We start from the raw sequence: 144,179 nt of genomic DNA on the forward strand, positions 1-144,179 counted from the left end.
TGTGCAGGGGATTCAGCAAAGCTGAAACCATCCTTTGCCCCAGATGAAAGAGAAATCATCCCAGAGAAGGAAAAAAGGTGCAAAGGAGTCATGCTGAGAGAAATTTCTCTGCAAGTTTAGAGGAAGGAGCAAGTTTTCTCCAGGCTGTTATGGCAAGAGGTGGTGGGAAAGAAAGGGTATGAACCCCATGGGCATCGGTGGTGGCAGGATTTACATGTGTGTGATGGAGTAAGAGCAAAGGCCTGGAGCAGTTGGGCTCAGGATGACTCTGCGAGGCAGGGTACAGAGGAACAGTTCCTACTAGGCAGTTGGGAGCCACTCAAGGTTGGAAGCAGGAAAGGGACATAGTAAAAAGTGCACTTATGTAAATCAACTATAGTTCAATTAAATAAATAAGTAAATAAATGTTTTTTAAATACCCCCCAAAAAGTGTACTTATAAAGATTCCCAGGACAAGGGTTGCCCCAGACTCTCTGCAGTGGCTATGATCAACTTGCACTCCAGCGCAGAAGGTGGGGGCAGCTCTGGCACCACCGCTCCTGCCCCAGGGAGTGAGAGCAGAGCCCAGCTGACCTCAGGCCCCAAGGAGCCTCACGGTGGGAGGCAAGAGGGTTGGTCTTGATGACAAACTCAGGGCTCCAAGGAAAGGTGAGCTGGATGGTGCATGAGGACGGCAGGATATTTACCCTGAATCTGCCACTCAACTACTAAGTGATTGTTTAGAAAACCCCTCTCTTCTCAGCCTCCAAGGCCTCTGATGACCTTCTCAGCCCCTAGTGGACACGAGAGCTTTTACTTTACTGTGCTTGAAGCTATGGGCTTTAGTGTAAGACATCATTGGAGACTGACAGACAGACACATCAAGGCCCTGGAATTGTGCCCTCTGCGCATGCCCGTGCAGCTCCGGCTGCACTGATGCTGGGCCCCAGGCACCTGCGTCTGGCTCAGCTATCTCAGACCCACCCCCAACCTACTGAATCAGAATCTGCATTTTAGCAAGATCTCCAGGGAATGTGTGTGCATACTGAAGTTTGAGAAAAGCTGGTCCTAGTCACCAGAAGGGCCCTTGGGGTGATCCGGGTCCAATGCCAAATCTACAGTTTATAGATGAAGAGACTGAATACAGAGAGACTATTTGCTTAAAGTCACTGGTCAAGCCCTGGGTGGTATGGCACAGACCTCAAGACCCTGACTTCCAGCCCAGTACTCTTTCTCCCATGGCACCCTGCTCCTGTAGCCCAGACCTGGGCCTGGGCACCAGATGGCCATAAGTGGTGGCAGGACTTTGGTGGGGTCTTCGAACTTCAGCACATGTGTGCTGTGGGCATCCCAGAGATGGCTAAGGTACCATCCTCATATATAACTCAAAACAAACATACATGATATCAGCCAAGTATAACCTCTTACCTTGAGTCACGCTGTGGGACCATCTCTAAATCTAGGAAAATAGAGAAGGGAGAAAAATCAGTGTGGACCAATATGTAGCCAGGGACGGCTTCCTTTGGGCTGGGCTTGTGAGAGGGGGTGGGTTAGATTTCAGTGGCTGGTGGAGGGAGGGGCAGCATTTCAGGCCTAAACACCACGACGAATGAAGGGTATTAATAGGGCAGAAAGAGGATCAGTATGACCAGGGCTCCAGGTAAGGGGTGGGCAGCAGTGAGAGATAAAGCTGGAAAGGAGAATGGCTCAGAATATGGACAAAGCAGAGAACTGCTGGGTAGAGCCAATTCAGTCCCTGGGCTGGAGCCATGGAAGGTACTAGAGCCAAGGAGGAGAGAGTCTTAACCTTGGAAAGAGCTTCTGGGGTGTATCAGACAGGGTGCAATGGAGGAAGGGGCGACAGGAACCCTCACCTGGGAGCTCACTGAGGGCATGGCTAGAGGCTCGCTCATCTCCAGGTCACCAGCATTTGGTAGAGCCTTGGCCCTTGGAAAGTCTCCTCCATCAGACCATCTCCATGGGAGGCAACCCGCAGCCCAAGGGCCATTTAAAATTCAAGGTCTAGATCAGAACAGGAAATGTAAGTCATGCTCTTGTGACCTTGAGCCTGTTCCATCACAGAGTGAGGATAACAGAAACGCCCTCATGAGGTTACAGTGAGAATTAACTGTGATAAGACACGTCCCATACTTGGCAACCAGCTGGTGCTCGATATCACGATGACTCCATTCCACTTCTTAACGCCTGCTGTCCCCAGGGCCTCAGTGAGTCAGCACCAGCTGGGTATCCTCTATAGCCCTTTGAGCTGCTCCTTCCAACTCTCCTCATCCCCTGATTAATGGTAGCATCTGTTGAGTACTGTACTCCTATTAAAACTCTTTATATGAACTCAATGAATCCTGCTAATGTTTTGAGATATGTTCTACTGGTTCCCTGATTTAAAGGTGGGAACACTCAATAACAGAGCTCCTGCATGCACACAAAAAGGGTGTGAATTGGGTTGCTGGATCGAGCAGCCCTCCCCTCACTGTGCTTTTATGTGGCCTCCAAGTGAGATGGCCCAGGACCTCCCCCCCCATGACCCTCCAGCTACACATTCTCCCTCCATATCTCCTCCTCTGACAGTTGTAGGAGTCAGTCTCAATTTTTTGTTTTCAGCCTTCATCTTCTTGGATGGACAGGCCCACATTTCTAGAGGCCAGTGGGATAGAGTATCCACCCACATGGATGTCTGTCTTCCTCTGAAACCCAACCAGCCCCAAGTTCCCAGCCCCTTCCTCTAGCCTGAGCCTGGGCAGCTCATGCCAGGTACATCCTAAATTCATTCTATCCAGAAGGGTGCCCCGGTTGGTCTCATCCCTGGTATGGGGTCCTGGAGAGCATAAATCTGTCCTCAGGTGCCTCTCACAGACCCAAACACAGTCCATTCAGGACTCACCTATCTCTCAAACCAGTGTCCCCTCCCAGCTCATAACACTGTATCCTTCATCGGGCCCTCGAAGATCTGAAACTTTCCCCTGGACCATCCCTCTCCAGAAGCCCTCTCATTCCCTCAACGGTCCTCTCTGCTCAGAACTGCCTCCCAACTGCCTTAGACTGTTCCCTCCCCCCACATTCCAACAGACCAACTGCTCCCTGCCCTTCTGCAAGTTCAGGTCAAATGCAAGCCCCCTTGAGTCTTGACCACACGCTGGCCCCAATGCGAGTTAGTTCCCAGTGTGTATCCTACCCAATGAACCAAAAACTCCTTGGGGGCAGGAACCGTGTCTTTTTATTTTTTGTCCCCATGACACTGGTCACAGTAACTAGCACACAAAACTGTCAATATACATACTTTGACTAAAAGAATTTGAGGATTTTGCTAAAGCAGAAAGTGTGTGATTCCTCAGGAGCATTTGATTTTTTTAATTAACAACGTGGAAGTTATACATATTCCTGACATAGAAACTTATCAGACTGCCCAAGTCATTCTGCCCCCTCGCTGGGCACACCTGCAGATTCATTTGTTTATTCTGTTTTCACCCACTGACTTGTGTTGACTATCCATTCAAATACCTCTTGAGCTAATGAATGAAGGAGATGTTAATGGTCACCTGATCCAGGAGAATTTACACCTGAATACTGGGAAGACCCAGGAAGTTGTTAAAAGTACAATCCCCCAGCCCATTTCTAAAATTTACTGAATCAGAATCTCTGAAGGCAGGCCTGAGGGCTTCCTCTTTTATTCATTTGTTTTTTACTTTTAATTTTTCCTTTTAAAGTAATTTTCAGACTTATAAAACAGTTTGGAAATAATAAAGTTCCTATATACCTTTCACCCAGCTTTCCCAAACATTAACACTTACATAACCATAAAGCAATGATCAAAACCAGAAAATTTACTGATAACTGATAACTGAAAACTGATAACTCATCTACAGACCTTACTCAAATTTAGCCAGTTGCCCACTGATGTCCTTTCCATGTCCCAGAAGTCAATTAGAGAGGCTTTACAGTTTGTTTTAATGTCGGGTAGAGCTACCACCACCACCATCCCCAGCCCCACTCTTTTGATTCAATGTTTCCCTGGATATTCTAGCAGGTTTATTTTCCATACGAACTTTAATATCAACAAACCATGTTCCTGGCTGGTTTAGCTCTGTCCCACCATGAGATGCCAGAAACCTTACCATGAGATGCCAGAAACCTTTCTCTTCTAGAGAGCTGGATGTCATGGGCCACCTGTCATTTCCACAATTTCCATAACCACACCAAGATGAAGATGCCCCATGTCCCATGCCACCATGTCATCTGGGAGGACCTTCTGTTCCCCACCCTACCCTTCCACCTATGGTTCCCCTTAGACCTACTGAGAGAATACAATCTGTGCTCTCCCCAAGTAAGAGCTCCCTTTTGCCCAGGAGAGTACATGCAGACAACAATCTGACGCTTGGAGTTTAAAAAACTCTTCGACCACTATAAAGGCCACTATCGAATCTGTTTCCTCCTAAAGATTCACCTTTTTAGTTTAACTCCTATAGCTCTGTAAGTATAAATGACTTAGAAAGTTAATTTCTAAGTGTGGTAAATTTTACATTGTAAGTAAATCCTTTTCTGTGGATGATTAGCAGGAGTCTCTCAGTTATTCCAACGTGCAGCCAGGTGTGGGAACAAGGGGAATATAATAGGCAGGACTGGGATCTGGCACCTCCGGGAGCTGCTCCTACTCCCCAGCAGGGGCCTTTGAGAACAGCTGGACCAAACACACCAGGCAGTGAATGGGGAGGCTCAGCCAGGCCGGGGCAGGGCTGGGGGCGGGGAGCGGGGGGCGGGGGGTCTTCCTGCTCAGAGTGGTCAAACCATCCAGTGATGAGTACCAGTCACCACAGCTGCCGTCCCAAGCTAGACATATTCTTCACACTCTCGAATTATACCTCGGTTCGACCTTCCAGCAGTCCAGTGGAGTAAATTCAGGTTTGATCACCATTTCACAGGAACAGAGAGATTAAGACAACCAGTCATGGCAGACCTGCGGTGAGCAGGGGCATCTCACTCCAGCGGCCATGCACCAGCATCGCCAAGACCCTGGATTCTAAGAGCGCTGTGAGAGGTAGAAAGCACAGCACTACGTCCCCACTCTCTACATTGCACGGCCATAGCCCAGGGTGAATTTACGGGATGCTGGTATCCTAGAATGGGCTGGAAGGGATTGATCCTATCATTTAGTAGAGAAGAAATAAACCCAGAAAGGGAAGAGACTTTCTCAGGATCGCACAGCCAGTCAGCGTCAAAGAGGAGGTCAGAGTCCAGGCAGGGCTCTTTTGCATCCACCTCAATGCATTTGGGAGTTAGAGGCAATACAAGACTGCCCTCTGGTGGAATGGCTGGAAAACTGCAGGCGTCCCTGTCCTGAGACTCTGGGCAGCTTTACTCCGCATTATGATGGATTTCATGACCCTGTCCCTCCCTGGGAGTTTCTCCTTCCTTACCAGTGCCCCTGCAGAATCCTCAGGACTCTATTGATGAAGTCACATCAGGGGTCCTGCATACACAAAGTGGTTTTTCCTCTCACTGCGTCCTTGAAATCACTGACTCAAGAAACACCTAGATAGAAATGGCTTTCATGTAGGAGGCACTGGGATGGGTGTGTGGGGACAGAACCTGAGATGATCCTGTCTGTCCCCACAGAGGTCATGACATGTTGGGTGTCTCAGACACAATCTGTGGTGAACAGAGAGCTGGAATGGGACGGGGAAGAACAGAATGCCAACTAAAGAATTAAGAGAGGGACTTGTGGGCATCACATCTGAGCCAAGTGTGAAGAGGAAAGGATTTCAGTAATGAAGAGGATGGTATGAAATTCCCAGGGAAAGAGAGAAGACAGGGCCAGGGCCTCCCCTCATGTTCCCTGGTGCCTGCTCTTCCCCTCAGCCCTTCACCCACTGGCCACCAAAGTCCTGGGGTAGCGGGGTCTCCAATGTCCGACTCCTTACAATGCCTGACTCCTTACAATGCCCCTCCCCAGCTGCAGCTGCCTCTTCTCACAGGTCTGCCCCTCTGTGGCCTTGGCCATGTCTCCTGCACTCACTCCAGCTCCACCCTGACCCTCAGATCTCTGAGTCCTTTGTAGGCCGGTCTACAGAGAGATCTCCAAGGTAATCAATCAGTAAGCTAAAATTAGTTCCTGTGTACCTGCTGCAGAGGATCCAGAAAGTTAAACCAACCTCTGCCCCAAAGAAAAAGAAATCATCTAGGGTATGAGTAAGGGTGCGAGGAAGTGATGGAGAGAGAAACATTCTCTGCTAGTTCAGGGCTGCTGCACCAAAGGGGCTCTGTGGATTGCTGACATCGGATTAGGGTGCATGGATAGGTGGGAGGAAGGCAGGAGCAGAGGCTGGGAGGCAGGGAGCCTCTGGAATGGTCTGCAGGACAGCGCAGAGCCTGACTCATCCGACGGGAGGCTGAGGGTTGGCCTTACCGGCGCAGAGCGCTGAGGAACATTTCTCCAAAGGCAGTGAGGAGCCACTCTCAAGACTGGGTGCTTGGACACCTTGAAAAGTGTGTTTAAAAGACTCCTGGAACAAATTGTGTCCTTCACACTGCAGCTTCTCGGGGTGGGGAGTGGTGGGTGGAGGGGGCTCTGGCTACACAGCTCTCCTGGCCTCTGGGAACCTGAACTGCCAGGGGGAGCCACCTGTCTCGCAGCCAGCTTCTTCCAGTTCTTGGGACGGAATTTGTGCCTCCCCAGGATGACCTGGAGGGGCAGCCACAAGGTCAAGGCTGGGTACTGGCTGAGGGAGAACAGAAGCCAAGCCCTGACTCTGCTCAATGCACAGGCCCACACCAGCAGTGAGTCGGGCAGGAGATGGCAGCAGACAGTGAGGGTGCCATCCAGAAAACTCCCCTGACCATCCCGCTGAATGTGGTGTTCCCAGGGGTGGCTCAGATCCTGTCCCTGGGTCACAGAGCACCCAGTCAAGGGAAGAGAGGAGTGACACATAGGGAACAATGGAGAACAACCCAGAACCTCAGGATGCGCCACATTGACTAAGAGCCCTCGGAAATCAGAGCAGGAAGAGGAAATTAGCGTGAACAGTTGTCCAAGAGATGACCTATGACCTGAGCCCTGTGACCAATTCAGCACCAATTCTCCGAAGAGGGCCAGTGAGGGAAGGAGCTAGACCCACCAGATATGAAAATATATTGTTCCCCTGGTGAAAACAAGAATTCTGCAAGGACTGAGAGAAAGAATAAGCTACCCAATCCAAGAATAACCGTTGGGTAAATGGGATGGGGCAACGCTTCCCTCTTTGGTAGCCATCCCCTTCTGGGCACTGGCAGCAGAAATTTCCCTGAGGTAACAAGGAAGGAGTGCTTTTTAAAGGTGTTTATATGTTCTGTCCATCCAACCATCCATCCATTCACCTCTACAACCTGCATTCTTATAACAATAAAATTTAAAACCCTGCCCAGAGGGAGCGCTGCTACTCTCCTGCCCTTCAAAACACGATGCCCTGTGTGTAATGAGGAAGCAAAATACTTGAAAGAGAAAACAACCACAAAGTTTAATAAGCGAATAAGCTGTCAAGTCCAAGGCAACCATAGTTTCTCCCTCCGTTTTCCAACTAAATTCACATCCAAGAGTCTTCTGGAATCTTCTCTCTTTTCTCCCACCTCAGCCCACCCCCCATCCAGCATCAGGCCTGGAGATTTAACGTCGCAAACTTCTCTGCGCGCCCCTCTCCCGTCCCGCCCCTGCGCGCGCCCGCCCCAGAGCCCCTCCCAGCCCTCAGCGGCACCCCGACACCTACCTGCAGCTGGTGTCGCCCCCTCTGGCTTTCGTCCACCCGGACACTCGCCGTTTGTCATCTCCCGCGCTCTCAAGCGACGGTAACCGTCAGGATCGACGACCTCAACTTGGTCGGCCGCTTGTACCACCTCCGTGCGCTTCGCATCCTCGGCCGCCCGGCCTCTTGCCAAAGCCAAAGCTTGCTCTCTGGGTGCCCGAGCCAGTGCGCGGGCGGGGTCACCCCTTGGAGCCCCGGCCCCAGGCAGGCCCTCCCGAGTGTCAGCCCCGCCTACTCCTGCTCAACCTGCAGAACCCCACGGGCCGCGCCTCTTCTCCCTCCTTCCCCAACCCCAGGGTGCGCGGCTGCCCGCGCCTACCTCCTCCTTGGGACCCGCTGCGCTCCCGTTAGGCTCTGGCTGCGGGGCGTGGGCCACCCTCCCTCCGCAACACGGCTCCTCTCCCGGAAGAGCGGCCCTCCTTCCCCACGTGTCCTGGGACCCGCCCTGCGGCTGCTGGGAGACACCGACGCTTGGGATGCGGCTCGGCGGGAGAAAGGGGCCGCAGGCACTTTCTTTAGTGACAAAGAAAAGTGTTAGCTAGTGCCCTCTTAGCGCAGTGGGCAGCGCGTCAGTCTCATAATCTGAAGGTCCTGAGTTCGAGCCTCAGAGAGGGCACGATATTTTGCTGTGCTACCGCGTAGCATTTCACAGAAAGAAGCGTTCTTGAGTGGAGCTTAGACTGACCCCGCAGGGGCCCGGCAGGTGGAGGGATGCCCACGCAGACCATTCACTGCAAGCCACAGCCACGAGGAACGATTGTTGTCCCCTTTCCAGTAATAATAAGATAAAACCCTGTAAAAGTGGAAACACACAACATTGGCGCGACTGAGGGGAAATAGACACAGAGCTGCTGAGGGGTTCAATTTGCAACATCTGTGAAAAATAATCTTCCAGTCCACTTCCGATCTCCTTTTTCCCCAATTCCCTCTACTCGGAGAAAGGCCCTGTCTCTGCGTTCTTCTGGGGCTGTCTCGGAGACTATCTTCGCTCTGGTTCAGACCCGGCTTTCAAGAGCAGGGAAGACCTGGACAGTCAGTGACGGTCTCCCACGTGGCCTGGGAGACCAAGGTGAGGCGTGGCACTGATGACCTAGCAATGGCCAAGCTGTAACTATAGCTTTAGCTGAATCCTATAATTTTTGATTATTCAGTTTACAGTAAGCTCTTTGTGACTTAGTCTCTATTAAATATTTAGACGTATGTTTCTAGATGTCGAAAATAAGGAAATTTCTATTTTTCTTTTTATTATTTATCTCTATCTTAATTGCATTATGGTCATAGAATATATTCTGTAAGAATTAAATACTCTGACATTTATGGCTCAGTTTTTGGTCAAGTTTTGTATTTTTTTGTTCTTATTACCTAGCTTTATTTATATTAGATTAATATCAAATTAAGTATACTTTTAATAATGAGTTAATAAAATTATATTAATTATAAATATAAGTAATAAAATTAATGTCATTATATATTATTATACTTTATTATTCCAGTATTTTTCCTTTATTATTTGGAAGCTATACCCTCATTTAATATTCTTTTAGTAATTAACCTAGAAATTACAACACTACTCATTGACTTATCAAGACTACTGTTAGTTAGGACTTTTACCTTCTTTGCAAAAAAAAAAAAATTTACAATTCTTTTACTTTATCATTTCCAATTATTACCCTCCCAACTTACTTGCCTTTGTTTTCAATTCTCTTTTTGAATTGCTGGATCATACAGTAGCTCTGTGTTTATCATTTTGAAGAGTTACTACACTGTTCTTCCAAGTGACTGCAATGTGTTTTACCATCCCACTAGCAAGGTATGGGGGTTTCAATTTCTCCATATCCTCAACATTTATTATTGTCTGTCCTTTTTATTCCAGCCATCCCGGCACACGTGAAGTGATATCTCACTGTGGGTTTGGTTTGCGTTTCCCTGATGATATTGAGCATCCTTTCCTGTGCGTATTGCCATTTGTACACCTTCTTTATAGAAATGTCTGTTCAAATCCTTTGCCCTTTTAAAAAAAGGTTTACTTGTCTTTTATTGTTGAGTTGTAAGACTTCTTTACATGCTGGATATAAGTCCCTTACTGGAAACATTTGCAAATGTTTTCTCCCCTTTGGTGGGTTGTCTGTTCACTTTCTTGATGGTTTCTTTTGTAACACTCATTTTTAATTTTGATGAACTTTGTTTTTAAAGAAATAAACATGATAGAGTCGAAGCTCCCTTTTTATCCCTCTATGTCCAATTTCTCTACCTCCCTCCCCAAAGGTTACCACTATTCTGAATTTGATCTTTACAGTTCCCTGCCTTTTTAAAATTGTCTATGATATATGTAACATAAAATTTATCATCTTAAACATTTTACAGTGTACAGGTCAATGGCATTAAGCACATCCCCATTATTGCACAACCATCACCACCACCTGTCTCCAAAATTTCTTTCTTCTTGCAAAACTGAAACTCTGTAGCCATTAGGCAATAACCTCCCATATCCCCCTCCCCGCAGCTCCTGTCACCACCATTCTACTGTCTGTCTCTATGAATGACCTAAGTACCTCATGAGTGGAACCATACATTATTGTCCATGTCTTATTTCACTCTGCATGTCTTCAAGGTACATCCATACTGTACCATATGTCAGAATTTCCTTCCTTTCAAAGGCTAAATAATATTCCATTATATATAACAAAATTGCATTTTATTTTATCTACTCATCCATTGATGGACACTTGTTATAGAGACACTTGGAGGCTGTTTGTTACTACAGCCCAATAGGATAGATCTACTGTTGGTCTCCACCCTCGGTATCATATTTTTAAACAGATTCTAAATAAATGTATTATTTAGAGGCTCATTGGCCACAGCAGGACTCAGCAAACTACAGCCAGCAGACCAAATCTGGCCCACTTCCTGTTTTTATTAAGTTTTATTGGCACACAGTCACATTCATTTATCTGTTGTCTATGGCTGTTTTCATGCTACAACAGCAGAGGTGAATAATTGGGACAAAGAGCATAGGACAAGGCCTAAAATATTTACTATCTGGTCCTTTAAGTACAAGTTGGCTATTTCTAGAGCTATAGTTATAGACTCCAAAAAATGTAACAATTCAAATATAAGTTTATTTCTCTTCCATGAAATAATCCAGAGTTGGCAGTTTTTCTCCACGTTTGATTTGTGGACACAGGAGGCTCCCACCTCATTGTTTTGCAATCCCCTAAGGCCTCCATATCATTGGCTGGAGCTGGTAGAAGGGGACAGAGAACCTGGAGGGGACCCCTACTCCATTAGCCTTGGCCCAGAAATGAGACATGTGCTTCACTCGTAACCCATCGGCAAGAAAAAAGGTACCCAACAGGATCTCGATGCAGAGGATGGTACACTTGGTCCCTGGCTTTGTGCCTCCTCTGGGTAACTTCAAACTACAGACTTTAGCAGGCAGCTGGCTGTCTAAGCCATGCCAACACCAAGCAATGAGGAGGCAGGATGGAAGATTAGAAAGCAGATCTGTACACCTTGATTCCGGGAGCTGGGGCTGTGTTGGCCTGGCGAAGGCCAGACAAAATATTATACCCTCAAACAGGAGGTCATTGCCCTGAAACAGAGACAGGCAGATTTTGACTCTTACCAAATGCCAGAATTAGGATCAGGACTTTGAAAGACTCAGACAAAGCGAGGTTTCATCAAGTAGGAAGCTAAAAGGTGAGCTCTCCCTGAGATATGGTTAGGCCAGCTCAAGGAGTCTTCACCTGCGTCAAGAGGTGATTGTATCAGTCTACCAACACCTGATACAATCTTACAGTTCATACATGTACGTATTTTGCTTATCAAACTTTCTTAAGATTTCAAGAATTCCCTGGCCCCCCAAAAAGTTATAAACAAAACTAAGTCTGGTCTAAAATTCCTTCCCCACCCTGGAATTTGCTGAATGGAGGCATAAGCAATCCATCACAATGAGTTTGTTATTGGAAATAAATGACCATCTATCCCAGCCATTTCAGGTTTTGCTTTTCTATTTTATTAATTACAAAATCCAGAAGTCAGTAGTAGAAAAATAACAAAGGAAAAATTCCTAAGCCATATAATAAAAACCTGGGAGGGCAGGCTAGGTGTGGGCTGGGTGGGAAGGGGAGGACAGATGACTGGCCAGGGAGAAGGTAGAGGCGTGGGAGGTACTGAAGTTACCCAGAGCCCTGGGGTCAACCTCTCAGCCCACTGGCCTTCTCTGGGTCTTCATTGTGGACCATGGCTCACAACCTTCAATACAAGAGCTGGTAAACTGTGGCACTGTTCTTAGAGCCGGTGACCAGATACTGGTTGTCAGAAGACACATCACAACACAGGATGTCTGTAGACTCCTCTGCCTGGAAGGAAAGAGGCCACAAGAGGGACGACATGCAGGGGCCAGGCTTGGGCCAGGGATTCACACTTCAGGTGAGGCTGTTTCAAGGCTCCCTATAGTCATGAGGCTCGGCTGGACCCCTGGCCAGGTTCAGGGCTCTAGGTGGAGCCCAGGGGTTCACAGGACCTTGAGTCCTCCTTCCCCTCTGACATATCCACTGGCCCTGGATGCTATTTCAGAGGTAGTTTCTAGCACTATCTCTGGGGCCCCACCAAATGGGGACCAGGGCTGTGAGCCCCAAGTGCCTGGGTTGGTGCAGCCCTCCATCCAGTACCTGAAACAACCTCTGCAGAGAAGGTGCAGCAAGGCAGTGGATCGACTCATCCTGGGTGGTCACAAAATAGCTTCCTGGTGAAGGGAAGACAAATGGAGGGATCAGAGACCCACCTGCATTCTAGTCCCAGCTCGGCTCCCACCAGACTAGGGCAAGCGTCACTCTTTCTCTGCCTCAGGTTCCCCATCTCTAAAACTCAGAGACATGGCCCAAACCACTCCTTCATCTGCCCACACCCTCCCGCCAGGCCCGGGATCACGTTAAGGGTCACTAAACAGGGCAATCATATGGGGCTTCAGGCCTCTTCTGTCTCCTGTGTGTTTGGGCTGTGGTTCCATGTAGGAAGCTACTGTTATCGGCAGAGCCAGAAACAGAGAGGGAGGGCAGCAGAGAAAGAAGGGAGGGAGGGAGCCAGGCTGGCAGGGGGTAAACAGCGGGACCGGGAGGAGGCTGATGTGGGGCATGTGGGGCGAGGGCAGAGGGAAGGTGGGCCCCTGGCCACTGCTGGGGCCTGAGAAGAGGGAGTTAAGAGTCTGAAATAAGACTCTCCAGGTGAGTAGATACCTTGCAGGGGGACAGGACACCCAGAGGTGTCGCCTGCCTGCTCACTCACCACAGGAGGCAAACTTGAGATTGTGGTGGTGGATGTATTTGTGTAACACAGCTTTAAACTTCTCCTTCCGGTGCGTGTGCAGGATTATGATGTCACTCATTCGCAAGCCCACTAACAACCACTCCTCACTGGGGTCATGTGTGATGCTGAGGATCTGTTTGGAAGGAGGTCTGCAGTCAGCACTCAAGGTGCCAGTGCCAGCGCTTGTCCCACCTCTTCCAAGACGGACCCCGCTCCCGCGGGCACCCACAACTCCTGGTCCCCGGGGCTGCACGCAGCCCGGCGGGGGCCATCCAGGCACCTCATGCTGTAAATCATGTTGCTGCAGCCGCTGGTAGCTCCTCAGGTCCCAGGAATACAGGCTGGTGTCTTCACCTCCCGTCCAGAACTTATTGCCCGTGATGTCCACACATCGGGACCCATAGATGGGGACTTCATGCTTCCTGGAGGGAAAACTCAGAAGTTCGTGCGTTGGCTGGACCCCCATAAGTTGGGGGCCCAGGAAGCTCCTAGATACGTGGCTCAGATACGTTCTCCACGTTGACTCACCTAGTCCTACTGCTCAGAGGTGAGGTCGGGAAGGGGACACACACTTTGCCAAAGCCTCAGCGTCAAGCCCTCCCCCATCGTACCTGATCAAGATTTGGTTCTGCAAATCCCAGATCTCAACAAATCCTTTGAAACAAGCCAAGCAGATCTGGGCATTGGAGGAGATGGCCAGGGAATAGCACATGGGGCCCGTGGAGGCCAGCTGTGCCCTGATGCGAGGGGTGGGTGCTAGGTCCCACAGAGTCAGGGTCTGGGACAGACCCCCCGTGATCAACCTCTGCTCATCTGGGAACAGCTTGCAGGTGAGGACACAGTTCTGATGGTCCTGTAGGAACAGTTTACATTCTCATATCACCTTCTGGAAGCACGGGCTCTGAGTGTCAGGACAGAGGTCATGTCTGGGCTCCCCCAGTCTTCCTGATGACCCCTCACCTGGAGGTTGAGCTGGGCCTGGGGGGCCTGGTCCCAGGCGTGCAGGGCACTCTCATTCCACACTCTGATGTAGCCATGGCCGCACGTGTACACATGGTGAGTAGAGCCGCTGACGGCCACAGCATAGACTTTCTTTCCGTGGCGGAGTTTGCCAACCTTCCAGGACCCACGTGGAGTCCTCTGCCTGACCACTGCTTCGTCTGGAACGGGAGGCTGGGTGGCCAGGAGAGGGTCATAGCTTTGACCTGCCTTTACCCACAGCGGGGACAGCCTGCCCTGCCCTCTGACACAATTCCTAAGCCTTCATCCGACAGCTCCTCTCTGACCCCAGGCAGAGAACTTGTCCTCATCTGGAGTCCCCATACCATTGACCCCCTCTGCACGAGCCCAGGTTTCCCTCCTTGGTAACAGGACACATTCTGAGATAATTCTGAGCACCAGCCATGAGAGGAGGGCCCAGCTCAGAGTCCCCTAGGATGGAACTATGGAAGTGACATTGTGAGCTGAAGCCCCACACTTGGTGATGGGAGAAGGGCAGCCCAGGTCAAAAGAAGCAGGGAGTCTCGTGCACCTACCACCTGTGGGAGAGAGAGTGGGGATGTGGACACACCGCACGCCCTCATCTTCTTCCTACTAGCTTCTTGCTTGGTGGGTAACAAGAAGGGAAAGATGTCAAATTTAAAAAAAAAAAAAAAAAAAAGACTTACAATTGCTCTGAGCAATGACCGGACTTCTTCACTGGGAGGAGGTGAAGAACAAAGCTGAGCTGCAGGGAGAGACCAGCAGAGAGGGTGTCTGGCAGCAGCAGCATCACAGGATCCAGGGAGAAGGCTGCCCTCCTGACCCAAGATCTCATTCCTGGTCCCCCATCCGAGGCCCAGCCTTGGGTTACACCAAGCCTGCCCACATCATCCCAGCTGGGACTTACCAAACCCGAGTCCTGGTGGGGAGCTGTGACACATGGAGGAGACAGGGAGGAGACACGGCATGAGATGGAGAGCTCCTGCTGGGATTCCTTGCCCCAGGCCATTCCCAACCCCCCTCCAAGTCTTGTTCAGGTGAGACCTACCTGGGGCCAGGCTCTGCTTCTTCTGATTCCACCTTAGAGAACCAAGGGACCTGCAGCTCAGATCTGTCAAGGGCCTGGGGGACCCACTGCTGTGGACTCACACAGCTCACCTCCTGAAAAACTGGCCCACATTGTGCCAGGGAGCCAGGGAGCTGCTGCAGGGGACCACACGCCTCATCCAGCTGAGATTGTGTGTGATGTTCATGCTGAGAGGAAATGCCAGGGCTTTCTGGCACACTCCCCCTCTCCTCCGGGTCATCATAAATTGTGAGTATACTGAACGAGGCCTCTTCCTTCTCTTCACTCATGTCCGTCGACTGGCAAAGTGCCTGAGCCACCTGGTTCTAGGGCTTGAGATCACACTCACCCCCTGGGTTCCCAATATGTCCCGATCCCTGTAGCAAGAGAGGGAACAGGTGCCAACGTGCAGATGCGCTGTTCAAGTCTATTGAGAAGGCTCAGAGAACACCCCTCTTGCGGAGAGGATTCAAAAGTGGTGACCGACTAACTTCTGATACTACATGTTGGCAGTGATGGTATTAAGGGTGAAATTCCACACAGGCATCTTGAGATGTTAGGACCAGGTGTTATGTTTTTCATTCTAGACATGCGGACTGCATTTCCTGTCCTCTAAAATCAAACTCACCCTTTCATCTGACTGGATACTTTTCAAACGAGGGCTCATCCCCCGTGTGAATGAAACGTGAGGCCACAGGAAACTCCACACACATCTCAGGGTCTCTCTCCCCCTGGAGGGGACAGTGTGGGAAAACTCAATGGTCATGCAAAAAAGACATTCCATTTGGATGGGGCAAGGCTGCAGAATGATGAAGAGATTGGCTGGTGGGGATTTCATCTTTCCTATCTTCAGGGATAATTCTGAGAACTGTATGGAATCACATGTGCAGAATACTCCAAGTCAGATAAGGACAGTGACAAACACTCAATGCATGGCAGACTGTGTTTATCTGTGGACTATGGCAGGGACCAGAGCTTTGAGGATTTAGGGCAGACCCAAATGTCTTCCTTCAGGAAGCTTCCATCACAGGCTGCCCAATAGCTAGCCCCAGGATCCCTGGGGAGACCCACTGTGCCATTGGCAAGACATATCAGAAGCCTCAGGGACAAGAGGGCAGATAGCGCTGGGGAGGGGACCTTCCAACTGGAACCAAGACCTTGACGACCAGGCTCAATCCTTGGCTCTCACACACCCCTCTCCACGAATGCTCAGCAGTCACCCTGGGGCCCCCAGGCTGCCTGCCCTTGGGAAGATGTGGGGACAGCATATGGCCAGACTCCACTACTTTTTTGACACTTGTAGGTCTCATGGTGTCTGTGGTCCTGAACTTTACCTAGCTTGTCCTATGTCATCTGCAAAGTTGTGTGGGCTGCGTTTTACAGGTTTTAATAACTGAAGCTCAGACTGAGTGAGAAAGCAGCTAGAAAGCACTGAGAAGAGGTTCAAATCCTGCCCTGCCTGGCTCTTAACAGCCTCCTTTCCTACCTCCCCATCAGAGGAAGGGAGGCAACATCCACTGCAGTTACAAATGCAGCCAGTGACCCTTTGAGCCAGCACTCTCACTTTTAGGACTTTATCCTAAAGGTGCCCCTGAATGTAAGGCATATTATCTCTGTCTAAACTGAAGCATCACAGCTTTGCTTGGTAGCAGATGACTGGACAAACCCAAAATCCATAGGAAGGGACCCATGAAATAAGTCGGTGTATGCACGAAGTGCAATTCGATGCAACTGTTAAAAATAACAAGAACACCAATGCCTGGAAGTGAGAAATTCCAAGGTAAGTTAATGGGGGAGGGTGGATTCAATGCGCATAACGCACAGCTGTGATGTAAAAGAAGGACGGAAATCAGAACCTACCTTTGCGTATGTTTGTATGCACATAGGAAATTAGGAAGGGCGTTGCCTTTGGGAATAGAAACTGACAAAGAGTAAAGAAGAATAGAAGGGAGATTCGTCACTGCGGAACTTGGGAGAATTCTTGCATATTTGTGGCTATTTGAACCTAAATTAAAAATTGTTGGACGATGAGCTTTTTTCTCAGCCAAGTCCTTTTTCTCTCATCTTCCCCCCAAATGACGATTTGGGCTCCTTGTGGTTCTTACTTATTTGTTTAAATAATTTAACAAATTTGCCTGGACGTGAATCAGGCCCCTTTACCTGGGCCGGCTCGGCCCTGGGGAGGGTGAAAGTGCACACATTCCTGGCCCAGCCTGAAGAGGGTGGACAAGAGGGATGGGGAGCTGCCCAGGCCCTCGCTGGGTGAGGCTGAAAGGCAGGGAGGCCATTTAACCAGGATTTCATGGATGCAGAGAATTTCATCCTAAGAATAAGACAAGGCTTCTAGAAAGTGTACCAGGAAGACTCAATATCCCCCTCCTTTCTACCCCCAGAGCTGGAATACAGGCAACTCTCTTTCTCAAGCTTCAACACAAAATACCTGCGCCGGGTCCACCCTGCCAGCAAGGCGAGCACTGATCGTTCCCCCGTGGCGTGAAACTCACCTCTGACGGCAGAATGTCCAACCCTGGAGATGGGAGGAGCTGCCCCTCAGCTAGTGCCGGGAACCCCTTCCTCCAGCCCCATCCCTCCCACACCCAGACCCCTTCTCCTGCAGCACTGCGGGTTTTATACTAATTGGTAATCAAGCTCAGGGGCAGGAACCGGTCAGGAATAGGGCCGGGACTGGCTCATCAGTTACCGGGCGTGGCCTCAACCACCACCTACCACAGGGCCACCCACTGGGCTATCACTTCCCGTAAGACTGGAATCCAAGGATGAGGGGGTAGACAGGGATCTGCCAGGGAAATTCACAGTGGGAGGTGAGGTGGAGTGAGCAACTTTTCAGGGGATGAGTCTTTGGGTTGGGTTCAGGTGGCCCCACAAGAGCCGGTGTTTGAGCAAAGGTGGAAACTTAGGTTGAGCTATACCCAAGAGCCCTTTCAAATTCCCTTCTCCAGGTGAGTCCTGGCTCCAGAAGGCCGGCTCTGGGATCCTTCATCTCTCACTGGTGTCTCTGTAAGTGACGGCCAGGGGAAACTTCTTTTCTGCGGGAGCTTCGTCCAGGGGTCCTGACATTGGAGCCCTCAGATTCCCCTGGAGGGCTTGTTAAAACAGAGCACCGGGCCCACCCCCAGGAGTTCCTGATTCTGTGGGCCTGGGGTGGGGTCTTTGTATCTCTAGCAAGATTCTGGGTGGGGGTATCACTGCTGCTGCTGGTCTGGGGACCCCAGCTGAGAAGCACTGCCCAACCCCTCTGCCTGGTGGTCCCTTTCTGGCAGGAGGGGAAGGGGTGGTGAGGCTGGATCCTCTTCTGCTCTACTCACCAGATTCACCTCCTGCCACTGGCCCACCCCCTTAATGAACATACTCTCTCTTCTAGGCTGGCTTCCTTCTCACTCATTGGCTTCCTTCTTTTGAAGCAGATGTCCTAAAATGGCTGATACTTAGAAATCTTTGATCACCCCTGACCTCCAATCTCCAATGCTCTCGGTCTCTCCCTTTCTCTCTTCCCCCTCAGGTACACAGCCCTTATCGCCAAAACTGTTATGACTGCCTATGGTGTTCCAAATAATGCCTGGTATTTAAGACCCGTCCCCATCCAGGCCCAGTCTGTTCTCACTTTTCCCATGATTGTACCCTAACCTGACATCCAGTGTACTTGGCTGTACATTTCCACCTTCATGCTTCACTCATGCTGTTCCCTCATCCAGGAATGCTGTTCCCTGCCCACTTATGTATCAAATATGTGCTCCCATATACTCTGAGCACCGTACCAGGGCCTGTGCACAGTGCCAGAGACCAGAGATCGGCCTTAGACCCGGCCCAAGTCCTCAGGGAGCTTCAATTTGAGACGGGGCATGGTCTTCATAGACACATAACTCCCCATCTGACACTCGATCCATTTTTGAAAATTATCTCATTTTTTATTCTCACAGGAAATTCAACAGTGAGGGACACCAGTATGGATTTGATCCTCAATCTGGAAATCTGAGAATTAATTCAGGGAGTCAGAACCTTGGAGAGACTTGTCTAAGATCTCACTAAAGAGGTGGAAGAGCAAGGATCCAGGCCTATATGTTTGTGGGAGAGGCGTACTGATTCATAGGAGCTCTTGCTCTATGTGTTGAACACAAACCCTTCTACCAATGTTTATTTATTTATTTTTAGAGAAGGTACTGGGGATTGAAACCAGGACCTCCTGCATGCTAAGCATTTGCTCTGCCACTTGAGCTATACCCTCCCCTTCTAGCTCTCTTAATGGTGTCTTCAGATGAACAGAAGTTCTCGATTTTTAATTCTATCTAGTTCATCTTTTAAGGTTCATTCTTGTAGAATCTTATTTAGGAAATATTTGCTGCCCCCAGTATCATGATGACATGTTCCTCTGTTTTCTTCTAGAAGCTTCTCTACTTTACCTTTCACATCTGGATCTATGAAACTAGGAACTTGGCACTACCTAGAAAGGATTGCAGGGAATACAAAGGGTGCAGGAATAGAAGCCTGGACCCCTCTCAATGGAAGGCAGTGGGGGCAGGGATGAGGAGCCCAGCCATTCCATCAAACTGCCCTGATTGGAAGCCCAGGTGTGCCACTTCCAAGCAGCAGGAGCTTTGACAGGTTGCCTGCCTGTGCCTCAGTTTTCTCATCTGTAAAATGGAGATGATGAAATGACATTCCTCCTAAAGCTATGGTCAGACCTGGGAGTTAACAGGGCTTTGATTATGCCAGGCTTAAAATAAATGCTCATTTAGGGTTAGCAATTCTTAGGGGACTGAGGAAGGGGAAAGAAAAAGAGCGGTGAGAGAGGCCAGTGGGAGGACCCCAGTGGTCAGCGAGGCAGCCCATGGAGGAGAGGGTTTCTAGAAGGGGCATAAGTTCTGGATCATAATCCAGAGCATTGGTGGGCTCTGGACAAGCATTTGCTGCACTATCACAGCCCACTTTCATAGCTGACCCAGAGGCGTGGTTTCCACTGAAGGAAACTAAAGCTCAGAGAGTTTAAGTAACGTGCTCAAGATCACACAGCAAGGAAGAATTGGAATTAGGGTTTGAGGCCGGGTTCACACAACCCCACACAGCCCTCCACCAGGCTGCAGGAGACAGAGGAAGACGACAGGAATGGGGGGCCACTTGGCTATAGCAGCCTGGACGGGTGGTTTCTGGGCACTCTTGGGCCAGACGCTAGACTGTTAAGCATCAAATTGTCAGCCACTGATAAGAATGGAAGGGGGGGTGCAGAATTCTCAACTGAGACATCTGGACAAAAGGAAAAATGGGGCAGCCTGAGGGGTACAGAGTCAAAGAGAACAGTGGTTCTCAAACTCTGAGGCAAGTTCAAGTAACCTGGGTACTTTTAAAATACCGATGCTCAGGTATCTGGGTCCTCCACCCCTTTTCTATTTAATTACTAGGGATGCAGCCTGGGCATCAGATTTTTTCAGACCTCCCCCTATGATTCCAATTCCAAAGCTAAGGTTGGGAACCTTGGGAGCAGAGGGTTCTGTAAAGAAGGAAACATGGCAAAGAGGAGAGGAAGCTGGTGGGAGATACTGAAGAGGCTGGGGGTGGAGGGACAGAACTGATGAAGACTCCTGGGGTCCTGGGAGTGGTTGAGGGGCAGGACACAGAAGGAGTTTAGGTTAAGATGGAAAGGGGAAATGAACACAAAAAAGAATGGAAAACCCAGCTGAGGAAAAACAATACGGTCTCATTGTCCCTCAATCCCATCTGTGGATGGAGGCACCAGCTTGAGCCCAAGCTGTGCCCTGGCTGAGGGTCAGCTGCACATCACCAACTGGTGGGACTAAAAATGTCTGAACTGGGGTGGAGGCGCTTCTGGGTAGAGGAATCAAATGGGGCCCTGCTGGCAATCAGACACATCTGCACATCCACCCACATGCCCATCACCTTTCCCACCAAGTGACCAGACACTCTGCAGTGTTTTATTGAGGTCTCGGCTATGCTGGGCTCTGAGGATTCAAAGCTGAGCCTACAGACCTGACCTTGACCCTTATGGGTTTCAGTCTTTGAAACTGACAGTTGAGCTGGCAATTATAAATCAGAAGGGTAAAGTGACTTGATGGGAGGGGGAGGGTGTGACAGGGGAGCACAGAGAAGGGGCACAGAACCCCAGTGTGAAAGGGTGTGAGATGTCAAGGATGGGAGAGGTTAGTGGCAGGAGTGGGGTGGAGGAGAGCATAGGCGAATGTTCTAGGCAGAGAAGAGCAGGTGCACAGGTTGGAAGGAGAAGGGTCTTTTAACAATTGGGAGAATTTTCTAGAGGACAAAGCATAGATGGTGTGTGTTTGGGGAGCAGAGAGGGAAGGGATATGTGCTCTGTTCTAGAGAGAGTGGGAGGTACTGAGGGGTTCTGAGCTGGGGGAGACATGATCAGAATTGAGTTTGGGAAGGACTCAGCCTACTCAGTAGATAAACTGGAGGAAGGGGCAATATTGGATTCTGGGAAACCAGCTAAAAGAGAAGATGTTCAACATCACTAGTCGTAAGGGAAATATAAACTCAAATCACAATGAAGTACCACTTCCCACCCACTGGGATGGTTATAACAGCAACAACAACAAAACTACAGAAAATAATCAGTGTTGGTGAGGATGTGGAGAAACTGGAACCCTTGGACATGGCTGACAGGAATGTAAAATGGTGCAGCCACTGTGGAAAACAGTTTGGCGGACCCTCAAAAAATTACACATCAAATTATCCTATTACCCAGCAATTCCACTTCTAGGTAGATCCCTAAAAGAATTGAAAACAGAGACACAACAGATTTTTGTACGCTAGTGTTCATAGCAGCATTATTCACAAAAGCCAACAGGTGCAAACAACCCAAGTGTTCATCAAACCATGGATAGATAAACACAATGTGGTATAGCTATACAAAGAAGTGTTAGCCACCAAGAAAAAGACAAGAAGTATGGATACATGCTACAACATGGATGATCCTTGAAAAGATTACACTAAGTGAAAAAAGCCAGACGCAACGACTCCACTTACATGAAACACCCAGCCAGAATAGGCAAATCCATAGAGACAGAAAGCAGGTTACTGGTTTCCAGGGGCTAGAAGTTGGAGGTTTGGTGAGTAACTACTTAATGGGCATGGGGTTCCTTTTGGGGTGATGAAAAGTTCTGAAACTAGATAGTAGTGATGAGTGCCAACACTGTTGTGCCACTGGACTGGACACTAAAGGAGTTAAAATGGTAAATTTTATGTTATGTTAATTCATGCTACCACAATTAAAAAACAAACAAAAACAGACCTTGTATCAATGAGTTAGAGGCCTTGTAAGTCCCAATAGCATTTTTCCTTCTTCCTCTTCATCCACCAAACCCCAGGGAGTTAAGCTGATGGTTTTCTTACCTTTGCTCCCCTTAAAGAGCCAGCCAACTGCAGGTGCCCCTGCCCAAAGACCCTGGCCAGCTATAGTCAAATGGGGCAGGGGTGGGGAACCCTAGCATCTGGAGGGCGAACACTGAGGCCAGAGGTTGGATCATCAGAGCCAGACCTTAAAACATCAGCCCCCAGATCTTTCTTTGGGGGGCTGGAGCGCCCTCTGGTGAGCAATCGGAGAGCAACCCAATTCTAATGTCAGCTCTGAGACTTTCGCGCTCGTAGCCTAGTGCACTTGATAGTTGTGCTCAGGGTACTGCTCCGCCATCTCGGAATTTCTCTTTCCGCACTAGAGCCCCCAGGGAATTTACCTGCGCGCCTGTTGTAGATGAAACTGCATAAACTATATAAACACACGCACAGAACACTTCTTCCCTTCCTGATTGACTGATGTCATCCACTCAAGAAATTGAAATTCACGAGCAAGGTCGGGCCTGGCTCAATGAATTACCCCCAAAAAGCTTGCGGTTAACAGGGCGGGCCGGGAAGCCAGCAGGTCCAAGTAGAGAGGACAGAGACTGGTAAAGATTAGCTTCACCTGGAGCTAAGCGCATAGAGCTGGCGGACGACACAGGGCAAGGGATCCAAAGCCAATCAAGAAGGTCAAGGCCAGCAAAGGAGAGGCGGCCTTTGGCTGAGCTCAGTGTGAAGGGAGAGGGGGGAGTCCTCCGAATAGAAAAGACAATGCATGCAATCGGCAGGCTCCTTCATGCCCGGTCCCTGTGCTACCCCTCTCTTCCTCCCTCCCTGTCATGGGGAGCCTCTAACTCAACATTCCTTACCATAAGCTTTTACCAGGAGAGCATGGTGGCGGGTCCTACCCCCGACCAACCCCCAATCTTGTACGGTTCTTCCTACTCATCTCAAGCCCGCTGCCTAGCTATGGAATGCTTGGATTCTGAATCCTGCGCTCCACTTTCCATCCTGGATTGCCTCTTACCTCCCAAAGGACTTTTAAGCAAAACTCCCTTCCCGCCACTCCCAGAGGCCCGTTGGCAACCACCCTCTCCTCACAGTCCCACAGCAGCTCTACTTATGCGCATTTACAACATGGGCCTCTAAGATGTCACTGAGGTAAAAATAGGTTATGCTTCTTTTAAGAAATGTTTGCAATGCGCAGGCTTAACTGTTCTGAGCGTCCTTCGGACTCTGGCCTGCAGGGCGAGAAGTTTTGGCCCCAGCCCAGCTTCGGGCGGTCAGGGGCCCCTACAGGCCTGCCGGGTCTCTAAGATCGTGTCCACCCCCACCGCTACCGCCACCCCGCCGGTCCACACATATTTCTGCCGAGAGTTCAGACCAGGCTGCCCCAGGACTGCTAGGGATAAGAGCCGGGAGGGCCTGCCGGCGCCAAGGGGACCCGGGCAGCCTCACGGTCGTTTTCTTCCCGCGCTGCAGTGAGCAGACCGGCCGCCAGGGGCAGCAGGGGGCCCAGGCTGGCGCCCAGTGCCTCCTAATGGCTTCTCGCGCCCATAGCGCCGGCCTCAGGGCCCTGGACGCGCAGGCCCGGCCTTCCCACTCCTTCTCACCCCGAGGCCAAAACGAGGTTCCAGGGCTAGAAGGCGCGCGCCCAAGGCGGGCGGGGAGGGAGAAGGCTCCCGGAAGGCCACCGCCTGCCTGCCCGCGCCGCACACCTGCGGCTCAGGGCGGGTGGGACCCAGAGCCTCGGGCCCCCACCTGGAGCACGTGGGCTCTGGGCGCCCGGGCCACGCATGGCTGGCAGACGCGGAGCCAGTGGCAGGACGATCCCTTACCGTGGCGGGCGGAGGAAACCAGCAGAGAGGGGCGCTTGCGGCTGAGCCGCCGGGAGGGCTTCCTGGAGGCTGGGCTTGGGCTGAGTGTGGGTGGGATTTCAGTGGCCCGGCGGAGGTGGGGGCTTCTCTTCAGGAGCCCTGGAGCCACCTGGAGACCAGAGTGGCGAGCGCTGGGAGGGGGGCTCGGGCCACAGGCAGCCTGGGAGTAGGCGGAGGACGCAGGGCCCTGCGAAGTGGGCTCAGACCCGTGCAGGCGCCCCGGGATCCCTGCGAGGTGTTGGATTTGCTGGGATCACGTGGTCTGCAGGGCAAATGGGGCCTGAGAGCTGGCGGAAGGGGCTGCAGGGAGCTCACCCAGGAGAAAACCGAGGTTCACTCATCCCAGGTTCCCCAGCACTTGGTAAACCCTGGCCTGTGGAGGGGTCTGCAAATGTTCAGTTGAATTGAATGGACTGTGTCAGGGAAGCAGTGTCCTCAGTTCCTTGTCAGGAGAAAGGAGAGCAGACAGAAAGGGATTGTGGTCTGGGGAGAATGGGGACTTCAAAGAGGACAGAAGAGTGTCCTGAAGCCTCTTCTCAACCCCCGCCCCACCACAGGAGAGGGCTGCCAGCCCAGAGGGAGCTGGGCTGAGCCTCGTGTTCCCCCAGATAACACCTGAAGCCCTGACTCCACCCACCACAGACCTCCCAGACCTGCCCTGTTTAGGCCCCTCTCACCAGGCTCCCCTGACCTGCCGAGTGCCCTGCAGCAGCCGTGTTTTCCTCTGAGCCTCAGTTTCCCCTCCTGACCCAGACAGGGCAGGACCAGATGTTCTCTGAGGGCCCTTCCAGTGTGACAGGCTGGGCTGGGAGGGTGCCCTGTGCTGCTGACCTGGACTGAGAGAGAAACCTTATTTCTGGCCTTTCCAGGCTCATGTCTCCCATTCATAAGAGTAGTGCTTTTGTGAGGGGACAGGGGTCTCCAGTGCAATGGCTCCTCTTTGTCGTCATAAGGCCTCCACTGGACCCAGGCAGCTCTTGGCTGGAATAGTGAACACCGAGGCCACAGGGTGTCAGGACTTCTGGGCAATGGGGCCACGTGACTTCGACGCTTTGAAGGTGTCTAACTGCCTTCTTCACCCTTACATCCTTGGGATCTGAACAGAAAGACCTGCCCTGGACAGTAACAAAGCTACAAAGAGGGAAAAATCCCTCAGGGGCTGTCTAAGTAAGAAGAACCTTAAGCTCTGGGACCAGCCACAACCCTGCACTGAGCAGGAGCCTGAGACTCAGAGGCCAAGTTCACAGAGGACAGTGGTGGCAGACCTGGGACATCATGTTCTGTCCTCAGTGATTCTCAGCCCTCCTGGAGTCCTGCCTTGGCCCTGCTGCAGCAGAGTAACTGCTAGATCCCACTGGGAGCAGGACTACAAGACTTCCTGTCCCAACCCCCCCCCCTGAAGGCCCCTCTCAGAGACCATCTAGAGGCTGTTCACAATCTAGAAAGTTTAGGGTGAGCCATGGCCTCCTGACCTCTCCTCTGGGCTGGGTAAGGGGCCACATCAGCTACTGATTTGCTGTGTGACCAGGGACAGTGCCATCTGTTTCTGGGCTTGTTTATAAATAAAGGCCTTGGACCCATGGCCTGGAGCACCTCTGGGTTTCAGTGTGTGGTGCAGAACTGCCCAGAGGAACAGGGCCAGATGGTCACGGGGAAGAAGGACCCTGCTCCCTCCTCTGGGTTCTGTGGGATCCAGGGTTTGCCTCCACCTATGCACAGTTCCCAGGATCTTGGTTGGGGGTGTGTGTGTGTGCACTGTTGGGGGTGCTTACACAATGGCCCTGGGACACTGCTGAGATCCTAGACCATGTCATTAGCTTTGACAGGAATGGCTCCTTCGAGGTACTCAAGACAGCACTCCCAGCCAGCACTGGTCTCTCCAGCTATAGAAAGAACAGGAGCAGGTATGGGGAGGGTGGCACTGTAGGGGTGCACTGTGTCTGTGGGGTACACTGTCTACAAAAGGGTCTGTGTGTACATTTTGTGTCCGTGGGAGAGAGGTTTGGGGCTTCCTATGTGTGATTGTGTGTACGTGTTAATCTTCACTCCTTAGAGTTCTACCAGGACTAAACATCTCTTACTTTATTAGTCATTTTTTTTTTATCCTTTCAAAAGCTACTTGCTATTGTCATTTGCTGGGTTTTATTTAGATTACTTATCTTTCTCTTAATTCAAGACGTCTTTGGGGTTTTTATGTTTACTTTTTATTTAAAAAAATTTGGTGGGGGGAGTAGATAATAGGTTTATTTTTTATTTAATGGAGCTACTGGGGATTGAGCCCAGGACCTCATGCACGCTAAGCACACACCCTACCACTGAGCTATTCCATGCCCTCCAAGACCTCTTTATAGATACTACACTTTAATATCACAAATTTTATAAAGGTATTTAAACTTCTTGTGCCTTACCTTTTAATCTTATTTAAGATTATTTAAAACAAAAACAAATATTTAATTTTAAAAAGTCAATTTATCAATATTTTCTCTCATGGTTGGTTCCTAGCTTTCATCTGATGCTTAGCAAGTTTTTCTCCATTCCATGAAAATAAAAAGATCTACTCACCTTTTTTAAGGAAATCTTTATTGTTTCTCCTCTTTACAAAAGTGATGCATGCTTGTTGTCAAAAACAAAAGGGCAATAAATTAATTCAGGTAGAGTATTTTTATGAGTTTTTCTAAGAACAAGGTATCTCTCTCTTCTCCCATTTATTTAACTTTCCTTTTGTGGCCCTCAGTGGAGATTTATAATTTCTCCACATAGGTCCTGAATAATTCAGTTTATACCTAGAAAATCTACTTTTCTTGATGCTGTTGGGAATGAGATATTTTCTATTCGTTGTTGACATAAAACATTTATTTTTGGATGTTATATTTAAACTGGTCATCACTCCATGTTTAAAACTGAATAAAATGGAAAAGCTTTGTTTCCTTGTGGAGATTCTGCCATATTCATTTCCCTCTCAGGGTCTTCCACCAGGGTGAATCTGAGGATACTTGATCCAGTTCAGCTTTAGCCTTGACAGTTCTCTACATCCTTCTCATTAGGATTTTCCTTCACTATGGACGCTCTGATGCTGACCAAGTTGGAAGCTAAACCTGAAGGCTTTCCCACACACATTACACACATAGGGTTTCTTCCAAGTATGGACTGTCTGATGTATAATACAATCAGAACTATAGCTGAAGCCTTTGCCACACTCCACACATCTGAAGGGTTTCTCCCCAGTGTGGCTTCTCTGATGCCGAATTAAATGGGCATTAACATGGAAGGCTTTTCCACACTCCTTACATTGAAAGGGTTTCTCTCCAGTATGGATTCTCTGATGTACAATATAGTCAGAACTACAGCTAAATGCTTTCTCACATTCCATACATTTGAAAGGTTTTTCCCCAGTGTGTATTCTCCGATGCCTAGTTAGTTTGGCATTGATGCTGAAGGCTTTCCCACATTCCTTACATTGATAAGGCTTTTCTCCAGTGTGGATTCGGTGATGATCCAGTAGGTTTCTTTTAGAAGTAAAGCATTTCCCACATTCATTACATTCAAAAGGCTTCTCCCCAGTATGAATCCTCTGATGCTGCATTAGTTTTGCATTAACGTTGAAGGCTTTTCCACACTCATTACACTCATAGGGCTTCTCCCCAGTGTGGATTCTCAGGTGCTGCCGAAGCTGGGAGTTACACCTGAAGGCTTTCCCACACTCTTTACACTCATAGGGTTTCTCACCCGTGTGGATTCTCTGGTGCTGGATTAATTTCCCTTTAACACTAAAGGCTTTTCCACATTCAGTACACTTAAAGGGTTTCTCCCCTGTGTGAATTCTTTGATGCTGAATGAGTTTTGCATTATTACTGAAGGCTTTTCCACACTCCTTACATTGATAGGGCCTCTCTCCAGTATGGATGCTCTGATGCTGCCTAAGCTGGGAGCTGCACCTGAAGCCTTTCCCACACTCATTACATTCATAAGGTTTCTCTCCAGTGTGGATTCTCTGATGTTGAATTAACTTTGCATTAACATTGAAAGCTTTCCCACAGTCATTACATTCATAAGGTTTCTCTCCAGTGTGGACTCTCTGGTGTGTGATATATGCAGAACTACAGCTAAAGCCATTCCCACACTCCTTGCACTGATAGGGCTTCTCTCCTGTGTGGATTCGCTGATGCCTACTCAGACTCCCGTTAACGCTGAAGGCTTTCCCACACACCTGACACTGATAGGGCTTCTCCCCACTGTGGATTGTCTGATGTGTGATATAATGGGAACTGTAACTGAAGCTTTTCCCGCACTCCACACATTTGAAGGGCTTCTCCACACTGTGAAGTCTTTGATGCCAAATTAATTTTGCATTAATGCTAAAGGCTTTGCCACACTCCTTACACTGATAGGGCTTCTCCTCAGTGTAGCTATCTTCATCCTGGTTAAGTTGAGCGTTATACCTGAAGGTTTCCACTAATTCTTCACATCTCAAAGGTCTTTCCCTGGAATTAATTATTTCATGCTGAATAAGTTTTGTGTCAAACCTGAAGGCTTCCTCCAATCCTGTATACTCAGGGGGCTGCTCCCCAGGGGAGATGGTATGACACTGATTCAAGTTTGGATTTTGACTAAAGAAACAGTCCTCCATGGGGCTTGTATTGTCTTCCACTGTCCCATCAATGACACTGCTGTTTTCTTTCTTGATACTTCTTACTGAGTGGACTTCCTGCTGTTTCTCTAGAATATAGGTTTCTGAAAAGTCTGTTTCCTGGGAAAAGTCCCTGTGAAGTTCAAATGATGTATTATGTTTTTCTTCGTACATTTCCTCTGTCAAATTATTGTCAGTCTGGATATCAATATCTACTATAAAAAACAGAAAACATAAAATACCATGTAAGAACAATGTTAAAAAAGAAAAAAAAAGAACTGGGTGATAGAAAGAATAAAGGATCATGGCAATCAAGGGGCTCTTTAAAATCACCAGACTAGGTCAAAGAATCTATGGTTCATCCATAAAGTGGAATAACATATGGCTGGTAAAAAATGAAACAAATCTATATGTGCTGACATGAAAAGATGTCAAAGATAAATTGTTCAATGGAGAAACAAGTTGAGAAATGGTATAAGGAGTATCTTTCATTTGTGTAAATGTAAATAAAAAGGGCTGACACACACACACACATATATTTGAATATGCCTAGAAAACTACAGCAAGAATACACAAGAAACTGGCACAGGAAGTTTGGGAAACTTCCCCCCAACTCCCACTTTTTACATTTTATGTGCTGTTTTGAGCATGTATCAATATCATAAATTTTAAAGTAATGATTTAAAAAGATCACCAGTTTCTAAACCAATAACCAATAACAAGAGGGATATAAGTTATAGCAAAGGAGCAAAATTCTAGGTCTTATCTGCCAGGTCAGCATTCTTCCCATTACACCATACTTTCTAACATTCTGTTAATAAAAATGGAAATTGCTTAAGAAGGAAAAGGCATAGGATCCAACATGTGGCAACATGGAATGGCAGGTGTTAGCAACACCACAAAGTAAAAGGGAATGAATCTTGTTTCCTTTCTGAGAACTTAAACTCTAGCCTTTCCAAAATTCCTCCTTCAACTTCTTTTTTCTCTGCTTCAGAAAGGCTCTGTTTAGCCCATTTGATCTCTCCCATCCCATTTCTTCCTACCCTCTCTGAACACTGTTGCATTCTCCTTGCATTTCCTTCTACCTCTTCTCTCAGTCCTAAAATTGGTCATTCCCTAAAATTCTTTTTATAATCTCATTAGTCTTTCTATAATCCCCATAGTCCCAGTAGGACTACTGATCTGTTCCCAAATTTCTCATAATCGGCACCAAAATGCTGCCTCTATTTTTTCATCTCTCATTTCTCCTCAACCACACATAATATGCTCCCTCAGTATTTCATTATACTCACTCTCAATAGACCCAAATGACCTGGATTTCCCTAGCAACCATTTTCAAAATACTATTGGTCTTTTCTTGATTATAAAAATAATATTCATCTATAGTATCAGAAACTTACAAAGAAGAAAACTCAAATTACCCAAAATATAAAATCTAACAAAAATTACTGCTAATCTTCTGATGTATCTCCTGCCCATCTTCCTAAAATCATACATATATTTTTTTAAAGTAAAAGTTTTTCTTCCTTAATATTCATGATGATCATTTCCCAATGTCTTTACATATTCTATAAAAATATACATTTTAATTGTTAAAGAGTACTCCATCCTGCAGAGGTACCGTAATTTACCATTCTATCTGAAAATTCAGGTTGTTTCCAATATTTTGTTACTATATAAAATTAAGATGAACTTTTATACATGTGAATCCTCATCTACAATTCTGATTATTTTATTAGGATACAGCCCTAGATGGGAATATCCAGGTTACCAAGTACAAACTTTTAAAAGGCTCTTGACAAGTATTGTTAAAGTACCTTCTAGGAAGACTACCAATTCACATTCACCTCCAGAAGTCCATTCCTGTTTTGCTGTACTCTCACTATCACTTACTATAAATTCATTGTTCTCAATGGGATAGATGAAACACCTCTCATTGTTTTAATTTGTATTCCACTGGTTTCTACTGAGGGTGAACTTTTTTCATGTTGATTACTATCTGTACTTCTTCTGTGGATCAAACACTTATATACATATATTTTGGGTAAAACTTTTTATGGAAGTAAAACAAACATACATACAGTAAACAGGACAAATCTAAGGTTTACAGCTCAATTCTTTTTTTTTTTTTACAAACACCACATTTCTAATTTTGAAGCAGCATCACTGAGGAATAATTGATATATTATGAAAATGTTCAGTGATTTTTAATAAGTTTATACAGTTGTGTAAGGATCACCTCACTCCAGTTTTAGAACACTGCCATCACCCCAAAAAGTTTCCTTGTTCCAGTCGTTTGCTGTTCCCAACCCCCAGCCCCAAGCAATCACTGATCTGCTTTCTGTCACAGTCTATTTTACTTCTCCAAAATAAAACTGGCCTGAACCCACAATGCCAAGATAGTAATCCCAGGTAATCCTTCTCTTCCTAAAGGAAGGTCCGGCAGAACTGTCCTGTCCAACAACCCATGTTACCAAAACCTGTTGCTCCTTCTCTCAACAGTGAATAAATAGGAGAGCTCGCCATCACAGAGCTCGCCACTCAAACAGAGATCGTCAAGGTCCTGCCAAAAATCTCAGAAGCCCCTAAATCAGTTAAGAATTTTGAAGTAAGATCTCAAGAAAACAAGAGAATGCAAAAGCAAGCTTTAACTCAATTTGCAGTTTTCCCAAAGGACAGGAATTTGCAGACTGTTCCAGTACTCAAACATGAATATTCTGGGCCCCCTGGCACAGGGCTTCCCAACCTCAACCATTTAACATTCTTTGCCAATTTTTCTACCCTAGTGACCTTTTTTTTTAAACCAGATCCTATGTTGTGGCAGATGCTACTGGCTGCTTAAACAATATTCATTCTCTCTTCCTTACTAGCACACCTCCATTTTGAGGTAGCAATAAAAACTGCAACTAAGAACTACATTTTCCACCCTCTTTTGCAGTGGGAATGGACATTTGACACAGTTCCAGCAAATGACATTTAAGCAGAAGTCACTGAGTGGGGCATCTGAGATTTTTTTTAAAAAATCAACTCTGCTGACACAGGCCTTATGCCGTATGATTTCCCCATCTGCATGCCTAGAATCCATTTGATTCCTTACCCCAATTAACCTACTCATGCTGAGTAGATGAATGTTTCCATCTTCAGCTGAGATCATGATAGGTTGTTCAAAGACTTCAGGGCTGTCTGCTGCCTACAGAATGAAATCCAGACTTCTGAGACTAAGAATCTCCACAATATTACTTTCTTCCCCTTCTGTCTATCAAGCATGTTAAACTCTCCACTTCTAAAACATGTCTTCCTTGATCAGGGAACAGCTGGTTGAATGATTACAAGGAACAAAAATCCACCGAAACCACCGTTTTCAAAAAGAAGATTCATCAGAAGGATGCAAGAGAATCTAGGGACCCAAAATGCAGGAAGTAAAGCTGGGCCTCATGGAAATGGGAAATCACCAGGCAGCTATTCTGTGTGAGCCAATGAGAACCTCACTACTTCAAGCATGCTCTGGGAACCAGAAGCCTTGGCAGCACCAGAGAACTTAACAGAACTGCAGAATCTCAGCCCTGCCCCAAACTAACTGAATAACAATCTGTGCATCTGCAAGACTCCCAGGAGATGCCCTGGTACGTCTTTTAAGAAGCACCAAACTGACGGCATTATTTCCTCCCTTCCAACTTATTTCCTACAGCGTATTATATACAACTTTCTCCTCAAAAAAAAAAAATTAATGACTAACTGAGCACACACAATAAGCTAGACACTTGGTACATGTTACCTCATTTAATCATCAACCCACAAGACTAGCACTATTATCTCATTTTATTATTATCATTCCATTTTTAAGGGTCAGAACAGTGTCTTTTAGAGAATGCAAATAACTGACCTGCTCAAAGTCACCCAACTAGGAAGTAGCACAGTTGCAACTGGACCTCAGAAAGTCTACTCTAAAGTCTAGGTAAAAAGACTGTTAATTCTTCACCCTTCACATTAAGTGGACAGTGCTTAGAAAATAGCAAGGACCCAAAAAAGTACTGAATCCATTCATTCTGTCTGAGAAAGGCAGAATTCCAAAATTAGGATTAAAAAGAATTAGAATGAAGCATTTGAAAAATGATCTGTTCTTGGAATCAGAAATAAATAGCAAACTATGAAAACAGTCAAAAAGGTCTCAACCATACCTATCTCTAGAATTCATTAAAATTTATTTAAATGTTACTCTCTACAGTTGGCTAACAATGCTAATATGTTGCTAAAGTTGATTTTCTTCCTAAAGAGTTAAACTTTCCAGCATAATGGGCAATCTGTGCCTCCCTTACCAGTCCAGAGGCCCTGGGGGCCTGTGCCTGTTCCAGAGGCCAGTGGAGATGGGCCCCCCAGCTCACCTCCTCCCTCCAGTTGTGAGATCACAGCAGGTTTGAGAAGGGGAAATCCTGTTGTAGGGAAAGGAAATAGGAAAGACAGGTGAATAATCTCCTAAAGATGAGTTCCTAAACCTCTTTTCAGATTGTCTCTGCAATGGGGAGAGAAGGAAAGAGCCCTGGGGGTCCTGTGCCAAAGAACTATGGGAAAGTAGGGGTGGGTGTTGGAAGGTATATGTGCAGGGTAGGGGTGGGAGCCTTGGGAAGATGTGGGAAGAATTGGGAAGGGGACAGACTGTGAGATTCTGCCCAAAGGGATACCATTCTTTGACCATGGCCTGAAATATTCAAAGTACACTGAGATCCTTGGAAAGACTCAAGAGATGCAGGTAGGGTGAGGGGGAACCTGAGAATAATACTGTGGAATAGGAAGTTACTTTTTTCCACACTGTGTCCAAAACATAGCCTCCTATCAGAGTGAATCAAGAGTACATACCAGTCCCAGCAAAGTCCTATATTGGCCCAAACAGGGCCTGGGGTTCACCCTTCCCAGCAACCCCTGGGTCTAGAGGATTAGGAATCAGCCCTGGGGTTCCCATTCAGTATAGGATTACCAGAGGCCCCACCTGCAATCAGTGGAGGGGGAAGGACGCCAGGAAACCCTAACCGGCAGAGTCTGAATTCCAATGGGAGAGAGGCCTTACCCAGGGAGGCCACATTCCCATAATTCTCCAGCATCACATCCCTGTACAGAGCCCTCTGTGCAGGGGACAGGCCATCCCACTCCGTCTGGGTGAAGTACACAGCCACATCCTCGAAGGTCACCGACTTCTGAAACAATAGGTTCCTGCTGCCCCAGGGCCAATTCCATGGCTCAGGCCCTAAGTGAGGGGCAGAGGGCAGTATAAGGGCTTGGGGAGGGGCTTGTGAAGAGCACAAAATTAATAACAAGGGGAAAGATTTGGAAAAAACACCTGGAAAGTAAACCACGGAATACTGACTTCTCTCACAGCAGAGAAACCTCATGCCATATTTCATACTTAGAAAGGATGACATTAGTTGAAAGAAAAAAAAATTCCCATGACTGGGTTCCCCTAATGTCACTGCTTTCTCTCAGTTAGGCCACACCCTCACTGGTGGAAGCAGCTTGGGACCCACCCAAACGCATTCTCACTGCACCCCCTTAAGGTCTTACCTTCTCCATCCAGATCGCCACAGCTTGCCTTCACCCTCAAACTTCAAGCCACCCGCAAAGAACAGCCAGGGCTTCCGTCTCATGCAGCCCCTACCCTGCCTGATCTGTGTCATGAACCCCCTACAAGAGGCTGTGCAGCCCCTGCTCCAGCACCTCCAGCCAAGGAAGTTCAGCGCTGCTCAGATGGGCTGGAGGCCGGTGAGGGGTGGAGGGCGGGGTGAGAGCAGGCAGCCCATTCTGCTTCCAAGTGGCTCTCGTTGGAAACCCAGCATTTTCTGTTACCCTCTCCCATCCAATCCTCATCCTGTCCAACTTCACCCAGGACTTCACCGTCTCTCCAAGGAGGTTCAGAAAGAAGGGAGGTCGGCCATCTTTTCAGCTCCTCCTCTGCACCACTCTGTACGCGCAGGCTCTGCCATCACCGCGTGCGGCCCCCAGGCCCACTCTTCCCCTCTGGACAGCTGCCACCTCTGGCTGCTCTTGCTCTGCCCACCTTGGCCTTCTGTAACAACCTTGGGGACACACTGGCAGCAATTTGCCTCTCAGCGCCTCCCTGCCAGGCTTTGTCTTGCTCAATTCTACTGGCCTCCACCCATCAACAATCTAGTCCAACCTGTGGGTGTTTCTGTGACTCACTCACCTTGTGATCCTGGAGGTCAAGTAACATCTCTGCACAAAATTAAATGCCTTCACTTCCATCCACTACCCACCTTTACCCCACAAGGGTACTTCCACCTGAATTCAAACCTCAGTGGTGTCACCCACTACTATCCACTTAGGAAAGAAACCTGAGAATTCATTCCTGACTCTTCCCTCTCCTTTCCCCAACCCCAATCCATTGACTCTCCATCCTCAAAGAATTTTATGTAAGCATTACTTGAATGGGCTCCCCCTCTTTAACAACTACTTGCCTTAATAAAGCTTCCATCAACTAGACCAAAGGGACTCTTTCTGAAGTGGTCACCTTGCTTTCAAATCTCTCCTGAATTACTCCCTACACAGCTGTCATAAATCTGACCACTTTAACTTTGCTGGTTCCACACGTGTCACGAGTCTGAACAGAGTCACACAATGACTGTGTGACCTTGGGCAAGTCACTCAGTCACTCCCCTTTGCCTTTGTTTCTTCTGTGGTAGGATGAACATAACACAGCACCTATCTTAAAGGGCAGCCGTCAGGACTGAATGATCCAAACAAAGCGCTTAGTATGATGCCTGAAGCATAATAAGCCTCCAAAGGTGTTACTAGAGTTACTGTGACAATGATTATTCCCAACCTATAGTCCATGGAGGTCCATGGATGAGCATCAGGTGATCCAAGAAGTCTCTGAAATCATACGGAAAATTTTGTTTGCATGTTTATTTTTCTAAGGTAGAGATTCCAGAGCTCTCAACAAAGACCTAAAGGTTGGCCACTGCGTCCCAAGGCCCGAAAACCTCTCCAGGACACAATGAGACATCCTGCCCCACAGCTTCCTCTTTCCCTCCCCTGACCCCACTCCCCTCATCCTCCCTGTCCCCAGAAGCAGAGGCACAGCCATCCTTTATGTGGATCTGGTCCTTCTATTCCTTTTTACCTACACCCCGTCCCTGGAACCCTAGTCCTCGGCTTCCCTCCTCCATTCACGGGCAGCTTAGAGCCCTCTGCTGGGGAGCTCCTGCACCACAGGGGCAAAGCACACTAGTGTGCAGAGGCTACACTTCTGCCTTTCAGGCACACCTTCCTGCTGCATCGTCCCTTCACTGTCCTGTCTCTGGCCCCAATCCCTCCACATCACTGCTCTTCCCACAAGCCCCAGTCCAGCAGGCAGAAGCATGGAGGCCCCCTCCAGCTTTCATCACAAGGCTCACCAGCTTCCCTTCTCAGTTTTCTTCAATGAGAAACTGCTCACAGGAAGAGTTGAAGGACCCACAGCTCACCTGGGGCCAGGCTGTTAGGAGCATGGCTGCCATCACCTGGTCTCCCTCTCAGAAAAGGACTGGAGCTGTGGAAGAACAGAGAGACAAGTGTGAGACAAGCCACCCGCACCAGGAAAAACACTGCCCCCATAGATCTGAGACGCACGCAGCCAGCATCCAGACAGAAGTGCAAGCAGGATCTGCCATGGGGAGAAGGGAGCCATCTGTTCCTGAGCTTTACACCCAGGGCTCCTCCCAGCCATGACACTGATGCTCACTGCCAGGAACCCTAGGATTTTACAATTCTGACACCATCATATGCACACAAGGGTGTACATAAAATGGATGCAGAGTCTAAAGAACAATAAAACAAAGACTCATGTAGCAACGATTCAGCTCAAGAAATAGACGTTTCCCAAGACCTTAGACCTATTTCTTTCTCTCAACAAGCATCACCCTCTACTATACTGCAAGAGAAGCCAGGCTGGAGGGGCTACAGCCCCAGCACTGAGGCTTCAGAGTCTGGCTCCAGGGAGACAGTACCTGGAGAAGGGGACAGCTGCTCCCTCCCATCCTGCCTGTTCCCTCAGACAGCTGAGTGTCCTCAAGAGTTCTGATACTTCTGTATAGAGATCACGGGAGGTCAGCTTCCTGCATGGCCCAGGCTTACCTTGAGGAAGTGAGGTACCAGGATGGCTCCTCATACCTTCCAGCCTTCTGATGGCAAAGAAACCAGGGCCTAAGATGCCTGAGAGGGGATCACCATAGCATCCAGGGTGCTGTGACCCAGCACTCTTTGTCCTTTCTATTCAAAATCACATGGATTGGTTACTTTCTGATGCTTGCTCCTCCCAAAGTCAGTCTTCAGATTTTCTATATTCCTAAAATATTGCCTATGTCTTTCAGAGTTTCAACTTCAGTGTAGTTATGGAAAACAATGGCTCATGATTTTTCATTTCCTCCATATCAGGAGCTACTTTGCTTTTCCCACTTTTTTTTTCCTCAAGTTTTTAGTTTTACTAGGTAGAATTGTTACAATTTGACTGCATATATACAATATATTGCATGCAAATACACATATACAGTATACTGTACTTTTTTTACTTTACATATATGTACTGTTTCTAAAAACAGTTTAGAGCTTTAACATTTTAAACTTTCAGTTATCAAATAAAGCCAATCACAAATAAGAATCACCAGAATGTAATAATACAATCATAAAGGAGTCAAATGTGCTTACACATATTCAAGAAATCAATCATCTAAGTTATAAATAATAAGTAGTTCATTTGCATTTTGTTTTTTTTTTTTTTAGATTCCACATATAAGTGATATCAAATGGCATTTTTCTTTCCATTTCTGGCCCACTTCATTTAGAATGATGATCTCCAGGTACATCCATGTTGCTGCAAATGGCATTATTTTACTCTTTTTTATGGCTGAGTAATATTCCATCACACACGCGCGCACGCGTGCACACACATATATACACCACATCTTTATCCAGTCATCTGTTGATGGACATTTGGGTTGTTTCCATGTCTTGGCTATTGTAAATAGTGCTGCTGTGAACACTGAGGTGCGTGTGTCTTTCTGAATTATATTTTTCTTTGGGTCCCACTTCTTCTTTTGAATATACGTGCTTTCTACACCTTTTCCCCTTAGTTAATGTTATGGACTGAATGTGTCTGCCCCAAATTCGTATGTTGAAGCCCTAACCTCCAATGTGACTGTATCTGGAGATGCAATCAGTGAGGAGGTAATAAAGTTAAACCAGGTCATAAGGGTGGGGCCCTAATCTGATAGGATTGGCTCCCTAATAAGAAGAGACCCCAGAGCTCTCTCTCTGCCATATGTGGACACAGCGAGAAGACAGCCTCTGCAACCCGAGAAGAGAACCCTCACCAAGAACCAAATTGTCTGGTACTATGATCTTGGACTTCTAGCCTCCAGAACTGTAAGAGAGAAATTTCTGCTGTTTAAGTCAGGCAGTGCATGGTGTTCTGTTATGGCAGCCCAAGCAGACCAATAAAGTTAGGCTGAACTGTGGTTTATCTATGTTAATGTTGTTTTCTTTGACTTTTCAAGAACCAGCTTTTCTATTTATTAAGAACACCACTCTCTTTTCTATTTGTTTTTAATTTAATTTAATTTAATTAAGTTCTGCTTTATTAACATTTCTTTAGCTCTGTTAAGAGACAACTTATGCACCTCTCCAAATCCTCTTGTCCACTCTTAGTCTGGTTCAGAGGCTGTGACCGGCTCTGCACAAGTACAACCTACCAATGCCTCCTCAGGGGTCTACACTACACATGCCTGGCACCTGCCCTGGGGCTTCTCTGTGATGTATGGGACATCTGCAGACACCAGCCGGGCCTGAAGGACAGAAGAGTTAATGCTTGTGAGGCTGCCCTTGACCAACAGGGGACAGAGGTCAACGGATAAACTTTAGTCCATCATGTGGGCAGCCATGAGATTCCAAGGCCCCTCAAAGATCCTGTAAGACAGAATACCAGTCGCCTGTAGAGAGGCAAACCTGACAACGAGTCTTTCTGTGTTTCACTCCCCTTATTTCTCACTTCTGAGACGACATTCCTAAATAAACTGCCTCTGTCCTATGTTCTGCTTTTAGGGGAAGCTAGACTACAAAAGGCTTTTTTCTACCTTCTTAAGGTTGCATGATTTATTCATTTATTTTTATTCTTTCCTATTTGGCAATCAAAACCTTTAAGGCCATAAATGTTTCCTTGAATACGTTATTACCCACATCCCAGAGGCTTTTTATATTTCATGTTTTAATCACTATTTTATAACTCATCAGCAATTGTGTTTTGTCTCTGAACAAAGAATTGTTTAGGACAGTTAGTTGTTAATTTATCCTCTGTCTTTATTGCATGGTGTTTAAATAACCTGATCTATTTACTTCTGCTTTACAGATTGAGAGTAGTTGTTGTTGTTGTTTTTGGTAGCTGCAGTAACCATTTAAACAATATTCTATGAATGCTTAAAAAGAAAACTTATTCTAAGAGGGAAGAACATACAATTCTATTTGAATCTAATAAATCAACTCGACCAATTCTATTACACAGATTTCTCTCTGTAATTCATGATTACTTTTACCTAATTAAACTGAGAGAGCCAAAAAAGAGCGAACTCTCACAAAACACTTAGCCCACATATATCATAGGCAAATCCTTTCAAGTATCTAGGAAATGAATAATTCTAACACCAAACTGTAGCAGAGAACAGAAAAACAAGTTTCCCAGTCCTTTTTCCGATGCCAGCACAATACTTATACAAAAACCGTAGACCAGTCTCATTTATGAATACGGATGCAAAAATCCTAAATATTGAGGAGTATGCCATATTAATACTCCAGTAATTCATTAATATGACACATCATGACTAAGAGGGATCATCTCATGAGTGCAAGTTTAATATTAGCATACAGATTAGTATACTTTTCCACATTAATAAATCAAAGAAAGGTAAACATACTCTCAATCTCAGTGGATGCCAAAGATGTTTAATAAAATTCAACATTCATGCCTAAATTTTAAAACTTATACCCAAGAGAAACTCTCATACATAGGAGATGCATACAAAATTATTCATTATCAGCAGGATTTTAACAGCAGAAAACTAGAAACAACACACTTGTCCACTGAGAATACATAAATAAGCTGTCATACAGTTTATATGACAAAACATTCCCAGTAGCAAAAAATAAGCGGCTCACAGCTAGAACACAATATGGATGAATTTAGGAACATAATACCTGAGTTATGCAAGTCTCAGAGGACTAGAGACACCATGATGTCATCTTCATAAAGCTCGAAAAAAATTAATCACATTATTTACAGACACATGTATACGTAATAAAATTATTTTTAAAAATAAGTAAGGCTATGAGTAACACAAAATTCAACAGTTACTACCTCCAGGGGTGGGAAAGTGGGAGCCAGGTTGAAGAGGCACACATAGACTGATGCAGCCATGCTGCAATGTTCTTAATGGTGTGGTGTGTTTAACGGGTGCTCATTTTACTACTATGCTTCATAAATGCCATGCTAGATATAATCTTCTGTATACATGAGTGACATTTAAATATGTGTGTGTGTGTGTATGTGTATACACACAGACTTATCTTTATGATATGGAATGATTTCTAAAGTGCAAAAGTTGGGGTGCTACCTTTTGTGTAATAAAAAAAAAGAAATATAATAAAATATACGTGTATCCGGTAATTTGTGCAAAAAGAAATGAAGGATAAACCAGAAACTAAGAAGAATGGTTGCCTCAGGTACGGATGGGAAGTGGGTGAAAAGAACCCAGGAATGGAATCAGGATGGAAGGAAACAGACTGGAAGGGACGATGAGGAAGTGACACTTCTCTGAGTGTGCCTTTTTGTTCAGACTTTCATAACCATGGTAATGTTTCCTATATATATATAAATATATATATATATATATACGGTTGGTTGATTATATATACATATAATTATATGTATATATATATATACATATATCCCGGGATGGGATAGGGGATGAGGACGCAAAAAGGAACACAAAAAACAGCAAATGAACCTAACTATACCACAACTGAATAACATAACCACACTGAAGTGGTGGGAAAGAAATTAACTAAATAACTTTGGAAAACAGTATTTTAACTAAATACTAAAAGGCTAAAAAGACTTGTACCCAAAGATTTCTTGAGGTTGCACAATTTTTAAATTTATTTTCATTCTTTCCTATTAGGCAATTAAAACCTGTAAGGCCACAAATTATCCTTTGAATACACTACTAGCCACATTCCAAAGTTTTTTTTTTAATATTTCATGTTTTCATTACTACTTTATAGTATATTTTTGGTAAACTTGCTTTCATGAGGGTATAAATGAGCAATTCTGTAACTATTTTATGTATATTCTAGGACTGAACACGTCAGTATACTCTACATTGCATTAATTATTCTCAGGTCACTGTCATCCCACAGCCCAAGAGAAATTGAGCCGGGTTACCTTTTGGAACCGACACCACTCCAGAAGACAGTGGCCTCCAAAAGCCGGACTTCTGCTCTCGGACGTCCTGGTGTGGCTCTGCTTTTTCTGCTTCCCCACTGACTCTGACTCACGACCCTGTGTTAGACGCCAGGGAGCATACAATCCATACTTGAAATGCATTCAGATAGAAGACCCTGCACGACTTTAACATGTCAAAAGACCTGATACCACTTCAGGCCGCTTCACGCCTGCAATAATGCACCCTGTGGCTGCTCCAACACATCTTTCCAAAAGGCCAGCAGCATTTTCCCCAAAGTGCTAAATTCTCGGGTCTTCGTGGCTGTGACAATAACCCACGCTTCACCTTCCACGGGATGGGACGGAACGTAATTGGCCACCAAATACAAACTGGAAGTAGAAGAGGGGCGGAACAGGCCCCCAGGTACCGGAGACCCAGCTCCACCCAGGGTGGAGAAGCAACGTAACAGCACCCACAAACTCGGAGTCAGGCACCTCCCCCGCCTCCCGCAGCCCCACACTCACCTCCGCAGCAGGCGGCTCTGAGGCACGGCCGGAAGTGCATCACCAGGCTGCGACCGAGCCTCTCTAGGAGCAGCGACGCTCCCTCTCGTTGGTGCTCTGGCCTAGCCCCCTGCAGCCCAAGCCCAGTTGTTTCCGAGCCTCCAACTTGTCTCTTCTTCGTCTCCTGTGGTTCTCATTCAGAAAGCAATTGCTCCTCGCAGTGGGCTGGGAAGGCAAGAATGAGAGGCGAGCGCTGGTCCAAACCTGGGGGGTGGCGCCGGGGCTCTGTATCTTAGTAGATCTGCAGGTATTGCCAGATCTGGGAGTCTCCGGACTGGACCCGTGGATCGCACGCTGTCAAACTCAAGGCCCCCTTTCCGGAACAAATATTTCCTAATGACCACCATACTCCCCTGTCATGAAACTCATAGATAACGGCATAGAAGTTCACAGGCAATATAAACAGCCTGTATTTTAAAAATTAATGTTATGTAATAACATTTATGTGGGAAAAGAGAAATAAAAGGAAAATAATTTATAATTTAAAAAATATATATCTCAGAATGTAACTGTTTGGTTATGACTATTGTAGGAGACGTAATAAATTGATCAGATAATTTGCCTCCTCACATAAAATGTGCCTGAATGCCACAGCCACAATGCTTGTATCTTACATTGGTGTTTCAAAATCATAAGGTGTGATCCATAGTGGTGATCCCTTTTTGGTAAAGTTCTGAATGAAACATTGTACAATCTTCTCTTCATTATACAGTAGTTATCTTTCTGGAGAATCAGCTATGTTAAAACTGTGCAAAAACACACTGTGTTTATCTGGGGGAAAAAAATGCTCTAGATTCAGGTAATTTCTAAACAGTTTTTACCCACATAAATGTCCAGCAAGACATGAAAGTCTGTGAAAACTTTTTGATAGGTGGGTCCAACCTGTGCATTGCAGGATTTTTGTGGCCCTCCTGGCTTCCATCCAACATCACCAAATCTTGTGACAAAAAAGTCCCTGTAAAATTCCAAAATGAAGCCTGGGGGAGGGGAACAGCACTAAAAGCCCCTGGATTAACCACTCTTAGTTCCCTCCCAACCCTGACAGTGCAGGCCTTTCACCTTTCAGCTCTGATGCCTCCAGTGTGGCTACACTGGAAGGTAGTCAGCCCTCCCTCATCTCTCCAGCCTCTCAGCATTCTAATTCTCTCCCCTTCAGCTAGAGCACAAGGCCCAGCACAAAGGAGGCATGCAATAAACATTGGTTGTTGACATGTCCAAGGGCTTCAGCCCCAACTCCTGGTAGAACCTTTCTTTATTTCAGTGCCACTGAGGGTAGGATATGTCTTATGCCTGAGATCATGACACTAACCAGGAGCTCTTCTCTGCTTCGTCTCTTCCCTGATCATCACTGTTGCCCAAAATGAGCATTCAGATAGGAAAGTGGTCCCATGATTGGTCAGAATGATAGCTGGGGATTACACTGCTCTTGGAAAGAAGTGCTGTTTCCGCTTCTTCCTAAGCCCAGAAAGCAGACCTTTAGCTAGGAACGAGGTCTTGTCTAAAGAAATAAAAAAGAACTAGATCACAGTGTTACAGAAATGATGGCCTCAAATGTTTTACAGATAAGAAAGTAAGGCCTCCTAAATTATCATGAAGCTCCGACTCCTAACAGTGCTGGGACAGGTGCATGACAAGTTACTAAAGCTCTACAGAAGGCCTGGAGAGGCAGAGACCACACTCCTTGTCTTCCAACCCCTGTTTTCCCCTTCTTATATGTAACAGAATCTCTAGCAAGGCAAAGACAGTCCAGAAAAAAAATAACACTTTCTAGCACCCTTTACAACAAAGTGTGGACATGTGACTAACTTCTGGCAAATAGGCTTTAGGAAAAAGCAATGCTATGCCCTTAAAGAGAAGGAGCACACCCTCCCTAGTCCCTCAACCAGGGAATGCTGCCAGGGGTGTGAGCATCTTGGACCATGTGGATGAGGATGTGGCCCCTGAGGATGAGAGAGCAGCCAGAAGGGAGAGTCATGGAGCTGCTATATCAGCCCTAGCAGCCCATATCCTAACTAATCCCCTTGGAAATGACGGATGGTGGAAAAATCACACAAAGTAATGGTTAAAAACTTAAGCTGGCTCTCATAGTTCAATGTTCTGGAAGTCCATCTCTATGCTGGGCCTATAGCCATGTTCCTTCCTACTCAGCTCTAAGGCTTCTTCTGTACCCTTTGTCCCTGCATTCCCAGGGCTTCCATAAGACCTTTCCTCTCTGTCCACTAGGGGAAATTGACAATCTTCTTGCATTAAAAAAATCTCTTTTGGTGTTTCCAGTTTCAAGATGACAGAGTAAAGATGGTTCTGCCTGTGTCTCCTCTTGAAAAGTGTGGGAAAACAATAAAAGTCTGGTTGGGGTTCATTCCAGGTGTTCAAGGATGTTTCAAAAATATAAAAATCTTCCTTATTTATTGACATTGTGAATTAAATTAATAAATCATTCAACTTACTATGTGGAGAAATATACTAGGGTACAGAGAGATCTTATTCAAAAAAGCAATGAAACAGCCGAAAATATTTAGGAATAAATTTAACAATACATGTTTAAGACATAGATGAAGAAAACTTTAAATACTCCGGGACTAAACTAGCAACAAAAAATACTTGTACAAATGGAAAGGAACAGGTGATTTTTCAATAGGAAGGGCTTCCATCTTGACTTAATCTCTAAGGCCAATTTCAAACAATTTTGAAAAAGGAGAATAAAGTAGGAGGAATTGGTCTACTCAAATGAAACCCCAGTAGGATTTGTTTTGGCTTTGTGAAAATGATTCTGAAGTTTATCTAGGGAAAAAATAGATATTTACAAGGTACTACTAAAATATAAGAATGCAAAAGGATTGAAAATTAAAGAATGAAAAAGAGATATGTCATATAAGTACTCAGCTAAACGAAAAATGGCATAGCAACATTAGTATCTTATAGCAACCACTTTAAAACACAAATATTAGGCAGAGTTCTCTTTCAGGCAATGTAGTAAATGCTGAAAAACAGTATCTAGAAATTTAGGATAAGATATAATTTACAACATCATTTTAAACACTTACAGCATAGGAAAGTATACCCAGGTGTCAAAAATGAAAAGGAACTTAGTGCTGTCTAGTCAGTAAGTTCAAATCACTTACCAGCTAGCTGTTGCAGTATTTGATTTAGTGGGAATGAAACTGAGGAGCCCTGGTTCCTTCACTGATCAGCGATGAGACACTGGGCAATCACTTAGCATTTCTGAAATTCCAATCATTCATCTGAAAAGTAGGGTAATAGTATGTAGTTGTTGTAAATACCATATATTGTTTTACTTAAAATACATACAATAGGACATGGGATTCGGTGATTGCTCAATTAATATTAACCTTTTTCCTCCTCCACCTTAATTGTGGGTCCAACCATCCTTATATATTTTTCAATAAAGGAATAACTAATCAATGCATAAGTTTGTAACTATGACACTATAGCAACAAGGGGAAAGAGGCTGCAGTGCCAAACTCTTTCAGAAGTTTGTTTTGCCTGACTTCACTAAAACTTGCTGACAACAACCAACTTCAGAAGTTTCTTCCACAGTGAAAGAAAACCCAATCCACTCTTTCTGAAAAGAGGTTTACACTGGGAGGGTAGCAAGTTATGACAGAGTATGAATGAGAAGTTGCCTGTCTCAAAATGAATACAACATATCCTCTTTCTCACATTTTTTCCACTAATAGAAGAATCCTGAGTAGTATTCTCCATGTAGCACAATCAGGTATCAGATATTTCCTCCTAACTTGAAGGATGTTGGCTCCCAGAATACCAGTAATACTGGGTCTCAAACTCACAGCTCTCCCAAAGGGGTCCAATTATGAGCTCTGATGCTGAAGTCTACTAGAAGGAAAGGAAAGAATCTCATCCCTACACTGTCATAAAGAGCCTTCCAAAAGAGTGCTATCTATAGGGGATTACAACTATTCAGCACAAAGAAGTCAAAAGTCTCAGGAAATTAGCAGAATCCATTGCAACGTGCATTCACGGACGAACTACAGCGGAGAAAAGTAGGTAAAGTGTGGTGCTGTCCGAGGTGCTGACCCTGCCTCAGCGTATTTCGGAGCTCTCCAACGTTCTGAGTCTGAACTTAAAAGCTTTGTTCTCCAGCCTGCCCACAGCCCCCTCTGAATGGGTTTAAACACTTGTCTCATTCTATTTCTTATTTTGAATTCAGCTGGCCAGAACCTGACACATATCGCCTAGTGCCCCAACTCTAGCTTGCTTCTGCCTATAACTTTGCCTCAAAATCTATAGAATTCCAAAGATGAGAATTTATTGTGGACCCAAATGACCAAGGTGGCTCTTCTGGGGATTTTTCTTACATCTTAAAGATCTCTATAATTATGAGTTATTTGTCTTTGAAAAGTTAAAAAGACAAGGACTACAAATTTTTCTTGTTGGTAAAAGTAAATTACCCCAATACAATTTAAACATAATAAAACTACACAACTTAAACATAGTTTAAACATAATAAACGTGTAATAAAACTGGAAACTCTAAATGTTCTAATTGCTTTACTCAGCCACTTCAAACTCTTCCTGAACGAGTTACCTTGCATGCAAGTGTTCTGATTTTTCATCTGAATGGCAATTTATGAGGTCATAAACCTTTCATATTTATTATGTAATTGTTTCTTCACATCATCCTGAAGAAGGCATAGAAGGTATTTTTTTATTGAAGTATAGCTGATTTACAATGTTGTGTTAGTTTCTGGTGTATAGCATAGTAATTCAGGCATATATATATATATATGTATATATATACATATATGTATATATATACATATATACATATATGTACATACATACACATATATACATATATATGTATATATACATATACATACATATATGTATATACATACATATATATTCTTTCATATTTTTTCCCATTATAGGTTATTACAAGATATTGAATATAGTTCCCTGTGGTATACCATAGGACCTTGTTGTTTATCTATCTTGTATATAGTAGTTTATATCTGTTAATCCCAAACTCCTAATTTATCCCTCCCCACCTTTGCCTTTTGGTAACCATGTTTGTTTTCTGTGAGTCTGCTGCTGTTTTGTAAACAAGTTCATTTGTCTCATTTTTAAGATTCCACATATAAGTGATATCATATGATATTTGTCTTTCTTACTTCACTCAGTATGATACTCTCTAGATCCATCCATGTTGCTGAAAGTTGGCATTATTCTTTTTAATGGCTGAGTAGTATTCCATTGTACATGTGGTATATATCACAACTTCTTTATCCAAATATGTTGATGGACATTTAGGTTGCTTCCATGTCTTGGCTATTGTAAATAGTGCCACTATGAATGCTGGGGTGTACGTATCTTTTTGAATTAAAAGTTTTCTCTGGATACATACCCAGGAGTGGGTTTGCTGGATCATATGGTAACTGTTTTTAGTTTTTGAAAGAATCTCCATACTGTTTTCCATAACAGCTACCCCAAACTACATTCCCACCAACAACGTAGGAGGGTTCCCTTTTCTCCACGCCCTTTCCAGCATTTATCATTTGTGAACTTTTTAATGGTGGCCATTCTAACCAGTGTGAGGTGATACCTCATTATGTTTAAGTCTTTTAGCCATTCTGAGTTTAGCAGAAGGCATTATTATAGCCATTTTATAGATAAGGAAAAACAAAACTTCCAGGTTACAGCCTTTGTAAAACATAGTGTACGGTGGAAGAGAAAAGCTTTAAGTAACTAGCACCTGAATAGTGCTATGCAAGGTGAGTTCTGAGTTCCACAGAAATATCCACCACAACTACAGCTGAAAACACAAGTGTCACAAAAGTACGTTATATGGGTACTGAAGTCATCTGCTATATTTTACCATCAATCTGATGGGTTTCATTATCCAAACTGTAAAACAAGGGTAAACATAGTGCCAATCTCAGAGTTATGAAAATTTAAATTTACTGAGCACAGCCAGCCATCCACCAACATTCTTTTTCCATTTTCCAAAGCTTTTAGACATGTAGAAACAGATGGCAGTGATGAACTACAGCTGAAGGAGTTAGTTGCCCACTCAAAACATCTCTTCCCCTCCTCCTCAGAAGCAGAATCCTCAACTTATTTGATGTAGCACACTGCCACCCAACTAAGACACTTCCCAGTGACCTTAGTCAGCAGCCTGGCATAGCCATGTGGCTAAATTCTTAACAAAATTATTTAATCAGCTAATTCTTAACACAGTTATTTAATTTGCTAATTCTTAACAGAATTATTTAAGTAGGAGTGTTCCGTGGTACTTACCAAAAGTCTTCTTAAAAGCAAACTGGTGAGCCTTTCTCCCCTTCTCCATCCTGCTGGAGATGGAACAAGCACTTAATGGTATTCTAGCAGACACCTTGGACCATTAGGATAATGACCCCACTGAGGATAGCCAAATGGTAATTTAGAACAAGACTGGGTCCATGCTGACATTGTACAACTTGCCTTGCCAGTTCTAGGATCTCTTTTGTGAGAGAAATAAATTTCTATCTTATATTAGGGCCTGTTTTGGGTTTTTCTCTTTTATACAGATCAATATAATTACTGTTAGAAGACTGAATAGCCACTCAAAGATATCAGGTCCTAATCCCTGTAAACTGTGAATGCTGCCTTAGATGACAAAGTTTTTGCAGGTGTGATTAAGGGTTTTGAGATTAGATTATTCTGGATTATCTGGGTGGGCCCTAAATGTCATCACAAACATCCTTATGAGAGCAGAGGGGGGTTAGATATATAGAGAAGGTAATGTGAAGACAGAAGAGACAGGAATGATGTTGCTGAACTAAGGAATGCTACCAGCCATCATAAGCTGGAAGAAACAAGGCAGATCCTGCCCTAGAGCCTCCTGAGGGAGTACAGCCCCATCAACACCTTGAATTCAGCCCAGGGAAACTTATTTCATATTTCTCCAGAACTGAGAGAATAGATTTCTATTGTTTTACACCACTAAGCTTGTAATAATTTGTCAGTCAAAGGAAACTCATACATTAACCATAAATGATAAAAGGACAATTACTCAGATGGAAGGGGATTCCTGACAGTGGCAATGGGGTCAGGGACCAGTAATCCCACTCCTGGGCATATATCCAAAGGGAACTCTAATTCGAAGATACATGCACCCCAAAGTTCATAGCAGCACTATTTACAATAGCCAAGACATGGAAACAACCTAAAAGTTCATCGACAGATGACTGGATAAAGCAGCTGTGGTATATTTATACAATGGAATACTACTCAGCCATAAAAAAGAATAAAACAATGCCATTTGCAGCAACATGGATGGACCGAGGGCTCATCATTCTAAGTGAAGTAAGCCAGAAAGAGAAAGAAAAATACCATATGATATCACTCATATGTGGAATCTTAAAAAAGAAAAAGAAGAAGAAAAAAGAAGACACTAATGAGCTCATCTACAAAACAGAAACAGACTCACAGACACAGTAAACAATTTTATGGTTACTGGGGGAAAGAGGGGTGGGAAGAGATAAATTTGGGAGTTTGAGATTTGCCAATGTTAACCATTAGATATAGATATAGATATAAATATAGAGATTAAAAAATTTCTTCTGTATAGCACAGGGAACTATATTCAATATCTTATAATAACCTTTAATGAAAAATAATATGAAAACAAGTATGTGTATATATATGCATCATTGGGACATTGTGCTGTGCACCAGAAATTGACACATTGTAACTGATTACACTTCAATTAAAAAAAAAAGGACCAAAGGGAAAAGAAGGGTATTTCTTTCTGTTAACCCTTGCCAAGTCCTGGAATTCTAACTGGACCATCTTGGGTCACGTACTGACACCTGAACCAAAAGCTTGCAGGGAAGAATCTGCAGCTGAGCTGGACCTGTGTCACACATTCTACTCCTGAGTGGAAGATGGAATCTGAAAGGAAATTTAGTGTACTATTACAAGTTAAAGGGGGTAAAAAATTCCAGGAGGCCAAAACAACCAATATCCAGTGCAGGCTTCTCTCCTGGATAGACATGATCTAGCTGGGAAGAAGTCCTGAATGTTTCTTCGTATTTGACACATTCATTGTTTTTTTTTTTTTCTACTACAGACTCTTTGATGCTGAAGCAGATTTCTTTTGCTAGTGAAGATTTTTTTCACACTCATTACATACATAGGAAGACTCCTGAATATGGATTCTTAGATACCTTTTTAAATGATACTGAATACTAACGGTTTTACCACAATCTACACAGTCAAAAGTTTTCTCCTCACTATGGACTCTCTGGTGCCGAGTTAGTTTTTTAAGAAAATTGAAGGCTGCCCACATATTTTACAAGAATAAGGCTTTTCCCCAGTGTGAATATGGTGATGTTGACTAAGATGAGAAGTCCTTCCAAAGCTTTTGCCACACTCATTACATTCACAGGGTTTCTCTCCATTGTGGGTTTTCTGATGTCGAAGTAGTGATGAATTACCAGTAAAAGCTATTCCACACTCACTACACTCAAAGGGTTTCTCCCCTGCGTGGATTCTCTGATGTAAAACAAACTCAGAACTACTGGTAAAACCATTTCCACACTTCTTGCAGAAATAGGGTCTGTCTTCACTGTGGATTCTCTGATGTCTGATTAGATTTGTGTTATCATTAAAGACTCTCCCACACTCCTCACACTGATAGGTTTCTCTCCAGTGTGGATTCTCTGATGCCATATTAACAAAGAATTGCCATTAAAGACTTTTCCACACTCATTACACTCAAAGGGTTTCTCCCCAGTGTGGATTCCCTGGTGTCTAACACAGTAAGAAAAATAGCTAAAGCACTTCCCACACTCCTCACATCTGAAGGGTTTCCTATCATAGTGGATTCTTGGAACCCTTCTTCTAATATTTTTTGCTCTGGGGATTTCCTGGTGCTTCTCCAATTCACATGTTGCTGGGAAGCTGTTTTTCTTAAGAACATTCTTCTGCGGCCCATGTGACATCGTATCTCTTTCTTCAGAAATTCCCCGTGTTGGTGTTGACTCAATGTCAATGTTGGTTCTGGTATCTGATGTAATAAACAAAACAAAAATGCAACCTGAGAATTATATTGGAAACAAAAGAACACTAAAAACTATAGTACAGTCTCTGCTTGTCTGAAGCTTCCCTTTCTGTGGATTTCAGTTTCCCTCAGTCAACCACGGTCCAAAAACATTAAATGGGAAACTTCAGAAATAAACAATTCATAAGTTTTAAACTGTGTACCGTTCTGAGTAACACAATGAAATCTAGTGCTATCCTGTTCCAGTTGGATGTAAATCACCCCTCTGTCCAGTGTATCCACTGTAACATGCTACCTGCCTATTACTCACTTAGTAGCTGGCTTGGTTATCAGATCGACTGTGGCATTATATCAGTACTTGCATTCAAGTAACCTTGTTTTATGTTATAATGGCCCCAAAGAACAAGAGGAATGATGCTAGTAATTTAGATATTCTTATTGTGTCTAATTTATAAATTAAACTTTATCATAGATAAGTATGTACAAGAAAATACAGCATATACATAGTCAGTCCTCTGTATCCAAGAATGCAGAACCTGCAGTTATGGAGGGTTGACGGTACTATGCCATTTTATATAAGGGACTTGAGCATCTGCAGATTTTGGCATCCACATGGGTCTTGGAGACAACTATGTAGGATTCAGAAATATCTGCAGTTTCAGGCATCCACTAGGGGTCTCGGAATGTATGCCCAGGAGATAAGAGAGGACAACTATATAGACCTTTTAGAGACTAGTATTCCAATTCCCACATGGACCTGCTAGTGAGACAAGGCTATTACAATGAAAGTGCCAAATATCATACAGGCAGAGAATGGTTAAGGTGGAACAAGGTATCAGTGTGCACATCACAGATCAGATTACTTCCTAAACTTTTTTAGACTCTTTCAATGAGTTCTCCCTGGTATGTTCCAGTATCTTTTGACTTTATGGTACTTACTTATAGGCCTATAAAAGAAGGGACAGGATCTAAGAGCAAACAGTGGCCATGCAGATAGCAAGATTCTGAGTCAAAAAGTAAAAACAGAACAGTATCAGAAAAAAATAAAGGCAATGGATGAATTATTGTTCTTCTTAAAAATTCATGCCCTGCAAATGTTCCAAAAGAATGAAGTCACTGAGTGTTAAAGAAACTAATTTGTGGCATGACAGAGAGAAAAATAAAGAAAATCACAGAAGCTCTTAGAGGCCATCAGCCCCAGAGGTTCTTAACTGCAGGTCAACAGATAATGAGTGAACAACCAAAAACTATTGGCAATTACTGTCTTGTCATCAGACTTGCAAGAAAGTCTGAACCTCAAAGATGCAGAAACCACTGTCCTAGATTCTGCCTGTATGGAAAGGGAAAAACAAAGTTTACTCAGACACGCCAAGACTGAAGAGTATCCTCTTATTAGCAAAAATGAGACAAGAAGTCACCTGTAAAATGGCATTGGTGTTCCTAACAATTGGATGACATCTTACTTAAGTCAAAGGCTACATATTTTATACAAAATGTTGGACTAATTTTGTTTTAACATTAATCGGGTTCTCTGGGGCTCATCTGCTAGTTAATCAAATTCATCCTTGGAGGTGGGAGTTAAAGGAGCAAGGGCCCTTAAAAGGAGCGCAGTTGGAGAGGAGAGATCTGAGATTGAAGTAAACAGGGTAACCAACAATCTGAAAAAGAACTATCTAAACAATTAAGAACCTCAGAGTCTATTCTGACACCTGCCTCTTTCTTGCTCTTAGGGTGTTCCATGTTATAAAATCAGGACTGAGCAATCAATGATTAAAAAACATTATTTTCCCTACTGCCCTGTATTCCACCATTCACCTAGATCAGGATCCCCACAGCAGGAGGTTCCCTACTCCTGACAAACCCCCACCCCTTCCTAGTTCTCCTGTCATTATCGCCTCCTTTCTCTGAAAAAACAAAGCTGCCCAGATGCAGTGCCCTCAACTTCTTTCTGTCCCATTTCCACATCCTCCCATCCCAAGCCACCCTCTCAAGTCTCACACTTCCCCATCATCCCCGGTGCCATCTCCTCCGCTTTCCCTGATATACTGCTCTACCAGCCATACCGCCCTTCTTCTTCACCTTCAACATTCTTTAGATCCTCAAATCCATTTCACACCCAATTTTTTCTTATAGTAGTGTTTTTTAAACTGCATACTTATTAATTGTGAAACTGATGAGGTGTGTCATTATCAAACAATTTAAAAAAATGAAACATATTAGTCTACATTAGAATAGAATAGAATAGGATTCACACACATTGCAATGTTCAGGGTAAATTGTTTCCTGATACTTCAGTTTCAGAGTACATATGAGTATTTAGGGTTTTGATGTAAAATGTAATACCTGAGGCTCATAATAAAAAAAGTTTGAAAACCATTTGCTACTGTTAACAGTATTTTCTTTCACCTCTAAACTTATCAAAGGAAGAGCCTAAAGCACTGCCTCAACTTTGTCATTTCCCATCTACTCCCTCTCTGCAAACCATCTACCCTGAAACCCCGACCTCTGGCTTCAGTTCCACTGTCCTGTCAGTGGCTATCCCCTGACTACCTAACTAATATCTATTTTCTCTTTCCTCTCTCACTAAAATTAAGTATTCCTTAATACTGAAGACTCAGCCCTCCTTTTTTCTCTCCAAGGGTGTCTGCACTAGCATCCACTTACATATTCTAAAGGGACCTCACACTCTGTGCTCAGATCCGAATTCATATGAATTCTAAAAGGTCCTCCTATGTCTTGACTTCCCAATGTTATCTGACACAATGCTCCCTCTTTATGGTGGAGCTTTGATAAGATCTGGCCAATTCTACCTCCACACTCTACTTCCTGTTCCATTTTCGCATTACCACTATACTCTACCCTATTTAACCACTCAAAAGTTAATGCATGAAATATAGTAATAGTTTAATAAGATTTTATGCCACAAATTTCCTTTGGGCCAAACAAATCACGTATTATGTTGAGCTAATATTCTGTGCACAAAACCAATCATGGGCCTCTGTCACTAGTGGCAAGGTCACTGTGGTGGGGTCACTGCTACTGCTCCACGTTCTGTTTTGCCTACTCTCATTTCCTGTTTCTATGCCATGAGTTCTCTAGGACAGAATCCTTTGGTCCACTTCAAATTCTGCATTCTAGACTTCAACATGTGGCTGGGTGGGTAAGATACACCAACCATATTCATCTCCACTGTTGGCTAAGTAGAGGAGGTCAGTGTGCTGCAGACTCTGCCAGCCCCAGGCTCTAGGAAGTCAAGAATAGGAAGTCCTGCTTAGGCTTTGAATTCTAAGCCTCATGCTCTTGAACTGCTTACTAGAAAAAACAGAAGAATACTTGCAAGTGGGCTCCAGAAATGCCCACTTTAAAATATGCTCTCTAGGTGATTCTCCTGAACATTAAACTGAAAAGTTCTTCACAATGATTTACTGAATCTTCTATTCCTTTCCTCAGGCCAGACATAAAATCCACAGTAACCTGTCAAATTTGGAACATGTGGACCTGACATTGGGGGAGTATTACTTGAGTTTCTGAATTGGAATTACTCTAACCCCTCCTTCTGCTATGCTTCACAGCCCACTGCCTATTTATGATCAATAGCACTTAATACATTTCTTTCAGCTCCATCATCTATCTCCATAATGTGTATCCTCCAGAGCTCCTTAAATAAAGCTTGGCACATGGCAAGTGTTCCAAAACTACCCCTGAATAGATCCATCCCATCCAAGAAAGGATGGCCACTGATTGTAGGCAATGCTGAAACTTAGAAAGGTGCAATGGACACAAAAGTTAACTCAGAATGGATTAAAGACATGAAAATAATAAGACCTGAAACCAATAAATTCCTGGAAGAAAGCACAGGGGGTAACCTCCTTGACACAGGTCTTGGTGATGATTTTTTTAATCTGACACCAGAAGCAAAAGCAACAAAACCAAAAATAGACAAGTGGGACTACAGCAAAATAAAAAGCTTCTGCACAGCAAAGGAAACCAACAAAATGAAAAGGCAGTTTATGAATGGGAGAAAAAAATTGCTAATCATATATCTGATACGGGGTTTATATACAAAGTATATAAAGAAGTCATACAATTCAATAGCAAAAAAACCCCCACACAAGTCAACTTAAAAAATGGGCCGAAGATCTGAATAGACATCTTTCCAAAGAGAACACACAGATGACCAACAGGCTCATGAAAAGATGCTCAACATCACTAATCATCAGTGAAATGCAAATCAAAACCACATGCATGGGAAAGATACAGCTCAGTGGTAGAACTGCATGCTTAGCATGAACAAGGTCCTGGGTTCAATCCCCAGTACCTCCGTTAAAACAAACAACAAACAAACCTAATCCCACCAATAAACAAATAAAATAATAAGATTTAAGAAAACCCACAATGCATTATCAACTTACACCTGAATGGCCATTATCAAAAAGACAAGAAATAATAAGTGTTGGTAAGGATGTAGGAAAAGGGAACACTTGTGCTCTGTTTATGGGCACATAAATTGGTAAAGCCACCATGGAAAACAGTATGGAGGTTCCTCAAAAAATTAAAAAGAAAAAAAAATTTAAAGAGAACTATCACGTGACCCTGTGACCCAGGAATTTCACTTCTAGATACTTATCCAAAGAAAAGGAAACACTAACTAGAAGAGATACATGGATCTCTATGTTCACTGCATTGTTATTTACAATAGCCAAGATATGGAAGCAACCTAAATGTCCACTGACGGATGAACTGAAAATGTGATTGATACATACACACGTACAGGTATATTACTCAGCCACAAAAAAGAAGCAATCAGTGGCAACAGATTTGTGACAATGTGGATGGATCTCAAGAGCATTATGCTAAGTGAAATAAGTCAGACAGAAAGACAAATATAGTATGATCTCATTACATGCGAAATCTAAACACATGCATGCGCGCACACACACAAAACCAAGCTCATAGATACAGAGAACAGATTGGTGGTTGCCAGAGGCATGGGTAGAGAGTGAGAATAGGTGAAGGGGTTCAAAAGATACAAACTTCCAGTTATAAAATAAGTCATGGTGATGTAATATACAGCATGGTGATTTATAGTTAACAATACTGTACTGCATATTTGAAAGTTGCTGAGAGTAAATCCTAAAAGTTCTCATCACAAGAAAAAAAGTTTGTAATTATGTAAAGGATGGATATTAACTAGACTTATTGTGGTGATCATTACACAATGTATACAAATATACAACCATTATTTGTGCACCTAAAACTAATTTAAGGTTATATGTCAATTATATTTCAATAAAAAATGTTTTTTAATTAAAAAAGAAAGGAGCAATGGATTCATGTATTATGACATGCACTAGTTATGACATATACTGATTGAAAATATGTTGAGAATAGTTAAGATTGGTGGGAAAGGTTTCCTATTTTACCTACTAGGAGAAATCACCTGTTTTATTTAAAATGAACAGCTCTGTAGGTGCTGTTTCTAAATCTGCCTCACTTACCTTTACAGATGTCTTTGGTCCCTTTTGCAGGTGGATCTTCCTGTCTCCAGGCCCCAAAGCAAATCCCCTCTCTCCAGATGTAAGACCAGTGCAGGTTTGGGAACTGGGTATCCTGAAAGGGGGGCAGAAAATGGCAACTTTCAGTCCTGTGTCTGCTGTGTCAAAAGAAGGAAAACCTCAAGAGTCTCAGTAAGAATAAAATCCACAGAAGGCGGCTCAGGACTAGGGAAAGCCAGGGAGATTTTGCACAAGTAGAAAGTGAGCATTTGTGACCTCTTCCTAAAGCAACACTTAAGAGTAGGTAAATTAGTGACCCTGCAGGACACGTGCAAATGCAGGGAAGGGGGTCACAACCTTCCCTAGACAATGGAGAGAAAACAGGCTAAGAACTTACCTGGCAATGGACACGACTATTCCTTACTGTGCAGAGCCCCTTTGAGGATGAATCCTACTCTTATCGGGGGACAGTAATTCCCTACATTGAAATGAAACTGACCCAAGACTACTCCCTAACCAGTAACCTCTAAAGTAGGTCATTTGCTCTCAGCCCTGGAACCATCAGTGGATGATACAAGAAATAACTCCTCTCCTTCTACAACACACCCCCAGCCAATGAGGAGGGAAAAAGGAAAGAAATGGGAAAGCAGAGATCAGAGTGCCAGGAAGAAAGTGCTCTTATCCAGGGACATCAAGTTTCCCTAAGTCTCCAGCATCACATTTCTGTACATGGCCCCCTGGGTACCAGAAAGGCCAGTCCATTCAGTCTAGGTGAAGTACACAGCCACGTCCTGGAAGGTCACCACCTCCTAAAACAAGAGGTTCTTGCTGCCCCAGAGCCAATTCCCTGGCTCAGGGCCACAGAGTGGGCACAGGGGACAGTATGAGAGAGGAATTTTATTAAGGATGAATAATGAGAACAGGTGGAAGACTGAGTGTTAGGTCATTAAATGACTCACTGCAACCAAAACCCTGGAACTTCTCTCACTACCAGGAGAGCATCCATTAGGACACAAAATTTAGTGTTATATAACACATGACATTGTGAAAACCCTGGGAAGCTTTCCATTAATTAACATTTCTAGAGTAAAATCTCTTTGTAAAACTGACTCAGTCTTTTATTGTTGCACCTAGTAGTAAACAATTAGCTTTCATCTGTCCACTCACTCAAGAGGTGGCATCTCAGGACCTACCTCTTCCCCCTTCACTGCCCCAAGTGCTCAGTCAATCCATCTGTTCTCCACATGTGCTCATTCTGCCCCAAACCTCAAGTCCACGTGACAAGAACAGAGTCAAGATTTGCCTTGATGACTAGTCCCAACCAACCCTCAACTGTTGCCTGAAGAAGAGGATGTATAGCCTGTGCTCCAGAACATCCAGCAGAGAGAGCTTGGGGTCACCAGGGGCAGTCTATTCTGCTTCCTGATGGGTTTTCCCAAGAGAAGATGCTTCTGAAATCAAATTGCTGCCAGGTAGTTCTTTTAACTGCTTTTCTTTATACCTCCAAGACCATCTGTAATTGCTTCTGTCAACTAAGGCTCATGTTTTTTCAACAGTCACCCTTTCCCTTCCCTGATGGCCCCAATTCCACCCTTCCAGAAAGCTCCAGCATCTAGTTTAGAACTTCATTCCTCAGACTTTGGTATCAAACTTGGTTACCTGAATGCACAGTGAATAACCTTCCACCTTCCAACACCTCAACTGACTCTGCAGATCTCCACCTCCCACAGTCCCCGCACTGCCTCAGACTCCCTGGGTGACCAGACACATCTGACCCACCATTTAACACCAAACTCATCACCCCTCTCCCCGACATTGGCTCCTTTTTCAATTCATATAAACTAGCTGGCACAGTGAGGGTCAGTGTTGTTTCCTTTTCTCAGGTAATAGTACCAACTTCAGCCCAGCCTCCTAAATGAGAAACTTAAGATTCATCCTAGACTAACTTGTCCTAGTCACTGCTCATTTCTGACAAGCAGTTGGTAATCAAATCCTGCCAATTTTATCATCTAAATATTTCTAGAATCTTTAAATATTGTGAGTCACTATACTGTACACCTGTAACTCACACAGTATTGTACATCGATAGCTCAATTTTACAAAAGAGACTTGAAATGAAAAAATAAAAATAAATAAAAAATAAAATAAATATTTCTGGAATCTGACTCTTCTTCTCCACGGTACAATCAGTACACTAGTTCACCAGTTGGGAACAAACTTAACCCCAATTCCAGGCCTGCCCTGCAGTGAATCCATCCTCAGCCAGGCAGATAATCATTGTTTAAAATGACAACCTGACCCAGTCAACTGAATGACTTTCCTGAGGGTCACCACTAACTACAACAATGGTTCTCAAAGTGTGGTTCCCCAGAGAAGCAACAGCATCACCTAGGAACCTGCTGTAAAGGCAAATTCAGGCCCCATCTGAGAGCAACTTGTGCTTTCATAAGCCCTCAAGCTGATTTTTATGCATATTGAAGTCTGAGAATTTTGGACTGCAGGATAAAATCCAAACTCAGGAAACCAAGCTCTATTAGCTGACAGGCAGTGATGGGAAGGCAGAAAACTGTACAGAGAAACTAGGTGGGAAGCTCTGCAAACAAAATCCCAGAAAAGAAATGAAAACCTTAAATGAGGGGAATATAAAAGATGGGACAAGTGGAAGAGATAACAGGCAGAAGCATTCAGACTTGGTGACTCCCTGAAAGTAGTATCAAGGGAAAACACAGCCAATAATTACTCAGCAATCTAGAAACTGAGTGGTCAGGACTGTGACATGGTGATACCAGTAACTCACTAGTAACTTACAGAAGATAAAAAGATGATGAGAGCAACAAGGAAGACAATGTATTGGTGAGACAGTTGTGTAGAGGGACCTGCCAGATATCAGAAATCCAGGATTGAGATTTGGGATATGGCTCATGGATGCTAAGTTATTGGATAAATAAGTCCCAGGAAGAAGGAAATGGTTAAGCAACAACCAGTAAATTATTAGTCTCAAAAGGTGAAATTAACTCAAGAAACAATTTCCCTATCCCACAAATATAAGGTATTTAATGTTCATCTCACAAACGAAGTTAAGGTACAAAAAGGATAAATGACTTGCTCAGGGCCACAATGCTACTGAGGCTTGATGGGGTCCCTAACTTCAAATGTTCTGTCCTAGTACAGATATTTCCTATTATATCTCCCTGCTTTGATTAGCCAGCAGCACTGATCTAAAGATGTATTTTCACTGATTCTGAAGCTGACTTCTTTCTTTAAGAGGGTAAATGGTATAAGACACCCCCCCCCCTTCTTGTCTTCTTGCTGACTCACTGCCCCAACTTCCCAAGAATCTTGTGGCCTCATTGATCTCAATTACTCCCGCCATGTAATGGACACCTAGACCAGCAGCCTGAGTCCTTCATTCTCATAGGTCCCTCTGCAGGAGGAGCTATTGAACTTGGGACCCCTTTAGCTCAACAGAAACCCTCAGAGTACTGGAGGCTATACTTTTGCTTCCCAGGGCACTCTCTTCAGCCATCACTTGCTGGGCTTCTGGCTGCTCAGCCCCTCACTATCAGCTTTTCCCCCAGCATCCAGTCCCACTAGAGAGAACCAACAGGAGTCTTCCTACTGCTTTGGCTCTAAGACTTTTGCCAGAATCACCTCTCATCTCCAATTTCCTTCAAAACAGATCTCTTGAAGACTGACCTGAGGGACCCACAGCTCACCTGGTGCCAGGCTTTCAAGGGCATGGCTGCCATCACCTCTCAGTGAAGGGTAGGGGCTGAGGGAAGTAAAGAGAATCAAGAGTGAATCTGGCCCAAAGGCTCTCCTTTAAAATAACAAACGTGCCAAAAATAGCCGCAGCAAACATTTACTAAATGCCACTGGGTGAGTGGTGAATGAATCATTTCCTCTTTTAATCCACATCATGCCATGAAGTTTGAAATCTGAGGAAACTGAGAATCTGAAGGGTAAGTAACTTGCCCTCGGGCACCAGAGCCTGTACTCACCAACATCATGCAATACTGCCTGTCCTAAGACACAAGTACAGAGGAACGTGAATATACAAAAAGCAAAACAAGCAAAAGACACTAGAAAACTTGAAGCAAAACCTAACAAAAGGAAACCCAGATGTCTATTTTTAAAAATAAAATTTTACTGAGAAACATAAAAGGTTAAAAAATAGAAATACTTTTTGGATGAAAAAATACACACCTTGTCATTCAGTCTCCACAATAATCCTCTCAACCTTCTTTTTCCCAAGAAGGAAAAATCTAAGAGAATAATTTTCCCTATCAAGGGCACTCAGCTGGTGAATGAATGAACTTGAATCTCAAACTAGATCTGCCAGATTCCAAAGACCATGCTTTTACTATCTACATTAAATTGCTTTCAATTATAATCACAACAGCATTTCTTTTGGACCTGATAAAGTGATTCTAAGGCTAATAGGGAAAAACAGATTAAGAGTAGCCAAGGAAATTCAGAAAAAGAATCTTAGAGTAAGGTTTCCTTTTCTTGGAACTTGGGGCAAGCATGTTTTTTGTTTATCACCCCATTCTAGGACCCAATGACAACCAAAAACATATGAGCAAAGGACTCTGAAAAGGCCACCTCAACATTCTAAAATGTCTGGGTTATTCCTTTACTTATATCATCCCCCATAGACAATTTGTATTGCAGGCATATTTTACCAAAAAGCCCGTATCTTCCCTAATTAAACACATTGCATGCTGCAATTTCCTGCTAGGCTCATCTTGTGCCAACCTCCTCCTTTCTCTTAGTTTAGCCACGCTGATCTTCTTTCAGTTTCTCTACTAATCTAATTCAGCACCTTGCACCTGCTGTTTCCTCTTTGGGAACCACTTTTCTCCAACCTTAGAACCTTTGTAACTGACCTCTCTTCACCGAGGTAGTGCCAGCTCATCCTTGAGATTACAAGTTCTCTCCATAGAACAAGTCAGGTCCCCCATTTACACACTCCACTAGCACTATACTCCCTTTCTTGTATACCAGCTCCCCCAGCTTGAGATCAAACACTGATTCGTGTTTTGTTCATCCAAACAAATATTTATCACATACTTATTCCATTCCAGGACAAGTGTGAGACAGAGGAGATACAGTGGAGAGAGAAGTGTGATCCCTTCTATCATGGAGCTTAGACTAAACTAAAGGAAAGATATATATAACTCAAAGATTCTCCTAATTAGCTTTAAGGCCACATTTGTGATTACTGCCAGGGAGAATTTATTCTAGATGGGGAAGTTCAAGAATAGAAATTAACTTTGCGAAAAGGATAATCTTTACAGAGTAACAGGATTTGCAAAAACATCTTCCAGAAGTGAAAGTCAAAGAAGACTGTAGCAGAGCCAAGGGGAATGTGTTGAAGACGAGGATGAAGAAGTCGCAAGAGACCAAATCATGCAGGGCCTTGTGCACGTCAAAGACTTGGTTAGAAGCAGGTGGAGTGAAATCTGGATTAATAGGTGACTTTTCATTAAACGGAAAGTTCCCCAAGAGAGGGCCCCACGGCAGTCTCATTCGCAGCTGCATCCAGGGAACCTAGAATAGCAAACGGCATTTAGATGCTCCGTAAGTACTCGTTGGCCTAGGGGAGGGCGTCTTCCATCCACAGCCCCTATTTACCAAGGCGGCAGCCGAGGACCGAGCGAAGGCTCTGGCCGGGAGGCCGCCCCCGCTCCCCGGATCCGGTGACGACGCTGGACCACGCCCACAGCGGCATCAGGGACGAAAGCGACAGCCTTCTACAAGGGTGAAGGGCGTGCTCCCAGTAAGGTCGCTAAGGCGACAAACCACCAAAACTCACCTAAGGAAAGGTGCAAAGTGCGCCGTGACCGGAAGTGCGTCACTACGTCGGCGCGCTTCCTCTCTAGGAAGCCAGAGCGCGCCTCTCGGTGGTCTCAGGCTTTACCCTCCCCCGAATCCCCGCCTCAGTCCGTTTTTAACCTAGGACCTCGAATAAAAGAGGCTTATCGTCGTTTAAGCTGATCGCTAACTGAAATTTAGCACTTCTTTCAGTTATGTGTTGGCAGAAACCACAAGCATATCAGTAGTGCCTGTGACTTTGTCACCAATAGAAATCTCGTATTTTCAAGTCACGTTACAATCAATGAAGTTACAGCGGAACATGCACAAAGTCATTTTTGCCTTGGCTGCCCAAAAAAAAGCACACTTAAACTAAATTTTGTTGCAGTAGCTATATTGGCATATGATTTGATGTGATTATCTCCTTGCAGCTGAAAACATACTTAATGGTGAAAGAACAAAATGCCTTCCTTCCAAGATTGGCAACACGGCAGGTAAGTCCGCTTTTACCGCTACTGTCCAACATTGTCCTGGGAGTTCTAGCAAGTGCAAGAAGGCCAGAAAAAGAAATAAAAGGCATACAGATTGAAATAAATAAAACTGTTATTATTTGCAGAGGGCATGACTGTCTACATAAAAAAAATCCCAAAGAATCTACAGAACCTCCTAGAACTAACAAGAGATATTAACGAGATCATAGAGTTAAAGTCAAAGATGCAAAAATAAAAAAGAAAAGAAAGAAAGAAAAAAGAAAAGAAAAAATAAAATCAATTGTTGGAAACAAACTTCCAGCAATAACATTTACTATAATTATAATAAAAAATTTTAAAACACCACCATTTATAACAGCACCAAAAATATGAAATACATAGGTATAAACTGAACAAAATATGTCCAAGATAAGAATCTTGAAAACTATAAATCGACAAAAATGTGAAAAATACCTAATAAATTGAGAGCAATACTGTGTTCATTGACTAAAAACCTCAATATTATTAAGATGTCAATTATCCCCAAATTGCTTTATATATTCAAAGCAATCCAATCAAAATTCCAGCAAGACCTTTTATAGAAAGCAACAAGCTGATTCAATTGCATGTCAATCATGCAATAGAACTGAGAAAAACAGTGGAGAAAGGAGGGATTTCTCAACAAATTATACTGGGACATCTGGATATCCCAATAGGAAAATAAAATAAGATTCTTAAATCACACCATCAATAAAACAATTCCAGGTGGATAAAAAAATCTAATTGCAGCAAATATAAATCTTTGATGAGAAAGTAATGGCAGTATGATTTCTAAAAATGTGCTTCATCTTGTCTACCCCCACATCTGATGCCTGAACCCTGAAATGGATACCTCACCATGGGGCTGCTTAAGCTACACTCCAGCACTCAGAGCTGATAGACACCTCAGGGAATGACCTGGCTTAACTGAGGGTTAATAGCTTTCCCACATTCACAACACTTGAGTGGTTGCCTCTGTGTGAACCATCAGAATCATAGGTACAGCTTTTCCAATATATCACTCATATGAAAGGTGTCTTCAATGATGCCAAATCAAGTTTCTGTTAACTCTGAAGGCTTTGGAACATATGCGACATTGAAATGGCTCAATATCAGTAAGGATACTGTTACAAATGAAAGAAATCCCAACTCAAAACTACTTACGCAAAAAAAGTATTGATTTATGTCACTGAAAAATCCGGACATAAGTTTAGTTCTCTCCAACTCTGTCATCTGCAAGGCTGGCTTTCTTCTCAGTCTTCACGTGGATCAAGGCTAATTTCCATGTACAGCTGAAAGCAATGTCACTTTCTGGTAGGTAGGTACATAGATACATATCCCTAATAACTTGTGACTTTGTACTACTTAAATGCCTGAAAATCCTCATGGAATAAAGAGGCAATCCCTGATGGCTTACAAGAATTTAGTGTATGCCCTATTACTGTTAGAAATTGTGGAGTCTATGTGCTGTTGTCAGATTCAGAAGTGTCTGCTGGATACTTGGAAAAAGAAGAGCATAGTTTGCTTCGATACTCAGGAGACTGCACAGTGCCCCTTTTCACTTTGAGAAAAATGAAAACCTAAGCTGAGAAACAGAAATAGTAACAGACCATCCAGTGGCATCTGTATTTCCAAAGACCAGATGGCATTATAAATGTTTGTTTAAAGTTAATCAACTTTAATTTTTGAGTTAAATTTTTAAAAATAAATTTTATATTCAAGTGTTGATCTTTATCAGTTTGTACCCTTTTGTTAAACATTTGTATTCTAAAATATTGGTTTTTCATGCCTTTTGCAAAATAAAACTATGTGCTGAACACCTGCTTTATATTTCCTTTTCTTTACAAATTAGCTGACCTTGATCTTAAACCCCTAGAACATAAGCTCCATGCATCTACAACCTAATTACCTCCCCTACATAAAAAAGAAATATAATGTGAGCCATAAATGCAAGCTACATATGTAATTTAAATTTTCTGATAGCTACATTAAAAAAGTAAAAAGAAAATGGTGAAATTAATTTTAATGATACATTTAATTTAACCCAGTATATTCAAAATATTACTTCAACATGAAATCAACATAAAAATTATTAATGAGATCGTTTACATGATTTAATACTAAGTCTTTAAACTCTGGTATTTTATACTTACAGCACATCTGAATTTGTATCAGCCCCACTTCAAGTGCTTAAGAGTTTAATAAGCATATGTAGTTAGTGACCACCATGTTAACAGCACAGAAGCACAGAAAATTTTGCTAGGCTTTCAGTACTAAGCCCAATGCACTTGAATGTGTACTAAAAAAGACACAAGAATGAATGCTTGCTGGTGAGACCCAGAAATATCCATTCTTAAATGGATTCTCCTATACCTCAGCCCATGGAGCGCTTTACAATTATGTATGTGATACATGTGATAGGTGTGATATCTCATTGTGTTTTTAAATTGCATTCTCTTGATGGCTGATGATGTTGAACATCTTTTCAGGTACTTATTTACCATCTGTATATCCTCTTTGGTGAGTGTCTTTTTGTGCCTTTTGTGCATTTTCTCACTGGTTGTTTTTACTGCTGAATCTTGAGAGTTGTTTATATATTCCAGATACTGTCAGATATTATATTATGCTGGAAATTACACTGAATCTCCTATTTCCTTCCTCTAGGAAGGAAAGAAAGACTAGCTTCCTTTTTTCCTCATCTGCCACCCACTCTTATCTGTTGAACTCAGAACAAATGCCCCTGCCACTGAAGGAATGTTATTTGATCTTCTAAATAGGAATTACTCTAACTCTTCCTTCCCTGTGCTCCCACAGTCCACTGTCTTTATACCAACAACAGCACTTAACACATTCTCTCTTTTTTAGCTTCTTACACCTGTCTCCATAACTAGTATCCTCCAGAGCTTCTTAAATGAGTGTCATTTTGGCACACAGCAAGTGCTCAAACACTTGCAAATCATATAGCTGACAAAGAATTAAGGTTGTTGGTCTTAAGCCTGCCTCACTTACCTTTACAGATATCTTTGGTCCCCTCTGCAGGTAGATCATCCTGTGACTCCAGGCCCCAAGGAAAATCCCTTCCTTCCAGAAGTGAGATCAGGACAAGTTTGCAAACTGGGTATCCTGAAAAGGAGGGAGAAAAGAGGGTTGGAGGGGAGTCTCACATTAGTATTCCTAAGGCAACTTGTAGCCTTGTGTCTGCTGTCAAGAGTAGGAAACCCCAAAGCAGCTCACTGAGGATGACACAGCAGAAGTGGGGTGGAGGGTGGGGAAGCCCAAGGAGATTCTGATCAAGAAGAAATTGAGCACTTGTGACTTTCTCCTAAAAGTGACTTTCTCCACTTTGAGTTTATCAGCAAGATCCTGTATGTATGACACACGCAAGCACAGAAGGAATGAGGAAGTCTTCCTCACCCACTGAATGAGTTGAAGGAAGTGAGTTGAAAGAAACTTCAACAGTACACACGTCTTTCCCACTGTGACCTGCACGGAGCTCCTGATGATGGTAACCGTTCTCATCGTAATAGCCAGTCCTTCATTAGACCCAAACTACGCTCAGGCTTCTCCCTCCCTCCCTGACATCCTCTGGGGCTGAGGGATTAGGAGTCTTTGTCCCTGGAAATACATAGACAGACGGTTATTAGATTCAAGACACCATCCACCCCTACTCTCGTCCTATGATTCTGGGCCCCGAAGGTAATGTGGCCTTACCCAGGGACACCAACTTCCCATAATTCATCAGGGGCCCTCTGTGGTGAAAGGCCAGCCCATTCTGCTGGGGTGAAGTACACAGCCACATCCTTGAAGGTAACCACCTCCTAAAACAAGACTCCTGCTGCCCCAGAGCCAGAGGGTGGGGCATGGGGGAGAGTATGAGGGCCTGAGGGAGGGAACTGTGCCAGGTGGCTTACACTGAGCTCTGCTTTGTTTCCACAACTACAAGCTCACTGGGGACCCACCTTCCACAGTGGCCCACATCCTCAGCCTAATTCCCAAAACTGCTGTGGTTAGGGACTGAAGAAGTCCGGGGACAGGTGAGACTGCCTGCAAATAGCCTCACTCGCAGGAGACCCACGCCTGACCCCCTCCTGGGTCCGCCTCCTCAAGGCCAGGGTAATTCTGTGGCACCGCCCACCCTGCACGTGGAATAGAAGCCTCTCCGCCCAGCGCTCACCTTCCGCGTTGCTGCTCTGGAAGTACATCACCCACCGGCAGTCCTCGTGGGGCCTGCGCTTCTGCTCCTCCAGGACGTTTGTGCTTCTCTGGGCTTCCCTCCCTTTCCCACGCCTCCTTCTTCTCCCTGTGAGGAGGAGGCTGCCTTCTCTGTGGGGGCCTGCCAAAGCGCTACCGTCCAGCATTTCTATGGGGCTTAGGAAGTCAAAGGCCAGCCTCCAGGAGTGCTAGCATTTGCAAATTCTCTTATTTGACCATAGTCAAACTGGCTATGCTCTTTGGATGGGGTCAGATTTCACTGTAGATCAATCAAGTTGCAACTGCAGTGTGAAGAATGGACTTAAGTTGGGCAAGAGAGCAGTTAGGAGGCTATTATAAAGGCCCCGTCAGGATAAAGAAGAGCTGGAACAAGGTGTTCCCAGAAAGTAGGTTCTTGTCCTGTCACAGAAAGAGTTCGGAGGTGAGACAAGACTCAGAGTTCAAGAAAGCAAAGCAAGGATTTATTAAGCGATAAATAGAGGACAGCAGACAGACTCAGGTGAGTATCTGTGCTGAGTTTCTTTGGCAAGCTGGTTACATGGGGTGTAGAAATGGATGGGCAGAATATTCATTAGGGAGGGAGAGATTTAGGGTCATATTTCCTGAGATTCATCCCAGCTCCCCTTCCCAAGGGGAGGGGGGATTGTTGTCCTTATTTAGTCTGGATCAGATGTGTCATGGCATCTGTGCATGATGCGTACTTTCACTGTAATGTAATGAATGAGGGCATAATGAGCAAAAGGTTACTTTTGGATGTCATTTGGCCTGTGCCCCCTTTCTCTGCTCATGTCGAGCTGTCTGCCTGCTCCAACAAAGGCAGTACTGTTTATAACTCTTTCTAATGGAAAACAGCTGTAACTGTAGATACACACAAGCTCATTTATATGAATCACATATACAGTTAGTCAGCCTTCTGGATGGTACCTCTCTAGAAATTAATCTTTAGATAATTTTAAATTTCCCATCACATATAATTAGCATCCAAAGTACTTTGAAATCGACAGCGTTCAGTGCTCTTGGCTGACAAAGAACAAAATGTTCTGAGATATGCCTTCTTCACTTAAATATTATTCTATTATTCCAATGAGGAAATGGAATCCTAGAAAGAGGAGACGTATCTGAGGCCTCACAGTGCCCTAGGCGGTTTTCTGGCCACCTTTACAGGATGACCCTGGCTTTTATCTCTTTTCTCATCACCTCAACTCAGTCACTGAGGGCCTCAACATCTCTTGCAGCTCTGCAAACACTTCCAGTTCCACTACTCCTAGACAGATAATTACCAGGCCCTGATGAGGTTGGACTGTAGGCTCTGAAGTTCAGTTCAAATTCAACTAAGTAGGAAAAACAGAAAGGGGACTTAAACTCTAGGCAGAATTCTTTGGCCCAATTTATTTATCTGGATTACAGCCAGAAGGTGTTTCCTGGGGGGCTTCTGGCTGGACAAATCTTCTATGGAGGGGCTGTGGCACTTTGGCTTCCAAGGATAGGGATGTGGGGACCTACTCATGTTCTTGGAGGCTCAGGGTCTCAACTGCAGTGGAGCCCTGGCTGCCAGTTAGTGCTTCTTTAGGATTACTGAGTGTGGAGGGAGGGGGAGTAGAAAGTGGAGACGATTAACTAAATCATGCTAGGAGAGTCTTCAGTTTACACTTGGAATAGCCACAACGTAATGGTTTTCACTTTTTCCCCCTATGTGGCTTTGCAGGTGACGCCATTTATATTGTATCTGAAGCCTTCCCACATTAATTCCACAAAGTTGTTTTTTAAGATCAGTGATTGCCAGGGTCAAGGGTTAAGGGAGGATTTGACTACAAAGGGGCAGCAGAGAGTTTTACTGAGATGACAGAACTGTTCTGAATCTTGATTACAGTGGTGGTGGTTACATAACTATGCAATTGTCATACACCTATACAACCAAAAAGGGTGAATTTTACTGCATGTAAATTTAAAATAAAGACAAAAGCTTACAAACATCCTTATAAAAGAATATATCATCACAGAAAATTCATATACTATAAAAAAAGTATAATGAACAGTGAAAAAATTATTGGAAATCCCATAAAACAGGAGAAAACACTTAATATTTTGGTAAATACCTTTCCAGAAATCTTCCATGCATATAAGCTCATATATACTTTTAATAACTATAAATTCAATTTCATATATAATATTACTGTAGTAGATGTATTCAAGCTCCATACTTCTCATGGGATCAATATGAAATTAATCTCCAGCTAAGACCATATCTTTGCTTACCTTTTTCTCCAGTCCTATATCTCCTAAGCACATTCTTTCAACCATTTGCACAAGAATCCCCATGTCAGGTTCTGTTTCTATTAGAATCTGTCCCCAAACAGGTATCATACTCCCCATAGCTTACTTTTTCAGTCAATAAGGTATTGACACATTTTTTTCATGTTAACAGTGATTCCCATTATTGTTCTATGTGGCTGTACAGTACTCCATAGCATTTATATTAATTTATCTAATCACCTGTTGATGGATATTTAGGTCATTTCCAATTAATCATTAGTATAAACTGTATATAAGGTTACAAGAAACACTCTCATAAGTACATTTATGAATACATTTTTATTATTACCTAAGAGTAAATTTCTAGTAGATGTGAAATTTCTGAGTCTCAGGGGTAGCATATTAAAAGTTCTATTACACACACTGCTACCAAACTGCCACCCAGAAAGTTTGTCATCAATTTACAGTCACAACAGAGCATAAGAATGCCCATTTCTCCACACCCAAACCGGGTTTGCCAATATTTTTAATCTAAGCAAATCTCACAGAAAACATAACACTGAATTTTGTCAGAATTTCACTGATTACATAAAACTGATCCCGGGCTAGTGATACAGCAAAAACACCAGCGTTCACAATTCAGGTAGCAGAGGATTCCCCAGAAAAAGTAAACTCCACCACAGATAAGTGCACAAAACTGAGAAAAACAAAGCAAAACAATTTTGACTGAGATTAAACAGATGAGACAAAAAGCAAGATCCAAGATCTAGAGCTAATAAGAAAAGAGAATGTAAGATAATTTTGAACATAAATAGTAAAGACATAAAAGAAGAAATTAAATAATTGAGGTGAAACTGAATATAGACATAGACTATAGCACAGCTTGACAGCGATGGAAAATACAAAACCACTATACTAAATATCAGTGAAAATGAATGAACTTGAGCTACGTGGTTAAATCTCAATTACATAATGTTGAATTTAAAAAGTAAACTGCACAACATGGATAGACCTAGAGACCTTCATTCTAAGTGCAGTAAGCCAGAAAGAGAAAGAAAAATACCATGTGATGCCACTGCTATGTGGAATCTAAAAAAAAAAAAAAGACAAACAAACTTATTTACACAATAGAAACAGACTCACGGACATAGAAAACAAACTTATGGTTACCGGGGGTAAGGAAGGTGGGAAGGGATAAATGGGGAGTTTGAGATCTGCAGATACTAACTACCATATATAAAACAGATAAACAGCAAGTTTATACTGTATAGCACAGGGAACTATTTTTGATATCTTATAGTAATCTATAATGAAAAAGACTATGAAAAGGAATATATGTATGTATATGTACAACTGAAACATTATGCTGTACACCAGAAATCAGTGACACAACATTGTAAGCTGACTCCACTTCAATTAAAAAAAGTCAGCTGCAGAAGAAACCTATTATATATACCATTTATATAGATTGAAAACATGTACAATAATGTTATGATGTTTATGGAAATAACCATGTATAACAAGTTGAAAAGCATCTATGGGCATGAATAACACCAAATATAGTAATTACCTCTGGAACCACAGAGAAGGAAATGCAATTCAAAAGAGGTATATAGAGGGCTTCAATTCCATCTGTAATTCTTTAGTTCTAAAAACCATGGAATAGCCATGACAAAATGTTCAGGTACAGTAAAGCTAAGAGGAGGTTCATAGGTGTTTGTTATTTTCTTTCTTTTTCCACACCTGAAATATTTTAAAGAATTTTTTAAAAAATCTCAATAGTTCCACTAGTAGAATAAAACCAGGAGAAATATCTTTTTAAAAAAAGATTGATAAAAGAGCAAAGAAAGCAAAAGGGACAAAACAGGACATAAGTAACCATTAAAAACTAAAAGTACTCAAGATGACAGGATGTCAGATCAAAATTTATCACAATTAATGTAAGTTGGTTAACATATTCTTAACCGCATGAATACAGCAAACGGATGAGATATACTCTGCCTAAATAGGCAACTTTCCACAAATCCAAGAGCAAATGAGCCTATGAATAGGGTGATTGCCTTTATCTAGACAGCCCTCACAAATGGGAGAGCTTCTGTTTCTAATACCTGGAGAGCCCTTGCTCTCTTCACTGAGGACAAGACCCTATACACCCATGAGGTACACTATCCTCAACAGAAATTTCTAAATTACCAATGCATCAAATTAAATATAAATGAGACCTCACTAATTATTTGCCTATAGTTCATATACAATACATGCTTTCCTGATATTTCCTGCCAAAGCCCAGGATCATTAAAGACTTTGGAGACAATAACTTCTGTGTGTTACATGTGGATTCTTTACCAAACCGGTGGGTTTGGACGCTCCAAAGCAACTGGACACTTGAACAGCCTTCGTTAAAGCCTCAGCTTTTGGTGACAGAACCAGGAGACTGTTCTGCCTTCCAGGGCCAAGAGGTTTCCCTATTTTAAAACTGTGGACAGCCTCCTCAAAACCTTCCCTGTCCTGCAGGGCAGCGCCATCTGCTATCCCACTCCTAGGCTGCTCTCTTTCCAGTGAGCGTTTGCATAGAGGAACCTGCAGCTATGTGGATGCCAAGAGGGAACTCAAGTGCAGGTCCACGGCAGAGACCTGCAAGCAGGCACCGCTGCACAGGGAGCCGCCGCCCCCCCCCCCCCCCCGCCCCCGGAGCCTTGAGGCCAGCGCCCCTTGTGGTGTCTTTCTTCAAGTTTGGATGGCTCCAAGCACTACCAGGCTCAAAGGATGTAGAATGAATCATATGCAAGAGAAAATCAAGGTTTAGGGAGTTTTAATAAGGCCTTAACAATCATATACTGGGATCAAAAGTGGGAAGAAATGAACAATTTCAAACATGTGACGGTCTCCCCCTGCCCTGAATATTAAATAGCATGCCTGAGCACAGCACAATGGTGACATCTAGTGTTAGAGAAATCTCAGCTAGCTCTGCAATTGACCTGAAATTCAGAGAAACGGTCTTGGTGCCTCCCTTCCCCTCAGGAGTCTCACCTCGGCTTCTTGCAAGGCCAAAAAAGTTGGGTTTGTTTTTTTCCCATTTGTAATTTGCCTTTGAATTTTCTTAACAATTGCTCTCATTTTTCACATTGTTGAAACAAAACTGACGAATATTAGACTGGACATTTTAATTTTTAATTGAAATATATTTTACATAACACTGTGTAAACGTAAGGTGTATAACATGTTAATAGGATACATTTATATAATGTCATATGATTGCCACTGTAGTGATAATTAGCACCTCTACCACATTACATAATTACCTTTTCTTTTTAGTGGTTGGAACAGTTAAGTTCTAGGCTCTTAGCAAGTTTGATCATCATAATATTGTTGTCTATATTCACTATATTGTGCATTAAATCTCTGGGACTTATTTACCATTCCTTTGAAGTTTGTAGCCTTAAACAACATCTGTCCCATCCACTCACACAAACTGGACATTTTTAGGGTGTACAATCTGGTGAATTTTGACCAGCAGATAAAAAAATAGACAAGAATCTCTGTCCTTATAGAGCTTGCATTCTTAATGGTCGAAATTATGTCACGTGGCTACTCCCAACAGCAGAGGAATTTGGAAGGCAAGTTTTTAGCTTGCTGGCTTCCATAGTAGAAAGAGAATGGAAAGGGTGCTGTGTGAGCTAACCCACAGCTCCTGCCCCAGTGGGACTGAGGCACATTCTCAAAATGTGTAAATGCTTCTGTGCACCAGTTAGGTTTAAAATATGTTTGAAAAGTACTGACACACCTACTCCTTTAACCAGCCCCATTATCATCATCATCATCATCTTAGACATCTTCTTATTTGATGACAAGTAAATAGATCCCCTAGCACGAGACCCTGGCCTACAGGGGACCTCTGCTCTATGGGAGATGCTATCCTGGCACTAATAAGGTACACCCCAATGGTCCTTGAGTGTTGCTTACACCTCTCATTAGCTCAGGCCCCTTTCATTACTCACTGTAAACTTTTGCTGTAAGTTACAGGCTCAGCTGGCTTTGCTAGCCTTTTAAGGTGTTCACAGCCTCTTTGTTTCCCAAAGTCCCCTTAATACAAAGAAACAGATGCTTACTAGATAGGATGAATGGAATTGCTCATCTGGCTTAGAATATATCCATTCCTACTGAATCAATATTAAACCACAGTTTATAAAAACCCACTCCAAAAGTTCCGGGACTTTCCACCAGGATACACTTCCCAAAGGAAACGCCATCAAAGCACGGTTCTTAAAACTGGGCTACACATTGGAATCGCCTGGGAAGATTTTTTAAAATATGATACCTGGGTCTTGCCCCCAAAGCAGTGATTTTAACTGGGCGGTTTACTCCTCCGACCAGGAAACAGCAATGTCTTTTGGTTGTTACAACTGGCAGAGGGTGCTACTGGCATCTAGTAGGTAGAGCCCAAGGATGGTGCTCAACACCCCACAATGCACCGAGAAAGAAAGGCCGCCCATAGCAAAGAACATCTGGTCCCAAAAGTCAGTAGGGCCAAGGTGGAGAAACCCCATTAAAGACGCAACTCTCTAGGTATGGGGTCAGTCTGGAAATGCGATTTTTAAAACTTTTTCCCAAGGGATTCCATTATGCAGCCAAGTTTCAAGGGGGAAAAACTAGAAACCTGTTGCTAGAGAATGTTTGTGTATGTGGCTAAATTGCTTTCAATCCTGTGCCCACTGAGTTTCAACGGGAAAATTTCCCTGTCTTCTCATTTGACTGTGAGTTGGGTAGGAGGTTGAAGGTGGCTAGGAGGAGGAAGAGCTGATTGCTTTTGTGAGGAACAACATGCTGGAATGGACATCACCACAAATGTAAGTTTTGCTGCTTATTATTCACCTTATTTATCAGTTGGGCTCACTGGTATAGTTCAGGAAGACCACTAGCTAGAGTCACATCCTGAGGAACAGGCCACAAGGAGTTACACGTGGGGGAAGCAAGCTAACCACTGCAGCTACTAGGTGGGGGGGGGGGGTGACTGCTTCTTTTGGGGGAATTCTAGGAGGGATGACTTACAGTTGCACAACTTTAGGGGGCACCATTCACATAGAAAAGAAATAAAAAGGAAATGGAGGGAATGCTCTCAAAATAATGACCACAACGTGAATGGTGCTCCCTGGCTCCATGGCCCCCAAAGTAAATTTTTACATTCACCAGATTGCCTAGACTCTTCAATCAGACCCTTTTAAATATTTCTGCCAAATGAAAATATCCAACTAGCTCTTTATATTCTGATATTTACACTGTCTCAGATAATGCTGAGGATAATATAGTTTATACTACATATACAATATATGTATGTGTATATATATAATATAAATAATTTAAAAATGAAAACGGTGTCATATTATACATACCAACTGCAACTTGCTTTTTCATTTAACTCTCCATATTGCCCACATCACAGATCCAGACATGTAGATATTACATTGTGTGGAAATGATGGCCTTAAAGAGAAGTTGCCTATTAAATACAGGTGGACTGAACACAGGAACTCCTGGAATCCCATAACATGACACAAAAATGATGAGAATCTACAAGGACAAGGCAATGAGAAAGGCGATGAAAACAGATGAGCGACGTCAACACAGTGTGAGCAGATGGAAGAGGAGCGAGAAATAGTAACCAGAGAAAGCCAGAAGCCTTACATGGGAGTGGAGTGGGGAGGAGGGTGGCTAGGACACGTGGATGATAGCGGCTGATTTACCTAGCGGAAAGGCTCAGGAATCAGGCATCAGAAATTTTGCAAGGTAGAGACAAGCCACAGGGAAGAGGGAAGAAGTGCAGGGAGAACCGGACCTGCAGATCCCATCTCCATGTACACAGCCCAGAGACTTCTTCCCCCAAACCCTGCAACACAGGATGTTTATTCTCCAGGAAAAAAATTGCGGAGGGTCAGATTGAAGCAATGGATTTAAAACAAGGAGACAAGTGCAAGTCTGCGTACTGTACAGAGAAACATCACAATGCCTCACCTCCATCCGCAGCTCTATTCTCCCACCTAATTCTCCAACACTGTCAACTAGGATTTATACCCTCTGCACAGAAGCCTAGAAGAGCCTTCTTTAGAGGCCATGAGTAACCCCAGATAAACCTACAGACACCTGAGGTAAGGGTCTATCAACACAAAATTCAACACTCTCCCAGATTCTTCTTTACTAGAGAGGGTTAGATAATCGTGATTCTAAGGTCCCAGGCATGGCCATGACTATGGGCAGCCAGAAGGTAATAGAAATAAGGAGGAAGCAGAGGGAATACTCTCAAAATAATGATTAAGGGTACAGGGATATTTTATGTTGAAACTGGGAATCCTAGAACACAGTAGTGGGGGTAATAGAGCACTTGGAGGATGTCAAGAATGAGATGAACAAGAACTGAGATGAACAAGAATGGGCAAGAATCAGGAGCAGCAACCAGGGTGTCTACTTCCTAATTCCCATGAAGGAGACAGTCATCGTGAGACAGAGTGTCATCAGTGTACTTTCTAATTCAGCAAACGTCCCACCTGTACTGCTGTGAACTAGGTTCTGGGTTAGGGAATATATACGGATATAGGACTAAGATGCTGTTCTTGCCTTCAATGAACTAACCATTGAACTATCCAGGGAAGACTGCCAATGGTAAAGTTGCCTGCTGTCCTAGGGTGGACACTGGGTCCTGAGATTCTGTTGCTTTCACAGATCCCTGCCTAGCCACAACTCTGTCTGTGCAGAACCCTCTCTCCCCATTTCCTTGCTTTCTTCCAGCCTGACACAGACACGTCTTTCCCAGGGCACTCCCACTCAATCTGTGAGGATCACAATTCGGCACAGTCAAAGGTCTCTTCTGGCTGTCATGTCAAACTAACAAATAAGCATGGGGAAAGCTCACTACATGCAAGGGGCTAGCTAACTTTGGCATTCAAATTTCATCACAGAGCTTGGAAGCCTAGCATTTATAATGATGTCTTCAAAATACAGCAGAGCTAATTTAGTCAACAGCAGAGAAAGAAGATTTTGTTTTCTAATTGTAGCTTCAGTCCACAAAGACTCTCAAGCCACCGCACTGAGAGGGAAGTTTTTTAAATTGCAGTTATGCCCTTTGGGAATGGAGAAGTGTCCCTTAGACAAATTCTCCCTAAGCTTTGGGGCATGATACTGCTGGAGAACAGTGGGGCACTCTGAGCAAGAACTTCAGAAACACTGCAGCCTAGGCCGTGAAAAGATACTCAGCATCATTAGTCATAAGGAAAATGCAAACTGAAACCACAGTGAGATACCGCTTCACACCCACTATGTTAACTATAATTTTTTTCAAATGGAAAGTAACAAGAGTCGTCAGTGTGGAGAAATTGGAACCTTCACACATTGCTGGTGGAAATGTGAAATGCTGCAGTGGCTGCGGAAAAATTTGGCAGTTCCTCAAAAAGTTAAACAGAATTATCAGCAATTTTGCCTCTAGGTATAGACCCGAAAGAATTGAAAATAAGTATTCAAACAAATACTTTACACCCAAGTTCATAGCAGCACTATCCATTAACAGCCAAAAGGTAGAAACAACTCAAATGTCCATCAGCTAATAGGTGAGTAGGTGCAATGTGATATATCCATACAGCGGAGTATTCAGCCTTAAAAGGGAATGAAATACCGATACATGCTACAACTTGGATGAACCTGGAAAACATTATGCTAAGTAAAAGAAGCTAGACAAGGTCACATACTGTGTGATTCCATTTATATGAAACATCCAGAGTAGCTAAACCCATAGAGACAGAAAAACAAATTAGTGGTTGCCAGGGGCTGGGAGGAGGGCAGAAGGGGAGTGATAGCTTAATAGGTTTAGGGTTTCCTTTCGAGGTGATGAAAATGTCTTGGAAATAGAGCGGATGATTGTAAATGTACTAAATGCTACCGAATTCTACACTTTAACGTGGTTAATGATTAATTTTATATTATGTGAATTTTACTCAATAAAAAAATCCATAAAAAAGAAAAAAACCCAAAGTAGTTCCCCTACTTGTTTTCAGCTAATATTTAACATTTTTGAACATAAGCTTAAAGAGTTGCAAAGGATGTAATTACTGACATATTATATGACACTGATGCACTGCTGGCTGCACCAAGAGGGCAGCCCTCTGGTGTATTATAAATAATGACATTTTAAAATAAAACTGTTACATCGTTCTTTTAAATGTATCTTAATGCTCTAATTTGATACTTCATCATCTATTTCTAAATATACATGAACAAGTTCCTTTTTAACTATCAGATTTTTTTTCCATAGTTGCCAAAATATTTTATTTTAAATGTGCAGTTTTCTACAACAAAAAAACACATATGAGACATACAAAGAAACCAGATTGTGTGGTTCATACATATAGGAGAAAAGAACTACCAGATATTTTATGTCATTTCTTTTTTCTCCTTAAAATTATATTTCCATTACATGTCCCTACAGATTTTTATTCTTGTGTAATTTAAAAAAAGTTTTGGTTTTGGTTTTTTTGGGTTTTTTAGCTTCCTGATACCAAAGGTTGCAAGTATTAAAAATTTCTTCTGGATTGGGTTGTTACAATTGTTTTAATTGGCATTAGTGTACAATTGATCAAAACAACATCAATATTACACATTTTGATAAATAATATAAACAATTATTAAACACAGAAAGAAAAAATTGTTGAAAATACAGATCTCTTAATAGAATGGATGGGGCTTCTTTTCTGTATATTCATTAATTCATGGATCAATATTACCTTTTGCCAAAATGAAAGAGTTCAGTGTAAAGATTTATTTCTTGATTTTGTTTCTATACATTCAAGCACTGTTCACATAAACAAGTAGATGGGAATAGAGTTTTGTTATATCAATGTCAGTCACTCAATCCTTTCAAGGTACCTGTCAGAAACCACCCAATGATCAATCATCAAAAAATTAGTTTCAGTGATCTATTTGCTGACAGCTAGATTAGGTATCCCTTCAGTGAGGTGTTTTCTTTTTTTTTCAGATTTGTTGTTTATTTATCTTTTAGTTTTTGTTATTGAAAAGTTCAAGTCTATACACATGTAGAAGAATAATGAAAAGAATCTCTACATTGACAATCATTAAGCTTTTGGCAATTTTATCGACGTACAGCCAATTTTATTTCATCTCTATCCCTCCCCACTATCTGCTCTCCGTTCCCTACCCCTTCACCACTGCTGGGTTATTTTGAAGCAAATCCCAAGTATCCTACCACTTCATCTGTAAATACCCCTATATATAGCTCTAAAAAATAAGGACACTTTTTTTTTTTTTAATAAACCAGTACACCTAAAAAATGTAAGTCGTCCAATATCCAGCCAATGTTCACATTTCCCCTGGTTGTCTCGTGAATGCTTTTGTTGTTTCGGTTTGGATTTTAGTGTTGGTTTTTCAACTCAAGATCCTAACAACAACGACAAATTACTTTTTGCTTATGTTTCTCTTGTCTCTTTTAATGATAGAGTCTTTCTCCTTGTTTTTCTTTCCTCTTGCAGTTGGTTTGTTGAAAAACTGGGTCATTTGTCTTGCGGGTTTTTTTTCACATTCTGAATTTTGCTGATTTCATCTCCCTAACCTCTGGATTTCCCAAAAACTGATACTTAGTTTTGGTCAGATTCAGACTTGATACTTTGGAAAGAATCCTTTATAGGTAGTGTGAGAGTGCTTCCTGTTTCAGTAGAGGTACATAAGGTCTGGCTGTCTCTTTTTTTGTGATAGGATTAATCAGTGGGTTGGGTATTCCCACTCATTATTAAGATCCCCATCAGCTTTTCATCTAATGGGTTTAGCAACCATTAATGATCATTGCTTAGATCCATTATTTCTTTATAAGTTCCTCCTTCAATTTTCATGAAAATAAATCACTGGAAACTTGCAAAAGAATTTGTTGCCTTCTTATTAGAGTCATTCACTTTCTTAATTTCTGTAAACTAGTATACTTAAAAAATTTCAAGAATTAATATTATATTATATAATTATTAAAGTTGAGAATTATGTTATAATTAATTATATCTGTTACTCTTTCACTTAAGAGACACCTTATTTAATCTGATAAACTCAGAAGATATTGGGAAAATCAAAATATTAATTCCAATGCACCATAGCCAATTCAATATATTTTGTATAACATAATTCTCTCATCCCACATTTTAAATACATTTTTTGTGAAAAATCTTAGAGATTTATCTCATTCCATTTATAGAAAATACTCACCATATAACCTAATTGGCAACCCTGATCCTCATTTTCAAATCAATAAACTAAATCAGAGATAATTTCTGCCCAACTTTTAAAATCCAGATAAATGTGCTAATAGGCATTTCTGAGGAATATTATAAAAATTACTGAGAAATACAATATTTATGAAACACATCTTGTAAGCTACATCACTAAAAGCAAGGAAGATTCAAATAATGCATTTATTATACAATTAATTTATTCACATTTAGAATAATTTATAAAAACAAGATACTTGTTCATTTGCCATCACTTAATTACACTCAAAGTAACATGCAGTTGACATGGTAAGTTATTTACAAAGCAAGAAACATGAGGGAAGATATGACATTTCTTTGATGTCTGCACATGCAGGTATCAATACCAGGTGTTCAGCTTTTGAAAATAATTAAATAAAATGATGAATAAATATTGCATTTAATGCTACTAATTTTGCTTGATATCATGATTAAACTCTTCCTATGAAAGAGAAAGGTATATATTGCACTAAGCAGTCTAGTCTTGCATCATTAACTTTTTATAAAAGATGAGGACTGGCTGCTATTAGCAGAAATATTTCATGGTATGTTTTGATAAAATTACCTTAATTAACTACCAGATTGAATGATGCACAGAAAATCTGAAAGAAATCACATATAACTTTTGTTGGCAAGTTTATCCAGTATATCTTGAATAATTTATTAGTCCCAGAACTCTTCAAGTCTCCTTGAAAAGAATCAACATTATTAATTTGTATGTATCTCTTTGGAAGTAATTTTCTTTCCATAAAGGGCATGTCCTGGGTTGAAGATTCAATGGAATGGTTTACCTTAAATATAGGAGGGTGAAAGGCATTTTGAGAATTTGATGCTTGCTTTGCTTTCATGGGTTTGTAGTTAGGAGTAAAGCTTTCTTCAACAATAAACTAGAGACAAAAGAGATGAAGTCATTCCTACCCCACTATCACGCTCCATAATATCTGAATTCAGAACATCCCAATGCAGGCCAATTCCTCACCATAAAAAATACATACAAGACAATGAAAGACAAATGGTGGGCAGTTTGTTTTTCCTCTTTGATTACTATTAAAGGAGCCTTTTCAGAAATCCAAGTTTCAAAGTGTCCCTTTGCTTGAGCCCCAGAGGTTTTCCCAGGGCAGTTCAGGGCAGGGTAAGGGTGTGCATTGCTTTTGTAAAGCAAGAGAAGGTCAGATTATGAAAGAGACTTTGGAGAGAAGAACCTGCACAAGAAAGCAGGCCTGCTTTCACAGATGAGTAGGAAGTGAGAATCTGGAAATGGATTCCCTTAGAACTACCCATGCTGCTGCTCCCACTTTAAAGGCCACTAACTGCTGACCCCCGGCTTTGAGGATATTTTCTTGGACTGGGAAATGGTAGCTAGAGAAGGTCTGACCACTAACTTGTTTTGGAACTCATGGAACATTTTTTAGCCTTATTGTTTTCATCTGAAAAGTAGAATCAATATCTGCTTTCCTGTTTCTTTCCCATGGTATTTAGAGAATTAATCGTGAGGAATAGTTAATAATATTACTTAGGTTTTGACAGTACTTTTAACTTTCTTTAAGACTTCGTCATCTGGACCTTGTGTTCTCCTCTTAACTGTCCTTCAAAGGCAAGTCTTACCTTTGTGTGATAGATGTGGGTCATGAGACCTAGGGCAAGACTTGCCACAGATCTCACAGCAAATAAGTGACCTGGTTGGGAATCACACCTACACATACCTCGTTTCTCCAAACGCATAAGCATAAGAAAACAACAAAAGTAGAGCATGAGGAAACCACAAATTAAATTAAACACCAGCAAATAAACACAAAGTATGACGTATATCCAGCATGTATACTCTACCCAATATATAGTATACCTAAGTTTATAGAAACCCAGATTTTTTTAAAAAATCATTTTCTTAAAGTAACAGAGGCCAACTAATATTCTTAGTCTACTCCACCAAACTATGACTCAGTTAACTGAAAAGCGGAAATAACAAAAACCTGAAGCTCCCAAAGGCAGTCTCTGTCCTAAAATGCACGTTCATTCTTGACTGTCCAGTAATCCATGACATATTTCCTACTTTTGCAACCACCCTGCAAGGTGATGCACAGACTACTGCTGACCAAACCAGAAGTTCTTAGAAATAATTGCACTTCAGGAGAGTTTGTTTGTTTGTTTTTGCTTCATCTGAATATAATTTATTTTTGTTTTAATATAATTTATTTTTAGTTTTAATATAATTTTTTTGACTAGTAATACAAAAGGTATTACAGAAGAGTTAGTTTCCCTTCCACTCCTTTTCTCCTCCACCCAGTTCATTTCATCAGAGGCAATCAATGAGAAAGAATTTAAAACATGAAATCTTTTGTAATACTGTAAATGCTGGGGGCAACATGAGATAAACCTCTTGGGACTAATCCTTAGTCCAGGAAGTGTTTCATTACTGTAAAACCTTTGTTATGAAAAACTAAGTGTAGAAAGTTGCAAGCAGGGTCAAGGTAAAAAAAAAAAAAAAAAAAGCCACCATATATAAACATAGAAGAGGATGTAGGAACAAAAGAATGAAATAATGAGTCTGGGAGTGCTGAAACATACCTGGGAGTTATGTGCGAGCCCAAGGCAGCAACAAGAGTTTCAGAAGTCCACAGAGCGGTTACCATCAGAATAAATCCAGGTAACCAACACTAGTTAAAAAATGTGGAACCTGAGCATGGAGTCAGGCCCCACAACAGCCCCACTTTTCTGAGGCTAAGAGCCCCTGCCCTCCAAAAGTGCTTCATGAACAGAGAACCCCTACCTTTTAGAGCTAAGAAGAAACTTAGAAATTATCTAATACATCTATTCTAAAGGAATGTAGTCTTGGGGCCCTGTAATGCTCTTAAAGATACTGAGGACCCCAAAGACTTTTTGTTTATGTGGACTGTATCTATTGACATCATATCAGAAATGAACACTGATACATTTTTTTAATTGAAGTATAGTCAGTTACAATGTGTCAATTTCTGGTGTACAGCATAATGTTTCAGTCATACATGTACATACATATATTTGTTTTCATATTCTTTTTCATTATAGGTTACTACAAGATATTGAATATAGTTTCCTGTGCTATACAGAAGAAATTTGTTTTTTTAATCTATTTTATATATAGTAGTTAGTATCTGCAAATCTTGAACTCCCAGTTTATCCCTTCCCACCCCTTTTCCTCCCAGTAACCAGAAGTTTGTTTACTATGTCTGGGAGTCTGTTTCTGTTTTATACATAAGTTCATTTGTGTCTTTTTTTTTTTTCCCTTTTTCTTTTTCTAGATTCCACACATGAGTGATATCATGTGGTATATTTCTTTCTCTTTCTGGCTTATTTCACTTAGAATAATGATCTCCAGATCCATCCATATTGCTGCAAATGGCATTATTTTATTCTTTTTTATGGCTGAGTACTATTCCATTGTATAAATATACCACAACTTCTTTATCCAGTCATTGATCAATGGACATTTAGGTTGTTTCCACGTCTTGGCTATTGTAAGTAGTGCTGCAATGAACACTGGGGTGTATGTGTCTTTTCGAATTTGGGTTCCTTCCAGATATATGCCCAGGAATGAGATTGCTGGATCACATGGTAAGTCTATTTTTAGTTTTCTGAGGATTCTCCATATTGTTTTCCATAACAACTGCACCAAACTACATTCCCACCAAGAGTACTGGAGGGTTCCCTTTTCTCCATAGCCTCTCCAGCATTAATCATTTGTGGACTTTTGAATGATGGCCATTCTGACTGGTGTGAGGTGATACCTCACTGTAGTTTTGATTTGCATTTCTCTAATAGTTAGCAATACTGACCATTTTTTCATGTATCCATTGGCTATTTGTATGTCTTCACTGGACAATTGCTTGTTTATGTCTTCCACCCATTTTTGTATTGGGTTGTTTGGTTTTTGTTATTAAGTTGTATGAGCTGCTTTATATATTCTGGAAATTAAACCTTTGTCAGTAGCATCATTTGCAAATGTTTTCTCTCATTCCATAGGTTCTTTTGTTTTGCTTATCCTTTGCTGTGCAATAGCTTATAAATTTAATTGGGTCCCATTTGTTTATTTTATTTCCATTGCTTGGATAGACTGCCCTAGGAGAACATTGCTAAGATTTATGTCAGAAAATGTTTTGCCTATGTTTTCTTCTAGGAGGTTTATAATGTCTTGTCTTATGTTTAAGTCTTTAAGCCACTTTGAGTTTATTTTTGTGTAAGGTGTGAGGGAGTGTTCTAACTTCATTGATTTATACGCAGCTGTCCATTTTCCCAACACTACTTGCTGAAGAGACTGTCTTTTCTTCATTGTGTACTCTTGCCTCCTTTGTCAAAGATTAATTGACTGTAAGTCTATGGGTTTATTTCTGGGCTCTCTATTCTGTTCCATTGATCCATATGTCTGTTTTTGTGCCAGTACCATGCTGTTTTGATTAGTGTAGCTCTGTAGTATTGTCTGAATTACCCAGGACATTTTTCACAGAACTAGAACAAATAATCCTAAAAATCTTTTTTTCCTTTTTCAGTAGAATTATTACAGTTCAACTGCACATACACATTATATTGCGTGTAAATACATATATACAGTATACTGCACATCTTTTTAGTTTACATATACACACTAATTATTGTTTCTAAGAACAGATTAGATCTTTAGCTTTTTAAACTTACATAATTATCAAAGGAATAAAGCCAACTACAAAATAAGAATCAACAGAATGCGGTGATCCAATCATAAAGGACAGTCAAATGTACTTACACATACATATTCAAGAAATCAAAATAAGAATTAGTTCATTTGTATAATCCTAAAATTTATATGATATCACAAAAGATGCAGAATTGCCAAAGCAACGAAGAAAGAAAGAAAGAAAGAAAGAAAGAAAGAAAGAAAGAAAGAAAGAAAGAAAGAAAGAAAGAAAAAGAATGAAGCTGGAGGAATAACCTTCCCAGACTTCAGACAACACTGATACATTTTAAAAAAATATTAATATATTTTTAAATAACAATAATAAACACATTACATGTTAACATAAGTAAGACTTTCTATAAAAATAACTACATTTTCCAAAACAGAAAAAAATTAAGTGAAAAGATTTGCACTGTTTCACAATTTTGAAAATCTTGTCAGTGCCTGACTTAATAGGAGACAGCTAGACTCCCATCTCTGCTTCAGCATTCAAGGTGTTTGACAGCACGTAGCATATGGCCTTGGGAAAAACACTGTATACACACAAGGGTGGTTTTAAATATTCAGACCCCCCAGAAGTGTCTTGGTGACCCCAGTGGTTCCTGGACCAGTTTGAGAACTATTGATCTGATACAGTTTAGGACTGTACTTTCCATTAATGCCACTTATTAGCAATGTAACCTTCAGCAAGTTACTTAGCCTCTCGAGACGTCAGCTTCCTTAGCTGTAAAGTGGGACTAATAATAGAAGGTCCCTTTTATAATTACAAATATCTATTCTCACAATCATTTAAAATACATAAGTGAGGTGATACCTATAAAGGTTTAATACAGTGCTTGGCCCATAGTAATCACTCAAATGATGGCTCTTTTACTATTGTTGTTAATATCTGTTATAACAGCGTACGAAGCACTGTGCCAAGCACCGAGGATCATATTAAAGTGAGTTAAGGTAGCCTAAGTTGCTTAAGACTGCAGGAGATAAAATAAATAATGTAATTACAGAACAAGACAGATTATGTCAAGAATGATAGAAAAGCAAGAGAGGTCACACTCATTCTCAACAAATACTAATCAATTGCTACCTGTGTTCCAGGAGCAATAGCCAGTAGGGGGCCAAAACAGCAGAGCCAAGTGAATGAGAGGAAGACTGGCAGAATGTAAGGGGGGGATATGGAGAGAAGGGGTGGCCCATGGACACATTGTGTAGGCGTTGGTAGGCCAGTGTGATTTGGGACATCGGAAATGTTTTATGAGAAAGTGGCATTTGACTTAGGATTTGAGATCTGGGAATAGAGTTGACATACAGATTCTTTTATTCACTCATTCAACAAACATTTGATTTTCCTGCTGCGTCTGTTCCATGTTGCACAAACTAGGGACCCCTACTTTCAAAGAAGATATTTTTACATTTAGTTGTTTTCATTATATAAGAAATATATGATCACTTAAAAAACTGGAAAATACAGGTGAGCAAAAATGAGAAAATAAGAACCACTCATAATCCTCCTACCCAGAAAGCACTACTTTAGGGCCAGGATTAGGGTGAGGTGAGTGAGGCATTTGCCTCAGGTGCAAGATTTAAGTGGCAGGGGACTAACAAATTCAGTAATTTTTTTCTTTCTTTTTTTGTAATTTTTTGATTGTTTTTAATTTTCAATTGAAGTATAGCTGATTTACAATGTTTCAGGTGTACAGTAAAGTCATTCAGTTATACATATATACATATATATGTATATATATACATTCTTTTTCAGAATCTTTTCTATTATAGGTTATTACAAGATATTGAGTATAGTTCCCTGTGCTGTACAGTAGGTCCTTGTTGTTTACCTATTTTATATGTAATAGCATGTATCTGTTAATCCCTGATCCTAAATGTATCCCTTTCCCCTTTGGTAACCATAAGTTTGTTTTTTATGTCAAAATTCAATAATATTTTAATTTTTTAAAAATCAAAATTATTGCCAAAAATCCAGGATGACACGATACCTAAAAAGGCAGGATCCAACCCTGTACTTGCCCCACTCAGCCTCATTGACTGTGCTTGGTTATTTCCTGTATGTTGCCTCTCCCCAACAGATCCATTCTCTGCCCTTCTCTGCCCTACTCTGGTCCCTGGGGGGCTGATCCCTGTAGACTACACCAATACACTTCAGTTGGGTTCATCCAGTGGGAGGCACCTATTGGAAACTAGAGGATGGGAGGAGAGAGAGGTTGGGGTATTCCCCCCCACTTTCCCTCCCTTCTCATCACCTAAGTTCTGGCAATGGGTGCTGCTTCTAGAAATACAGCTATCCAGAGGCCTTTCTCCCACACTTTTGGCTTTCACAGAAGCCCCCCTCTCCTTTCAGGTCTATTGTCAGACCCTGGATACCTCTCCTGTTGACTTCCTTAATGCTGCTCACATTTCTATAAATTGTCCCTTTAGAAGGAAGTCCCCTTTAAGTTCCAAATTAAGAATGGAGGGTATAGCTCAAGCGGTAGAGTATACGCTTAGCATGCACAAGGTCCTAGGTTCAATCCCCATTACCTCCTCCAAAAATAAATAAACCTAAATATCTCCTCTTCCCCTCCCTGTGAAAAATTTAAAAAAATTAAATAATACAATAATAAATAAATAAAATACATTTTTTAAATGCCAATTTAGGGTGTCATCCATTTCTTACTGGATACTTGATTGTTACAACCACTGCCAATTTGGGGTCTAAGGTGTTTGCACTTAAAAAAAAATTTGTTCATTTCAAAGCTCCATAAAGATGCTATTTATTATGTGTTTTATGTGATTATATTACATGTTTAGGAAAACTATCACTATAGTAGTATAAAAATATAAGAAAAAACCATCATGTGCTTTTTCTCTCTTTGCTTCTTCCTCTGCTACAGGGAACTGTTTCCTCTGCTTCACTCTCTTTTCCCAAGCCAAACTCTCTATTTCCACCCGTTTCTAGGCTGGGGCCTGAGGTCTGGGATTTTAACCTGAGTTGTTCCCTCAATAAAATGCAGGGATGCAGGGGTGTGGGTGCGAGAAGGGCCAGACAGTTACCTGATTGTGTTACCTGGGAAAGTATTGGAAGGAGACCCTAGAGATGGAGCAGTAGGGCCACCTGGGCCCCACTTGTTACAGATTTGAAGAATCCAAGGGGCAGCAGCATACCTGTGCCCATGCCCACCCTCCACCTCCCCTGGCTGGGCCCCCACCCAGCCCCTGAACCATGCCTGCTCCTTTCCCGGTTCTTTAGGCATCCTGAGGACAGGCTGTGTGTGAAACTTCAGGGCACAGCTTCCCCAAGACCCACCTGCCAGGTTCAGTCCTGGGAACAATGGTTTTGTCCATAGACAACCAGAAACGGCTGGAAGAGCAGACCTGCCAGTGTAGACTTCCTCCTTGTCCCCTCAATTTCATTCAGTCCTCACCACCTATTGATTGCACTTCATGCCTGTCTGATTAAAGGTTTGAAAAGTTAGAAGGAGCATTCACCACATAAAAGAAAACACACCCCGGGGCCCAGACGAGGAAGACCCCTCCGCCTAGCTCTCCCGGAAGGCCCCAGTGGGAGGCAGTGGGTGGAGGAGGATGTGGTGGGGAATACAGAGCTCAGAAGAAGGAAACAAAGTTCCTGGGTAGAAGAAATGTGAAAAAACAAGGGCAAAGTGAAGTAAGGAGTGAGCAACCACGTCAGAAATGAAGCAAGGCAGAAAAAGTAACTGTGCTCTGGGGGCTTTCAGGAGAGGATGCAGGGAGCCCAGGTGGGAGCCCCTGAAGTGAGCAGGATATAAAGGGGCCCTGCTCACATTTCCCTGATGGCTACTGGACGGCTGGAAATACTCCTCTATCAAACATTTTAAAGTAGGAAGAAAATGAATCTAAGTGGGGATGGTTTTACGTGTTGCCCCTTTATCTTTTGCTGAGCCTGTTAGCTAAGTTTAGAATTTTCCACTTTGCCTTTAGATTCTCTCCCCTTGGATTTCACAACATTAACTGAGCACCTACTGTGTACTAGATGCTATGCTTGGTGCCAGAGACACAAAAGGGAAGACCTCAAGGCTCCTGTAGTCCTATGGGGGAGATAGACACAAAAAGGAATGGGTATAATTACAGAAGTTTGTACAACCCAGAGAATGATCATTTCAGTGGGGGCAGGGAAGAGGAGACAGAAATGAGCATGAGGACAAGGGAATGTTGCACAGGGAAGGTAGGTGTGGCAGGATTTAGAAGGCTGGATAGGAGTATGCAAGGTGGAATGGGAGTAAGGTGGAGAGAACATTCTAGAGAAAACAAGTATAGAGGAATGGAGTCTGAAAAGACATGTTTCTATCGATAACATAAGATTTTAGATAAGATAATTATCCTCAGTTCCACTTGAAGAAAAACAAATAGTGACACCCATCCAACTAGCAAATACAATTAGTGAACTAGGAAATACCTTTTGAAGACAAAGTGACACCTTCACGCCCAAAAGGTGAATGCTACCACAACTCAAGTGAGATGTGCTCTTGAAAAAGGTGCTTAGAATAGTTGATTCCAATGTTGATTCTGGTTTTGGCTACATGGAGTCTCATTCATTCTTACTTGTGACCTCTGCCTCTGGCTATAATTAGTTTTTTACAGAACTAGACTAGCAGGAATCAGAGGAGTGTATCAAAAGCAAAACAGAAGAAAATGAGACAACTCAATAGCCAAAGGTGGGTGGGGGAATTCATGGAGTTCCCAATGGAAAACAGGCTAAATGACTGTCAGGGAGAGAACAGCAAACCTTTTGCTGTCAAAATAACTCCTTGGTCATTTGCATCAGCAAACTAGACTTTAATAATAAGACCTGTGATTTAAAAATAAAGGGGAACACAAACTGCATAATTTTTGTGTTAATTATATTTTTGTATTAAATTATGTGATGTGACTACTAACCATATTTCTGCAAAAACCATCCCACACCATACTGCTGGAATCTAGCAGCCAAGATTGATGCAACACTTCATTATATCACTTTCTTGCTCTGAAGATGTTACATATCTCCTGCTGAGTGAAAAATAATGTTAAAATGTCCCTAACCTTTTATTCAAGGATTTCCACAATTGGGCTCCATCCTGCCCTACCACTGGCAGCCTTTTTGACTGTTTCTCTGTAGAAATTCTCTTCTTAGTTTGCTCAGTGTCCCCAAAACATGCCATGCCATGTGATTGTTGCTGACTTTTCATGGGGATGATATTCTTGCCTTCCCACCCCCATACTTCACTAGGCTTCTTGATACGCTATTTTCCTCTATAGACCCTAGTGGAAATTCTATTTCTTTTTATTAATACAAGTACTTTTTTTTAAAGCAATGCAATTTTCATGACATAATTTAGGAAACGTCAGTAGCTACTGATACGGTTTGGTATTGTGTACAGAAGATAACAGTAAGGATATCTCAACTGAGTCATATCTCCTTAATTACACTTTATCCTTTCAAGTGTACTTATAGGATTTAGATTATGTTTAAACTATTTATACAACATAATAAAATGTAAAATCAATTGCCCAATGTTTAAGAAATGACCATTGTGCTTGAGGCAGAAAAGCACTTTAATCTGTGAGGAGAGTTTATTACACTGTGTAGCTTCGCATATCTTGTTGAAACAGGTTTTCTGTGGGTGTGTCCATTTGATTACATGGTTTAACATGGGGAACTTTGCACCTGTTGTGCAGAAAACAGTAAGTTCCTTTGTAAAGACTGAACAAAGGTTCATTCATTCATTCCTTTCACAGGTCTTCACTGAGCACCTTCTGTGTGCCAGGCACTGTGTTAGATAAAAAGGCATACACAGATAAAAGGTGGCCCTGTCCTAAGGACGCTCTCTAATTTTAGTTCAAGACATAGTGCTAAGGCTTGTAGCGGAGCTATGCCCAAGGCGCTCTGTGTCAATGATCCAGGGCCACAGTAATACTGAGTAACAGCCAAGCACGTAATGTTAGTGGATAAAACAGTAACTTAATTTCTCATGCATCTAGGTGGGTGCCTCAGCAGTCCTGCTCATTTTGGTTGGGCTCAAGGAAGAACCTAGGTTTAGCTGCTGTCAGCTGATCTAGGATGGCCTCACCATGATGGTTCGGCTCTGCTTCATGTCTTTCTCATCCTCCAGCAGGTATGTTCTCATGGCACCACTGGCTTAGACACAAGAGGAAGAGCGTACCCGGATACACAAATGATTTTTAAGCCTCTCCCATTGGCCAAAGCAAGCTGCATTGCTGAGACCAGAATCACAGTTACACAGTACAGGGCATGGATACAGAGATGGGATAATTGGGATCATCACTGCAATCTATCACAGTCTCTGAACACACACACCAGGGGTATCTAATTCAGCCTAGGGAGACACGAATGGCTTCTCTAAGAAGGTGATGCTGACTTGAGTTGAATTTTGAAAGAGAAGATAGAAATTAGCTGGGGAATAAAGGAGGAAAGATGCTTTAAACTGAGCAACATGTATGAGCAATTGTAAGTACTTTCACATTTTTGCCTCACAGGATGCATATACCCTTTACCTGTTAAATTTTTTCCCCCTTTCCCATTGGGAATTTAGATGTGAGTTCTAGATGTACAGCAGCCTTCTTATGACCATGAGGCAATAAGTCTTAGGTTGAAGGTCTGTAGAAAGATGGCACTTAGCAGCAACATTGAGCCACTGTAACAGCCTCAACTGACTATGCCCAGACTTCTCGTCATATGGGTCAGTACCAGGAACTCCTGTAATAACCCCTGAAGAACTACACTGCACTTCAGTGTTTCACACTCTACCATTACTTCCCTTTCTTCCCTCAATCAAAGCTCCCATTCCTTCAGTCAAGTGGACTCCAGATGCTTTGCATCATTTGCAGAAGTGGTGACACTGTTTATCTCCAGGATGATGATTCTAAATTTCTAGAGTTTCAGGTGCTCTCGATAAGATAACATCCCTCCCCTGGTCTCCACATCATCATTGCCAAGAGTAAAGTGGGGGCACCTCGGACTCTCCTGGCAGATCTTTCACACCTCCCTTTCCTCAGTATTCACAGTTTGGCCACCACTACCTGCTTGGAGACCATCATTATATGTTATCATTAGTCCCTTTATCCCGGTTTATGCCAGTCACACAAGAAGCCCAGGATCTTAGGTCACTCCTTAGCTCTTACATTTCGTCCCAAATGGCCGTGTACAACCTATTTTCTGATCCCATTTCCTACCCTCTCCAACTCCTGAACCCCCCAGGAATTGGTTGCTTGGATCAGAAAAATCCCTCTTTTCTCAAAGTCTCTGCATTTTTCCTTCTCCTTGCTCTAAAGGAAATCTGTGTCTCCTCTGACGGCAGTGCTTCCTCTGCAGCCCTCTCAGGTGGTGGCTGTTTTTCTTCCACACGCTGCAATTGAATCAGTGTCCTCCTTGTCCTTATTGCTGCTTCCAGACCGTTCTGCTTCCCTCCTTCCCAAAACTGCCTAGCCTGGATTCGGATGTTAACCAGACTGTGCTACCCTCATTGCAGTCATAGGACCACTGTCACTCTCCAACCTGGCTCCTACAGGATCTCAGTAACTTTGTAGATGGTCCTTTGAAAACACTAATTTCTAAAATCCTTGATCTCCTCTCCTCCAAAAAGCTGGTCATCCACTTTAGCTCGGTCATTCCCTTTGTGTCCTTGTTTCACCTCTTATCCAGCTCAGAGTCCATGGTCTGTTATAATAATTACTCCTTCAATACAGCCTTGGTTCCCTTTCCTCTCTCTCACTTCATTGTATTTTTCTGACAGAACACAAACCTTAATTAAATCTAACTCTCCACCTATGCCTGCACAAGTGCAGCAACTGAACATGGCTGGAAAACTCACATGCCTATGCTAAATGCTCTCACTTTAAGTTTACGACCACACACCACAGAAGGCCTTCATACTCATCAAATCAACTTACATTATCTTAGCACAGTCATTAATCCGTCCTCACAGAGGGCCATTCCATACTTTCCCCTCTCTTTTCAAACTTTCCATAACTGATTCCTTACCCTAAGATGACAACCTTGTCTCCTGGTTCAGGAAAAAAAAAATAAGAAGAGAAAGTCCACAAGGTTCCCACCTCCCTGCATCCCTGCTCATTTACTCTGCTTTCCCGCCTCTTAACAGTGAAGAACTGTGTGGGCTCCTAACTTGGGCCAACCCCCTACTTGTGTACACCGGATTCCATCATTCGAACCATTCTCCTCTCTCTCCCGGGTCATTTCCATCAGCAAATAAACAAGCTGTTATTTCTCCCATCTCAAAAACAAAAAACAAAAACAAAAACAACAACCTGTCTCTTGACCTCACTTCTCTTTCCAACTACTGTCCTATTTCTTCTCCCCTTTAGACAATGACAGTTCCAATTCCTTTCCTCCCATCAAATTTCATGCTTATGACTCTAAAGAGTGTCCTCTTGTCAAGGTCATTAATGGCGTCCATGTTGCTATATCTGATGGTCAATATCTATCCTTCCTAATCTTTCGGAAGCTTTAAACACAACTGATTACTATTTTCTCCCCAGGGCATTTTCTTCTCTTGGCTTCCACCTTGTTTTCCTCTCATCTTGCTGGTGACTCCTTGGTTTCATTTGCCATGCTTTCCATCTTCTCACTCTTCTTGAGTGCTCTCATCCAGCCTCGTGACTCTATATCCCATCTCTATGCTGATGATTCTCAAATGTATATTTCCAGCCTGAACCTCTCCTTTGAACTATATATCTATATTCATTTGCCTGCTCAACATTCCCACTTGGTTGTCCAGTAGGCATCTTGAACTTAACACATCCAAAATCAAATTCCTGGTTTCCACTCCAGAACCTATTTCTTCCCTGTTTTGAAAATGGCAACCATATCCTTGAGACAGCCTTGACTCCTCTCTTACTCTCATTCCCACATCTAATCCATCAGTGAATTATTTGACTCCACCTTTTAAATATGTTTTAATAGACATTTTATAATTTTTTTCTTACACAATTTTCAAATTAAGATTTCATTACAGATCCCTCCCATTCCATTCTCCATCCAGCATCTCTATAATTGGGTAACATTGCCCTTCCACTCTCACAAGCACAGGATGAGTAGGGCTTGAAGATAGAAGACATGGAAGGCATGATGGAAGCTACCTCTGAATTTTCTTAGGCTGCTAATGCTGACCAGAGCTTAGAGAATTAATAGATATATTAGAATCCACTACCTCCACTGCTACTATCCTGATCCGAGACACTGGTCTCTTGCCTAGCCTCCTAGCTGACCTCCCAGTTTCTGCCCCTGATCCGCTTATGTTTTAATACCCTCACTGTATCCTAAATGATCCTTTTAGAATGTAAGTCAATCCTAAACTTATACCCTCCAGTACTTTCCCATTTCACCTTAAGTGAGAGTCAAATTCCCACTAATGAGGACAAATGCATTTCTACACAATTTGTCCCCTCCTGCCTTTGTTACCTCTCAATCTCCCCTTTTAAACTCTCCCCCCCGTCCTTACTTACTTGATGAGTAACACTGCTCTTCTTAATGATTCCTGGATTAGCACTTCGGCATCTGCCCACTCCTTTTGCCTAGAATGGTCATTCCTCAGGTATTTCCTTTTTTTCCCCCTGATCTCCTTCAGGTCTTCACCAAATTGTTACTTTCCCTGACCCTTCTATTAAAAATTGGAACAACCCTGCCCTGGTCACAATCTCTTCTTATTTTTCTCCATAGCACTTATCACAATCTAATACACTACACGTTTTATTTATGTGCTTGTCCCCTACTCAACAGAATGAAAGCTCCACAGACAGAGAATTTTGTCTTGCTTTGTTCACTGCTGTTTTCAGAGCCCTACATAATTGCCTGGAATGTAACAGACACCCAACAAGTATTTTTGGAATTTACTGCGTGAAGGAGATTATGATGGAGAGTAGAGAGACAACAGCTCTTTAAAAAAATATTTAATGGCATGCCAAGGAGTTCTCATCTTGTCTATACTGAGCGCGATTGCAGTGTTTCCATCAGAAGTGACAGGGGTCAGATCCGATCCGTACAGGGAAAGATCAGTCCAGCTGCAGGGTTGGAGCAGTTAGGATTGGAGGTAGAGGGAATGGTTGAGGGGTTGTCGGCAGAAATTCAAGCAAGAAAATTTGAAAGCCTGAGCAAAGACAATGGCTGTGGAACAAATAAAGAGAAAGGGATCAAATCTGACAGTTTTTTAAGGAGTAGAATAGACAGGCCTTGGTGATCAATGGGATACCATGGGGTACAGCCCACCTGAAGACACCCTTTTATTCTCCCCAGAGACTCCTTGACTGGGCCATTGTGGATCACCTGCAGCAGTCTCTGGGATTTCTGAAAGCCTGGAGATAGAATTCTCAGATTATATCCTGGCCTGATTCCAGATAAGGTATCCATTGTCTAACAATGTCCTCCTGAAACACCAAGGACTTACAAGTTTGGGCTTTACAAGGAATTCCTGGCTCTGTGTTCCATTTTCTCACCCATTCTGACCTGTTAAAGAGACTCAAGAAAGAAAGCAAGAAGCAACAAGAAACTTAAAACCATGTTTACCTTTCACCTCGTCCTGACCCACCTTAATCAAGCCTGTTTTCCCACTGTTGAAATAGATACTTGTAACACAGAAAGAAGCGCCATCCTTGCCAGGGGATCCCTACTCATATGTCCTCCCCCAGAGCCCAGCTCAAGGAAATAGTTTCTATTGAGGGAAGCTGTCCATTTGATAACTGGATTTACAGCAACCAAGATTCCCTTCCTGGAGTACTTCTTCAGAAGGTCTTGGCTCCTAAGATGCTAAGGTCCAACTGCTACAACCTATGGATGCTTAGCCCAAACAGAAAGCTCTAGTCCTCCAAAATTCATTCTTCAAATCCAGTTGCTTAGCCATTACCCTAGTCAGGCCTGACAACAGGCTTTGGTAAGCCACATAGGGCTGGTGACCAATGGAGAGTGTAACATCACTCAAGTGTCAGGCCTTGACATCCACATTGCAGGCAGATACATACTGAGTGAAATGAGGAACGCTGAGCCACCACATGAAAAGGAACGCAAGGAAAGCCTCACTGTTCTTTTAGGGTCACTGAGGACACAGGAAAGACACGAAGCCAAGTATGGCAGTGAAGAAACTCCAATCCTAGTACCCAAGGAGCAATGGTCTGGGTGAAGATAGCAGCAGAGGGTTGTGTAACCAGCAGACAGATCCTTCTTGACCTATGAAAAAATCAGGCTCTGGCTCAATGGCTGACCCGAGGTAACTTCACCATTCACATTGTTCCCCAGACTGTAAAGATCCAAGGACAAGGGACAGAGCTCAAAGCTCTGCTGAACAGTGGTCCCTGGAGACAACTGTCTCCAAAAAATCACACTTTGAGAAGCACCTAAAGTGCACACAGCATTTTGCAGGGATTCTTAACTTGGGACCCCTTGAAATCAGATATGATTTGTGTTTGTATGATGAGCAAATGTGCCTTTTCTAGAGAGATGGTCTTTATCTTCATCTGATTTTCTGAGACTCAAAAAGAAAGAGACTGGATCTGTAAAACCTTAACTACACAAGTGGTTAGTCAATATCCACATGCGGTAGTGGCCATACATAACATTTCCTCATAACAGACAGTTCTATTGGACAGTGTTGCCTTAAAGAAGTGATCCACAGTAATGCAGGGAGATAACATTACCTGATGAGTAAGGCTGGGCTTTGAACTCACACCTGGAGTTGAATCTAGACTTTGCCACTATAAATCATTTTAACTGTGGGTACATTATTTAGCTTCTCCAAGGCTCTATTCTATCATCTGGGAAATATGAAATTTACCTCCTAAGGCCATGGCAAAAACTGAATAACCCAAATAAGTGTGAAGTGCAGTACCTGTATTATAGCAAGCTCTGAACAACTGAACAAGCAGTAGCTATAATCTTTCCTCATATTATTCATGCTCCATAATTCCTTAATGGGAATGTCCTCTATTTTGGATACCTGGGGCTTTTGATTAATTACTATAAGTACCTATTCCTTGACTGCTTCCAGCCATCCTTTTCAAAAATTCTTTCCAACTGATTTATGAATCACAAACTAAAGAGGCTAAGATCTGTGGTATTACATGTAAGGACGGAGGTGGGACGGCTACTTGTATCGAGGACTGTGCAAGGTGCTTCATTAATTATTAGGATCACCATATTTATCACAGTGTTAAATACAATAAGAAAAAATTGGAAACAAATCTAAATGCCTGTCAATAGAGCACTGGAATACTGGCATATGATAAATCCTTTCAAAGTAATATACTTTCATAAATATTTGTTGCTATGGTTAAATGCTCATGATATAGCATGAAGTGAAAAAAAAAAAAAACAGATCCAACTCCTGTCGCCCATGACCCAGCATCCACCTAAAGACACTTGTATAGATGTATGCCATGTTTAAACATGTCAAGAATATTAAGTCATAGCTCCAAACTATAAACAAATCAAATGTCCATTAACAAGACCATGGACAGATTGTGATAGGTATATATACACATGGAATACACACAGTAATAAAAACAAAAAGCCCATAACTGTATGCAACAGCATGATGAATCTTAAAAAGATAATATGAAATTTAAAAAGCAAAACTCGAAAGAATAAATGTGGTATGATTCTACTTATATGGAGGCCAAACTGGGGAAAAGTCAATAGTACTGCTTAAGGTGATAAACTATAAGGAAGAACATGGACTTGCGTACCATGAAAGTGGTCACCTCCGAGAGAAGAGGGTAGGAGAAGGACATGAGCAGGAAGGATACTGAGGCAGCTTTGGCAGTGTTCTGTTTTTTTGGTTGGCAGAGGTGGTGAGTGATAGTTCCTTTATATTAATTGGGTTTTTAAAAAAATTTTTGAGGGGGAAGTAATTAAGTTTATCGATTTGTTTATTATCTTTAATGGAGGTACCAGGGATTGAACCCAGCACCTAGTGCGTGCTAAGCACACACTCTGCCACTGACACATATACCCTTTCTCCCTACCACACACTTGTTTTTTCCTTTTTTGGGGGGAGGGGGGAAGTAATTAGGTTTATTTATTTGTTTATTTTAATTTTTTTTTAATTTGGGAGGTAATTAGGTTTATTTATTTATTTTAATGGAAGTACTGGGGAATTGAACCCAGGACCTCGTGCATGCTAAGCATGTACTCTACCACTGAGCTACCCCTGCCCTCAATTGTTAAATTGTATCTTTATACCCTAATTTTAATTTCATAATTTAAAATGTTTTAAAATAAAATAGAGACAAAGGGAAAGTAAGTACAAAACTATATTTTCATTGTTATCTCAACTATACAGTTTTCTGCATGCATGGGAAAAACGAACAACAGTGCTATTCTCTGGGCAGCAAAATATAAAGAGATTTATACTGTCTTCTTTATACAGACTTTTTTCAGACTGGGATTTCAAAATTTCAAATTTTTTTTATAATTAACAAGTATTAATTTTTATAATAAGAATGAAAACAGAACTACCAACTGCCCAGTTTTTCTCCTCAATTTATATCTATTTAATGGAGTCACTCCGGGGGAGAGAAATTTCTCTTCTATCTGCCAAAGAGAAATAGGAGACAGAGAGGACCATATAAGTGAAATCAATACAAGGCACCACCACAGGTCTGGTTATTGTGCTAACGATAAGGCCTTAAGGGGTTCAGCTGATGGAACCCAGCAAAGATACTTTCCAGATTATCTCAGAACTCATACAACTCTCTGCCTGTTCTCTCTCTTTCAGGGCCTTGGAAAATGAGGTCTGTGTCAGTTACACAGTATAATTCATAATGAGACAAATCCAGTGGCTGAGTCTGATTATCTGACATAATCCAAGAATATACACTGTAAAAGGCTCTCTGCCTTCCATTAAAGAGAAGTCAGTTCGTGCCTGAGCTACACTACATATGACTTCTTTTCTAGATCTCCTCTATGAAAGGGAGTAAACATTTATCAAATGGTTTTTTAATTAAACTGAGTGTCCTGGAAGCCATATGGGCTCTTTTTCATGAAGGACCCAAGGCTTGGGAATTCCAGTATGTTACTCTATATAACTTGGCCTTTGACGACCTTGAAGACTTCCCTTTAGTGATCTACGTACGCTTGCCTGTACAGTCATTCCTCTCTCGGTATCCGCAGCGAGACTTAGAGCAGTGGGGAAGCCTAACTTGGCTCCAGGACCCTTGCTGATACCATGCTCAAGTCTGTTATACAAAATGGTGTAGTATTTGCATATAACCCGACACACATCCTCCTGTATACTTTAAATTATCTCTAGATTACTTGTAATACCTAATACAATGTAAATACTATGTAAATATAAATACAATGTAAATGCTATGTAAATAGTTGCTGGTCCCTGTCAAATTCAAGTTTTGGTATTTGGAGCTTTCTGGAAAAAAAATTTTTTTTCTGAATTATTTTTGATCTAGGCTGGCTGAAACCTTGGATGCAGAACTAGGTATAAGGAGGGATGACTGAACTCAGCATCTATGATTAGATAACAGGCCTTTATGACAAGCCTATAACTTCCCAAAGCATTCTTTATTCAGTTATTTTTGGACATTTTATAGTTTTTCTCTTAAGAATATTTTGTAAATGGTAACTAAAACTCACTGTTAAGAAGTACCTATAAACATCCTGGTTTTAAAAAAAAGGACACAAAAAAATTATTGCCCAAGCTGTCTGATCACTAACATTTTTTTGGAAGGAAGTCTAATGACCTATGAATGCTCACCACCTCTCAGCCCCTTTCAGAGAAAAATGTTGGTGGTTACTACACATTGGGGGCCATGTTTTAAAAAAAAATTTATTCAGTTTACTTAATAAATTGAATTAGTTAACTGTAATTAACTAATTAAAATTAATTTATATTAATTTAATAACTTGGGTGGCTGGGGTTTTTGAGATTAAATTGAATAAAAAATTCATCTACTGTTTTATACTTGTAGCAATCATGTAAAGTAGCTCAGAGTAGTTGTGATTTGCCCAAGTACACAGAACTAGTAAAAAGCTATACTCTTTAATGATACACTCCTTAATGATAACTTGTTTCTTTTTTTCTTGAGGAGGAAATTTCTTTTCCTGTACTCTAACCAAACACCAATACATCTATATCCTCCCATACAATGAATTATTACATCTAGGTACTACATCTAGTTATTACCTTCTGCAAGAAGGATGAAGATACTGAATAAGACACAAAAGCAAAGCACAGATAGTTCCACATACGATCAACCCAAAGAAGAACACACCAAGGTACACAGTAATCAAACTGACAAAAATTAAGGATAAGGAGAAAATATTAAAATTAGCAAGAGAAAAGCAACAAATAACATACAAGGGAACTCCCATAAGGTTATCAGCTGATTTTTCAGCAGAAACTCTACAGGCCAGAAGAGAGTGGCACAATATACCTAAAGTGATGAAAGGGAAAAACTTACAACCAAGAATACTCTATACAGCAAGGCTCTCATTCAGGTTTGATGGAGAAATCAAAAGCTTCACAGATAAACAAAAGCTAAAAGAATTCAGCGCCACCAAACCAGTTTTACAACAAATGTTAAAGAAACCTCTAGTCATCAAACCACAAAAAATGAGAACAAAAATTCAGGGCCTTTTATGGTTCCATATAAATTTTGGAATTGTTTGTTTTAGTTCTTTGAAAAATGTCATTTTTTTGTGTGTTTTTTTGGGGGGGGGAATTAGGTTTGTTTATTTATTTATTTATTTTAATGGAAGTACTGGGGATTGAACCCAGGACCCTATGCATGCTAAGCACGTGTTTGATAATGTTGATTCTTCCAATCCAAGAGCACAATATATCTTTACATTTCTTTCTATCATCTTCAATTTCCTTCATCAATGTTTTACAGTTTGAGTATAGGTAACCTCCTTGGTTAAATTTATGTCTAGGTATTTTACTGTTTTTGATGCAGTGGAAATGTTTATGCCAGTTATAAAATTCTGGTTTTTGAAGTGAAAAAAAAAAAGTGGATGAAGGGCCACAAATGTCAAAATATCCTTTTTATGGGTGAATTATATTCCATTACATACCATGCTACATCTTCTTTAGCCATTCATGTATTGATGTGCACTTAGGATGCTTCCATATCTTGGCAATGATAGATAAAGTTGCTGTTAATAGTGGCAGGGTGTATGTATCTTTTTTAATTAATGTTTTTGTTTTTCTCAGATATATGCCCAGGAGTGGAACTGCTGGGCCATATGGTGGTTCTATTTTTAGGTTTTTGAGAAACCTCCATATTGTTTTCCATAGTGGCTGCACCAATTTACATTCCCAACAACAGTGTACAAGGGTTCCCTTTTCTCCACTTTGCCAATGTTTGTTATTTGTGTTCTTTTTGATGACAGCCATTCTGACAGGTGTGATTTTGATTTGCATTTCCCTGATATTAGTGATTTTGAGCAACTTTTCATGTTCCTGTCAGCTATTTGCATTTCCTCTTTTGGAAAAATGTATGTTATTTTCTCCTGCCCATATTTTAAATGGGTTGGTTGGCTGTTTGCATTTTAACTGAAGTACAGTTGATTTAAAATGTTGTATTAGTTTCTGGTGTACAGCATGGATGGACTTGGAGGGCATTATGCTAAGTGAAATAAGTCAGACAGAGAAAAACAAATACTGTAAGATATCACTTACATATGGAATCTAAAACAATACAACAAACCAGTGAATATAAAAAAAAGAAACAGACTCACAGATGTAGAGAAGGAAGTAGTGATTACCAGTGGAAAGAGGGAAAGGGAAGGGGTGAGATGGAGGTGGAGTATTAAGAGGTACAAAACATCAGGTATAAAATAAGCTGCAAGGATGTATTGTACAACATGGGGAATATAGCCAAGATTTTATAATAACTATAAATGGAGTATAACCTTTAAAAATTGTGAATTACTCTATTGTATACCTATAACATATAATATTGTACATCAACTATACTTCAATTTTTAAAATATGATATTATAAAATAAATATATAAATAATTTTTTTAAAAAGACACAGAGGCCAAAAAAAAAAAATTAAAATGCTATCTCCCTAAATCCAGTGGGGTGAGCAGGAAGGTGCAATTCAGAAGTAGCTTCCAGGTTTTCTCCTCTTTTTGAAACAGGGATGAGTAAGGTTTCACATATTGACCATTTCGGCTCTCACTGTCTCTTGCTTTCCCTATCAACCTCATCTGCTTCTGGGGTCTCTTTTCTGTTTCCATTTTGCCCTAAGGGTGTTAACTTTTTCAGTTGTCTGCAAGAAGTCTACATTCTAGGATCACCTCCCAGTTGTGGGAGACAATGATTCCTCCTTTCCTTCCTCATTTGCTTCTTCTGGCCCGGCCCATTGGGCCCATTCCAGCCAAGACTCCCCACCCCTTGAGTCTCTGAGTTAAAGCTGCTAATATCAAGGCTCCCTTGGAGTGAGTCCTTCCTTTACCTTGTCTTGGAAGGTAGGTCATTTTTCGCAGGAGGGAGAGGGCATTGGAATTTGCTCTGAGTCCGGATGGTTATGCAAGATGCCAGGAGGAGGAAGCTGAGAGGGGAGTTGGTGAGTCAGAGGAGAGAAGCTGCACAGCTTGGCTAGCAGCGAGCCTTTAGAGCAGTGAGGAAGCCTAAGCCACTAACAAGGTAAGGAGAGAATATTCTCTGTGTATACCTCCAAAGTAGGGCCATTTTCCCCTGGCTATTGGAGCAGAGTATCACAGAACCTGGGGCAACTAAACTGGGGACTTGGGGGTGGGAGGTCGTGGAGGAGGGTGAATCAGAATAACCTGGACAATTTCCCCCCAAAAGCACAAGCTGCCTGCCAGCAGCTCCCTATCCCCACCCAGCTCCATCTCTAAAAGAGTCAGAAAGAGCCTAGAGTGTGAGTAGGGCTATTCTGATGTGTATTTTGTAGCTGGTCGCTTTGATGCATCTTTTCATTCGGATGCTGGCTTTGGACTTCAAGTCTCTGTAGCTTCTCTGCTCAGGTGTTGGGGAGTGGGGACCAGAGGTGATGGAACTACAGGTTTTCTCTAGCTCAGGTGAGATTTAGTGTGATAATTAACACTCTCAGACTTGGGACCCAAAAGACCTGGGTCTGATCAGTCAGGGCTATTTCTATCATTGAGTCAATTTATTAAAGTTCATTTTACTTATTCTGAAAATGGGAGGTGTTGATCATCACTATTTTATACATTTAATCAGACTGCTGTCATTACTGTGGCTAAAAAAGGCTTTCAAAGTTGTGGAGCGCCATTCAGATGTAAAATCAGATTAAATTATGAGGTCAGCAAGTCAACCGAGGTAGAAGAGAATTCTGTCTTGTATGGCCCTGGACAAGTCTGGAACTTCTAACTGGAAGAGAGATACTTTTATATGTACAAAATAAAAATATCTTGTCCTGCCTTTCTTATGCAGGTCACCCCTCAAACAGTGAAAAAAACGCTCTACAAATGTTTGTTCATTCAGTCATACACTCAACAGATGTTTCTTAAGTCCTATACTAGGTGATAGGCACTATCATTGTTACCAGGGACACAGCAATTGCGAACACCTTTCAGTCTAGTTAGAGCGTGTTGTTACGTGGAAATCCTTTGCGCAGGGGCTTATCTCACAGGTTTCCAGGTTCTGCAGCTGTATGTATGGATATAGGTTTCCCCAACCCAGCTCTGTTCTCTCTCTCTGCATAAACGTCTTCTGCCATCTCCAATTCTGGTTTTGGGGGCAATCTCACTGGGAAATCTAAGTTATGAATGTGTCAGCAGCTGGAATCCAGGGCTCTTAAATTGATGTCTGTTTGGTTTTTTTCTCAGAATTCCTGTTTTTTTTTTTTAAGGCTACAAAAATTATGGACTTGGAGGTCATTTATAATTCAGCCCTCTGTAATCAGACTGCTGGGTGAGGTCGCCCATCCTGGTGCCTCACGGTCCTGACTTAGGTGCTATGTCAGTATTACCCTTGGGTGATGTTTTTCAAGATCCTAAAGTTCTCATGACTTTCAATGATGGACTGTCCTTTGTGTGCTAAGATGATACTACTTACCCATAATTAGGGCAATGTGTTTTTAATTTAGGTTTTTGGGTGGAAATGATGGCATGTGCTGAGGGCTTTTTCCTTCTATTTTTCTTCTTTTTCTAACTGAACTGGTTAGAGCAAGGGAAGTATTGTGAGTAGACTGCTGCCCTGCAATGGGTCTTTTATTTCTTACTAATAAGTATTTTTTTAAATAATGTTCATGGTTTATTCCCCTAGTTCTAATTAATACATGCTTAGGATAGAAACTATTTTTTTTGGAGTGAGGTTAACTGTGTCATATTGCTTCCAAACTATGCCTCTGACTTTATTAATCTCTTGTTCATGCAGTTGAGACTTCACTTCTTATGCTCAATGCCCAATGAAATCACCTGAATTTTAGAAACTGATACTAGAAGAAAAGAGACAGTTGTGTGCATTTTAGAAAAAGACAAGTTTCAGTTTCTTCGTGGATCTCATTCAGGTATCTGATTTCTAGTAATAACTATGGCTCCTTCCATACTTAACTTTTTATTTATTCATTTATTCAACACGTGTTTAATGATACCTAATCACTTGTACATTTTATGTGCCTGTACACAAGTTAAGACACAGCCTTTACAGCAGCCCAGTGGGAGAGACATTGATCTACCGCTGTTTACTACAGCGTGAGAGACGGATGTAAATGTAAAGTTTAGGAAAAAACTAAATCTTTGGAGGAAGCGAGATACCTTTCAGGGAGACGGCTGACAGGTGGGCAGCATCTTGAGGAAAAAGCAGTTATCTTGCTAATGTCTCAGGGCTTCTCAATAACAGGGAAAGTGGGGAAGAACCGAACGTAAAATCTGGGTCCTAGGGAACCGAAAGGGAGGGGAGTGACAGGAGATCAAAGATCAGATTATGGAGGGCCCTGGGCACAAGAATTGGGGATTTACTCCTGGATGTGTCAGAAAGTTATTGAAGGATTTTAAGGAGGGGAGTGATAGGCTTGTGCTTTAAAAAGATAGGTTTTGGCAGCAGTGGGTGAGAAGGAGAGCTGACAGGCTGTTGGGAGAGGCTACTTATTATCAAGGCCAGACTAGAGATGAGCAGATTCAGGATTTCATAACAGGGAGGGCAGGCGGGGTTCAAGCGTGCAATCAAACAGCCAGAAAAGAACACACAGGAAGGTGGTCTTGGGACTCTGAGATGAAAGTTAAGTCACAGACCTCTCATAAATGTTTACTAACCCCAAGGATTTAACAGAGGAGGTTAGTACAGGACTGGTGGGAAGAGTGGTGGTTAGATTAGAAGGGGTTACCATAAAAAGCCATGAGTGTTCTTTTCTTTACAGAGCCACCTCTAGCACTGACTCCAGTCACTGCAGAGGGGAGCTTTCCCCTGAGGCACGTTCTAAAGTATTCCCTGGCTGTTCTGATCACCCCCATCAAGGGTTGCTAGATCCAGGATGTGTCTAGATCCCAGTGACAAGAGATGGGACTCACTTTACAAAATCATACTTTCCTTCTAGCCGGGGAAATTGCTTATGGAAAGAAAAAGAAAAGAAGTCAGAGGGTTTCCACAGGAATTCCTGAGAACCGTGGTCAGCTAAAGCCTGAGGATGACTGGGGACAAGCTAGAAGGCTAGGCTCCAGCTCTGGGAGAGAATGCGCATGAGGCCAGGAGGTAGTGGCAGGCAAGGAGGGCTCAGAGCACTCGAGCCCATTCAGGACACTGAGTTGGCCCGAAGCCAGATAGGGGAGGGATGGTGGAACTGTGAAAGGTCTACATTGTTAATCCCTAGGAAATGTTAGCTTTTTCCCCAGCTGATTATAGGCCCTGCATATAAAATTCTACCACAGTTTCAGTATAATTTTACATAGGTCAAGTTCTTTCCTTTCCTTTCTTTTGTTCCATTATTTCTTATCTTTGTTCCAAACTTTTCCTCATACTCATATTGCCTTTGGGAGAAGATTTCTTGCTAGGCATTTCCTCAGTCCTTGGTTGGGGGGAGGTAATTCTTGAGCCATTTATCAAAAATGGCATAGTTTCTAATCATTTCCTCTTGGGCTCATATCTTAGCTGGTCCTGTTCTAAATTTCAGGACCATGACAGGGATTACCATTTACTGACATTTTCCTAGCATACAGCAAGAATGTTTTTTGGCGTCAAGGAGAGATGATCCTCACTGGATCCTTTTGGCACATATAGAGGAAGTGCATTGTTGTAACGAATGGAAGAGAGGGGTTTCTGGGCCACTGCCACACAAGATTTGGCTGAGGTCATCACACACTTCCCAGAAGGTTCAGGGGACTTCCATGGGGAACCTATGAGCTGGCCTAGTGTGCTCTATCTCTTCAGGAAGCAGGCTATAAACTCCAAGAGTCACATCTGTGGCTGTCCAATTTATCCTCTAATATCTGCTTCCTAGAATCCCTGGAGCTCTAGATGTAGATAGTGGTTTATGACCAGTATACAGGCTATCTGGACAACAAGACACCAAAGATAGACATACCTACACTCTTTGACTCAGTGATTGCACTTCTGGGGTGTTAGCTTACATACTTGTATAGTGATGTATGAACCTAAAGGTCATTACTTAAGTTTTTGAAATGGCAAAAGACTGAAAACAACCCAGAAGCTCATCAGTGGGGAAACTGGTTATAAATAAGTTGTGGTACATCTATACAATAAATTCTAGGTAGTGGGGAAAAGGAATAAGGAAATGCTTGATGTACTGCCATGGAAAGCTCTCAAAGACATATTGTTAACAAAGCAAGGTACCGCACAGCATGGATAACTTGCAGCCTTCTGTGTAATAAAAAGGAGAAAAATTAAGAATACACATACATTTGAATTTTCTTGTATATGCATAAAGCAACTGACAGGACACATTAAAGAATGAACCCAGTTGCTGTTTGGGGGCAAGCTGGGAAATGGGCAGATAGAGGACAGGTGCTGGAAGTAGGCTTCTCACTGCACAGTGATGCTGAAGCATCAGCTAGTGGATAAATACTGGCTGTTAGTAAATGGAGAAGAGGTTAGTGATTCAGCAGCTGGTAAAATTCTTAGTTGTTCTTTCCTCTCAAAAAACACTGTGACCCCTTTAAAAAGTATGTCATTAGCCCTGTTTATGTCATTAGCCCTGTTTATAAGTAGCTAGAAATTTTCTTATTTATGACTATAGGCCTCCTCCAGAGACATAACTGTTGTTACAGGATTTCCCCTTGCCTATCATTTAATATGTGAAAGACCAGAAGTGTGACAGGCTGGCCACAGGCCGGCAAGCACTCCCCTTATTCCTTTCCTGCATTCGGAATCTTAGGAAGCCTTCTTTTAAATTCTGAGTCTGTGCAGTTAATGTCCATGATAAGGATACTTTGAAAAACAATTTGAACCATGAGACTGTTACCTATTAAAACCTTTTTAAAAATTGGTGATAAGCTTTATCACTAGGAGAAGAGCATATTCTAAATCCAGCTCCAATTACTATTGAGAAATACACTTTCTCGTCTTTATTAAAGCTTGAAGGAGTAATTTCTTGAGTATAGAGTGGTATGCAAATTAGCACCTTGCTACTACTAATATTTTACATTATGTGAGGTTATCTATTTTATCTCTCGGTAGTTATTTAAGCCAGGAAGTCACCTACAATAACCCAGAGTCATCTCAACTCTTAAAGAGGGTTAAGATCGCCCTCAGAATAATATTCTAGCATGGCACTGGGTACCATGGTCTTTTCACACAAAACAAATCCTGATTGTGAAGGAAGTTAAGTTCAGGTTTGCCACCAGTCTGTTTGAGCCTTACTGTAAATTACAAAGTGTAATTCCTTTCTCTAGATATTTAACATCTAACAACTGCAAAACCATTCTCATATACTTATTCTGTTGGACCAAGATGTTTTACTGTCACCTACCAGACGTTTTTTATAATAAACATCTCAAATCCTTGATAAGAAGGCATTCCCTAGGGCTGGGCAGTAGACAACATGTCCAACCATACTGAGCAGCCCTGAGTAGGCTGTGTCAAGTAGTCAAGCATTCCCCCAAGCAGCAACACGGTGGCCAACAGGCCACAAGTATCACTACTGCAGCTCTTAGTTCGGCTGTCAAGGAGACAATGACACAGAGTTGGCTGTTAAGGAGACAATGATTCAATCCAAATAGATGCAGATAGTTGATTACCTACACAGATGCAAGGTCAGCAGTGGCTCAGCTCCTCATGTCCCAAAGGATGAGACCAAAGCAGAGGGGACCGGATGATAGGTTCCACGGGCACTTAGCTCTGCCACTGAGGAAAAAACTCCAAACTACAGCCAAGCAGTTTTATAGCCTGCAGCCATATCCTTCAAGGTACTGAAAGTTCTGTATTTAACTGAGTTGAAGGAGGGTAGTGAAAAATGGCCTTGGCACTCTCCCTCAGGATGGGGATGGGTGGCTGGGCAATGGCCTCAAGGCAGTTCCTCACAAGTCAGCGTACCTCCCTTAGTTTCAAAAGGAATCACAAGGCATTCACCCCAAAGTTGGATAAGGCTGTGGTTAAGCTTTGCCTCTAAGGCCTATGTGAAGACATGCATGTCACCAGGGTGCCAGGTTGGAACTATTTCCCTATATTCATGAAATATGGCTGAATTCACACATATTTGAGAGCTCAATGCACAAGAAAGACCAGGAGGAAGTAAAGAGCCTAAAATAAACAGAACTTATTGACATACTAACTAGAAGGGACAGGAAGTGATCTGAAGAAGGATTTGTGCAATTGGCTGCAAAAAAGTTCCAACAGTCTACACTGCTCTTTGGTGAGGGTCAGGGAGAAGATGGCTTTGGCTAGAAAGGGGATGGAAGACAGATACCAAAACAGCAGGCTTACCTACCCCCTCTGCTTGTCCCTTGAAGGTCTTCCACTTCAGCATGATACTACCCCCAAAATTGAAGCTACTGCTGTTCCTGTCTTCCCAGATGGCCATCTTTATCCTATTCATCCATCTCTACAGCTATAAGTTCAACTCCCAGAATACGAAGGAGGAACCCAACCCCACACACATGCACGTGCTGGTCCTGTCTTCGTGGCGCTCTGGCTCTTCTTTTGTGGGGCAGCTTTTTGCACAGCACCCAGATGTCTTCTACCTGATGGAGCCTGCCTGGCACGTCTGGATGACCTTCACACAAAGCACTGCCCAAAGGCTGCACATGGCAGTGCGGGATCTGATATGGGCTGTCTTTCTGTGTGACATGAGTGTCTTTGACGCCTACATGAAACCTGGGCCCCGAAAACAGTCCAGCCTCTTCCAGTGGTACAGCAGCCGTGCCCTGTGTTCCCCACCTGCCTGCAACGTCTTGCCACAAAATGAGACCATATCCCAGTCTGACTGCAGGATCCTGTGCAATCAAGAGCCCTTTGAGGTGGTAGAGAAGGCCTGCCACTCCCACAGCCACGTTGTGCTCAAGGAGGTGCGCTTCTTCAACCTGCAGGTGCTCTACCCACTGCTGAGAGACCCTTCCCTTAATCTGCACATTGTACATCTAGTCCGGGACCCCCGGGCGGTATTCCGTTCCCGAGAACGCACCACGCAGGATCTCATGATTGACAGCCACATTGTGATGGGGCAGGACTGGCAGAAACTCAAGAAGGAGGATCAACCATACTATGCAATGCAAGTCATCTGCCAAAGCCAGCTGGAGATCTACAAGGCTGTGCAGTCCTTGCCCAAAGTCCTAAGGCAGCGCTACCTGCTCATGCGCTATGAGGACTTGGCCCGGGACCCCCTGGCCCAGACTGCCCGAATGTATGAATATGTGGGGTTGAAATTCTTGCCCCAGCTCCAGACCTGGGTGTACAACATCACTCGAGGCAAGGGCATGGGGGGGCACGCCTTCCAGACAAATGCCAGGAACGCCCTCAGTGTCTCTCAGGCCTGGCGCTGGTCCCTGCCTTACGAAAAGGTTTCTCGACTTCAGAAAGTCTGTGGGAATACCATGAATTTGCTGGGCTACCACCTTGCCACATCTGAGCAAGAGCAGAAAAACCTATCACTGGATCTTTTGTCTACTTGGAGTCCCTACCAGCAAATCTACCGAGAGGGTTGAGGAGGTTCTGTCTCCACCTGGCACCAGCTTCAGTCACATTAACTGAAGGCTGCTTCTGAGTCTTGATTGTGTGTGTCAGTGTATGCGTGAGTATGAGTTGTGCCCACCCATGTTCAACTCGAGAAATCTTTGCTCATGTCTAGAAAAGAGACTCAGGACTCACTTATGTGAGTGGCACATTCCACCATCAAAATGGGAGTAATGCCTTTCCTCTCTTCTTGACCTTCTTATCTGTGTATACCTCAGAGACTTCGTGGCCTGGGTCCTCTGTGGCACCATACAGTATCACTGGAGTAAATCCATAGACCTCTTGGTTCACATCTTGCCCAGCAGGACAGGACAGAGACAGGAAAGACCAGGGAAATGGGTCTGTCACCAAAGGGCCCATCAGCACATTCAACAGACATATGAACTCTGAGCCCTCAGAGCTCCCTATGGATTCAAAAGGGAATGGGGAACAGGGCTGGATGCTTACCTGTGAGCTTGGCCATCACAGCTACCAGTTACCACAAATATGAAACAAAACCTCTGCGCAACAGCAAGCTTTTAAGTTCATGGCATGACTGGGCCTGATTTGGACGTCTGAGTTCCCCTCAATGTTTACCTGTGAAGCTGCCATCTGTTAATACTAAAATCTGTTAACACTAAAATTCCAAAATAAGATTCTGTTTGGAGTGTACCTTTTTATGTTTTCTAATTACTTAGTAGTAAATGCTCATTCGTATGGGTTCCTAACTAAGAGCATAATCATCTTTATAGATTTTAAAAAATAATTGTTATTATCTATAACCCACATACAGAAAAAATTGCTAGGATAGTGTTTGGTTCAGATGGATGGACTAACTCTTAACTGATCAATACTAATCAATACATTGCCCTCTTAAGAATTTAAATGGAGAATAGAAAGTAGACAGCCAGGGGCTAAGCCCTTTCTTGTGTGAGGCAGAAGTTGTAATAATACCAGAGTCATCACTCAAGGTTCTAGAGTTCTTTGAATACCACCCCTCGGTCACAGGACCTTGGTTATAGCACGATTGGTTCTATTCAGCTCTTCCTGATCCCCTCCCCTAACAAGAAAAGTTGTTTCTCACAGTCTTTGCAGCATTCCCCAGATCTACTTGTGTATCGGAATCACCTGTTAAAAATATGTTTTGCTGTGCCCGACCTCAGATCTGCTGGAACTGGAATCTCCCAGGGGAGGCTGGGACTCTGTATGTTTATCAAGTGACCCTGGGTGACTCTTCCACAGCCAGCCTGATAATACACAGTACACCCTGCCCTGGGCAGCAGCACTGTTTGCCTTCTTGCTTCATGACACGTGATTTTTCAGCCATGCTGAGTATCTCTGCCATTCACTCCTGACCTGGGTGCTGTCCTTAGGTTAGAAGGAATAGGAGGAAGGTCTATATATGTCTGGAAATCCGTGGACTTCTGAGTCCTGACTTTTTAAATATTTCACTTTATTCACATCTGAGAAATAGCCATCATTTCATCTTTCCTTTCGTTCTCACTCCCACTTCTGACATGGTCCTCACGTCACAAAGTTCCCTCAGTGTCATACGGGCATTCTGCCACTCAATTCTGCTGAGTAGCTCTAGGGTTGCGCCACTGCCTGAGACACCTGAGTAGCTACCTTTGCCAGCTGGGTCTTTAAAGTTAATTTATACGGGATTTAGAGGAGTGAATTTATTCTAATATCCAGATCCAAGCCACTCTAGACCCTCTTGAGAGCCTGAGATCTCCCAGGAAAATGCTTCTTGCCTCTACAAACCTGCCAAAACTATGAAAGAGTACAATCTCCCCAACATTGAAAATGAGGTCAGGGCAGTATGTAACAGTGCAAACACATTGAAGAGGGTCAGTGAGGGGAAGAGACAGTGATAGACTCAACCATCTCTGATGTGTCTTTTGAAATTCCAGCCTTCTACCTGCATTGTCTAAAAGTTAGGAACTTAGGAACCTAAGTTCTAATCTCTATCGGATGCTGGAGTACAGAGCTGTTTGCTTTTCCATCTCCAAAAGAATCGCCCCATCCAAAGACAAGGAAAGAGATTAGCCATGTGGAAATCTCACAATATTAAGTCTACTTTACAACAGTTTTAAATTTCCTATATTTTAAGTCTTTACGTCAGATGAGGTCTAGACAGCTAGTAGCCATCCTCTTGAAGGACAGTCTATACACTATCCTATATGAGCCACTGGTAGTTGTTTAGATTTAAATTAATAAAAATTAAATAAAAATTCAGTTCCTCAGTTGCACTAGCGATGTTTCTAGTGATCAGTAGCCACATGTGGTTAGTGGCTACTATATTAGACAGCATAGATATAGATCATTTCCATCATTGCAAAAGTTCTATTGGACAGCTCTGGTCTAAATTTATTTCCATTTGTGTGTAGCATCTTATCTTTAACCTCAAACCTCACCACCACCCAAAAAATTTTGGAAAATACATGATAATACTATAACAGCATTCTTACATAAGACTGCATAGTATAAAATCATGCTATGCAACATCTAAAACTCTGACCTAGTGTTGAGTGAGGCTTAGAGAGCAATCAAACATCTCCTATTGAAGCATTCAGGCGGCTGGCACTGGAATTCAGTAATGTGAGAGGCAGTATACTCAACTACGGAACACGGGGAATCTGAGGAGCTGAGAGCCCATGACAAGTGTAGAGGACTGTGTTCTGCTAAACGTCCTTTCTACTTTGGAGACATCGCTTGCAGCCCTCAACCCCAACAGCAGGAAGGCATTTGTTTGGGGTCAGCCTAGTGCCAGGCACATAGCAGGCTCTCACTAGACCCTTATTGATTCAGCTGCATGGGGTCTAAGGATGAGTTTGACCACAGATAAGGGATGAATTTGATCTCAATTTCTCATGGGTAGTATTCAAGTTTGGGGAATGAGCTCTTTCATGTCTAGAGAAAACATAATGGCCTGAAATGCCTAATTACAGGAGAGCAATGGCTGCTTTTACAAAAAGCCACTCTGGGCAAGTGCACTAAGCCCTCCACTTTGGGGAGAGAAGGGAGCCCCAATTTTTAAAATATTTTTTTCAGAGGGTAAGAAAAGGCTAGTTTTGAAACAAAGGGGCTTTGATTGTAATTTAACTGTGTTATTTATGTGCCTTCATTTTCTACATAACGAGAGCAATTGTTAAGTTTTTAATAACTTTTAATTAAAATTATATTCTTCTCACCTTATGAATAGTAGTTATGGGGAAAGATGAGGAGGTAGACTCAATTTCTGATTATTTTTGTGCAAAAATCTGCCATTGTATTGTCTGTAACATGTTTCTTTCAAAATAAAAGTTTATAAGTTACTATGTGGTTTAGACCTGAGCTAAATATAAATTAATTTATCTGACTATGCATCTTATCATGACTCTATTAAATTGCTTTACAGACCAGCAAAGCAAAATTAAAAATAAGCATAGTTGAGTAACACAGGCCAGTTAACAAACCTCCGGTAGGCACTAGCTGGAGATCCCCAGTACCCTGGCATTTCTGTCGAGGGCTATGCCCCTCTTCTGCATAAATGTTCCTGATCATTCAGAGAAAGATTATTTTTTAAAAGCAGTATTGAGGAAAAAGTAAGGACAAAAAGCCAGAGCAAGGAGCTTGAATCAGTTAAAGGGTTTCTTCCTTCATTCCATACATTTACTGGGCATCTGCTATATGCCAAAGAATGTTCTAGGTGCTATGAATACAGCAGCAAACACAGCAGGCAAAACCCCTCCCTTCATGCAGCTTATATTGAGTCTGTTGGGAGTAAAGGAACAAACAATAAACGTGTCAGGTGATGATAAGAACTATGGGGAAGGATAAAGCTGGGTAAGGGGTGGGAAACTTTTTTAAAGAGTGTAATAAGGGATATCTTTGCTGAGAAAGTGCTATTTGAATGCCTCCCTCGTGAAGCAGAGATCTGGGACAAAGTGCCGTAGTAAACGTCAATGTCAATATGGGAAGAATCAGTAAGGGTCTAGTGAGAACCTGCTACATGCCCGGCACTAGGCTGAGTATTGTGGAGGATACAGCAGTGCAGACGTTACAGCAAGGACAGCATGACACAGAGGTTGTGCGTTCATGAGCACGCGAGGTCTGGAACCAGGATGCCTGGGTGACTTTGCTTTACCACCTGGGTGACCTGAGCAAGTCCCTTAACACCTCCATGTCTCAGTTCCCTTAACTGTAGGGCGGGCAGGATAATAGCAGTACTGACTCCTTGGAGTTGCTAGGAGGGCATGATAACGAGTGAGTGTACGGAACACCCTTAGAAAGCATGTGGTGCTCACTAACGGCAGCTGTGACTCTCTTGGTAACAATGCTGATCTCAGCTCTCAAGGACTGTCTTCCATCCTTTCTGGTAACATCTTTCTCATAGTGATATTTAACAGAAGATCACAATCCTTTCATGGCATTTCTACCCATACTGATACCATTAGAAGATTGACAATTTTCTGATATTCTAGTTTCTCAGCACCAGTAGTTCTCAAGCAGCAGTGATTTTGTCCCGCAGGGGACATTTGGCAATGTCTAGAGACATTTTTGGTTGTCACACTTGGAGGGGTGGGTTGTTACTGGTATCTAGTAGGGAGGGGCCTGGGATGCTGCTAAACGTCCTACAATGTACAGGAAAGCCCTCCCTGGACTAATACATGACGGACAAAGAGCTGATAATTCCAATAAATTTCTCTTCCATCCTCAGTTACATTCAACCTCATTCAAATGGTATCCCACTAGGTCAAACATCTTGACTGGCAAGATGTCATAGCCTGAACTCTTTTGATATGCACTCAAGTCATCTCAAAGGGAACAGAGGACACATTATAAAGACACAGAGCAGCATCACAGAGGTCTGATGAGAGGAAGTGAGTGCAACCAGGCTTCCCAGGACCAGTCGCTCACTGGCCAATGTATGCCTTAACAGGTCCTGGCTTATGTTCATCCTCATTCAGTTAACTATAGCTTGAAGAAAAGACTTTAAAGGGGCAAAACATGGTCATTTAGGGCCTCGGGGAAGATGGGAAGGACAAATGAAGCCAGAAACAGACACTGAGCTAAACAAAAGAGTTGTCAAACACATCTAGGAACAGAAGAATCATTTACAGATATCAGAAAGTTCCATAGGCACCACGGGATTTAAACCACAGTTGTCAAACTTTTTTTTCAATATCACCCCCGACCCTCAAAAAGCCTTCTTAGGTATTTTTTCCCTGGTTGCTCCCCCATTGTGAATTTTTTTTTATTGAAGTGTAGTCAGTTTACAATTATTTTTTATTGAATAATAGTCAGTTTACAATACCATGAAATGTTAATACCACAAATAAACTGCATATCTGTTTTTGTATGGTGGCCCTTTGGAGGGTCACAATCCATTCTGGTATCTACTTTTTTTTTTTTTTTTTTTTGGCCTCCCAAGAACTGCTTTTTACCCCCTTGGTGGTAATACCTCCTCCACTGATGCAAGATTTAGACCACAGTTCCTCATATTTTTTAAGCTCGTTTTCCACCCAGCTCCTCTCTTTTTTTCCTTAACATGTCTTTTTATTCATTATCTCTCCAAACTGTGTTCCTTGCTCAACAATAATTGAAAGTGATTATGTAAAATAACACATACGAGAGCAACTTGTAAACTGTAAAGGCCATGAAAATGTTGGTTAGCGGTGGTAAAAATACTGCAGGTCACTTTGACTGCTGCCCTCCTTGCCAGCCCTAATCCTAACCATTTGGAATGGTCTGACTCATTGTCAGTTTTCATGTCTACTCCTTATCATCCTGGAAGAACAATAAGGAAGCTAGTTTATGGCTTGTTTGTTTTCTAAGTTTATGACAAGAACTGATGACAAATGGAACAAGTACATGGAATAGGCTCAGAAAGAATGACATACATTTCAGGAAAAGTTAGTTACTGCTCTACACTAAACCAATGTGGATATAAGCGGCTAACTACAAATAATTTAAACATGAATGAAAAGAAAGGCTCCTGTCCTTCTATATAGCAGTAAGGTGAGTGATTATCTGATCCATCATAAACCAAACTATGAGATCTTAGCAGATGCAACACACACAAGCACGCACACACACGCACAACACTCTAGATGCAAATAAGCTTGAAAAAGTCCACTACACCAAATTTAACTAGGTTTTCAAATGTAAAACCCTCAGAACTTCAAATATGTTAACCTACATATTAAGAAGGGATTAAGGTGTATAGCAGTTCTCCCAAACTTCTTTGACCAAGGACATTTTTTCCCTTGATATATCTTTTAATATTTGTCAGGAAAGTGTTTTGAGAAAGACCACTTGGAGAAACACTGAGTTGTGTGGATGGCCCATCTGGTTTCTCCTTGCCTTCTCCCAAGCCCAAGCAGACAGATGTTGAATGGAGAAAATCACACGAGGGCAGATTAATTCACATAGAATTATGACCACCTGCATCAGCTTATGATCACGTCAACCCTCACCTGCAACCCTTTTCCCCTCTCTGCAAGAACTTTCCCCTATCATCTTCTGATCACATACCTTTCCCTCCTTCCCAGAGAAAAGAAAAGCCATCAAATATGGACTTCTGAACTCCGTGCAAACATCCAAACCTCCCTTAGCATCCTGTCCACCTTCACATATTTTGTTACAATACAGACGTGGTTCTATCTTCTGTTTAAGACCATCAGAGCTTTGGATTCCATCCCTCTCAAATCCTTTTCAAGAACTATATGTTTTTATTACTCATTGCCTCTCTTCTGAACTCAACTTCTCTTCAGCTGAATCCCTCTCTTTGACTTTTTACCTTACTCAATTCTCTCCCTTCTTGAAAAAACTCTCCCTCACTCCCCTATCCTTATCCAACTACTAGCCTCTTTCTCTGCACCGTCACAGCCAAATTGCTCTAAAGATTCATTGCCTTATATTCACTGGCTTTATTCTCTCACCTTCTACTTCCCGCTTAACTCACTTCAATCTGGATTTTACCCCCCGTCTCTAAACAGCTCTAACCACGAAAATTAAATCGTCACTCATACCAATGGACGTTTCCCAATTCTCATTTGATCTGAACTCTCAGCAACAACTGACTTCACTGAGCACTTCCTCCTTCTTGAAACATTGTATCCTGGGTTTCCTCCTCTTCGTCTGGCCACTTCTCAGTTTTCTGTAGAATGATTCTCCTCTATCTAGCTGTTAAACATTGGAATTACTTAAGGTTCAGCGTAGATCCTCTTCTTTTCATAGTATGCTTTCTCTCTAGACTGTCTCGTCCATGCCCACAATTTAAAAAATCACCTAGATAGAGATGACCGACAAATGTATATCTCCAGCCCAGACTTCTCTGAGGTCTAGATCTATAAGTCCAACCATTAATTTAACATATCTTGAACATCTCAAAACACATCTCAGACACAACATGTCCAAACACTGCATTCATGATTTTCCCTTCCTCTACCCTCGACCGTGACAAACATCTTCATTACTCCTGGGTCTCTTTCCCACCTTTTCAACCTGTTGTTGTAGGAAAAACCTGGAGTGTGCCCTTGACTTCTTCTGTCAATCAGTGGTACCTCATCAACATTTCCTAAGTTCCTGTATTTCTCCTTTCCCCACCCACCAGGCTTCTCCCCCTGCCTTGTTCATGCCACCATCACCTCTTTCCTGAACCACTGACTGGTCTTCCTGTCTCCATGCTGCCTGCATCAATCCAATATCTACACTGGATTAAAAATTCAGAAAGTCCAGTTTTCTTAATACAGTTTAGAAAGTCTTTCATGATCTGGCCCTTGCATCTCTCTCTTACAACACCCTCTTAGACTCTAATTCTCAAATCTGAAGTTCTAACAATATACCATGTACAGGTCCAGATCTTACATCATGCTGCTTCTCCCTCCTGGAACACCTTGTTCTGTCCCACATCCAAGTTCTCTGACTCATGCTTTTGATCCTCAGTTCTCAACTAAAACATATCCTCTGGAAGTTCTTCCTGTCTTGATCCTTAACCCTCTGTTGAGTGCCAATTGTATAGGCTTTCTTTCTATTTTAGCATTTATCACACTGTAATAAAACCACCCAATTTATGTGTTCTTTGAGCTCTTTGAAGGCGGAGTCTGTATTATTTGCTGTGGTATAACCAAAGCTAAGCACAGTTCCTGGTATCTAGAAAACACTGAATAAATATTTGTTTAATGAATGAAACCTTGATCTCATCTGCATTATATATAAAGGGCTCATTCTTTTTGCAATACTTCTTTTTTAAAGGCCAATCATAGAACCTTCTATTCTGAAGAACACAGTGACATGTTTAAAGAATCAGATAAGAAATAACCACCATTTAAGAGCTTCCTGTCTCAGAGAAATGAGGGAAGTTGAATCTTAAAGCCAATGGTTCTGAAGTGCTAGGTCAAGTGGGGTGGCAGGTGGGAGGGTGGTGTATCCCTCAGAGATTCAAAAATTAAGTTGGCTTGTATTTCTAATAGTGGTATGACCATGGCAAAAGAAGCTGCAAATTATGCTGGTTGTCTAAAGAGTTGCATGTGTTCACAGGATGTAGCCTATGAACTAATCGATTGCCACATAGAAGCATTTGGCAAATACATGTTTACTAATTGCCATCCAATTGGTTTCTAGACAAATCTCCAACAAATCTCCACTGGCTTGTCTTTTTATCGGCTCTCCACTCTCATAATGGCAAAGTTTTTGTTGCTTCTCCACCCTCATAATGGCTTGGAGGAACAGAGTGATCTTTGATTCTTTCTTTTCTTTCACCTTTCACATCCTATCCATCAGCAAATCCCATCAATTCAACTTCCAAAATATACCCTGAATCAGATCACTTCTCACCATCTCCACTGCTACAGTGTTCATCCAAACCAACCTCAAATCCCACCTGAACAGGTCTCTTCTTGCCCTGCCTTCATAGTTCACCTCCCATTTACTAATCAGAATGACCTATCTAAAGGATAAAGCAGATGTCAATTCACTGCCTAAAGTCCTCCAGTAAGTAGCCAGCTGACTATAAGTAGGAGAATGGATAAACAAGTTGGTCTATTCATAGCATGCAATACTATGCAGGAATAAAAAGGAATAAACTACATATATCATATATGTAACATGGATGCCTCTCAAAAGCATTAGGCTAAGTGAAAGAAGTTTTACATGAAAGAATTCATACTGTATGATTTCTTAATATACACAGTTCTAGACCAGGAAAAAACTAATATATGGTGGGGGAAAATCCTAACAGTGGTTGCCTCTGGGAGCTGGGGGGTGGGGGGAGGTGACTGACTGGGAAGGGATATAAGGGAACTTTGTTGGGAGATGAAAATGTTTCATATCCTGATGGGAGTTTGGGTTGTACAAGTGCATGAATTTGTCAAAACTCAATGACTGTACACTGAAGATTTATGTACTTCACTGCATGCAGATTTACTTCAAAAGAAAAAAGATTGAAAACCAAAATTGAATTCTAGTTAACAACACACATGCTGGAAATTTTAGAAGACTTTACTGATGTCTCCCACTTACTTAGCATTGCATCCAAAAATACACCAGAGTGAATGATAGATAAATGGATAGACATACTATACAACTATAACAAAATGTTAATGGTAGGATTTTGGAAAGGGGAATATTGATATTTAGTGTGAAATTCTTCCAACTTTGCTGTTTAGAATTTTTTGTATTAAAATGATGAGGAAATAAAACCCCTAATGTGACCACACTTCTGGAATGGTGGTGTGAGATGCTCATCTGATGCTCTCCCCACAGAAACAAACATTTAATTACTGAAAATTACTTTTTATATAAACAACTATTTAAAGTCTCTGGACATTGTCTTTAAAAATATACAGTAAATGGATAAACATTTATTCAAGAAAATTTAGTAAATCTTGATGAGAACAGTAAGAGTTTATGGCATTAGAGCTACTATCTGATACCATCTCCAGCTCTGTGTGACAGAAATTCTACTCCAAGCAGGGAGGTCAAAGGAGATAAGGCTCCCTTTCCCCTCAGCTCCTACTCTGAGAGTATGGTTTTGCCCAAGGAGGGGCAGGAGGCCAGCACATCATCTCTTTCTTAGGCAGGGGACTGGACTTCCAGTTCCCACTCAGGTGTGGGAACTTTACCTAGGCACAGAAAGCTGAGAATATTGCGTCCCAAATGCTCCCACTCCACCTCACTCATAAGTTCTATGCCAGGAGGATGTGCTGAAAAGACTAGGGGCTACCATTCATATCCAATGTCCCACTTGTGGAGCAATGCAGATGTGTCACTTCAGAAGACACAAACCACAGTCCCTGCCCCCGCCCCACTCTGATGCAGTAGCACAGACATTCTGTTGAGGAAGGGGGAGACGGAGGCCATAAGAACAGAGAGATCAGTGGCTCTCCCTCAGGGACATACTTTATTGGGAAGACAAAGTGAAGAAGTCCATGCATAAGGGTGTTGTCACAATAATGGAGATTGTGGTGGTAAAAAAGTTAAGAGGAGGCTCTTAGCTCCTTTAAAGTAGTAACAATAAATAAAATGGCAGACCAGCTAGAAGTTTAACAGGCTGTACCGGGAGAAAGAGACAGCTAGGAAGAGTCTTCCTGAGCCTCAAAGACTGTCCCCACAAAGGGGCCTGACTTTAGTTGGATCAGACTGTGGAGCAATTACACCCCAGACTTTGCCAAAAATAATAGAGCAATCAGCTAGCAGTTGCTGAAGGTTAATGGCTGTGAGTGTTACAATAAAGTCAGATTACCCAAAAGCTTAGCAGGCAGACATGGGAAAGGGACAGATAAAGGAGACAGATAAAGACAGTATGCTAAAACTACAATAATCTCTGGTGGTCAGAGAAACTTTGCATGTGGTCATAGTTTCACTCTTTGAGGAGAAACATTAGACACTGAAAAAGGTAGGGAAAATAGATTTCCATAAACTAATCTAGGCAAGTCATTGAAAAAATAAGACAATAAGAAAATAAGCCCTGAGTGATAGAGGGATCAACATCCAGAATTGCTACAATATGTTATTGTACAATATGTTATTGTAGCAATGTCTAGTTTTCAACAAAAAATTATGAGACATGCAAAGAAACAGGTAAGTATGATCCATAACAAGAAGAAAAAGAAAGCAGGCACTGGAAACTGCCTTGGAGGAGGCGAAGGAGGATTAATAAAATGGCCACATTTAGACTAACAGATTGCTTATTCTTATGCTTGCTCTTAAAATGGTCAACTGACCCGACAGACTGGTTGCTATTCACAACACCAGGCCCATTATTAAAACTAAAGCTATTGAATTTATTGTATCTGCTTTATTCCAGTAATCAAAAGTAATAATCATCCTTAGTTTCTGAGTGATTCTCCAGCGATAAGGTCAGTGAACTATACTCTTACAAAGTAGGTTCAATGCCAAGAAAACCATACCTTGGGTGCTTACAAAATAAAGAGATTGAAAAAGTGACAACTGCTAGCTTCTATAGAATTGGCCTCCTGGAAGCATCACAATGCCACTCTAGTAAGTCTTAATGAGACAGGATGGGAGGGGGCAGGGCACAGCCACTCAAGGAATGAAAGCAATTTAACACCAAAATGGTGGAAGGTTCAACTCCCAGTTAGCCTTGAGGATTAAGTTGGCAGGAGGTTTGACTTCTAGTAGACCTTGAACTTCATTAAATGCTCATTGTAACAGCGTGATAAATAACATGCTCACAGGCACCACGACAATCCCAAGGCTAACCGCAAAAGGCCAAAGAATGGGCAGTGGCCCAATTCCTGGGAATCCCAGCCTCTTCCCCAGGGTAGTTGGAATGGTCCCACCTTTAGGTGTGTCAAGCTACTGAGATGATAAAAACTGGCAACACCATGCCTAGCCACCCTTTCTCGATCCCTCCTCTTTAGAGATGGCCCACACTCTGTCCATGGAGTATGTACCTGCTTTCACTTTAACCTGAGCAACCAATTCCCACACCTCTTTCCTTACCGTTCTCTTGCCTTAAACTCTATGCAGTGTATATCTCTCTAAATAAATCTACCTTTACTCAGCTGTGGCCTGGCACTTGAATTCTTTCCTGCACGAAGCCAAGGACCGGCACTTAGCAGGGCAAATACCAGGGGCTCAACCAAGACCTGGGACATGGCCCTCCTCATGACCCACATCCGTTTTGCTGCATTATTATGACTTAGAAAATGATTCTGTTGATTGCTTATTGTTTGAGCTATGTCCACATAATCACCCATCCCCAAGGTGGTTTCACAGTTTTGAAGGCATGAGCCTGCTATGAGTCCCCTTTGCCTAACAAAATAATAAAGCTGTCTCTTTTCTTCTAAGCTCCAAGACCCTGTCTCTTAGTTTCAATTTGGCTCGTCAGGGATGGGGGCCAATCTTTTGGCAACAGCGGTTTAGATGTTGGACTTAACAAAAATTTCAAAGCCCCTATTGTAAATATGTTCAAAGAACTAAAAGGCAACATGTTTAAGAAATTAAAGGAAGGTATGTTGACAACATCTCATCCAATAGAGAATATCAATAAGGAGACAGAAAGTGTTAAAAAAATAAACACATAAAAATAAGGCACAAAATACCAAAACTTATACGATAGAGCTAAAACACTGCTTAGAGGGATATTTTTAGCTATAAATGCCAACTTAAACAAAAAAGACAGATAACATGATCTTATATATAGAAAATCCTAAGGAGTCCACCAAAAATACAATTAGAACTAATAAAGGAGGTTGCAGGATACAAGGTAATCAACAAACAGCAATTCTATTTCTACATACTAGCGAACAATCCAAAGATAAAATTTAAAAACAATTTCATTTAGAATAGTGAAGGAGTATAAAGCAAACTAATTGACTGACTTCCCTGATGTGAAACTGTTTGCTGATTCATTGTTTACTGTGAATAACTTTAACCCAGAGGCTTGCTCCTGGAAGGTGGTAACAAGAATATAATCTCAGAAGGATGGACAGACCCTCCGGAGTTCCTACTGAAGATTCATTGAGGCTAAGAGGAATGAAGCACCCTGTAAAATGCCCTGATTGTTATCACCTTTTCTGTTCCATTCAGTTTTCCTATAAAACCTCAAGACCCCAACCCAAAGATGGGCTCACAGTCTTTAAGATATTAGCCTGCTGTGACTTTCTTTGCCGGGCAAAGCAATAAAGCTGCTCTTTTCTTTGCTTCCAAAACTGTGCTCTGAGTTTGAATTTGCTTTTCAGGTTGCAGAAGCTAATTTTTTGGTAACAAATCTTTGTGCACAACGTGGGCGTGAGGCCACCCTCTCTTCTAAGAAGGGGATTTCTGCTTGAGCCCCTTGCATCTGCCACCTCAACAGCTGAAACTCCAGAGTGAGGAAACAGGAAGGGGAGACATCAAGCCCCAGCAGCTGCCGGAGTCTGTTTGCCCCTGGGACTTCTTCCTTCTGCTTTCTGGCCCCAGCCTGGACCTTTGACTGCTGAACGCATCTTTGGGAGAGAAAAGACCACTGTTAGGACCATCATGACTCCTCAACCAGGACTACGGTAAATTCCTGGTGAAGACTGGGATCCCCCAACCCTATCCAGGGGTTCCCCTGGCAGGCTGAAAACCCCCCATGTGTTGGGCTCACCTTCTTTGAAAGCGACTCCCATTTGAATGGGCACCAACTGGAAAGGAGGTCATGGGCTTAGAGAACTTGGAAGTTTGCTTTGAATTTGCACATGGGTTTTGAATTCATGCCAGCATTTGTCACCTGTAACTGTTATCTGTAAAGCCTGTGTTTTTAATCTGAAACTTTGGTCTAGTGCTTCCACCTACCAGTTGAGGTTTTGAATTTGTAAGATTCCTTCAAAGGTGTGTAGAAGTGTGCACAAACTGACAAAGTGGGTGATCCCTTTCAATTCCATCAGACGGCCCCTTGGATTTGTTATTTTTTTGTGTGTGTGTATGGTCATGTGAGTTTTGTCTCTTGTGTCTCGTGTTTTGTGATTACCCCTCTGTCTTGTAAAATGGGAGATTCTTTTTCTGTTCCACCACAGAGCCCTTTTGGCTGAAGTCCATCGTTTGGAAAGATTTTAGTTGTAAGATCACTTAGAATCAGACAAGACTAGTCTTTGAATGGTTCATTGAATTATATATGCTTGCAAGAACTTAATTGGGAACTAAAAGAAAAACCCCAAAACTAAATTTTGAGCACTCAGTTAAAGCTGGCAGTCTTCTGCGCTTGCAGGTCTACTGAAAACAACAGTGGCATTTTTCTTTGTTTCTAAAATTAGATTATCAGAGAAAATATTTGTAGGGCAAACTCTATGGATCCTTTGAATTGGAGAAACATCCAAATTGCTAAAAATTTTAGAGAGCTCTTGTCTTAAACTATTGCTCCCCCTCTACCTTTTGAATACTCATTCTTGTAATCTTTTGAATTGCCTTTCTACTCAGAAGGCACTATTAAATGGGAACATGTGAGGTTGTAGGCAAGCCTCTTCAGATCAAAGGCTTGAACTGAGGGCCACAGTTAGAGAAATTTTTAGATCCAGGAAGGACCCTCAAAAGTGTTTGTAAATGGATTACCAAAATGGGAGGCCACTGGTCTGACTAAATTTACCATAGCTGATATTCAGAGCCTGATAGGAAATTCTGGGGAGGCCTTCAGCCCTGAGCTAAATGAGGGAAAGTAAAACAATCCAACACGCTTAAATAGGCGCGTCAGTCCTTTGATTTCATCAAGGACCACCCAATTCTTTGAGAGAAAAACCTTCTTGTTTCACAAATCCAGTCTTTGCAGGACCAGAAGTATGGCTCCAGAAATAATCCAAGCCCAAGGGCCACTGATCCTTTTACCACTCCCAAACCCCCTCTACTTAACAGACTTAAAAGTAAATAGGGAAAATAAAACATTTTTCTGGTCTCAAGGGAATGAAGTCATCTAGGAAGAACCTACCTTTCTAGGCCTTTGAAATGCAAATGTTCTACCTGGTCTTCTCTCAGAACCCTTATCTCTGCCATCTTTTCAAAATGCAAATTTTGAGAAAGGGGGTAAATAATTCAGAACTTGGCTTGTCAGGTACAAATAGAAATCTTAAATGTCTTCCACAGAATTTAGTAAAAGTGTTTAGTCATCTGGACAGGCAACTTTGATTTGTCCCATCTGCCAGAAACCTAATTTGAATCCAACCTCTTGTAACTGATGAGTTTTACACTGTGTATCCAATTCATGGCTAGAATTTTGGAATGAGATCTATGAGTACTTTGTGTGTTTTTGTGTCATGGATGTATGGTATTGCTAAAATTAATTTGTAAAAGAGCTCTATTTAATTGGCTTAAAGAAAATTAAATGCTTATATAAATACTCAAAAATATAAAAGAGAATACCCAGAATGAAAATCGGGTTCATGTAATTTAGAAAATATTCAGTACTGAATCGATACCTGGTATTTGAAGCTAGCTAAAGTTTATGATTTGATTAATATAGACATGTCTTTAGATTCATTAATGTTAAGCATAAAACTTTTATTGTATCTAGGTTTAACAGAAGTCCAGTAAGATCTTATATCTGTTACAAGTTTGTCGGCAAGAAAAACAACTTGGTAGGATGCAATTCTTATAAGTAAATTAAATGCAAATGAAATCAGAGCTTCTAGGTAAACTCTTTAGAAATAATATGTTTTAGGAATGTCTACTCAAACAAGATCTCTCCAGGGTGTGGAGAAAAAGGGAACCCTCCTACACTGCTGTGGGAATGTAGTTTGGTGCAGCCATTATGGAACACAGTATGGAGATTCCTCAAAAAAACTAAAAATAGACCTACCATACAATCCAGCAATGCCACTTCTGGGTATATATATCTAAAAGCAACTCTATTTTGAAAAGATGCATGCACCCCAATGTTCATAGCAGCACTATATACAATAGCTAAGACATGGAAGCAATATCCATCGACAGATGACTGGATAAAGAAATTGTGGTATATTTATACAATGGACTACTACTCAGCCATAAAGAAGAATAAAATAATGCCATTTGCAGCAACATGGATGGACCTAGAGATCATCATTCTAAGTGAAGTAAGCCAGAAAGAGAAAGAAAATTATTATATGATATCACTCATATGTGGAATCTTAAAAAAAAAAAAAAAAAAGGACACTATGAACTCATCTACAAAATAGAAACAGACTCACAGACATAGTAAACAATCTTATGGTTACTGTGGAAAGGGGGTGGGAAGGAATAAATTTGGGAGTTTGAGATTTACAAGTGTTAGCCGCTACATATAAAAATAGATTTTTAAAAGTTTCTTTTGTATAGCACAAAGAACTATGTTCAATATCTTCTAATAATCTTTAATAAAAAAATATGAAAACAAATATATGTATGTATATGCATGACTGGGACATTGTGCTGTACACCAAAATTGACACACTATAATTGACTATACTTCAATTTAAAAAATTTTTTAAAAATAAAGTTATTCAAGCTCAATCATAGCAACAAGTAGCAACCTCAACTTAGACAGTTCTATAGGTTTGTTAATTATAATGGTGTTGTGAAGGAAAAACTGGGCTGATCTAACAAGATAACTCACAAGTCTAGGAATGTGAAGGAGAGGCTGGGCTGGGCTAACAAGATAACTCACAAATCTAAGTATTGGAATACTGATCTGAGTTCTGCTAGACTAACTTGTGAATCTAAGTTAATTAGTGTTGGTTTGCTGTTTATGTGTTTTTGCTAGCCAGCTGGGTTTTCAAAGATACATATCTGGCTTTGGAATGTTGGTTTGCTGCCTCCCTGCCTCCACCTTTGTGATGATAATGCTGCTAAAGCTGTTCCATGCCTATTGGCCGAATACCCCAAGCTTGTACTTTACCCTATAAAACCTCATGTGCACATCTTGAAGGTGCTCAGAGCTTCAGAGCAGAAGCCCCTCTGAGCCTGCCGGTGTAATACATCTGAGTACTCCAACCCTCCGAGTGGTGCTTGTTTCTTGACTGGCCTGTCGTTTCCATAACATTTCAACTCTAGATATGGGAAGAAGCAACAAAGGGGAATATTTTCCTGGAACCATAACAGACTAGTAAGACAGGTGGTCCAGAGATTTTTGCTACTGTTAATAAGGCCTGGTCCTATAATAGCACATTGAGGGGGCCTGTCAATGAAATCCTCACATGACCTAGGAATGAGCACTCCTAGCACCACGTGATGAAATGGTCATGAAACGCCTTCCAAGCCATGGTTGAATTTATGATCATGATGACACTTGCCATTTGCCTCTACAAGGATTAAGTTGCAAGCCACTGGAGTTGCTGACCTTCAGAGTACCTTGAAAGGAGCTCAGGGTGGAGATCAGGAATGAGGCACTTCATGCTCTGGGAAAATTGGCAAAAGAGTCCTTCAAATAGTTAGATATTTTCAGGAGAAGATTTTATGAGCCCAAATTCTTGCATCTCATCATATCTAGAAAACCACTAAAATCATTAATACTGACATCTGCTTTGGCCATTAAGGAGAGAAACGCATTTGAAAATCAAAATGGAATAATTGTAGTTCAGATGTCCAAGGTAAAACTAGGTAACCATTGTAGATGTGATTTCAGACAAGTTTCTTTATTGCTGAGAACTTGAGTTTTCTGAGCTGGGTCAGACTTGGGACGCCACCAGTCATTCTCAAAGCAGTGTCTGCTGGCAATATGTAGCTGCAACCTTATGGTTTCAAGGTCTCTTCTTGTAGTTATTAAGTTTCCAGACATTGAAATTGCTTTAGACCAGATAGTAACAGAAAAGAAAGACTTATGTGTAGTGGTCAATAGCTCCTATTATATATGTGTAAATACCACATCAAAAGTTAGCATTAGACAATTGGCTACCTGGCTAAAAGTCTCTCCGAAGTGACAAGCCTTCCCCAGAGGTCATGGTGACCCAGAGAGATAAAGTGAATGATGACGGTAAGTAAAGGGAACCCAGGGTTCCTGGTGGTCTTAAAGACCCCAATAACTATAGTTTCTCAGGAGCTCCAAGTACAACTAACAGTGAGGTTTCAATTACTGAATTTTTTGGTGGACACTGGAGCCACCTACTCTGTTCTAAATTGTAAATTAACCTATTTGAGCGGGACCAACATTCCTATAGTGAAGGTAACTGGGCAATCACAGCACTGAAGTCTTTTTAATGTGAAAAGCTTTGAAGGACAACCGATGCAGCCTGTCTCTGCTGAATACTGAGGTCTCTCAGAGGAGGAAAGCAGCATGACAAAACCGAATGGACGCAGATATTTCACTTTGCCATGAAAGGGGGAACTTGAGCTGTGATTCCCACTGCCCACCTGTTGTACTTTCATACTTGTTGAATCTAGAAGTGCACCCCTACTTTCAAATGATATGAGAGCTCAAGTTCAGGACAAAGGAGATGCAGAGGCCTATATGTCAGAAGTGAACATCAAAGTCTCCAACTGGTCTTGGGGTGCTCCAGGTGATGCCCCAGTTCAGCAAGAAGCAGCTGGAGGAGAAAGACTGCTGTTCCCCTATGTCCACAGAAATGGGGAAAATGAACTAACAGTGGGGATTTGAAGGAGTACAAAGCAAACTAACTAACTGACTGGTGTCCCTGAAGTGGAACTGTTTGCTGATTCATTCTTTACTGTGAATAACTTTAACCCAGAGGCTGCACTCCAGGAAGAGGCAACAGGCTGATGATCTCAAGAAGGATGCACAGACCCTCTGGAGTTTCTCCTAAAGATTCATTGAGGCTAAGAGGAATGTAGCACCCTGTAAAGCACCCTGACTACGATCACCTTTTCTGTTCCATTCAGTTTTCCTATAAAAACCTCAAGACCGCAACCCCAAGATGGGCTCACAGTCTTTAAGGCACTAACCTGCTGTGACTCCCTTTGCCGGGCAAAGCAATAAAGTGGCACTTCTTTGCCCCCAAACTCTGCCCCACCCCTGAGCTTGAATTCACTTTTCAGGATGCAGAGGCCAATTTTTCGGTAACAATAGCATCAAAAATAAAGTACCTGGTAATAAATTTAACCAAAAAAAAGTACAAAACCTGTACACTGAAAAGTATAAGACATTGTTAAAAGAAATAAAAAGATCTAAATAAATGGAAAGACACCCTATGTTCATAGGTCAGAAGACTTAACATTGTTAAAATGGCAATACTCCCCAAGCTGATCTATAGATTTAGTAAATATAATCCCTATTAAAACTCCAGCTGGCTTATCTGCAGAAATTGCCAAAGATTAAACATAAATTAACCATATGAACTAGCAATTTCACCCCTAGGTATATACCCAAGAGAAATAAAAACATTTACCCACACTTGTGCACAAAACTTGTACGTGAATGTTCATAGCAACATTATCTATAATAGCCAAGAAGTGGAAACACCCCAAATGTTCAACTGATGAATGGATAAACACAAGTAGTAAGTTTATACAGCATAATATTCTGCCATAAAAAGGAATGAAATACTGATACATGCTACAGCATGGATGAACCTTGCAAACTCGGCTGAGCGAAAAAAGCCAGCCACTAAAGACTACATATTGTATTATTCCATTTACGTGAAATGGCCAGAACAGGCATATTCATACAGACAGAACATAGATTTGCAGTTGCCAAGGGCTGGGGGTGAGAGTGGGGTTTGAAGGTGGAGTGAATATTAAGGGATACTGTTGGGCCAACTGACGTCCTTCAACGTCCAGCTACCCCCATTTCTGGGCTCTCAGCTGTGATCTCTCAGCAGATAAAGTACCTTCTTTACCGGGCTTGTTTCCCCTAACAAACCAATAGCCCTGGGTAATGCCTAATCTCACAACAGCTCATGCTGGCTAGTTTCAACCCACCCTATCAGTCATAAACCCCACTACCCTTCATGGACCCTAAACTCCTTACCTCACCTACAATCAATCAGAGACTTGTGCACAAGCTGATCAGGCATCTTGTGACCTACCTTATAAAACACCCCAACAACTAGCCCTTGGCACTCACACAGGCATCTCTTTCCTGTGTGGCCCGCTGTTGTCTATAAACCCTGTTTCTATTCTCATGCTTTATCTCTGTTAAATTCTTTTACCAACCCACATGTCACCATGTCACCAATGGGCCACCACATTGTGCCCACAACAGGTATGAGATTTCTTTTGGGGGTGATGAAAATGTTCTAAAATTTATGGTGGTGACGGTTGCACAACTCTGAATATATTAAAAACCACTGAAGTGAACACTTTAAATGGGTGAACTGTCTATGAATTATATCTTAATAAAGCTGTTAACACAAACAAAACAGAAACCTCCGGGGGTTTCCAACCTACGTGGCCCTTCTCTCCTCAGCCACTCACCTGCATCCAAGTTCTCTTCTTTCTACCAATTCCCTAAACTTTGTATGTGTGGCTCCTACTTAGAACTTTCTACTCCCAAATTATCTCAAGATGACCTTCTTATTATTAGTCTCAATTCAAATGAATCCTCCCAAGAAACATTTTCCCTGTTCATCCCAACTAAAGCAGTCTCTCCCCCTTAAAATGATCTCTTCTATATTCTGTCAAAGAACAAAAAATAGTTAAAGTAATTCAGATACTCAGCTGATGAGTATCAGGTACCCCCTCAAAATTAGGTAACTCCCAGAATTGAAGCAGGATTAGAGTTTTTATAGGGCAAGGAGAAGAGACGGTGTATGTGGCTATGGGACTGCCCCAAGCTGTAAGTTTTCTTTACCTGTTACTGCAGCAAAACTGCAGTTTAAAAGGCTGGGATATGTTGGGGAATTCAGGTCTCTTTCTGGTGATTGCTGATGCAATCTTACTTTGGTAGAAGTTGAAATGGTTCTTTTGAGTTATCTTTGCCAATCTTGCTGGTTATCCAATGTTAATTAAGGTTCAAGGGAAGACAGATAGGAAGGGGGGAAAAGGAAAGGAAAGGAGAGACAGAGAAAAACAAGGAGGTAAAGACTGAAACAAGAAAAACCAAGGTCCATTTCAATTCTTTAGAACACTTCTCAGTACCTGAAATTGTCTTAGTTTTCGTTTGCATGTTTATTTTTTGTGGGTCTCCTAGCACTGTTTCTGTCTTGTTTGTCCATATGCTTAATATGTGATGGCTGACTGAGCAAATTCCACGCCAGTATGATAATCTAAGATTAAAGTATGAGCAAACTGTTTGAAATTTTCCAACCACTCCTCCCATTTCTCATGACTACAAGAAACTGCACCTAGTCTTCATCACCTGGGTGCTTATTAAAATTACAAATTCTTGGGCTACACCTGCCTAGACTGGGTCATCTGTGCATTTAACTACACATCTGCCTGCCTAGAGAAACAAATACTTTAAAAGGTAAGGGCTCCTGCAACAGGCGTGGGTCACGCTCTCACTCGCTCTCTTTCTGCCACCATCTTGGTTCTGTGTTCCCCACACAAAATGCCCGGTGAAGTCACAGAAACCCTCCCATCCCTGCTACAGAGCAGGAGTTGCCACAGCCCCAGGCTGGGACAGGGTCTGGAACAGAATGTGACAGTGACGAATCAGTACCAGAGCTCGAGGAACAGGATTCCACACAGACAACCACACAAAAAGCCCAGCGGGCAGCGGCAGCTGAAATAGATGAAGAACCAGTCAGTAAAGCAAAACAGAGCAGGAGTGAAGAGAAGGCACGGAAGGCTATGTCCAAACTGGGTCTTCAACAGGTTACAGGGGTTACCAGAGTCACTGTCCGGAAATCTAAGAATATTTCTTCGTCATCACAAAACCAGATGTCTACAAGAGCCCAGCTTCAGATACCTACATAGTTTTTTGGGGAAGCCAAGATCGAGGATTTATCTCAGCAAGCACATCTAGCAGCTGCTGAGAAATTCAAAGTTCAAGGTGAAGCTGTCTCAAATATTCCAGAAAACACACAGACTCCAACTGTACAAGAGGAGAGTGAAGAGAATGAAGTTGATGAAACAGGCGTGGAATTTAAGACGTAGAACTGGTCATGTCACAAGCAAACGCGTCGAGAGCAAAGGCAGTCCGAGCCCTGCAGAACAACAGTAATGATATTGTAAATGCTATTAAAAAATTAGCAATGTAATCTCCTGAAAACAGGACTTTTGGGGGGGGGTTCAAAAGAGTAACTGCAGCTTGGTTTGAAATTTGTACTGTTTCTATCATTAATAAAGTTATAGCTTCTTTAAAAAAAAAAAAAAAAGGTAAGGAAAAGTCTGTGTGACAGACTCGGCAGTGCTTCCATTGCCTCTAACTAGCCCCTAGGATTGTTGATTATATAGGAGGAACTGGAACAAACCAAGTGCAATTCTTTCCCAGACTGAGGGAAGGGGCTCAAGTTTTTAATTCAAGCTTGCTTTTCTTCTTCCCAGAAGCAGGGGGTGGAATCCTTGTGCTTAGTTACTCCTGCAGTTGCTAGAGGTTAGGAACAAAGACTGAAACAATTTAAGGGCCGGAAGGAACTTCAGGTATTACTTAACTTGTTTCCTTCTTATCAGATGTTTCCTTCTAATCATCTGTATCCAAAGTATCTAGACTTTTCCCTCTAAGAGCACTCAGCTACTCAAAGCATTTTCTCAGAGCAGGATCACTGGCATTGCCTAGAAGTTTGTTCGGAGATGCAGAGTTTCAGACCCCAGTCCAGAGCTACAGAATCAGCATCTGTAATTTCACACGAACCCCAGGTGATTTGTGCACAGTCTGAGAAGCATCGGAGCAATTTCTGGACGTGCTGAACCAGCACCTGCCATCTCCAGCAACGTGCATTTATCATGAGCACTTACTTGCCAAGCTGGGCCAATGGAACAAGGAGAATTCATGGGTGAAAAGTTTTCCCAAATGTCCCCTGCAGAATTCAGGGATCTGTGTGTTTGGGAAAGAAAAGAGAGGCTCAAAGGATAAAACTCAAAAGTAATTACAAAACTTACCAACAAAATGGTGGTAATTTTTTTTTTTTCGAACAGGGTGATGAATACATTGAGATTCATTATATTACTCTCTCTACTTTTGTGTATGTTTGAATGTTTCATAATAAAAATTATTTTTAAAAAGTAGTCTCAAGTTAGTGAGGCTACCAGTCCCACCAAGAGGCACCTGTGCTAGGAAAGTGGAGTCAGCAATGTTGTGTATTTGCCCCAAAGTGAAGGCTGAAGGGGAATGGGGAAGAAGTAAGGTTTATAGACCAGACCCCTTGGGTACATGCCTTCATTTAATCTCCCGTCACAGCTCTGTTAGGTAATGCCACCTTAATCATTAAAAATTAAAAAAAATTAAAATTAAAAAAAAATTTAAGGATTGAATTTAGCATCACCAATCATGGGACAAACTTGTATTGTATGCCCCCTGGTGGAGAGTATGGGGAAGTACACATCATGGTTGATAGGGTCCTTTCACCAAAAATGCTTCACCTGACTCTAAACATGAGGCAGCAGCCAAATGCTGAACATGGGACATTCTATGAGACAATGGGCCTGAACTCTTCAAAAGTGTCAATATCATGAAAGACAAGAGGTATGACATCTAAATGCAATGAGTGAACTTTGATTGGATCCTAGTTTCAAAAAAGAAAAGCTGAAAAAAGTCATTGCGGGAAGGGATAAATTGGGAGTTCGAGATCTGCAGATACTAACTACTATATATAAAATAAATATGAACACAAGTTCATACTGTCTAGCACAGGGAACTATATTCAATATCTTGTATTAACTTACGGTGAAAAAGGCCTAAACAAGCAGTTCTCCAAGGAAGACATACAAATGATCAAAAGGCACATGAAAAAATGCTCAGTATTACTAATTATCAGAGAAATGCAAATCAAAACTACAATGAGGTATCACCTTACACCAGTCAGAATGGCCGTCATTCAAAAATCCACAAATGACAAATGCTGGAGAGGCTGTGGAGAAAGGGGAACCCTCCTATACTGCTGGTGGGAATGCAGTTTGGGGCAGCCACTATGGAAAACAGTGTGGAGATTCCTCAAAAGACTAGGAATAGACTTACCTTATGACCCAGGAATCCCACTCCTGGGCTTGTATCCCTACTTCAGGATGATACCTGCACCCCAATGTTCATAGCAGCACTATTTACAATAGCCAAAACATGGAAACAGCCTAAATGTCCATCAACAGATGACTGGATAAAGAAGCAGTGGTATATTTATACAATGGAATACTACTCAGCCATAAAAACTGACAACATAATGCCATTTGCAGCAACACGGATGCTCCTAGAGAATGTCATTCTAAGTGAAGTAAGCCAGAAAGAGAAAGAGAAATACCATATGAGATCGCTCATATGTGGAATCAAAAAAAAAAACAAAAACAAAAACAAACAAACAAACAAAAACAAAGCGTAAATAGAGGACAGAAATAGACTCATAGACAGAGAATATAGACTTGTAGTTGCCAGGGCGGCAGAGGGTGGGAAGGGATAGACGGGGATTTCAAAATTGTAGAATAGATAAACACGATTATACTGTATAGCACGGGGAAATATACACAAAATGTTATGGTAGCTCACAGAGAAAAAAATGTGACAATGAGTGTGTATATGTCCATGTATGACTGAAAAATTGTGCTGAACACTCGAATTTGACACAACATTGTAAAATGATTATAAATCAATAAAAAATGTTAAAAAGGATATGAAAATGAACATATGTGTGTTCATGTATGATTGAAGCATTGTGCTGTGAACCAGAAACTGACACAACATTGTAAATTGACTATACTTCAATAAAAATATATATGAAAAAAGGCACTGTGGGACAATTAGGAATTTTGAAAATGGATTAGATGATTTAAATATATATATATATATATATATATATATATATATATATATATATATATATAAAGTATTGGGTGTGACTGTAAAAAACATCAACAACCACCTAATGAGGTAAGTGGTAACCCTCTTTTAGAGAATGGGGAACTGAAGTTCAGAGTGATAAAGGGATTTGCTCAAGAATCCACAGCTGATAAACGGCAGCACCAAAACAGGCCCGGATCTCCGTGCTTCCAGAGCATGAGCTCTCCACTGGTGGATGCTTCTTGTTCCATGGTATCCCCAGGAAGCAAGAGATAGGGCTGTGTCTCCAAGGGGATGGTAGGGGGTAAGAGTAGCAAACAGTACTGTTATGCCACAAGCAATCATTCATTTATATAAAATTTAATTGCTGTGTAACAATGATAAGCAAAAACAGGCAGTTCCTAGACTCAGGTTGCTTACAGCCTAGTGGAGGAGACAGATGGTAATCAAAGCTTGGAACCACTCAAAGGAATATCTAATAACAAAAGGAGATCACAGAAATAAAGAAAAGGAAGCTGACCAAAGCAAAAGATCAGTAGAACACTTCTATGAGTTGTGCTTTGAAGAATAAACAGAAGTTAATGATCCAGACAGAAGGAAGAGTGTGAGCAAAAGGCCCATGGCAGGAGGGAGCACGGTCTTGGGGTAAAAAAGCCCCAAGAGCTAGCAGGTACATAGTACAAGGTGAGAATGGAGGAAATAGGCAGGGTCAGACTATGTAGGATCTTGAAGACCATCCTCCGATGGCCTCGTTTAATTTTAAAAGCAATAGAAAGTTATTAAAAGATTTAAGCAGGTGACAAAATTAGATTTCAAGTTACAAAAAAAAAAAAAACCACTTTGGCTGCGACATACTAGTAAGAGATTATGATAGCCTGTGGTAACTTGTATTAAAGTGAGCAGTGGAGATGGAAGGGTCCAGATCTAAGGAATATTTGAGAGGACTGGACGTGGGAAAATGCAAGAGAAGAAGAAGGTGTTGAAGATGAGTCTTAGGTTTGTAGCTTGTGCAGTTGGATGGAAGTGCCATTCTCTGGGAGAGGGAACACTGGAAGAAGGTCAGATTTGGGAAGATGTAATGTGACCAATGTCTTGGAAATGAAGAATTGGTGGTGCTTTTGAGATCGCCAAGTGGAGATGGGAGAAGGCAGTTGGACACGCAAGTCTGAAGTTCAGAAGAGAAATCTAGACTAGTGATGCACATTTGGGAGTCATCAACTTATGGCTACTGAAGCATGGGTTAGATGGCCTCAGGAAGGGAGGATTTAGTCAAACAGAACATTGATGCAGAAATACTGGAAGGGAGCAGTAGAGGGGCTGAGTTATGAGCCCGAGGGAGAAGTGTGGGCTGGGAGAGAGCCTTAGTGTCATTCTCACTGCTTCCAGAAGCACTGCGTTCCTGCCAGCAGTGGGGTCATCTTCACGATTGCCGAAGGATGGCTCATGCGTTTCTCCACCTGGCGGGCTCTACCACTCACCCACTCTGCCTGCTGCCACTGCTTCCTGGAAGAAGCCGCTCTGCCCCAGGCTTCTCTCCTGGTGCCCTCTGAACCACCATAATTTATCCATTAAGCAAACAACTAATGTGTACACCAATGCCTTAGTGATAAGCAAAATTTATGGGCAAAAATTATGGTATAACCATACTCTGAATACAATGGAGCACTAGAGAAAGAGGAGATTTCTCTGTGTGCGTGTATAGAATGATCCCTAATTCTCCAATACATATACATTGTATAAACAAAAAAGGAAAGTACAAAACTGTGGCTTCATGCTACCTTTTGTATTGAGGGGGGAATATAAATCTGTATTCCAATTTGCTTGTATACACCTGGAGAAAATGTGGAAGGATATACGAGACACCAAAAACAGTGACCCCACAGGGTATAAGGCAGGTTGGACTGGGGAGAGGAGAAGTAAGGATGAAAGGAGGACTTTTACTAAATGACTCTTTCAACTTAAAATTTTCTGAACCTTGTGACTATATTGCCTATTCAAAAAAGTAAATTTTAAAATATGGGAAAATGTTATTTTCCAAAGTATGTTTCATGAGTTGTGTATTTCATATTTTTAATGAAAATGATTTTGCCTAGTGTGATTTTTTAATAATTTTTAAAGATAATTATAGATTCAAGGGAAGTTGTGAGAAACAACAGGAGTCCAGTATACCCTTCACCCAGTGCTCCCACCCTCAAAGGTGACATTTTGCAGACATATAGTACAACATCGCAACCAGGATATTAACATTCACACAGTTGTGATACAGACAATTTCCACCACTACTGTGTGCTATTTCTTAAATCTTGAAAATGGGTGACCTATTACATAAAATAACATGTTTTACAAATCAGCGTGTTTAATCAATCCCACATTAAAAAAAAAAAGCCTGGAAGGAAATTGTATCATTGATGATAAATTTTAAAACAAAGGTATTAAATTTTATATTACAGCTTCTAAATAGAATTTTCTCTTATTGCTGATGAAAATTAAAATTTCAAAATGGTATCTCATTGCATTTGTTAAGGCAATGGGAGGTGCTCTAACAAACAAATCCCCAAATGTCTGATGGCTCAAACACAACTGAAGTTTCTTTCTTGCACGAATAAAGCCCAACATGTTCAGTAACACGGCTCTCCTCTAAGCAGAAATGCAGGCACTTGGGCTCCTTCCATCATGTGGCTCTGCCATCTTCAACTCAAGGCTACTAAGGCAGCACTGGCCTAGCATTTATTTGTAAAAGGGTTTTCAAAGAGAGGCTGGAGACCATGCACCAAGAGCACCAAATTATCTTTTTTTTTTTTTTTTTTAAGAATAGCAATGGAGAAGATTCAGGGTTAAGAGAACTTCCACGGTAGATGCTATACAAAGATAAGGAAGCTGAGAAGTTTGAATGGCTGTTAAGAATGTGGCCGAGTGTTGCACCATGGGGTGTACGCTGGAAACAAACAGAAGAGTAACAATACAAGGGAATTAATGAATTTAGGAGGAAAATGTGGAAAGATTAGAGGGCTGAATAGTGTCCAGGTGTAAATTTGTGAGCGAGATAGGGAGCAAGCAGCTGGGATGAGTTAATTATATATTGACGTTCAAACCCTAAAATAATGTAGTTCAAGATCATGATAAAGAACAAAGGTGTGGCCATGGGAGTGGGTGGCCATACTGGGGGAGGATTTATAGCTTCTCAAATTCGAGATAGGCAGGAGGCCATGATAGGTGTTGGTCAGGCCAGCCGCAGAAATACTAAAATTTCCCACATGTCAAGGCCCTTAGTAAATAAAGGAGAGTGCAGAGAAAGGGTATAAAGTAAGATAGCCTCTGTTTTAAAGGAGGAGAGTTATTCCATGACTCTGAGAGAACAGAGATCCAGAAAAGACAAACGTTTCTAGACTATGTGAAAAACAGCTGTTTCGAACTGGCTGTGGGGGTAGCAGTGTCTTTGGGGGAATAGCAATTCACAGTTAAAGCAAAGAGGTAAAAGAACTACTCTAAAGAATTTGGGAATGGCAGAGAATTTTATCTGCTATGGGGAAAGAATGGATGGAGGAAGCATCAGGTTGGAGGGAGCTAAAAGTATGGGAACGTCTACTACTATAGCAGTATCACAGATGAGATAACAAGAAAACATCTGGACTTCAAAACACCTGTCAGAGCAAACCTAACAGATACATTTTCAGATTAGAGCTAATCTTGCAAGAGGGTAAGGATACCTTTCAAGGAGTGCAAATAAAGAGGTGACTGAAAACTAGGGAAAAAAGAGTATGTTTATGCTGGTGCTATCTCAGTCACCAAGGGGTTTGGATTTTTTGACTAGCAGAGAAGGCCTCAGGCTCAAGGAAGGCAGGGAGCTGGAATTTAAACTCTGCATGAAGTCAGGACCCTCCAAACGCTAAGCCTGAATGAAAGGCTGGATTAAAAAGAAATCTCTCTTGGTCTGGCCTCTGGGAAGGGAAAAATCTCCCCCATGAGAACTTATAACCACAGGCATTCCTTCACATGGATTTGGTGTTCAAATGCATTCTACCTGAATGGTCTGGGATTCCAAACTGAGAAATTCACGTGAAATGTGGCCCCAGGCCAGGAGTTTTAATATCGGAAAAGAAGGGGAGAATGGGTATTGGGGAATGCCTAGCAGTCTGCCATATCGGTCCATATTTTTGATCACTAAAATACTTTCAAGGATAAAAAGCATTATGTTAAGGTAAAACTGGGGGGAAGTATAGACTAGAAATACAAGATCAGGAGGGAAAAGGAACAATGTAAAATTTCCAATATTGTCCGTTATTGAAAACACATGCTCTAGAGCTAAATTCCATTTAATGGATGTTTGGAGTTTAAAGGAACAAGTTAAATGACACCACAAGAATGTCCACCACATCCAGAATGTGAGACATTTCACAGGACAACTGTTTCTACAATAAGTCAATGGCATGAAAAGATGAAGAGAAACTTAAGAGACATAAAACTAAAAGTAATATTTGAACCATGTGTGGATTCTAACCCAAATGAACTAACTATAAAAAGATATTTTGGTGGGGTTTTTTGGTGTTTTTTTAATTATAATATTTTTTATTGAAGTATAGTCAGATACAATGTGTCGACTTCTGGTGTACAGCACAATGTCCCAGTGATGCATATACATACATATATTTGTTTTCATATTCTTTTTCATTAAAGGTTATTAGAAGATATTGAACATAGTTCCCTGTGCTATATGATTCGTGTTTTGTTCATCCAAACAAGCATTTATCACATACTTATTCCATTCCAGGACAAGTGTGAGACAGAGGAGATACAGTGGAGAGAGAAGTGTGATCCCTTCCATCATGGAGCTTGGACTAAAGTAAAGGAAAGACATATATAACTCAAAGATTCTCCTAATTAGCTTTAAGACCACAATTGTGATTACTGCCAGGGAGAATTTATTCTACATGGGGAAGCTCAAGAATAGAAATTAACTTGGCAAAAAGGATAATCTTTACAGAGTAATAGGATTTGCAAAAACATCTTCCAGAAGTTAAAGCCAAAGAAGACTGTAGCAGAGCCAAGGGGAATGTGTCGAAGACGAGGATGAAGAAGTCGCAAGAGACCAAGTCATGCAGGGCCTTGTGCACGTCAAAGACTTGATTCGACCTAAAAGCAGCAGATCGCAGCTACTAGGTTAGAAGCAGCTGGAGTGAAATGTGGATTAATAGGTGACTTTTCATTAAACGGAAAGTTCCCCAAGAGAGGGGCCCACGGCAGTCTCATTCGCAGCTGTATCCAGGGAACCTAGAATAGCAAACGGCATTTAGATGCTCCATAAGTACTCGTTGGCCTAGGGGAGGGCGTCTTCCATTCACAGCCCCTATTTACCAAGACGGCAGCCGAGGACCGAGCAAAGGCTCTGGCCGGGAGGCCGCCCCCGCTCCCCGGATCCGGTGGCGCCGCCGGACTACGCCCACAGCGGCATCAGGGACGAAAGCGACAGCCTTCTACAAGGGTGAAGGGCCTGCTCCCAGTAAGGTCTCTAAGGCGACAAACCACCAAAACTCACCTAAGGAAAGGTGCAAAGTGCGCCTTGACCGGAAGTGCGTCACTACGTCGGCGCGCTTCCTCTCTAGGAAGCCAGAGCGCACCTCTCGGTGGTCTCTGGCTTTACCCTCCCCGGAATCCCGGCCTCAGTCCATTTTTAACCTAGGACCTCGAATAGGAAAGGCTTATCATCGTTTAAGCTGATCACTAACTGAAATTTAGCACTTCTTTCAGTTATGTGTTGGCAGAAACCACAAGCATATCACTAGTGCCTATGACTTTGTCACCAATAGAAATCTCATATTTTCAAGTCACGTTACAATAAATGAAGTTACAGCGGAACATGCACAAAGTCATTTTTGCCTTGGCTGCCAAAAAAAGCACAGTTAAACTAAGTTTTCTTGCAATAGCTATGTGAAGGAAAAGCCCAGCTGGGCTAACAAGCTAAGTCACAAATGATTTCTAAGTGTAACAAGTGTTGGATTACTGATCTGAGTTCTGCTGGGCTAACTCGTAAATCTGAAGTTTAGTGTCAGTTTATTGGGCTAACGAGCTAAGTCACAAATCTGAGTGTGATAAGTGTCGGTTTACTGATATAAGTTCTGCCGGGCTAACTCGTAAATCTGAAGTTTAGTGTCAGTTTACTGGCTAACAAGCTAACTCGTAAATCCAAGCTCAACAAGTGTCAGTAACGTGATCTGTTCCGAATTGATAAGCTTCAGTGTACTGACTCCTTGCTTTTTGTTGTTTGAGCCTTATTGACTAATAGCCCATACTTGTAATTAACCCTATAAAACCTCATGTGCACGTCTTGGAGGTGCTCAGAGCTTCAGAGCAGAAGCCCCTCTGAGCCCGCCGGCATAATAAATCTGAGTACTCCAACCCTCCGAGTGGTGCTTGTTTCTTGGCTGGCCTGTCATTTCCGTAACATTTCTGGAGGCCCCAGCGAGATACAACCACGCCGGCCCCTTGAGCCGCTGGACTGGTGGCTCCGGCCGACTGGTGGACGGGAATCCGGCAGCGAACGAGGTGGTGCTGCCCGACGGTATTCTGGGTTCTCTTTCGTGACGGCAACTTGGCCCCCCGGGTGGCTTGGCTACAACCAGAGCCAGACTCCGTGGAGGGACGGACAGACTCACCAGGTGGCCGTCCAGACAAGGTAGGAACCCCCGGGAGGTATCAGGTCCTGTCCCATTGGACAGAAGAGGAGGCTGATCCCCTCCTACAGGCTCTCCGTCTGATGGTACTTCAGACGGGGAAATCAGGTCAGGTATCAGGTCCTGTCCCAGTGGACAGAAGTGGAGGCGGATCCCCTCCTACAGGAAACAGGATATTGGTATTGGTGGGAAGACTGTTGTTAACCTCTGTGTGTGTGTGTGTGTGAGTGAATGAGCGGCCTGTGAAGCATGCGATCAGGCTTGAGTTTGTAGCTCCACGGCATTCTGCTACGGAGTTCGAGTGAGTCCCAACCTGCGGTTCCGTGGTGACCTCATACGGCTTAGGGCGGTATCGGTCCCTCAGGGTCCCGATCGGAGTCAGTGGCTTATACTGACCCGCCAAAGCTAAGAGGCACCTCCGTCCCCATGAGGGGAGCGGCCAGACGGACGCAACGAAAACCCTCCCTTGTCTTGTCTGCGACACCGGCACAGGGTGGCTACACTGGGAGGGAAAAGGACATAGACAGCCAATGAGTCAACGCCCCTGTGCCCTCGGAGGCTAAGATGCTATTTCTGTGAGAAAGTCTCCTACCTGATTCTGTCACAGAACACCCGAGACTTATTGTTCCCCTACTGAACTGACCCAAGTAGTGCCCCTTTTGCCTAGCCTCAGACCCCCAGGACTCAAATTTAGAAGACGAATTCCTTCAGGACCGGGCTCACCCGGCCACGGAGGTCACTTTTCTAGTCCATTTGTTTTACCATCTGTCGTCAGTCCCATGCCCCGTACACGTTAGTTCAGAATATAGAGAGGATTTAATGAAGAAAGTCCCTAGAACTGCTTGAGGCCTTGAGCTCCAGAGACATCAGCTGTGACTGGAACCCAGAGTCCCTGACCAAATTAGCCTTCAGACAACTCATAGACCCAGCAAGAGAGCAGTCTCTCTGGAAACTCCGGTGTTTTAAAGAGTGAAGAAAAAAAGATATAAAGGCTACCTTCCCAAACATCTAAAGCAACAAAACTATTATCCTTAAACATCTAAAAAGAATGGGAGGCTCTAAGTCAAAACCCACCACTCTAGACTGCATGATTAAGAATTTCAAAAAGGGGTTCTCAGGAGACTATGGAATTCGAATGACCCCTGGTAGGCTCCACACTTTATGTGAGCTTAAATGGCCAGCCTTTGGAGTCGGGTGGCCCTCAGAAGGAACTCTGGACCTAGCAACAGTGCGAGCAGTCTATCAAATAATCACTGGAACCCCAGGCCACCCAGATCAATTCCCTTACATTGACTCCTGGCTGAATATCACCCAGACTCTACCCCCATGGATTCAGTTTTGCTCAAATGGACCTGGGCAATACAAGATATTAGCAGCTCAGCCGGTCCAGGCCAAAAAGACAGTCAAATACTTGGGATTTATTATCTCAGAGGGACACCGAGCCCTAGGACCAGAACAAAAACAAGTTATTTGCGCCATACCCAGACCGGAAACAAAAAGAAAACTGCGAGAGTTCCTGGGCACAGCTGGGTTTTGCCAGATCTGGATCCCCAGGTTTTCAAAAATAGCCAAGCCCCTCTACGAAGCAACTGCTGGATCAGGAAAAGAGACCCTCAAATGGGAAACTAAACAAGAAAATGCCTTTAGGCAATTAAAGGAACTACTAACCCAAGCCCCAGCACTAGGCTTACCAGATGTAACACGAGAGTTTAATCTGTTTGTACATGAAAGAGACCAAACTGCTCTTGGAGTCCTAACTCAGAATGTGGGGCCATGGCAGCGCCCTGTGGCCTATTTATCTAAAAGACTGGACCCTGTAGCATCAGGATGGCCACCCTGTTTACAGGCCCTCGCTGCCACAGCCCTCCTGGTCAATGAGGCAGACAAACTCACACTGGGACAGACTTTAAATGTAAAAGTGCCCCATTCTGTGGTGGCCCTGATGAACGGCCCAGGTTACAAATGGATACCTAACACAATGATGACCCACTACCAGGGGCTTCTATGTGAAAATCCAAGAGTCCGTCTAGAGACTGTGCGAACCTTAAACCCAGCCACATATTTGCCTGAGGGGGAAGGGCAGCCTGACCACGACTGCGAAGAAATCATCGAAGAGGTGTATACAAGCAGGCCTGATCTAACCAACAAGCCCCTGCAAAACCCAGACCCGGAACTTTTCACAGACAGCAGCAGTTACATGCAAGATGGACAATGGCGAGCAGGTTATGCTGTAACAGCCCGAGAGGTAATAAAGGCAGAGTCCCTTCCCCCAGGATGGTATGCTCAGCGAGCAGAGATCTGGGCACTGGTCCAGGCACTAAGGGAAGGAAAAGGAAAATGAGTCAATATATACACCAATTCCAAATATGCATTTGCAACCTTGCATGTCACATGGAGCCATCTATAAGGAGAAAGAACTTTTGACTGCTGGGGGAAAAGAAATTAAAAACAAAGAAGAAATTTTACAGTTACTGGAGGCAATATGGGATCCAAAGGAAGTGGCCGTTATTCACTGTAAGGGACACCAAAGAGAAACTGACCTTGTGAGCCAGGGGAACAGGCTAGCTGATCAAAAGGCAAGAGAAGCAGCCGCCTGGGAACACTCAGTAATTAAAGTTATGGCAGTGCCAGAACTACCCACTGCCCCAGAATATAGCCACGATGAAAACAAGTGGGCAGAGGCCAAACGAGAAAACAAAGGAAAGGACGGATGGTACATCATGACGGATGGAAGGGTTTTCATCCCAGAATGACTAGCTTATCGTCTAGTCCAACAACAACACGAAGCCACACATATGGGAAAAATGGCTTTGGAGGCCCTCTTAAAGCGATATTTCCTAATTTCTCATCTCCCTACTCTGTGTGCATCAGTTTCCCAACGCTGCTTGCTCTGTGCACAAAACAATCCAAAACAAGAGCTAACTGGGCCAATGGGAATACAACGATGCGGATTGGCTCCCTTTGAAGATTTAAAAGTGGACTTTACTGAACTTGGGCCCAGTAAGGGATATAAGTACCTGCTGGTTTTCGTCTGCACCTTCACAGAGTGGGTAAAGGCCTACCCCACCAGGACAGAGAAAGCAAGGGAAATGATAAAGACTCTTCTCAGGGATGTTATCCCTCGATTTGGAATGCCTAACTCCATCGGGTCTGACAATGGACCCGCCTTTGTGGCAGAAATTGTACAGCAAGTGGCAAAGGCACTGAGCATCCGCTGGAACCTGCACACAACATACCGGCCTCAAAGCTCAGGGAAGGTAGAACGAATAAACAGAACTCTAAAACAAATGATAGCTAAAATCAGCCAAAAAACCCAGCTCCCCTAGGTGGACATTACACCCCTGGCTCTGTTGTGAATTAGATACACCCCAAGATTTAATATTGGGTACTCTCCCTTTAAAATCCTCTATGGGC

At 42.4% G+C, this 144,179-nt stretch overlaps 4 protein-coding genes, 1 long non-coding RNA gene, 1 other non-coding gene and 1 pseudogene across 13 annotated transcripts; 3 read left to right on the forward strand and 4 right to left on the reverse strand.

Moving 5' to 3' along the window:
• The first annotated feature begins 8,309 nt into the window (after positions 1–8,309).
• On the forward strand, positions 8,310–8,382 carry TRNAM-CAU (transfer RNA methionine (anticodon CAU)). Its single transcript has one exon. It is a non-coding gene; the product is annotated as a tRNA-Met (tRNA).
• A 3,394-nt stretch (positions 8,383–11,776) lies between these two features.
• TLE7 (TLE family member 7) lies at positions 11,777–15,703 on the reverse strand. Its single transcript, XM_074371198.1, has 8 exons — positions 15,103–15,703; positions 14,741–14,939; positions 14,034–14,246; positions 13,685–13,926; positions 13,354–13,495; positions 13,053–13,206; positions 12,440–12,513; positions 11,777–12,127 (listed from the first exon to the last, which is right to left on the reverse strand). Exons 1-8 carry the CDS (start codon positions 15,408–15,410, stop codon positions 12,023–12,025), a joined length of 1,437 nt encoding a protein of 478 aa, XP_074227299.1. The 5' UTR covers positions 15,411–15,703; the 3' UTR covers positions 11,777–12,022.
• Positions 15,704–26,239: 10,536 nt separating this feature from the next.
• Positions 26,240–50,946, reverse strand: ZNF23 (zinc finger protein 23). 7 transcript variants are annotated; one of them, XM_074370470.1, is made up of 8 exons: positions 50,810–50,870; positions 48,268–48,317; positions 45,109–45,228; positions 41,948–42,151; positions 41,423–41,539; positions 34,010–36,484; positions 33,264–33,377; positions 26,240–29,162 (listed from the first exon to the last, which is right to left on the reverse strand). In XM_074370470.1, the coding sequence occupies exons 6-8, from the start codon at positions 34,359–34,361 to the stop codon at positions 27,361–27,363; spliced, it is 2,268 nt and encodes a 755-aa protein (XP_074226571.1). In that variant the 5' UTR covers positions 34,362–36,484; positions 41,423–41,539; positions 41,948–42,151; positions 45,109–45,228; positions 48,268–48,317; positions 50,810–50,870; the 3' UTR covers positions 26,240–27,360. The 7 variants fall into 7 exon arrangements, with proteins under 7 accessions (XP_074226571.1, XP_074226569.1, XP_074226572.1 ...); XM_074370468.1 differs by lacking the exon at positions 48,268–48,317 and having other exon boundaries at positions 50,810–50,946; XM_074370471.1 differs by lacking the exons at positions 48,268–48,317; positions 50,810–50,870 and adding an exon at positions 45,668–45,840.
• ZNF19 (zinc finger protein 19) lies at positions 49,590–66,168 on the reverse strand. Its single transcript, XM_074370475.1, is given in 8 exon segments — positions 49,590–50,057; positions 50,059–50,115; positions 50,117–50,289; positions 50,292–50,651; positions 50,654–51,019; positions 56,512–56,623; positions 65,844–65,957; positions 66,069–66,168. Coding segments are annotated over 7 exon segments (1,239 nt in total). The 5' UTR covers positions 65,883–65,957; positions 66,069–66,168; the 3' UTR covers positions 49,590–49,925.
• Positions 61,723–62,434, reverse strand: LOC141578658 (uncharacterized). The gene is made up of 2 exons (XR_012509248.1): positions 62,146–62,434; positions 61,723–62,061 (listed from the first exon to the last, which is right to left on the reverse strand). It is a non-coding gene; the product is annotated as an uncharacterized LOC141578658 (long non-coding RNA).
• Positions 66,169–101,680: 35,512 nt separating the features above from the next.
• Positions 101,681–110,014, forward strand: LOC141578659 (carbohydrate sulfotransferase 4-like). 2 transcript variants are annotated; one of them, XM_074370476.1, is made up of 3 exons: positions 101,682–101,915; positions 103,635–103,767; positions 108,161–110,014. In XM_074370476.1, the coding sequence occupies exon 3, from the start codon at positions 108,176–108,178 to the stop codon at positions 109,349–109,351; it is 1,176 nt and encodes a 391-aa protein (XP_074226577.1). In that variant the 5' UTR covers positions 101,682–101,915; positions 103,635–103,767; positions 108,161–108,175; the 3' UTR covers positions 109,352–110,014. The 2 variants fall into 2 exon arrangements, with proteins under 2 accessions (XP_074226578.1, XP_074226577.1); XM_074370477.1 differs by lacking the exon at positions 103,635–103,767 and having other exon boundaries at positions 101,681–101,915.
• A 20,675-nt stretch (positions 110,015–130,689) lies between these two features.
• Positions 130,690–131,371, forward strand: LOC141578756 (nascent polypeptide-associated complex subunit alpha pseudogene; annotated as a pseudogene).
• Positions 131,372–144,179: the final 12,808 nt, after the last annotated feature.

Source organism: Camelus bactrianus, chromosome 9 (genome assembly GCF_048773025.1).
Source record: "Camelus bactrianus isolate YW-2024 breed Bactrian camel chromosome 9, ASM4877302v1, whole genome shotgun sequence".
Lineage (NCBI taxonomy): Eukaryota > Metazoa > Chordata > Mammalia > Artiodactyla > Camelidae > Camelus > Camelus bactrianus.

What these genes read in the sequence shown, in the direction of transcription:
- TLE7 (XM_074371198.1), bottom strand. Translation starts at nt 15,410, where the DNA reads ATGAGTGAAGAGAAGGAAGAGGCCTCGTTCAGTATACTCACAATTTAT. An exon ending in AGGCCCAGCTCAACCTCCAG is followed by an intron (nt 13,927 to 14,033) that starts GTGAGGGGTCAT and finishes CTGTTCCTACAG; the next exon opens with GACCATCAGAACTGTGTCCT. An exon ending in CTCTGCAGAGGTTGTTTCAG is followed by an intron (nt 12,128 to 12,439) that starts GTACTGGATGGA and finishes CTTTCCTTCCAG; the next exon opens with GCAGAGGAGTCTACAGACAT.
- ZNF23 (XM_074370468.1), bottom strand. Translation starts at nt 34,361, where the DNA reads ATGTCATCCTTTCTAAGTATGAAATATGGCATGAGGTTTCTCTGCTGT. An exon ending in TGGGAATGTGGCCTCCCTGG is followed by an intron (nt 33,378 to 34,009) that starts GTAAGGCCTCTC and finishes TCCCTACAACAG; the next exon opens with GATTTCCCCTTCTCAAACCT. An exon ending in CCCCCAGGGCCTCTGGACTG is followed by an intron (nt 29,163 to 33,263) that starts GTAAGGGAGGCA and finishes TGTTTTTTATAG; the next exon opens with TAGATATTGATATCCAGACT.
- LOC141578659 (XM_074370477.1), top strand. Translation starts at nt 108,176, where the DNA reads ATGATACTACCCCCAAAATTGAAGCTACTGCTGTTCCTGTCTTCCCAG.